This window comes from Aristolochia californica, unplaced genomic scaffold (assembly GCF_029961685.1).
Source record: "Aristolochia californica isolate CCGP_79_NKW_82.1479 unplaced genomic scaffold, dmAriCali1.0.hap1 SCAF_2, whole genome shotgun sequence".
Taxonomy (NCBI): Eukaryota; Viridiplantae; Streptophyta; class Magnoliopsida; order Piperales; family Aristolochiaceae; genus Aristolochia; species Aristolochia californica.
The window spans coordinates 46,118,267-46,244,831 of record NW_027181881.1 but is presented as its reverse complement, the minus strand read 5'-3'; the positions used below and the strand labels follow the sequence as shown (position 1 = coordinate 46,244,831).

Here is a 126,565-nt window from a genome sequence, read left to right as displayed (position 1 = left end):
CACGATCTCTCCCAGCGTTACCTTCCACCTCCCGATGCCGAACATTATCTCCGTTGCATTACTTAGTTCATCTCCTGATGTCGTTTTATTTTTAGAACTTACTAGAATACCTGAAGATCCTTGGAAATTTAGTTGCTTGGATTCAATTTTAAAGCCGTTTTCATTTTTGTGTTGCATTACTTAGTTCATCTCCTGATGTCGTTTTATTTTTAGAACTTACTAGAATACCTGAAGATCCTTGGAAATTTAGTTGCTTGGATTCAATTTTAAAGCCGTTTTCATTTTTGTGAGAATGTGCCCAATGGGCGCATCAAAAGTTACTTATGGCAGGTATAACCTGTTGTTGTTTGGACTGGGTGGGTCCCAAGGTGGTTCGTGCGTTGTGGTAATTTCTGAAGTTGAATGGTGTCGATTCAATATTTCCTAGTGGGAGTAGAGAGCGCATTAATCCAGAATGACCATCTTTGATCTGCTGTTAATGCTGCGTGCTGGCTGCATCCGGCGGTAATTTGGACTTGTTCCACTGTAATTTGACCACTAAATGATAGTTCCGTTAAAAAACTGACGGCCCAAACGCCAACAGTGGGAAAATACTGTTTTCAAATATGAAATTGGATATTTGGAAAATACTCTTCTCACTCCTTTTAGAATATTCGTCATCATTCACATCCTCGTTTCTAAATTCTATTAATTTAAATTTTTTTAATTTTTTTTAAATGAGCTAAATATCTTTTTTCATTTAACGGCGGTGAATTAAAAAATACGCACAAAATGTAACATCCAATCCTGGCATCAACCGTTCGGACGGTCCCACTCACGCGCCCATCGGACTCCCCACAGAATCCGCTTAGCAGCCCTGGTCCTACCTGGCGGTGATCCAACGAATGGATACTGTAGCCAGTTTCTCGCCGCTTTTCTTCTCAAACGTAGCAGTTGCAGAGGCTGGTCGAAAGAATTGTTTTTTTTTTTGCTTCTGTCTGTCCGATCGTAGCGAGGACGGATGGACATTTGCCTGGTTCTTGGAATGCCAGATTCCGTACCGTTGGGAGAAATACGTAACCACCGTGCTCGTTAACCGTCTCTCTGCGATTCCCGCCATGTTCACGCTCTCGAAGCAGCTTTTTCAATTTCTACTTTCGCTCTTTCATACTGTAACAAGCGTCTCCTCTCTCCGTGTGGGTGGCGGAGGCTTGGGTTCCTTTGGATTCCCTGTGCTCCGCCCCGCCTCCTCAGAGTTGAGTGCGCCGGGCACTTGTTGAAGCCAAGACCTGCGGCGAAGTAGATAGGTAGTAATTGTATACTGTTATTTCTGTGTTTTTAATTCATCGATCAAGATCGGCCGCCATGGATTCTAACGTCCCGAAGTCTCAGTCGCCACCGGATCAGAACACCGGTGAGATTCAGCCGCTGATAGACCTGGATGACGAAATGGAACATCGCCACTTATGGGAAGTTCAAAACCCGGACTTGAGCGTTATACACTCGATGCCATCAGTAGAGCCATTCTCTCATGAGGGTAACGATCTCTTCATGTTGCTCGAGCAATCTAAGAAGCAACTGGCTTCTTCATCAACTCTACCGCGATCGAGGAGCGACAATGCGGCGGGTGTTGTTCAAAACCCGGTCCTGAGCGTACACTCGATGCCATCAGTAGAGCCATTCTCTCACGAGGGTAACGCCCTCTTCGGATTGCTCCAGCAATCTAACGAGCAACCGGGTTCTACATCAACTCTACCGCGATCGAGGAGCGACAATGCAGCGGGTTTTCAATGGCAACTACCGCCGCAGCCGCTGCTACCAACTGGTTACATAACTAGCACTAGCAACACAATGGCTACTTCAAGACTGCCGGCGCCGCTTACAACCGCCGGAAGAATTACCAGTGGCACCGCACCGGCCGTTAGAGCCCCATTGACAGCGCTGCCTCCTCCGTGGCCCACTGGAACTTCCGCCTCCTCCGTTTCTCCGCTCTTTCCGAATTACAGTGGTACAAGAAGATACACAGATTTCAGTGCAGGAAGTAGTTCTTCTTTCCCAAGAGACGATAAGGGGAAGACCGTAATGATAGAACGGTCCTCTCCTCATCCATCCAGGGTTCCATCTGTTCGTCAACTTGACTGGCATTTATTTGATCATAACGCACCGATAACTGGCGATGCAACACGCAGAAATCCCACTTCCGGTGATCATGGCAGACTGGTCCATTGGAGTGAAAGAGATGGTAGTAATCAGAACATAAGACAAAAAACAACCCATGGAGCAGCAGTTAACAACTCATGGTTATCCCCGAATCAAAGTAGCACTGGAATGGAGAGCAATTACGAATTCAGCAACGTGGGACATCAGGGATTTACAGATAACCAAGAAAGATTACAAAATCCACTACTGTACGATGGCGGAAATCAGAATTGGTCGACGGGGCTCCAGCGTTCTGACATTGGAAATGATCTTCTTCGAGATGGCAATACGGGCGAATTTCCAAGTGCTGGCCATGGAAATGTCGACCCTTTGCAACTGGGGCAGCCTCATCCTACAGATGCAACAACAAGAGACTCTTTCAATCTCCACTATGAGTTGCAACAAGGAGGTGCAGGAGGTTCAAACCCTGAGCAAGTCCCTGGCAACGACCCTTACTGTTTCTCTGGACATCCTGATGAATCCGTTAATCGAACAGAAGTAAACAATCACCAGACTATTGAAGAGCTAGGGCTTGGTTTTAACGATCCCTTGTTATACTCTATTCCCAGGCATCCAGGTTGTGATTCTTGCAATGTGCTGCGACAAGCTTCTCATTCTCATGGTACGTTTTCATGGATAGGCATTGAAAACTCACATAAGATGATTTGTTTTTCTTTTCTTTTTCCGCTTTCAGTTTCTACTAAATTACAAAAGAGATTGCTCTTCATTTTCTTGAATGATCTCTCCCTCTGATGGAGTATTAATACCCTCTTATGCTTATGCTTTTACTCTCTTCAACCCCTGGACATTAGTACTTTTAAAAGCATCAAAGCAAATTAGCAGAATTAATATTACTGATTTTCTTTACTTATTTGGGCTGCTTCTCTCTCAACCTTTGAATTATTTTTCACTTCATTAACCAAAGTTGATGAACTGAACTAGTAGTAGTAGATTACATTGATTGGCAAAGGTGGCTGGAGCTATATATATAGGGCCTTTTAGTGTATTGTGTAAGTGAAAGTGACCCCAAAAGCGTTAGTGCATTGTGTAAGTGGGGAGTGAAAGTAAATTACGCAAGTAATTCATTTTCACTTGTTCACGTGAAAAAACGAGTGAAAGTAAATTTACTCCATGAGATAAGTGAATTCATTTTCACTCGTCGTTTCATTGACACTCCATGCTTGGTTTCTCCATTCTTGTGGCTCTTGCTGTGCTCTTTTCTCTTACCTGCACTTGCTTCTGTTGTCCTCCACTTGCGCTCGTCGTCCATCAATTTGCTTGCCATCCATCTACCCTAAAGCGTTAGTGCATCGCAAGTAATTCATTTTCACTCGTTCAAGTGAAAAAACGAGTGAAAGAGAATTCACTTTCACTTGTCGTTTCATTGACACTCGATGCTCAATTTCTCTTTTTTTGTGGCTCTTGCTGTTCTCTTTTCTCTTATTTGCACTTGCTCTTTGTTGTCTTCCAATTGCGCTCTTTGTCCATCAATCTGCTTGCCATCCATCTACCCAAAAGCGTTAGTGCATTGTGTAAGTGGGGAGTGAAAGTAAATTATTCAAGTAATTCATTTTTACGCGTTCAAGTGAAAAAAACCAGTGAAAGTGAATTCACTCCATGAGATGAGTGTCACTCGTCATTTCATTGACACTCGATGCTCGGTTTCTCTTTTCTTGTGGCACTTGATGTTCTCTTTTCTCTTACTTGCACTTGCTCTCTATTGTCCTCCACTTGCGCTCGTTGTCTATCAATCTGCTCGCCAACCATCTACCCATTGTCGGTTGCCTCTCATTTTCTTGCTAACCCTCTCTCTAGTTCTCCTTTGTGTCCTCGTCCCTCCTCGACTTCTCTTTCTCTTTGCAATTGTCACTCTTCCTCTCTTCTTCAACTGACTTGTTTTCCCACCGTCCCTCTTTTTTCTGATTTCCCCAATCACCGTCCTTCTCGGTTTCTCTTGCCATCTCTTTCTCTCACCGCTCCTCTCTCATAACCTAACCATAATTTTATTATCTCAACCTTGCCGACTCTATTTCTAACCCTAATTTTATTATCTCAACCTTGCCGACTCTATTTCTAACCCTAATTTTATTATCTCAACCTTGCCGACTCTCTTTCTAACCCTAATTTTATTATCTCAACCTTGCCGACTCTCTTTCTAACCCTAATTTCTCTTATCTCATCCTTGTTTCCCCTAATCTTAAACCTCAACCCTAAATTTCTCTGGTAAACCTAAATTTCTCTCAATTTCTCTGGTAAACCTAAATTTCTCATAGCATGAAATTTTTGTGAGCATTTTTTTATATTTTATTCTTATATATAATTTATTTTATTTTATTTTTATTTTTATTAATTTATTTCAAGTTAAAATCTATCTTTTAGTTTACTAATAAAAAAGTTAAAGTAAAAATTATAAAAGTTAAATCTATCAAAATATTTTTCGCATTTTCTATTGTGCACACTGACACAAAAAAATATTTTACACTGTATTTTTCATTAGACATGTAACACAAAAAAGTAATTCACTTTTACTTTACATATACACACACTGATGTTATGAGTGTTGTACTTAACTATTCATTGTGTGTTCATGTTTAGGGGAAGAGACGAGAATCATTGAGGTTCACAGGACTCAGTCTGGTATCTTTCATATCGTTGGCTCTGTCAAGTACACTCCCTATGGAAATCCATCTGTCCTGGAATTTGTATTTGAGTAAGCATTCTCGGTTCCAAGAAGAAATTTTAGTTTTTCCTGCTGCTTTATGTTCATGTTTATTTGTAAAAAGTATTTCTACTGTTCAAGTTAGGGAGAGTTGCTTGCATGAGAATTCTGAACGTGGGTTTGTTTGTTTGCACTGTCTTCTTCCCCGGCGGACCAGTCACCACTTTCACTCTTTCCTAGTAGTGGAGAGCTTCCTGGATAGCTACTTAAGATCTCAGGAGGAAGCGAACGGGAATCTAGTGCAGGACGAAATTTCAAACTATTATACTGCTTTACGCATACAATGGTTGTTTGATGAACAGCAAACTGCTCCCCAGCCTGTTGAGCCGCCACTAGAACGTAAGTTTCACTGATTTTATTTACCAGTGTGGAGGGTTTTGTCCTAAAATTTTGTGAAGTTCTCACTCTCTGAATTTTGATTACAGAGGAGGCTCCTCCTGAAACTTCGCCGACATCAAGCGACAGCACCACTCCAACGGATACAGTAAGCGAGGGCACCATTCCCACAGTGCCGTTGCCAAGACTCAATATCTCAGAACAGGTCGGCTTTGTTTGGGTTTCCCTTTAGTTTGAAGTTGATGTTTCTTTGCTCTTGTTCACTCGTTCTTCTGGTTTTTGTGTGATCTGGGCGGCATTTGGTGGTGCAGAGAAGGAGAACTGGGCGTATGAAGTTGCAGGATATACAGCAGTTTATGCATTTTCCATTGGCAGAAGCTGCCACCAAGTTAGAAGTTTGCTCCACTGTGTTGAAGAAGATAAGTCGGAAGTTTGGAATCCGACGATGGCCTTACAGAAAGGTCGGTCTCTGTCTCTGTCTCTTTCCTCTCTCTCCCCACAGAAAGGTCTCTATCTCATTGTTATTTACTGTGGATGGAAGAAACAGATTAAAGCCATCGATCGGACTCTAAGTGGCCTGGAACGATCGCGAGATCCAAACGCCACCGAACCTGACGAGAGCATTGAAGCTGAGATTCGTAGGCTGAAGGAAATAAAAGAAAAGCTGCGTAACGGGAAGAATCCTAGATCACCTCCCCCGCCTAAAGAGTAATGCAGTTCATGAATGATTTGCAACTTTACGTATAATTTTCTGGGACGGATTTTTTATTGTTTCGTAATTTTTCGTGTGTTTCATATTTCTTTCCCATTTACGACTTATAGACCGAATGGAAGGAATAATGGATTTGTTGTGGTCCGATAATAACTTTTACTTAGAACTAAGTATACTTTCTGTCCAGGATAGTTTATTGCACCATGCTCAGCAGGAAATCCACTTCCACTAGTGACGACAGGAGGACCTGTTTCATGGGAAACTCATCCTTCCCAGTTTTCTCTAAATACGAGGATGAGCTTGCTTACTTCACCATGTAAGGCAGATAAATTTACTTCGTTTTTGTGATTTTTTTTTTCAAAACTACTGTTAAGGTAAATACAACTAAGATTAAAAATCAACCCATTGTGGGATAGGTCTATAGTAGAGAGAATTGCAAGGTAGATAAAGTTCTACTAAATACAACTAAGATTAAAATCAACCCCTTCGTGGGACAGGTCAATAGTAGATAGAATTGGAGGGTAAGAGTTGAAAAACCGACCGTGAAATGTAGTATAGGCGAAATTGTAAGCTAGGTATGAAAGGTGAAGATAGGTTGAAGAACCAATCCTGTCGTGGGGTGGGACAAGTACAGGGTTGGAGAAATGGCGAAATTGTAAGCTAGATATGAAAGGTGAAGATAGGTTGAAAAACCAAACCTGTCGTGGGGTGGGACAAGAACAGGGTTGGAGTATAGGCGAAATTGTAAGCTAGGTACGAAAGGTAGAGAGATATAGGTCGAAAAACCAAATACTGTCGTGGGGTGGGACAAGAACAGGGTTACATACTAGGAGGTGTTTCTTAAAAGAACCGAGCCAACAAAAGAACCTTATACGATATATTTTGTCGATATTGCAAGAATATAAGGAAACTTAACTATTATTACAAGAAATATACATACGTATAAGTTAGCGCTCTTTACAATCAGACTTGGCCGGTCCCTTCAACACGAAAAGCTTCCAGGCAGAAGGAAAAACAGCCGCCCACGAACAACCATCAACGAGTCAAATAGCAACCAGCAACTAAACCTTGGCATCACTGTGATTTTAGTCTTTTTGTGAGGGCTAGACGGTGGGGTGTCACATGTTATGGTCGGCTATGCATGCCGCGCGTTCCTGAAACTTTGGAAAAATCTTTTTCATCAAAATGTAAACAAGCAATGCAATTATACCGGGCTAACAACTTTTTGTACTGTGCGTTACCTCCCGGAAAGTGCATGGGAACCATTTACTGGGCCCTTGGAAGAAACAAAACGCCGTGGCCGCATCTCATGCTCTTTGCTAATACGCATAGCAGCCACTTCCTTTTCCATGGAAGCAACTTCTCTTCGCATCTTTTTACCCTCAACCTCCATAGCTTTATTCAGTGTCTCAACCTTCTTTGCTAACATCTGCTTCACGATCAAATGTTTACAAATCATAACAAATTTACTGACTTATTTGAAAGACAACAAAAACACAGATATCACAAGGAAAATTACCTCAACTGCATCATCCTTGTCCTTAAGGCTTTGATCCTTCTCATGGCAAGCTTTCCTCAGAGAGATTACCTCTTTCTGCAATAAATCATACAACAATCCGGAAATACAATCCCCATGGTTGCATCTCGGATTTTCACTAGGTTTACCATCTGAATCCATGGTGGTATTTGTCTCATTATTTTTTAACCCATCACTAGGAGTGTTTAGGGGACTGGGGGATCCTACTCCATTTGATCTACTTCTGTGAATCGATTTACTACCACCATCAAATGAATCTGACAAACTCTTAGCATGTCTTAGCACTGCATTATCACTGTTGGACACAGATCTAAATGGGGAGCTCAATCTTCTCTTTGACGAAACACCATTGGATGTTATTTTGGAAACATTCTCCACTCCACCAACAGACTGACGGCGCAAACGCCCGCTGCTTATACTTCTTCCTTCTGAACTAAAGCGACCATTAACAGATGGAGTTGCTCTTAAGCTTTCTTCAAGAACCTTGAGTCTTAACTGGTATTTTTCCTAAATACCAGATCATCCAAATGGGGAAAAATATTAGAGAAACTAGAACTTTAATCAACAACATGCATAAAACATGAAAGAGCCACACGAAGAATATCTCACTTTCAATTGGGCTTCTGATTTTGCAGTACGCTCAACCACTGCAAGTTTATCTCGTAAATGCTGCATTTCTCCCTACACAGTAAAAAACTACAGTAACAGCTTTGAAATAAGAGCAGCAGAGGAAGCAACAAACAAGTAAAACAGCATTAAGAGAACTATTGTTTGCCTGCAGAAATCTCCTGTCTTCAAGCCATTGCTTGACAGGCATAACTTTATCATTGGCATCTTTCCATTCATTAGCAACTACAACAGCAACCCGATTTGCACTAACTTTTGCACGAGCTAGTTCTCGATCAACAGTCCTCTTCTCTAACTAAGAAAAAAGATTAAGAGTTAGAAAAAGAAAGCTAAAGACAATCACAGGTTACAAAAAGTTAGTTTTTGTTTCATGTTAAAAATTTGCTAGAAAACTGTGGACAACGATTGAATAATACATTCATCTCCTGCACTTTCCGCTGGTAATCGCGCACTGCATTTGCAGCAGCACCCCCCGCCAGAACCGCTTCCTCAAGCTCACGCACAGTTTGCATCAACTTCTCAACCTCTGCCACTTTCTGTCGATTCATTTTGTCCAAGAATTTGTTCTCCTCCTGAGAATTTGCCATCAAACAGTTTATATACTGCCCAATGAGCATAGCCATCAAGATATTAAGAGTCACAAGTTTCTGAAAAAGTAGACACATGGTGTACCTGGCAGATATCTATCTGCTTCATTAGCTCCTGATTCTTGTTTTGCAGGTCATCAACCAAAGAAGCTTTTGCCAGAGCTATCTGAACTTGTCGCTCTGCTTCTAATAGGGCAGCTTCTTTTGATTTAGTTAAGCGGTCTAGAGCTCTGTTATCATCCTGTAACTTGGCTGCCTGAAAAAGTAGCCCATCAATTTGACAGCCATATCCGTCCAGAATAAATCCAAACATTACATTTTAAAGCTTCAAAAAGCACTAAACATGCAAATATACCTCCAACCGGGCCAGCTTGAGCTCTGCCTCTAAAGGTGCAATGATGGCCTCAATAGGAGGCATGTCATCATCCCTTTGTGCTGCATGAACTCTCCTAAGGGTTGCCTCTGCTGCAAATTGAGCAGCCAAAGCTGCTTTTTTCTCATCATTTATCTTCTTTATCTCAAGGTTCTAGAATAGAAAGAGCACAAAAGATTAATAATCTTGTGCAAGAGAAATAGCTTCATGAAGGAATGAAGGGGCACAGGTTCTTACTCTGTTCTCTAAAAGAACTTCAGTGGCCTTCAGCTTTTCATCAACTTTTTTCAGCTCAGCACTTAACTAGCAAGACATCAGAAATATGAAGACTTTGTAAGTTCCACGATAATTTACACAATGCCAGAGGGTTTGCCTTACTGAGAAAGCAGTAATATTCTGGTACAAAAGGGCTCAAATTTAAATACCTAAACCAAACAAATAATTAAAAAAATGAGATTCTTCCTTAACCTGAATATATTATTACAGATTTATATAACTTACCTCTTCAACAGCTTTTTCTTTGAGGCGTTCTGAAAACCTCAATGCCTTTATTTCTGCTTGTGCTTCTCCCAACTCTCTGTCCTTATCTACAAAGTAACATATAAACAATAATTTATATCAGAAATAACATCAAGAACCAGCAGTCACAGAGATTCACGTTAACCAAACTACAGGAATTGCATAAAGTAACCAGAGATCTTGACCATTTTAGAAACATAGAACGACAGGGACAGTTGACTTTCAGTATTTTTTTTAATGAAACCTCCTAAACGAGTAAGGCCCTTCTCTTTAGTTTCAAACTTTTAATAGGAAGAAAATTTAAGAACAAATCTTTGACGTCCATTATCCACCAATTTAAGTAGACTTTTGGATATTGAAATATTCTTTTTTCATACGATCATCGAAGCATTATAGGACTAAAATGAAGCAGTAATATCAGATCTCTACACCTGAAAGATAAGAAGAATTAATTTTACAATGCATAGAAAATAAAACAAAACATTGAGAGAGTAGAGAGGTCAATTATCTAATACTCTTCCATAAATTTATACTAAACATTCCCTTCAATCGTTCAATGTATAATATATTTTTTATTTAAAAAAAAAGAAGAGAAACGCAAAGACTCTTATGACGAAACACATACGCTATCGCTACAAATATTCGAGAGACTACACACAATTGTCCCATTTCCCAATAAAACGAAATATACAGAGCAAAGAGGGAAAAATAAAAATAGAAATCGGACAAGAGAAACGAGGTCGATAGACACGGACAAACTTAAAAAGATACTACCATAGCAATAATGCGAAGGCGATGAAAGCGACTTTTAGGCCGAAATACGACTAAGTTACAAAAGAAAAAGAGAAAAACAGGCCAAAAGAATCCAAATTCCTGGACACACCCGCATCCTCTCATTAGACAAGGAAACAGTAGAACCGGAAGCATTAGTAGAATCAAAACTGGAAAATAATTGAAAATAAGAAGGAATTAAACGAGCAGCGATACGACAATGTCTGACCTCGAACCTCATTTTCGAGTCGATTAAGCTCGACCTTGACAGGATCAGAGCCGTGCAAGAGATTAATAAGATCGTCGACTTCAGAACCGGCACGAGCGATCAATGAACCTTTCTTTCGTGATTTAAAGGACGACGACGGGGTTAGAACGGTCAGTCTGGCAGCCTCAGAAGACGCGGGGGTAGGAGCTTCGGCCATGTGATCCGACCAGTCGAGCTCTTCTTTCTAATCAACGCAGAAACATGAAAAAATTCAAAACCCTAAAAAGAATCACGAGAGGAGGAGAGAAATCAGAAATGGGAATGGAATTGCGAACTTTTCTGTTGCAGCGACGGAGAGTGCTGAAATTGAAGGAGGAAGCGAACCCAAGGACTTTATGGAAGCACACTAAAGGAGGTTTTAGGCGGGTTTAATTAGAAAGAGGATGCAGTTTTGAGAGGGAACGTCAGATATTAGTGAGGTTTATGATTAAAATTAAAAAACTATAGAAAGTGACGGCCACGTGATATCCTCTCACGTGGTCCGCACGCGTCATTTACCCCCGTGCGAAACATCCAGTGCCAGCCTACTCCAAATCTTAGTCTCCGACGGCCTCGGCTCAAGTGGGACCCACTTCGTGACACGTAACGCAACGACCGCGAGTTGTCCTAGTGGGAATCTTGACCGTTACCGGCGACTTCTACCGTTGTCCACTGGTTAAAGAAGCGATGGCAGTGTAGCTCACCTTTCGGAAAAGGTTTTCCAGAAGCTCGAAAACAACAAAGAGAACGGAAGGATTGGATCAAATGCTGGAAGGATTGAAATAACGAAGAGGATTCGGAATAAATTTCTTGCTGGAGTCACGGAGAACAACAGAACAGAAAGGACGCGGCAAGAGGAAGTCACTCAGAGCAGACTTCATGTTCACAGTGCCCTTGTCCTCCGATGAGTCTGCCTTTCCGACGTTAACCCAAGGCTTGTTTTCTGACAACCGATAAAGAGTAATAATCTCTGCGGTCTCTAACGGGGTTAGTTGTGATTGTGATTATCTAACTGTGGAACAGTGTTGCTGCTAATTGAACAGTTATTTTGATTATCCGACTTCAGAAAATGAGTTTTAACTGGTCGGTGGGTAGGAGGTGATGATCTCAAGAATGAGTTTGTGGGTCCGGTGGGACCATCCATTTGTTGCGGTGGGGCCATTCTGGGGCTAGTGCTGTACATTAGTGGTTGTGATGTCCAAAAATCTGCAGCATTGCTGGCACCAAACCTGCAAAGCCAAAGTGAGCCAATCCAATGATGAGAGTGCAAGGCAAGCATTAGTGCTCTTTTGGAGGCAGCACATGAGAGGGGACATTGAAGGAACAAAGGGGTTTTTTGATTCTTACCTCCTGACCATATTCTGTCATCCATGGTCACAAAGATATTCTTTGGTGGGAATGGCTATTATTATATGCTATGCTTTTCTTTGAAGAATCACAGCTTTTGTCCCCTTCAACTACGAGGTGGGATAAAACTCAGCATTGGACTACCACTACCACGCTCCAATGAAGATCAGTCAAGTCTAGTTCCATCGAGATTGCCGTATGCTCCAGCTGCTCAGATAGGAACGATACTTGATTGTAAAATTGACAACCGGTTATGTTCGGAGTACTCGGATGCAGACAAGCTTAATGAAGGCTGAAGGGTTGCTAGTTCATATTTAGGTCCATAGAAACTAGGACACCATTTACACATTCCAAATTGGGTGGTTATATTTCTCCGCATTCGGCAATTACACAAACAAGTTTTGGCCGATTGTTAGGTCCAGCAGCTACGTTTTCAATCTTTCGGACCACCAACAGGCCTTCACCAAGCACTCTCTGCAACGCAATTACATTATAAGAAAAAATGAACAAATTAAATACAAAAATAAAATAAAATGACAGACCACTTGAAATACCATAAATGTGTTAAGCCATCCATTTTTTTAATTTTCTGAATGGCGAGTGAAATCATTTTGACCTCAAATGGATGTCGGTGCCACAGTTCATCTGTCTGTTCCGAGCAAGTAGAACTGTTGAACACATCTTATCAACAGGATCAGTAAAATGATTTGATAACAATCTCAAAATCTTACCCCGAAGACAACATGCTTATTGTCAAGCCAGTCGCATTTAGAGCATGTGATGAAAAACTGCAATGTAATATGAACAAACTCTCAGATTTAGCTATGAAATAAGGAAGTTTTTCTTAAAAACATAGAGAAGGAGCTCAGAATTGTTCTTTTTTTTTAAAAAAAAAAGGATGTATATATTAACAAAATAACAAAGAATTGTTCTTTGAAAAACCCAAATGTTCAAAGTTGGTATAAGAACGCTTGAAACAGACATGGTTCAAGACATTCTCTGATGACATATACCTGACACCCGTTAGTGTTTGCTCCACTATTTGCCTACAAAGAAATCAACAAAGAAAAGATTAGATGACTTTCACTGGTCTTCAGTGGGACCAAATAACAATGATAGGTTTGATAAGCCAGTACCAAGATTTCTACTATTCATGTTTCACTTAGTCCTTCTCTTTGGATATATCAACAGACTAAGACGAGGTTGAATCTTCAATTGGTTTTTAACTCTTAAAACTAAATGCTCAGTTTAACACTCATCTTAAGTAGATATTATTAACCACTAACAATTAGCAGAACAAGCTATCATACTCTTCAGTACAGCTTTAAAAAGTACAAACTGCCTAACAGAACAGAACTCAATCTGCATAAGCTGAACAGGAAAGCAAGGAAACATTCAGTGCTTGGTCTTGGTGCTAAAATACCCACTCTGTCAAGCATGTTATCGTATATACCATTGACAACAAACCAGGACCAGTATGCTTTGCTACAAAGTTTTCATCCTCGAACTTGCTTCCATAGATGGAGACACATCCACTGCCATCACCCTGAAAATGAGGAATAATTACAAGAATAAACAATGTCAAACTTTATAACTGATTACCTCCTGTAGTGCTGGACAATTTTAGCTTGTTGTCACTTTAGAATGAAATATCATAAGTTGGAACAACAGAGTCTGAGACAGCACATCAACACTAAGAGAAAAAATTGAGACTCTCCTTCATTTGGCAAAAGTTAAGATAGTACACGTCAAATTCTACATATACTAAAAAAAAATCAAGGGGCACATTTTCAAAAAGAAGAAAAATAAAATAAAAATAAAAATAAAATATCATGGGGAGACAGCTACCTTAACAAAATCACCGGCTTGAACCATAAAATCCTTAATCACCCTATGAAACTGGCAACCTTTGTACCCAATTGGTATTCCAGCCTTCCTGTATCACAAATACAAAATCATCATTAAACTACACACAGATTGTGACATTCAAATTTGTTCTACTTGAACGACTCACCTGTATTCCCCAGTGCAGAATTGTCTGCAACACAATAGACAGACAATTAAGCGAAGATAATAAATGAATATTCTGCTTAAGAGAATACCATTTGAAAAGTATTATTCATAGCTAAACTGAACCTAAAGAACAAGCAATCCTTTAAAATAGAATGACATATAAAATAGTCCTTGAAGCAAAGAAAATGGGAAAACAGTTTCCATGACCATACTTCAGGAGGTTCTTGTAGTGAAAGTCAGTAGTTTAAATATAATATAGAGCTTGAAGATTGTCCAGTTGACAGCGAATCCCAACTGAACTTTCCCCTTGCACAACCATTTTCTTTAAGAGTTTAATCGGAACTTTGGAGTTTCCAACCAGTGTGATCCGGATGGAAAGGTTGGATTGAACTAAATTAGGGTATGAGACTAACTGGATTGGATCCATAAGAGCTGTATAAGACACTCTTTGCCATCCATCTTCAGCACAAGGTAGCTGATTACTCGGTCGAGACTACCTTGCTCACTAAATTGCATACGATGCACACAATAGTGCAATTACTGTTATGAACTTCTGAAGCCAATATTGGGCTCTTTCCACATAAGACTGTTAATACGTATAATTAAAAAATAAATCAAATCTAATACATCTTCATTCAAAAAAAAAAAAAAAAAATCAATTCAAGCAAAAACTTAGTTCCTTTACTTCAAAACCTCGCGACGTAAAAGCAAAATCAGTACTCGAGAATCTAACTGTACTCAAGAAACAAATTAGTATAAAATGTCATAGCTTTATCGGTGACCGATAAAACATTCGAAGTTCTGAAAGAAAACAAGAAACAAACACTTAAGATATTACTTCAAAATTTTCCTTTTTTCACAGCACCTATATTGTCTCTCCATTTTAAATATTTTTGGACTAGGTTTGCTGAACAAAACGAAAACGAAAATACCTAAAATTTTCAGCAGTTTTGGGCGCGATGTCAGCGAAGAGCTCCATTTTGATTCTTCCCGCGGGTATAGTTCCAATCGTCAAGTCGAAGAATACGACCGGATTTTTTGGATTCGGAGGTCTCTGATGCCATTCGACAAGTGTGTTACCTCCAGCAGAAGCCATCGACGGAGAAGTCACAGCGCCGAGAAGCCAGCGAATAGGACCTTCCCGGAAATCTGTAGTCTCCAGTAGCCTCCCACTAGGCCGCTCGGTGCCTGTGCGTCAAAGAGTGGAAACTTAATTTATGCCAAACGGAACTTTACAGATAATCCAGCAGGCCTGTGCTGGTCCAACAATCATGGGCTCATTCACTATAGTAGGCCTTCTTTTCTTTGCTTTCCACATTGTAAAATTCCTATTATTTTAATCTTGCATTATTGTTTGAATATTCCCAGAATATCACACAAAACTATACCTTTGCGATTGTATCAAAATAATTTGTAAAGTTACAGGGTTTCAGGCCAATCTATTCTTTATACACCAGCACATAGTATAAGATCTCGTTTAATAGCCTACATTGAAATGAATATTAGTTCCTATTAATTATTTATCAGACGACTAAAATAGTCGTTGATAGTTAAAATAACATTTCACAGGTTTGGCACCAAATGATTTTTTGCATTAGATCACGTCCCTCCGTATAACGGAGGACCAAACCCAACAGCAAGAATATTTTTATTGTCGTATTTCAAGTAATTAAGCCTTCTAAACAGTTGCAAAGTAAAAAAAAAGAAAGAAACTCATGAAGAGTCAATGATCCAACAACGAATCCATTGGTGTTTGTGTACGTGTTGTTCGCCAATATTAGACTCAGAATGCAATAAACATCATCTACTTGTATGTCAGTCCTTCCAGTAACAAGAGTGAATGAGAATATTTGAAATCCCATGAAATTTACCTAGACATTTTTCGTACTGCCGTGTTACCCAGTTAAGAATTTTTCCAGCAAACATGAAAAAAAAACGAAAAAATTGATGAAACATGAATGCATTCAATTTTATAAATTAGGAAAAGCATAAAAAGCTTATTACTACATACACATAATTTTACATTCGCAAAAATCAAGGGCTATCAACTAGCACTATAATTTTTTCTTCGTTCCACTCTATGCAGCTGATCTGGGTAGTTTATATTGTTTCTTAAGGAACTGACCGGCCTCAGAGTCACTTCTATGGCATAAAATTCTTAGAAGGATTTCGGTATCACCTAGACTGCTTCTATTTCCCGACACACTAGAAGATCTCAGGTCGTCAATCAGCTCACGGGTCTGCAAAAATGGTAAGAATTTCCATTTATCAAATAGATAAAGCAACAGAAACTTAAACATGATATTAGGTATCTCTAAACTTTAACGAGTATAACTTCATGGATACTGTTTTTTAAAAATTCAACGAGACAATGACAAAACCAGGAACAACTCTTTTACTATATAGCCCCTATACTGAAAAATCATAGAGTGCAAGGATTATAAACCAAATAATAACAAACTGAGGGGAAAGTTTCACCGGTTTTATTCATCCTTTCTTAAGACAGAAAAGAAAGAACTTTCCCATTGATGTTCATGTTCTAATTAATTCTGTGATTGATGACAACCCCAACCGCTAAATCAAAAGCATCAAGATTACACCGGACAGCAATTAGTGACTACCCCACCTCAAATGCCAGGAAAAATTTAGTTCCACTGGGAATAGAGCATTCTTTTTGTGGGGAAGTATAAAGAACAAAGAATTCAGTTTGCATCTTGCATGTAAGGACAAAAGAACCAACCTCGTAACCATGTAGAGTAACAACAGGCCTAATACGAGCTACTAAGTTCTCAACCGTTCCTCGAGGAAGCCCCTGTCCCCCTGATATAAAAAATTCCTGCCACGCATACATTAAGAAGGCAGACTGTCAGACCACTCATCTTAATGGCACATGGAGGGGAATGACAAACTATGCAAAAATGCAATTTTCCTATAGAACTCAGAATATGAAGGGAAGGCCAAAAGGCTTTCTTTCCAAAAGAGTATAGAAAAAAAATTCAAAACAAAAGTCACTTATCAGCAAAATTTCACCAATTGCAAACCATAGCCTAGTGCCAATATCAGAATTTTAGATCAAAGGTCTAAGAATCATGATTGATTCATAGCCTCTTGAAATTGAAATAAACTGTTTGGTAGCCTTGACCCTCCTTAGCACCTTTAGTTCAACCACCGGATTTTTTTAGTTGAACCAAGAAACCTAGACTCGGCCACCTTTCCAAAAAGAGAGAAAATAAAATACCTGAAATAAACAATTAACTAAAACAATAACATTGAAGAATTAAAGGGGCTGGAAGTTCACCCTAACGGCAAGCAAATTAGCTACTGTCAAGCCAATAACAGAAATACCTGAAGAATAAACCCCAAATATTCAAGGTGCCACTAATTAAGTCCATGCTGTTAAGTGATTTGCTGAGGATGCATAGCATTCCAATTATAAAACAGATCCAAAGTCCAAATACAAGAAACTCATTATCAATATTCTCTCTCTAAAGAAGTTCAGCAACTGGATTCCAGACATACTAGCAAGCAAAAAGGGTACGCTAAGGAACATACCTTTAATATTTCTAGATCTTCTTCAAATAATTTAGCATCGCTAGAGAAGAATACCCTTGAGGGTCCCCCATCTAAGAGTACACGCTGTAATCCATCCTATGTAGCAACAACAACCATAAGCAAATCCTTTTTAGAGAGAAGAGACAAAAGTAAAAGGTGCTCTATGAGTTATTGGAGGAAGCACAGACCAATGATGCCTGGAGGAGACCTGTCACCACTCGATCCCTTAGTGACATCACAATGACATCACAGAGCTGATTCAGCTCCTGCAGAGAGGAACGCAATTATGAATGAGATAAAGTTCCACTTAAATATGAAATGACAAGGCAAAAAAAAAATAGAAGCTTGGCTAATCATATTTCAGCACAGATTAAATGAAATTGAGGCAGCGCTCCTTAATAACATGATTAATTTTATAATATAAACAAACATGAGACAAGTATGATTTTTCCAGTTGTATATGCTCACAAACTGTTAATCCTTAATAACATGATTAATTTTATAATATAAACAAACATGAGACAAGTATGATTTTTCCAGTTGTATATGCTCACAAACTGTTAAGGGGTGTCTTGGCAGATAGATGAAGAAATTTTACACAAAATCAGCAGCTGGAGCACTTAGACTCACTCTAAAGAAGTCCAACTTCTACCAAATAATCAGCAACCACATGAGGAATCATCTTTGTCAGCTTGGTCAAATGTAGCAGCTATCATCCATAACAGATAGAAGCTCGCAAGATGGAAGAGCAATTTATACTGATTTTCTTGTTCCACTAGCCCATTCAATGTGGAGAAAAGATGGCGGAGAGAACTTTTTTTTTTCAAGAATGTGCAAATTTTATTAAAATAAAACACAACTACTACAAGAGGCCACCAAAGATCCAGAACAGACCAAGGCCAAAGAAATTAAGACCCAGAGAAATATTACAGTTAGGAAAAGAAAAGTGTGACTAGTTAACCATTCTAGACTTATATTCTAGTGATCTAAACTGTGTATGCAAAGGACAGTGCATCGCATGTATTATTTTATGCACTATAAATGAAAGGGATGAATCTAGATGGTCCCAATCAGATCTTTTTTTCTTGTTTCTTTTCATCTCTCATCTTTTCCTTCTCCTTTCTTTGTCCTTACCAGTCTCTCACCCTAAATTATCCACAACAACATTATTTGGTAGTTATAGCATCTTTTATTTTTCTTTTTTTAGAAAGGGCACATTGCATTAAAAGCCTGAAGGCAAAGTTACAAAACAGACGGGGAGCGTCCCTTACAATGTGAGACTGGAGAGGAACCCCCTCTTTGACAAGGGAGTCAACAAGACAAGTTGTTGACCTCAAAACATGAGACCAAACAATCACATTATTAACAAGATAAAAAATTTCACGGAAAAAATTCTGCAATCTCCACAGGCTGTGGGGGGGAAGGGTGGGCTTCTTCTCCTTCCACAATAGCTGAGCTTGGAGCCTGTCCTTGAAAATACTCTACCCGTTCAATAGAGATAGTTCCCCCACCAGTCCACCATATAAGGTCATCAATAGCATCTTTTATTGTATCATCATGTTCCTTTTTTTTTTAAAGATAGATTAGCAAATGCCCATTTCTTCCATTGCATATTCCAAGCAAACTACTTCTAATGGAAAAATATCCCAAGGAAATGGAGACTTATTGTTGGCTGATCCCTATGTCATCTTTTTTTGTTGACTTTATATCTAATGTGGGACGCTGGTGGTGTGCTGCTGTCGTTAGGGAGAAGAGAGAAAATAGAAGGAGAAGAGGAAGAAGGGAGGAAGAAAGAAAGAATAATGGAAGTAGGGAGCCGAGAGCAAGGAGGGAAGAAAGAAGAGAAGAGTTTGGGGAAGAAAATTTTCAACTTCATTCAATGATGATAATTTCCAAACATTATGAGTTTAAATAGAGACCCAAAACCCTAGGGATATTTCAAAATGACCAAGAATGACCAAAATACTCCAATTGCCCTTTATTGCAGAGTGTGGTGCTCTTCTCTGCTTTGTTTCTGTTCTCTTATCCCTAATTTATTAAAAAAAGTATCAAGAATAATTTAAAGAAGAAAGTTTCAAAATTTATTGCTCCTTATAGTGATGCACACTGGCCTAATGTATTAGAACAAGGAAAGGAGGGGTACAATCAAAATATTATCTCTTTTCCGTAACCCCTCCTCCCTGGCAGCATTGGGATATGTTTTTTTATATATGTAAATTAATTTCTTTTCTGAACTGTAATTGGAAGCACATCCCTAGGTCTGCCAATCATTTGGCAGACACTCAGGCTAAGTTGGGCGTTTCACTCCAACACCTTGTTGTGGAGGAAGACCCTTTTTGTTAGGTTTGTATACTTTCTCCCTCTTTTAATAGTTTATACATCTTCATTCAAAAAAAATAAAAAAAAATCTCTTTTCTAAGTGCAGCAATTGAAGTACTGCATACAAATAAAATAAAACGTACCATGTCAAGTACATCAACAAGCATCTCAAGTCTTGATTGAGAAACACTAGGCTTGTACAGGTTATCTATGAATGGCTCCCTTAGATCCCAAAAGATTATTTTGGTTCCTGCAAATTTCAAAAGATATAAATAAAAAGTAATAAGACCCTCTTCTTCCAGTAGGCACTAGATGCATGAACATATTCAATTCCAGATAGTTTACCAATGAAATCACAAATTTGATCAATAGCTGCATTGATGTCTTTTCTACTAATCTCAAATCCTTCTTTCTGCTGATGAGATCCAAAGCTTCTAGATTTATTGTCCAACACTTTTTCTAGAGATACAAATAAGAAAATATAGCTTTAGGGAAAAGTAGATATACCATTTCCTGATTGTTATAGCTGAATTAAGCACAAAGCAGTATAGCTGTGAGAACGAAGACAGACTACATTAAGACTTGTAAGAAAATGAATTACAGGTTTAGAGAAGTACTCATATTAGGATTTTCAAGAGCCTTTTTCTTTGTCCATCTATCCCAGATGCTATCTTCCAGGACATTCAGTTGACTAACTGCATACTGTAAGTAGAAGACTAATTTAACAAGAGGAATTATCAAAAAGGTATTGTTATGAAACCAATTCCTCAAGAAATGTAACACCAAAATTTTTTTTTAAAAAAAATAACAAGATGCAGAGCAGAAAGGGGGAAGTGATCAGTCCATACAACCAAAATGCAGCCAAGAGGACGATAGATAAATGTACATTTGCATATAAGAAAGTGAATACCATGAGAAAAGGGGAAAAGGGTGGAAAGGAGCCAAAGGAAGAGGTAGTAACAGAAAGAGAAGAAAATCCTATAGTGCCTTCTTATGAATCATTTCAACACAACTAGGGTATATTCTAATGGAGCAGTTGCTTTGCACATTCATAATTTCATCACGTAAAGCTGAGCCATATATCCTCCCAATTAGATGTCAAGGATAGAAAGCACGAAAATAATGCATATATATACTCCATCAAAAAAGAAAGTAATGAACCAATAGAAAAAATCTTACTGGAGATGGAATAAGGAGATAATTATGAAAGAAAACTCATAAAAACACGTGAATAAGTACTTATGTTTATTTTTTATTTTTTTTGAAAGAGTGATGATTTTATTTTAACCAAACAAAACCAGAATACAATCAAAGGAGCACACCCTTAACAACAAGGGATTGCTGGAATGCTTAGCTAGTGAATCAGCAAGAGAGTTTGATGATCTAGGAGTTTAAATCTGGAGTTAAGTATCGTCAAGTTGGAGCAACAATCTGGAGTTAAAATCTAAAATATTAATGGAGTTATTCATATTGGTAATGGAACTTTCATCAAAAGGACCAAACAAGATAAAGTGAATAAACTCACATAGAGAGTGTTAAGTCTGACACAGAGATTGGGTGTTGACAGCCCACTAAGTTGGGTAGACCTTCTCTCATCAGGCAACCTTTGTTCAGTAATTTCTTTCTTTACAAAAGCTTTAATTCCATGTTCCTTCTTGTATCTCGTAAGAATAGGCACAGGTGGTATCAAATCTTCTTTGCTTACTGCAGGGAAAGAGTGCAAAGTGAGTAACAATATCTCGCTACAAAATCAAGATCAAGTAAACACCACACTATTTAATACATGGAAGACCACATTGGGCACAAAATTAAATGCCTGATCACCAACTGAACTTTTGCATCAAGACAGGAAATAGATGCTCAAGGAAATTGTGTAGGGAAGGAGAAACTCACCTAATTTCTCAACAACATGATGTGTGTAGACCTGAAATGCATTGTCAAGACCACGCAAAAGGGAACTTAACTCTCCTGGCCTCATAGGCACTTTTAGACCAAAAAATTGATCAACAGTCTGCAAGAAGGAAAATAACTGAATTCAGTGCATCATTTCTAAACACAATACTCCAAGGACACTAAGCATAAACATAAACTTCAACAATAATTTATATCTTCAAAATAGTACCTAAGGATAAACAATCAATAGAAAATAGGAACTTTTTCTTGACAAATAATATGAGCTTATCATTTCAAAAAAAATATGAGCCTACACATGTAGCAGTTTTTTTTTTCTTTTTTGCTGATGCTGGTTAGACACAACCCAAGGTACATCACCAATAGGATTCAAACCCTAGACCTCACATAAGGAGAGTCTCCAATAAGACCATTGAGCTGACGACTCAATCCACCAGTTGAGAAGAACCTACTCTTAAAACATTTGGAGGCTCTCTCCAGCCTATCGATTTTTTTCTCTTTTCTCTTTTTTTAGAAGAAATGGATCACTCATCATAAGAAGGTTGCACTCAAGAGAATGATTAGGTTACTGTAGGGTGAAATAATGAAGCACAAGGCTGGAGAGAGAGACTTCAAACATTTTATAAAAGAGAAAAGCGAATTCTCCACCTATTCTTTCTAGAAAAAACTCCAAAACTTCCCAATTTTCTTCTCTAATTTCTTGGAGTAATAAGCCTTTAACCCGTTTGTAAATCAGAACAGTCCTTTGGAAGGTTGCTTTAACCACGGTCCATGGGTGCTATTGGAATGTGTTACTGAATTGAAGCGAGAATATCTCTACCAGGCCTTGTTACAAGTAATTTCATGAATTTAGCCAACTCCACAACTCAAAAGATAAGGAAGACTAGAGAACTGTGGGTTTCTCCATTTGATGCAAGATGGAAGTTTCACCCAATTATCTCTCCTGCCATCAGGTTTGTTCAAGCTCAGCTTCACTGAGTCCTTGATCATCAAATGTGATTCCCTAGTCATCATTGTCTGGAATTCTGAGAAGAACAGTTCTCCAGGGTGCTTCCTACCTGTGATGAGGTTGTGAAGTATCAAAAAGTTTGACCATCTATTGGACTCAAACTCCTTGTGATGCCAAACACTTTGTTGATTCCTAAGCTATGATTCCACTACAAAACATTTTTGTAGAAAATTGCATCTATTTATCTTAAATATTTTGTTGATTTTTTGGCTCTTTTTTTTTTTCACATTAGACTTTACTCTTTTTTTTTTTAGAGCTATGCCTACACTTCTTAATGAAATATTTTTCTCACATGGAGACAGACAGCAAGACAGCGTCCATGAGAGACAGACAGACAGGCAGACAGAAAGAGAGAGATACCACTGCAGCGATTCAACAAAGATTCAAGGCCTTAACATGAGAAAATTAGTTTCTCAACATCGGCTACAACAAAGACAAGGCCTCAGAGTGGGCAAAGTAGGTTCCCAGAAGCTGTTGACAGCCTAGCAACTAATGGCACAATCGATAAAATTACACCAATGACCATGACTATAAAATTGAATCACAGGCCAATGAGAAATGGAGAAAGACAAAAAATGACATGGACAAAGAGTTGATGAAATTCTTGACTAACAGTGATATAACAATGGATCTAGCAAATAATAGCCAAATAGAAGGGTATCATTTTACTGACTGCAACCTAGTTAGAATAGGGCTTTGATGATGATGACAACTTATGCAAACTACAAAGACACCAAAACAAACCTATTTATTATCCATTTATCTTACTTTTTGTTGTTGAAGCACCTATCTAGAGAAGCATTTTGTTTTCCAAAAATATGATGAAATGGTTAAGGAGAAAAGAACAGTTGTATGGTTATTGTCTGCCCTTCAGTTTTTATGCTCTTTTAGTTGGCCCTTCTAAACAAGCATTATTACAGGAAATGACAACTGCACTGGCCTATTGTCAAACACAACAATTATGAGTGAGAGTTTTAGTATTTGTAGCTGAATCTTTAAGTCATACTATTCGTACTTGCATGAAAATAACCAAAATATAATGATAAAAATGACATAAATGAAATTAGTGAAGGAAAACATGAGATATGACAAACTAGCAGCATAATTAATGGTTGAGCTGAATGGAGAAAGATTCATTTATCCAACCCCAATAGAGTTGGGTCAAGGCATTTCCACGATAAAGTTGAAACAACAACAACAGCGATGAAGATGATGACTAATAGAAATGCTCTTCTTTTTTTTTTTTTTTTGAGAAAGGGTGCATTTCATTAAGCCTGAAGACAAAGGAAACAGACTCAAGGAGGGGGACCCCAAACGATGAATGACTAATAGAAATGCTAGGACAAAAAATGTTACACATTTAGGAGGTCATAGTGTTTTAGAATTTTCTACTAATACAAATTTTCTAGAATTCTATAATAGCATAAATTTTCTAGAATTTTATTGCTAGAATGTAATTTAGAACATATAATTCTGAATACAAAAAAATCAATGATTCATTTCAACAGTTCATGGATCCACAGGTTAGGCAAGCCTAAATAAAGTCTTTGGAATCCAGGGTTCTGGCTCAATGCAAAGATATTTTTTCCTATTAATGCTTTTCTTTCTAAGGTCCAATTCTCTCCTTAAATTTAACCCTTTTTTGAATTATTATGAAAAATGGTTTACACGAGAGAAAAGGGGAGGGAAAAGAAGAAAAGAGCTGCAACCAGGGGCTATAAGCTGGCCAGAGGCTGTTTCAGATCTTAACAATCCTTCTACTGACAACAAGCAAAAACAAGAAGAAGAGGGACAGCCATCTCTTCAGGTCGCCACCACAGGTTCTTGGGCAGCAGGACTCAACAATGCCACCATCAAATTTGGTGGTGTCCAGAAGGAAGGGAACGAGAACGAGAATGAGAACGACAAGAGGTGGGGGTGAAGAAGTAGTAATAGGAAGGGCAATAAACCAAGCCTAGCAGAGCTGTAGCTGAACCTGACAGCAGAAGAGAAGGGAGGGAAGTGAGAAAAAGTCGAAACCAGAAATGTGGAAGTTGATTTTACTTCCTTGTACTACAATATTTCCAGTTCCTTTTCGCATAAGCTAATATTAGAATTACTATTTGGCGAGATTTAAATTGTAAGATGCCTGGTTTCCAGATGCAAGCATTCTAAACTTCCATCTGTGTAGAAAGACAATCTAATAAATCAGTTTCCAGTAAGACAAGACAAGCAATTGAACCAAGTGATTTAATTTCATATGAAACACTTTTTTCATAGTGACTCAAAAATAAATTCACCAAATTTTATGATCCACTAACTCGTAAAAACACAGTCTAGATTATGTACATACCTCTTCGATAATCCTGTACACTTCAACTACTGAATTGCCATGACGTTGTTGAGGTGATATGGGATCCCAACGCTGTAAACAGAATAACACAAACATTCACCAAGATATCAGATGAAGCAACATAGAAAATAAAAAAAATTGCAAATAGTTTCTGTAAGGCCAGGGTCCACTGAAGTTACAGACTTCATTTCTAGTAAGAACTCGGCAAAAAACAACATTTTGTTCAATGTGTCCACACGGATGTGTGCTTCACTAAACCTTTACATAAATGTGACAGACAGACATTTGTTTTGTCTCAAAAACAAATTTCGCTTATTAAATCTAAAGATTCACAGTCAAGCTTTAAAGAAACTCCTTTTTTTTTTCATTCAATGACAAAAAAAAATAAAAAAAATCATACTATTAGGCTCCCTTATTCAAGAATTTTTTGTAGTTCAGGTGTAAGGGGTTGTTAAAACATTTCAAAGAAGATGAGCAGAATTTAGGTTTTTGGTGTAAAAGGGAAGAGAGAAGGAAGGAGAGAGTGAGAAACACCAACTTAGAGAGGAAAACAAGGATGAAAATCAGTTTCGTCAGGGTTTCAATCTTCTTTTACATGTCCACTTCAACTTCTTAAATAGAGATTATAGCTCTTAACCCTAACTTCTGCATATTACTCATCCTGAACTAAACTACCCTTAAACTATCTATCTAATATCCCTTAACCTACTTAAACCTAAATTCTCCATTCTAACTTTACATATTAAATAACTAAATTACCCTTGGGCCAACTACTACTAACAATGGGTTGCTAATATTCCTCTCCTAGGAGAACCTCAACCTCTAGGTTCGGCTGGAATGGTCGTATGCGTCAACCTTTATCATTTTTTGTTTGAAAGAGCACATTTCATTAAACCCAAAAGGCAAATAAAAACATCAAGGAAGGGGCCTCTTACATGAGGGATTGGAGAGTAACCCCCTCTCTGGCAAGAGCATTAGCAGCACTATTTGCTGATCTAGGAACATAAGTCCAATTACAAACTCTCCTCCTGAGGACTCCCTTCAATGCCCAGGATGGCTGGACGAGAGGTCGGTCAAGGAGTAATTTCCTCCCACCAACCATCTGGGGAACGAAGTAACTCCCATTCAACGACCACTCTCTCTGATCCAGCACCTCTAGTAGGACAGCATCCAGGAAGAGGCGAAGATCGAACCAGTCTGAGGAAGCAGCACCGGCAGCAGCAGCAACGAAGAGGTAAACAACCGGAAGAAGAAGAAAAGAGGGAAAAGGAAGTTATTGAATCTGAAGATAGTTCAGGCGAGAGATGGCAAACTGTAATCTCGAAATCCTCACGCCGAAGGATCCTTGTGGAGGATCCGACCATATACGAATTCCGGAATGGAAAAGCAAAGCTGACTTTTCAAAAGAGAAAGGAGAAGAGTGGGGAGGCCATCCAGATTCATGCGCAAGAGGGGAAAAAGAAATCATCATCTCCCTCCCGATCTCCGCAGTCAGATTTTTCCTAGACATTTTTAGGAAAGTCCAAGTAGGAAACATGGGAAGAAAATACAGCAGATCACTCCTCACTGGCGATCTGGAATTCCAAGTTCACAGCCAGTATCATGGAGGCCTTCTTCATTGCGTCATCCACCAAAGACGTGGACAAATGATAATGGGTATGATTTTCCTCCCACAGCCCTCCACTTCTGGAATGGGTTGGAAACGATTTGATCAAATTCTTCAGCAGCTAGCCACCCCACCAAAAATCCACTCACAACCTAGCGCTTCACACCAGACAACTCTGTCGCTCCCACCGGATCCTCCACTAGAGAAGACTCAGACCTGCAAAACCAATTATCCAATACCACCATCAACACCACTCCCCCAATTTTCACCCCAGAAAAAACAATTCTTTATATCCCTGCCAGCCCACATTGAAACTGAGGGCAAGCGCAAAATGTCCCTGGCAGTCCTCTTGGAAGACCCGGAAAATTTTTTCACCAGAAGACAACTCCAAGAATGGCTGCAAAAACGAAATATCACGTTCACAGCCATCATCAAAGCTCATAAGAGGAGCTGGATCATCAACTGCCATTCGGAGGAGGACCGCAAGAGACTTCATTCACTAAAGGCAGAGACTATTTCAACGATCCTCCACATGACCAATTGGAGCCCAGAACTCACAACCCCCATCTCGGGGCAATGGGTGATCGTCAAAGGTCTTCCGGTGGAAATCCGATGCCGGCATACTCTGGAATGCCTCACAAAAGAATTCGGAGAGGTTATTTGGGCCGAAAGCCAGCCAACGCAGCTTCACAGAGAAAAAATTTTCATCCGGCCAAAATCACCGGTAAGTGGTTTACAATTTTTTCATATCTCCTGCGGAAAAACCATGATCTGGGTCTCCATGGAATTCGGAGATCTGGAAACCCTTCCGGCAGCCAACTCGGAAGAAACCTCACAAAACACAACCCAGACTCAGCAGATCCGTCAGTTACCGACTCGGAAGCCGCACTCGAAGTTCAATCGGACATGGGTTCCGAAAAAACAAAAACAAAAAAAAAATCCAACCACACAACATCAATCCCCATATCCCGAAACAATCCAATCAACACCAGTTCACAGTAACCCTTTCACTGCCCCCGCCGAAAAAGATCCTATCCACATAAGTGCATCCGCAGACAAAATCTCATCTCTGAAATCGCCCTTGGCAACAGTGCCAATCCCCAATTCCAAAACACCTGCAATACACCGTTCCCCAAATCCAAAAGCTGATAGGATCTTTCAAACCGATGTGCAGACACATCCGGACAAGGGGATTATTACTTCCCTTTGTTCACATCCATCACTGTCAAACTCTAACCCGCCTCGAAACAAAAAACACTTTCCCCCACATACCTACCTCTCCATTTACCAAAATCCATCATCACCTTCTCAACCTCGAGCCCCGCACCATACTCTTACACAACAAAAAAAAAAACAAACCACCTTTTCAACCATCAAATCCACAGCCGTCGACCTCTACAACTTCCAAAGCGCCTTAGCCCACATCACGCCGTCGCCCCGTCATGTCCTTTCTACATCAACCCTTTCCCCAACGCCGCACCTCGAGTCCCGAACTCGCCTGCCATACATCAACCTCCAACACCCTTCAGTCGACATCACGCCCCGTCCTTCCCTTTCTACATCAACCTTTTCACCTCTGCCGCTTTTCATTTCCCGAAGCAGTACCCATCTTTCCATCTTTAAATCCCTCCCATCCCCTCCGCCACCCAAATCTTCCTCTTCCCGAAGCCTACCGTACGCCAATCCCTCAGTCCAAATCACGCCACCATCAACCCTTTCCCCAACGCCACACCTCGAGTCCCGAACTCGCCTGCCATACATCAACCTCCAACACCCTTCAGTCGACATCACGCCCCGCCCTTCCCTTTCTACATCAACTTTTTCACCTCCGCCGCTTTTCATTTCCCGAAGCAATACCCATCTTTCCATCTTTAAATCCCTCCCATCCCCTCCGCCACCCAAATCTTCCTCTTCCCGAAGCCTACCGTACGCCAATTCCTCAGTCCAAATCACGCCACCCTCCCGTCCTTTCACTTTTAAATCCCTCTCCTTCCCTCCGCCGCCTAAATCTTCCTTTTCCCGAAGCCGCACCCCTCACTTGTCATCCCCGTCCCGCAGCTTCTCTAACTCGATAAATCCCCTTTCCCCCCCACTTCCACCCACATTCTCGGCTCGTTATCGAGGATCTCCCTCTGCGACCCCCCCGACCTCAAACCTTCCTCATCACCCATCCCATCCATCCCAGCAACCAACTCCTCTCGCCGTCCCATCAAACCCTCCCTCTCTGACTCAAATCTCCCCTTATACGGCCACCCCTCGAGCCCCGTTAAGGCCATCCCTCTTCTCTAATGAATCCACTTGGGATTTCGAACCCCCCTCTCACTCCCCTTCCCCCTTATATATTCACTCTCCCACTATCCTCTGCCCCACCCCCCTTCGTATTATTTACCCCCACTCCGACACCATGGAAAACTCAAACCCCAAACCCTTCACCCCTCCCTTCCACACCAATACTGAAAAACAAATTGCCACCACCCCTTTCCGATATACCTACTCCAGGAAAAAAGAAGCAGGGAAAACTAAAGCCAAACTCGGTAACCCCACACCTTCCGAGACAAACAAGGACAAAGATAAAATCAAAGACACTACCCCCCCACCTTCCCCCCCTCCAAATTCCCCTCCTGTCCTTCCAATGGAATTTCCCCATGATTGGTACGATCTCCCCCCTGCTTTCCCCTATGGAATCCCTCCAATTTGGTCCGACCTCCCCCCAACTATAACCTCTGAATCTACCCTAGCCAAGGCCTTCACTCCCAATCCGCGCGATGAGCTCCTCCTATTCCTGCTGGAACAGGAACAATCCTTTCCTCGAGAAGAATTTTCAGAAATGACGGAGCTTGCCAACATATTTTGTGCGGGATACACTGAAGCTGGAGCCGTGGAGCGAAACATCAACTCCCACCGTTCCCCATGATCGTTCTATCATGGAATGTAAGAGGTCTCGGCTCTCTGGCCAAGCGTGCTCTCGTCAGAGCAGCGCTTTTTGATGTTAAACCAAAAATAGCTATACTTCTTGAAACGAAGATACAGTCCTTTGATTATTCAATTGTGTGTAATATATGGTATGACTCCAACCCAGCGTAGGCGCATGTAGCTGCAATTGGCCATTCTGGGGGCATTATTGTCATCTGGGATCCAATTGCTTTTGATGCTATTTCCGTCCTTCCGGGGCGATACTCAATAGGTATCCAGCTCCGGGATCACAACCTCGGTACTTGTTGGGCTCTTGCTGGCATATATGGGCCTACTCGGTACCGTGACCGAGCATCTTTCTGGGAGGAAATCTTTCAGCTTGTCCAATTGTGGGCCCTCCCTTGGCTCATTGGAGGAGACTTCAATGCGACATTATCTTGCTCTGACAAATGTCCTCCTGCTTCCCGAACCTCATCAACCATGAGAGCCTTTTCTGACTTTATCAATAGTGTTGCTCTCTCCGAGATTCCTCTTTCGGGGAAAAAATTCACCTGGACAAATTGTCAGAACCCCCCCATTTTGTCTAAATTGGACAGATTTTTTTCAAATATAGAATGGAACCTTCTTTTTCCCAACACCTCTGGCCAAGTCCTAAACAAAATTGGATCTGACCATTGGCCTATCCAACTCAATTCCCGGCCTCTTGCGTGGGAAAAATCTCCCTTTCGGTTTGAGAATGCCTGGTTATTAACCACGGCTTTCATCCCTTCTTTGAAATCTTGGTGGCTCGAATTGGAAAATCATCCGAACCCGGGCTGGGCCCTCCCTCGGAAACTGAAAGCCCTCAAAGCAAAGATCAGAATGTGGGATAAAAATCATCGTGTTTCTGCTGCTTCCCAGAAAGATTCGATTCGCCGCCGCATTTCTGAGCTGGATCTACTGGAGGAACAAAGGTTAATCTCTCCTACTGAATTTTTGCTTAGAAATAAATTAAATGCTGAATACCATACATTTCTTCATTCTGATTCTGTCCGTTGGAAACAACGTTCAAGATTTCGTTGGATGGCTGAGGGTGATGGAAACACAAAGTTTTTTCATTCCATCGCCTCGGCCAGGAGGAGGACTAACCGTATCACTGCTCTATGTAACGGAGACCAAGTGGTAACGGATAGTGCCTCCATTTCTAACCTTTTGGTGAAGTATTTCTCAGAGCTATATTCAGAAGTCTGTTTCAGAAGACCAAAAATCCATCAGCTCAATTTCGAGCGCATCTCAACTGAAGACGCAATGGATCTTGAAAAACCATTCTCCTCAGAAGAAATTGAACGGGCTGTGCTGGGCCTTCCTAAAGATAAAGCCCCCGGACCAGATGGCTTTAATGGTGAGTTTTATCACTGTTTTTGGGATCTATTAAAAAATGATGTATGTGCCTTCGTTCACAATTTTCACCAAGTGGGAATTACTCACTCTGGAATTGGTGCATCTTTTATTGCGCTTATTCCTAAAAAAACAAATTCAGAGGAGCCTAAAGATTTCCGGCCCATCAGTCTCATTTCCAGTTCATATAAAATTATTGGTCGTCTGTTGGCTAATCGGTTAAAAGCTGTCCTTTACAAGGTAATTAATCCTTGTCAAAGTGCTTTTATCCGAGACAGAAACATTCTGGACTCTTCTCTTACTGCTCATGAACTTCTTCATTCGTTCAAAAAATCTTCCCTTCCTAGGTTTGTTCTGAAAATTGATTTTGAGAAAGCCTTTGACCGGGTTGACTGGAAACTGGTGGATTATCTTTTTGACCGTATGGGTTTTGGTACCAGATGGAAATTCTGGATGCGGGGTTGTATTTCCTCCCCTTCTTATTCTGTTTTGGTAAATGGGAAACCCCGAGGATACTTCAAATCCTCTAGAGGGATCAGACAAGGAGACCCCCTTTCTCCATTTATTTTTACTCTCATTGGAGAATACCTTACCTCTATGATCCGGTTTGCTAAACGTTCGGGTTGGCTCAGTCCTATTTTTTCTGATCCAATCCAAGACGTCCCCATTCTTCAGTTTGCAGATGATTCTATTCTTTTTGGAGAAGGGTCCATGAGACAAATAAAACGCATGAAAGCTATCTTGAATATCTTTGAATTGACGTCTGGTCAAAAGATAAGCTGGGAGAAAACCACAATCTTTGGTTTTAATATTGATGCATCTATTCTCAACTCTATGGCGAACTATCTGGGTTGTAAGGTAGCATCAATTCCGAGTACATATCTGGGCTTACCTTTGACTCCTTTCCTGCCTTCGAAAAATTCCTGGTTTCCGGTTGTTGAGAGGCTTGAGAAGCGTCTGGCTTCTTGGAAAGGAAAATTTTTATCCAAAGCTGGTAAACTGGTTCTAATTAAATCATGCCTTCATGGAATACCTTCCTATTTCTTATCTTTGTACAATTGTCCAGCTTCTATTCGGGATAGAATTGAATTTTTGAAAAGAAGATTTTTATGGGATGGGCCAAATGGGGAAAAAAAGGTTAATCTTGTAAAATGGGTTGATGTTTGTAAACCAATTGTAATGGGGGGCCTCGGGATTCGTGACGTTGCTACCACCAACAAGTCTCTGCTACTAAAGTGGGTTTGGAAGTACAACATGCAACCCAATCTACTGTGGCGCCGAATGGTTGCAAGTAAATCAGGAAAGGAGAGAGGTTGGTGGACGGAGGGGGGAAGATTTTACAAGTTATCCCCTGTTTGGAAGAAAATTGCCAAACTCTTACCTTGCTTCAAAGCCGCCGTCAAATGCTATATTGGAAGTGGTGAAAATACTCTTTTCTGGTCCGATTGGTGGATCGGGACTAGTTCCTTAGAGGAAAGTTATCCTCTTTTATTCCAGCTGTCAAGATCTCGAAGTTCAATGATTTCTGACCATTGGCAGTCCTCGGGTAGGTGGAATCTTCATCTCAGACGGGCATTAAATGACTCTGAAACTGTTGAAGCAACTGGCCTGATCAATTTACTTTCTGGTGTGGCCTTAAAAAATTCTTCCGATATCCTCATCTGGACACCCAACAAACAAGGTATGTTCTCTTCAGCCTCAACGTACCATCATTTGATTTCCTACCATCCTCTTCACGCAGAACATCCTGTTACTTTTGCTTGGTCGCTCCCGATTCCTCCTCGCATCAAATTTTTCATCTGGACGGTATGTCTTAAAAAAATTTTAACTTCTGACGCTTTGCAAAGACGAGGCATTAATATTCCCAATCCAGAATGCCCATTTTGCAACACATCTCCTGAAACAGCAGATCATACGCTTTTGCATTGCGAATATGCTCATAAGATTTGGACCGAATTAATGGACAAGATCGGTTTATTATATTGCCCTTCGCAAGATTTGCTAAACACTATTTATACTTTGGTTAGCTCCCATCTTCCGAAGTTAGGGAAAATCTTAATATCTTGTTGTGTTGGACACATTGTGTGGAATTTATGGAAAGAAAGAAATAATCGCAAATTCAATCAGAAATCTATTCCTCGGAATATTCTCTGTGATCAGATAGTCGGTCAAGTTAGCTCTTGGGTTCTCCTTCGCAAAGAATTCTGTGATCTAAGAGCAACAAATATGAGGGAAAATTGGAGAAATGTTGCGAAAATGTCTCTTATTTCGAAGGCTCCTATTATGATAGAATGGACTAGACCTCCTCCTGGACACTTTAAATTAAATTTTGATGGAAGTGCTTTCGGTTGTCCGGGCCCAGCCGGATTTGGTGGAGTAATTCACGATGATCAAGCAAATCTTCTCTACACTTATGCGGGTCCAATTGGAGTATCAGACTCTACTTGTGCGGAATTACATGGCTTGCTCAACGGGCTGAAACTCTTCAAACAAAAAAAGGACGGTGCTCTCTTGATTGAAGGGGATTCTCAAGTTATTATAAATTGGTGCTCCAAGCCTTTAAAACCTCCTTGGCGTCATTGGAAGATTTATGATGAAATCTGTAATTTAACTTCTGATTTATTATGTACTTGGAAACATGTACCAAGATCTGCTAATCATTTAGCCGATGTTCAAGCTAAAAAAGGCGTTACCCTCCAACATCTTGTTGTGGAGGAAATGTCTTTTTAGTTTTTTAGTTTGTATTTTATCTCTTTTGAATACATTTACAACTCTTCTCAAAAAAAAAAAGTCCAATTACAAACAGTATCTCTAGCTAAATCCTAGATTTCAAAAAAATACTGCACACCAACTAATGACTGTTTTTTAATCTTCCTCCACATGAAGACGGCCATGGAACTGAACTTTGAATATCTGAAGGCCATGACAAAGAGCCTGCAGCTCAGCTGATGAGGAGTTAGAAACGCCAAGAGAACCAACAAAGGAGCCAAACACACATTTATCAGCAGATTTGAAAATTCCACCAAACCGCAAAGCACCATGGTTCCAAAGATGAACCATCAAAGTTGAGTTAGCTTATATTAGTTGTTGGAGAAACCCATTCAACCATTGGAGGAGAGCACTTATGCTTGATGAAATTGCGATCTGAAGCTAATTATTTATAAAATTTCCATCCACTACTTCCTGAAAAAGGTCAATGAAGACAACCAGGGAATGAGATTAGCCATAATCTTTTCCACAACTAATATCCAAGAAAGAAATGCTGCCTAAAACACTTCTGATTTTGCTCCCTCCAAATACCCCAAGCAACAAAAGCTAATGTTGATTTCAACACGGTTGATCCCAGAAGAGGGTAAGGATTATTGCAACAGATATTGATAAAGCTACTGAAGAACCTTGGAGCGCGTAGTGAAAGGTCAAAAAGATTGATGTAGAGGCTCCAGATGTGCCAAGAATAAGTGCAATGCAGGAGCAAATGATCAATGGTTTCATCAGCATAACCACTCATTAGGCAAGAAGTACATGGAAGACTGGATCCACGTTTGATCAGATTTGTCTCTATATTTTATAATGAAGTGCACCCCAAATGAAGAATTTAAACTTAGGAGGACTAGGTAGGGATGAAGCAATGGCGGCTATATGAGCTTGAGATTGAGACTAGGAGTCGCAACAAGCCAAACCGGCTCGCAAACCGTTTGAGATCGGCTCGAAAAAAACTGGGCTCAGTTCAGTTTTTACTTGAGCTCGGCTCGAGCTCAAACTTGAAATAAGACTCATTAAGTATAACATGCCAAGCGGTACGAGTCAACTCGTTATTTAAATGAAAATTACTTACCTAAGTTTCAATTTTAGCTAAAAAATTCTTCAAAATAAAAAAGTATAACATGCCAAGCTCGAGATTTTCCAAGCTCAGCTTGTTAGCTCGTGAGCCGACTTGTTAGGATAGATTTTTTTTATGAAAATATCCTTAACTCTAATTACTCTCATCAATTCCCTCAAACCTCAAAGACAATAAATCGTTCAGCCATTTTGGGTCCTTCAACATCTAATATTGTTGTTTGCCAATAGAATAAGTACTATTGATGGAGGTGTTTGCTCTTTCTTTTAGGTTTATTAAGCTGATTATTATACATTAGTATGCTCCATTACAAAGTCTTGGAGTCCTCTCTGATAGCTTGAAGTTCAATGGTACGAAGTTCATCACAATATTCTCTTTATTTTTTTTTGTATTTTTTTTTTGTAGTTTTAAATGTAGGTTGAAACTCGAGCTCGATTCCAATTTTAGGCTCGAGGATGAGCTCGAGTTTGAAGTATTCAGATCAAGCCAAGCTCGACATATGCAGGTTTAAGCTTGGCTTGGCTAGATGCCACCCCTAATTGAGACAATACCATGGTAGGTACCAAGCAAAGAATTTCAGCATAGGAGGACAAGAGAGCTGCCAAGCTACATGAGCCCAGCCTCAGTAGCAGGAGAAGTCCTTTTGCAGCAACTTCCCCTCACAGGAGATAACAGAAAATTTTCCATCAGATGAAGGACAGCAAATAATCTGGTTAGGCTGAGAGGGCCAAAGATAAACTTGCTCTAAATCCTTCATAAGACAGCAAATATCCAAAGCTTCCATGTCATTGAAATCCCTCCGGAAAACAGTAGACCAGTCGATGCTGAAAAAATGCCAATTTGGATGATATCCAATAGAAGGGCGTGCTGCTGCCTGGCCAAATTGAAAACATAGGGGCAAAGACATTGTAAAGAAGCCCTGAGAACCCTATGGTCGGACCAGAAATGAATCTTGTCTCCATGCCCAGCAGAAAGGTGGATATTAGAATTAAAGAGACTGAACAAGCAATGGATGTGCCTATTCAAGGTATTTTTGCAATTCCGATGGAAGGAACAAAAGGGAAGTTATTTTATTTGTTCGGAGATAAATTAGACATAAATCACATTAGGGTTCACTTCTATATTTCCTAAGATTACTTATTTACTAATGAATGGAGACGTGCAAACGGGTAGCCACATCCCCAACTTTATTTATTCTCACGTGTAACTTCCTTCTGCTGCTGAGACCTAAGTCAAAAATTCTCTTTCTCTCATTCAAGCTCCCATATCACCATTTGCAAAGATTTTTCTCGGTCCCTGCCTTCAAGAAAGAGTCCTAACATATACAAAGAACTCTAAAGAGAGCAAGAGTACAACCAAACTAATACATCAAGTGGATCATGTTGTAGAGAAACTTAAGCAGAATACTGGGAAATCTTCCCAATTAGATGATTGTTTCAAGACCATCAACATTTCTAAATTATCATCTCTCCAGTCAAAAACGGATCAAGACAAAACTATAATTTATGGGACAGTAGGAGACATCAATTGCAATTCAAGAAGATACAAACCAAGCTAGAGGGGCCTTCCCATTACAACAAGGGATATAAACCAATAGTATTAACAACTAAAAGAAGGAGAATGGAGTAAAACATAAGAAGCATCACAGGATGCATAGCATATTCACTTTCCAAAAGAAGAGAAAAAAGGGAGCCATGGTAGATTACATTAAAAAAATGATATATGCACAACAAATGTCTATAAAATAAACCGCAACCAACACAAAACCTGTGTGGTCTTTGAACAACTTCATAAAATGCATTTGACTTATTTTTTGATAAATCACCTCCTGTTGAATGGTTCGTTCAACCCATTCCATAATTCTTCCAAGTTGAGAATTCACCCAACGCAGAACCAACGTACCAGAGACATTTTCAACCTGAAGAGGAAGAAATAGAATATAAGATATAACAAGATGGAAGTGCATAAAAAAACCACAGATTAAATAAGGTAACATAGAACATCTTAGGATTATTAACCCTATAGCATTCCAAAAGAGAGGGCATACTTCTATTAGGCTCGTCAGACTCAATTTCTAGTTTGATGGTATCTAGCCACTCCTAAGTGCCAACATGGTCAAGGGATAGAGACAGGGCGAGGTTGGGATAAGGCAGGGTGGAGATGGGGTTGTCGGGTGGGCTTGTATGATAAATATGGGGACAGGGACGGAATAGAAAATTCAACCCTGTCAGGGGGGAGGGCGGGGTGGTTGGGATGGGTTTGTCAAGCAGAATAGGGTTTTCTAAAACCTGCCACGAACCCACCCTGCTGTCACCCCTACAAGAGATCTATTAAGTTTGTTAAGTTGGGTCCAAGGCCCATCCTAAAATGACTAGCCACCTTAGGAAGCCTTTTCTAAACTAATAAACTCAAGATATTTGTACTCACTAATCTATGTGGGACTATTCCTTAACACTCCCCCTCATATGTAGACCCTCTTTTTGTGGTTCTACAAGTGGATAATTTAGGAGTAGGCAGTTTAGGTGTAGGCCTTCTTTTGTGGCTCTACAATAGTTTAGGTGTAGGCCCTCTTTCGTAGCTCTACAAGTAAATAGTTTAAGCGTAGGCCTACATATGAGTACCTACTCTGATACCATATTGAAACCATTTGCTCTAAAAGATCGACCTTTAAGAGAAGGCGCAACGTGAATATTAAAGACAGGCAGCCAATTCCAACACTCCCCCGCACGTGCGACACCCACAACACGGGGCAACCCCCACAAACTGGGGGACCAAATTGTCAACACAGATATTGGGGGCAGCGGGATTTGAATACACGACCGACCTGCTCTGATACCATATTAAGTTGGGTCCAAGGCCCATCCCAAAATGACTAGCCACCTTAGGAAGCCTCTTTCTCAACTAATAAACTCAAGATATTTGTACTCACTAATCTATGTGGGACTATTCCTTAACAAAGTTCAGCTTCTCTGGCCCCATTGGGTGGAAGGACTCAGCTGAGGCGAAAAATCAGTGCACTAAAGCAACATTGCAAACTATTCTTTGAAAATTTTCTACACTGGTAGTAGAAGGTGATTCGCCCATAGTGATCAGATGGATGAACGGAAGTTCTAAGCTTCCCTAGAGATTCAGATAGATATATCAAAAGAAAATTATGGACATTTGTAGGCCTTATATTGTTTTGAGGCAGCACACCTTAAGGGCTTCAAACTCCTAATGTATTAGCTAAAGAAGGGGTACATTACCCCTCTCTTGTTTCAGGAGCATCCTTCCCTTTGTAGGCAAACTAGCCTCTCATAATTTTATTATTTTTCTCAAGTCAATAAAAGCTTCACAATTTCAAGAAAACATATTTATATGTAGAGCAGTTTTTTTTTTAAATGATGTTGAACGAGCAGATTACAAGAGGGGAAGCCATCCTAAACAATGAGAGATTGCTGGGAGGTTCCGAATTTTGCCAATTTATCAGCCAAAGAATTGGTTGATCTAGGAATGAGGTTCCAATTACAATGAATGGATGACACAATGTCAGCAATACAATCAGTGATTGGCCAGTGGTGACAAGGGGGGAGTTATCTTTTGAACACCAGTTGATGACAGTCTTTGAGTCTCCTTCGATCAGCAACTTGCCATAAAGCCGCTCTTTAAAGATTTGGAGGCCGAATTGAAGAGCACTCACTTCAGCAGTATTTGAATCAGATCTAGAGCAGTTTTTTGGGAAGATCCAAGAGAAGAATTTTTTGAATTAAAGAATTATTGAGTGCTAGGGCATGCATCAGAAATTTTGGATTTTTAACGAAAATTCAGGCAATGATAATCGCCTATAAAGGCATCAAGGAGTGACAAATTCTGACCAGTAAAGACTTCAGAATAGTTTTAGATGCAAGAGCCAAACTAGTTTAACATAAACAGATGGCTAAAACATCAAGTAATCCTCATAGAGATTCATCTAAAAATAAAAACAAAATCACAGGCCTTAATGCAAAAGGATGCTAAAATTCTACCTGGTATGGTAATAATTTTTCTCGATAATGGTCATCCACAGTCTCTTCATCACACACAGAAGCTATGACTGCCATTACATATTGTTCTAGACTATCAGCTGCTGGAAGCACTTGTACCACATCCTCAGTAAGATGGTGAGCCCGCTCAAGGAAAGGTTTCTGGCAAGATATTTAAGGTAAGTTTACACTCATGATGAAAATTTTACATCACCATCACCAAAAGTAAACTTACCAACTTAATCCCATAAAGTTTATGAAGAAACGAAGCAGACATAACTTTTGCATGTGCATTCCATTGACACAAGATTGGCATGAACGTGGTTGAATCTTTCTTCAGAAGTTTCTTGCACTCTTCTGCAAGAGTCGCTAATATGTGCTCTGGCTCTATATCCGCCTCATCTTCAACTTCCTGCAAAATCTGTAGATAGAGAAAAATTCAGATCTGCAAAACAGAAATCTGGTAAAGACTAAAACAAATGGGAAAACTTATTTACTAAATTACAAGCCCTACTTATCTTAAATATATTGATTCATGTTCTACATAGAATAAAGTATTGATCAAAACAGAAATCTGGTAAAGACTAAAACAAATGGAAAAACTTATTGACTAAATTACAAGCACTGGTTATCTTAAATATATTGATTTATGCTCTACATAGAATAAAGTATTGATCCATCGTTTCATTATGTTTATATTATCCATTTTACTTTATTAAGTCAAAGCTGATATTGGAGCTAACAAGCACAACCTCAGTATTTTAAGAAGTAAATTATACTTAGCTGATCTCCTGGAGTTAGTTTTTGTGCCCACAAGAATCAACCAACAATTACACTCACAAATCAATTTACTGGTTACCCAGGGGCTGCTATCTGAAATGAATCAGAAAACCGTTGCAGAAGGAACTTCTCCATTCAGCACCTTTTTAGTAGGTATCCTCCTTATTGGGTGCTCCATCATTAACATTTTTGTGTTTTTTTGAAAGGTTCTTCAAGCTAAAATTGATTGTAGTTCTTGTAGAAATCAATGACCATCCAGTTTAGGTGGGACATTAGAAACTCTGAGTGGTCTGTTTTGAAATCATAGACCAATCCTTTGGTAGCACATTCTCCCAAAGGTGACTCCATTATGGTGACCAGTTGATTCAAAAACTGCAAGCCTCCTGGGTACTCCCTTCACTACAAAGACAGTATTCAGGACAAGGTAAGAAACCTATGCACAACCCGGATTAAACTCCCAGCTCTACAAACTCATATGCAGATGTACTTGCTAGAGGAGTAGATAGGCAGCTTCTTGTTCATGAGGACACCTGGTCCTATGAGACGCTTGGACATTCTTCTCTACTTATTTGAATTTGTGTTTTCTTCTCATATATTGCAGCTCTCTTTTTTTGAAACAGCAGAAGTTTATTAAGAAAGAAGAGGTTGGAGCCCAAAAAAATAAGCCCACAGGGCCAAACAGCTAGAAAGAAACAGAGAAGAACAGCAAGCAAAAGTCAAGGAACATTATCGAGTTGAACCACAAAATGAGGCTGGACTTGAGGCTTTATGTAGAAGAACAGAAAGCAAAAATCAAGGAACATTATCGAGCTGAACCACAAAATGAGCTGGAAGTGAAACTTTATGTTTTTTTGTCATATATTGCAGCTTTTTCTCTAATACAATCTTGTTCACCTTCTTTAAAAATTAAAAAATACAAAAAATAAAAAATCTTCGTATGTTTCATAATGATTGAACTTTTTTTTGTTGAGATTTTCTTCACGGCATAAAGCCAAAGAACAAAACAACAAAAGGCAAGGCAAGGGGATTCCTGCTAATATGAAAGATTGGAAGGAGACCCCCTACTTTCCCAAAGAGTCAGTCAATGAATTAGTTGATCTAGGTACAAGAGTCCAAGAACAATCAAAGAGACGGGAAATATCCACAATCTCATGAAAAGACTGACAATGCCTCCAAAGAGGATCAAAACCCGAAGAGCACCAACCCATCACCTTCAATCAACAGCATTCCACTCAAGTGATCATTAAAAATGATCAACCCATGCCAAAGTGCTTAGAGCTTAGCTGTGGTAGAACCAAATATGTTGAGCGGTCCCAAGTAGGAAATCAGTGTAGACCCTTCATGGTTTCTGAACACTCCTCCAAATCCTCCCCTTCCAGAATTTCCTAAGGCGCAGCCATCCAAATTCAATCTGATGGTGCCTAACCATCTTAATCACATGGGGAAACGGATAAAACGAGTGGACCCACTGATTCAATATTATGCCTTGTCACAAAATGACCATCACATTTCAGCAAACTTTTTTAAGACTTAAAACAGATCATGAATGCAAACCTACACCTTTCTACAATAGGTTGATGACCATAAATAAGGATAGCTAAATAATAAATGAGACATTAAGGATTTCTTCAATGAGGACTTTTAAGTTTTAAAGAATTCCAAAAGAGGACATAGTGGGCTATTCCAGAAACAGAATTAAGATCCCAAGTTTCCTATGTCAAGCTAGCCTAAAAACAGTATTTTAGGATCCTGATTTTTTTTAATGGATTCTTTTTTCTTTTTCTTTTTTTAGGAAGGCAAGACTTCATTAACAGGCAAAGCCAAAGCAAATTACAAAGAGCTAAGCGAGAGGGACCCAATACAACAAGGGATTGTAAAGAAACCCCTTGCTTAGCAAGGATTCAGCCAATGAATTGGCTGATTTTGGGACATGAATCCAAGATACATCAACAAAAGAGGAGAGATAAACAATCTCATGAAACATCTGTTGATGCCGCCAAGGGGCGTCAAAAGCAGTACAGCACCACCCAATCACAACTTTAGAATCCCTTTCCACCCATAGATGCCCAATCGACCGCTCAATGAAGATGCAGAACCCATGCTTGAGAACCTGCAGCTCAGCGGTAGTCAAATCAGCACCACCAAGGGGACCTGAGTAAGAAGCAAGAGTGACTCCATCATGGTTCCTAAACATGTCACCGAACCAGGACTCCCCAAGGCACACCGATTAAAATTCAGCTTTATAATTCCAAAGGGAAGAGGGGACCATTCTGCTGTAATCGCTGATCTGGAAACCAACATGTACACAATCAGGCGCCTTTTATTACAGAGAGAGGTACCGTGAAAACTCTCAAATTCACTTCTAGTACTCAATGCCGCAATAGATCCTATAATTCTGCAAATTATGTCACCCACCAAAGAGCACTTATTTCTGAAAAGGCAAATGTTCCTTTCAAACCAAATCCCCCACGGAATATGGGAGATACATGCATATAGGATTTTGCTAAAAGCAGAAATCTCAGTCCCTTTGTCAAGGTGCTACAGATGGAAAAGGCCACTGGGGACGCATAGCTTTAGGTTGATTTTGCTCAAAAAGGCATCCACACCTTCCAAGCAAATGGCAGTGGATAAGGATGTGATCCACGGTCTCCTCCGTGTTCCCATAGAAGCTGCAAGAGCCATTCCGGATGACACACACCCTTCTCCTGCGACTATCAGTCATGAGAATTTTATACAACGCTGCACTCCAGAGGAAGAATTGGATTTGAGGAGGTCCCGAGAGTGTCCAGTTGATGGCTGCATCATGTGTAGAGGTAGTCTGCCACACTTGAGCTTCGTATAAGCTAAGGAAACCAAAAATTTGCCACTACCATCATAGGTTCAAATGAGCTTGTTTCAGAATGTTCCTATACCTTGGAAGTCAGGGATAAGATTCCCAGCCTGATCATCCTCGTCATCCTTCAAACCTCTTCTGAAGTGGAGGTTCCAATTGGTGTCATTGCCCCCAAATCTCCACGAATTAGCAATTGTGATTATCTGGTCACTAACCAGATTGTAGAGTAGGGGGTAAGTAATCCCAAGGGGTGCACTTCCAATCCATCAATCCTCCCAAAATTTGGTGGAACTCTCATTCCCCACATAAAATTTGATGACCTTGGTGAATGCTGCTTGGAGGGGGAAGAGGGACATCCATAAGGGTGATAGTTTCAAGCGGTCATCATCCTTCAGCCACTGCCTTGCCTTCCTATTCAGCTTCTTTGCAACAGCCTGTTGCCACATAAACCTTAAGGAGGTGTTAAACCTCCAAAACCACTCGAATAGGAGAGCTTGGTTTCCTTGATGTGGCAAACTCCCAGACCCCCATAATCTTTGGCTTGCAGACATCATTCCAATTGACCTGGTGGTACTTTAAACCATCCTCCACTCCTCAGCATTGTTTTTTGAGGCTCTCGATCCTATTACTTATGGATATCAAACATGGAATGAATGACATGCAGTATTGTGGAAGTCATGCGATGCAGAAGTTTAATAGAGTGAGTCTATCAGCTTTAGATAGTAGTTTCCCTTTCCACATTCAGAGTCGTTTTTTTTTTTTTTTTTTTGAGTGAAGTGTGAATTTTATTCAAGGGGCAGAGAAGAATACAAACCTAGTCAAGGAGCACTCCCTTTACAACAAGGATTGGAAGGAGGCTCCATCTTTTGCAAGTGAGTGAGCCAACAAATTGGCCGATCATCGAACATGTTTCCAAAAGAGATAAGATGTGAAAAAATCTTATTGATTACATTCCAGTGTCTCCACGGAGGTGAGGATGTGGGGGAACACCAAGAGATGATGACTTGAGCATCACCTTCAATAATGAGAGGGCCGGAGAGATGATTCTTGAAAATGACGAGGCCCTGAAGCAAGGCAAAGAGCTCGGCCTCCGTGGAATCAGCAATCCCCAACGGACCAGAATAAGTGATGAGAATGTGGCTGTCAGCGTTCCAAAAAGCCCCACCATAGCCCACAAGTCCTGGGCATCCACGAGCACTCCCATCAAAATTCAGTTTGAGAGTGCCCCGCGGGGGGGGGGGGGGAGAGAGAGAGACTTCTCTCCAGTTGATGTTGAGGGGGGAGTCGAGAGTGGCAAATTCTTTTCTAGTGGACAGCCAGGAAGCAACAAGGCTGATGACGCTGCTGGATTTTAGATTGAAGCGTCTATGATTTTGTTCCTTCCAAAGGGCCCAAGGAATGTGGTTGGCATAGGAAGAGAGTATGATTCTGCCAATGCCAAGTAATGAAGAATGAGAGATGTAGTTGCAGGCGCTGAGGAAGGTGTTGGGCAGGCAGAATTGAAGTCCAATACGCTGAAGGATGGTGTTGGGCAGGCAGAATGGAAGTCCAATGCGCTGAAGGATGGTGTTGGGCAGGCCAAAAGAAAGGATAATGGTGCTCCAGCAACCAAAAGAGTACAAATTGAAACATTCAACCAGAGAATGGAGAACTATTGGGGCAAATAACACTATATCAATCAATTCTCATTTAATTGTATTACGAATTTTCAGCAAACAACTGAATGAAGGAGGCTAGCCACAATGCGCTATTAAGACAAAATACTATTAAATGTTCAAGTTTTGCAAATTCCCTGTTTCAGGAAGCAATTACAAGACAACCACTTACCCTTGCAAACGCATGTTTGATGCAGGAAGAAACATATGAGTCAATCTGCTCACGATCTGAGACAACTGTAATCTGTGTAGCCTGGAAATAAGACAGATGTTGGACATTTCAGAAATCTTTCATTGCACTCGTAGTTGGAAACATGCTAGACAGCAAATGGGCAGAGGGGAAACACAAAAAGGACTATCCATCAGAAAAGAATGATTAGCACAAATAGAAGTATCGAGAACTTCTTCAACACTACCACAGTTAACCCCCAGACATTCAAGAATTGAATTTTTTTTTTTTTTTCGACAATGAGAATAAGAATTCATTGAAGAGGCTCAAAAATAAGCATAGAGTCCTCAAGCATTTGAATATAAGATAAGGAATAACACATGATGCACCACATACTAGTCCAGGTTCTTCCTGTATAATCCTTCGACTATGCAATCCAATCGTCAGAATTCCTTCCATTGTAGTTAATCTCTGCAAAGTACAAAAAATAAGAAAATTATATAACGGAGATATATAGCATACCAAAATCACTGTTTCTGTTAGATGGTGGGCAGCAAATGAAACTAAAACCTGCTCATAGACCATGTAACCTTTTAAAAAAAAAAAAAAAAACACATAATCGTCAATAGGAAAACATAGATAATAGTTATTCAAAGATTGTCAGATGAATCAAGTTGTGATGATTGTGGGTCGATACAAAATTCACACTAACCCTTTTTATAACAAAATTATACCTCTTCCACCAATAACTAACTCATAATCATGATACAATGCAAAAAGCCTCATGATCACCAAACCCAAAACTGTTATGGTTGGATTTTCTATTATAAAGGAATCTTTTTTTTAAATGATTATAAAGCAATCTTCATTAATGTCAAGTTTCTCCAAAACAAAAAGACTCCTAAAATCATCATAATTATCAGTACATGGGTGCATCTACGTTGGATTCAACAATATGGATCCTGGCAACAAATTCAGGCATTCCATGACTACAAAGCACGAGCAAAATTAAAGACAAGAACATCTCTTAGCAACTTGATTTGCCTGTTGCCCATTCAAACTTATGCAAGTCCTGCTATATTCAAATTATTGGGTATCCACATTTGGAATAATACCATCTATAAGATATAGAAGCGTATTTCACATGACGCTCATGAAATTGTAATAAGATTATATAAATTGTGTGTTTGTGGAATTTCACAACAACAATAAACAACAGGATCGGTTAATACCTCAAGAAGCACCCAGAAACAACATGTAATTCCTCTTCTACTTACTGTTTTTACATGACTCAACCAATTATACTACAACTCACCCAAAATTGTTGCAACACTATGAAGCTTAAGAAAATCAGTTATGCACGATAACCAAATAAACCAGACCTCAGCAAAGTGTAGATGATAGTCTCCCAACTGTCTATCAGCCCATTTCAGGATTGGTAACAAGAAAGACTCCATAAATGTAAAATCCTGAGAGCCCTCTTCACCTTCAACTAAACAGCGAAGACTCTTCAAGTGTGATCTTTCTTGTGCACCAAGCTGCTCCTTCAATGGTATTTTCCTCAACTGCTCAGTGGCATATCGGAGAAGCCGCTGTTCACCTGTGATGACAAACTGCACAATAGCCCAAACTCTAATTAGAAGGTCATGTAGCAACATTTTTCTTGAAATTTCTAAGAACAACAGAGATGTATCCAAGAAATCATATGAAGAAGGCATGTAAAAAAATTTTAAGGAAATAATATATATGTATATATAACTGCTAAAAGAATTCAAAGAGACCTGCAAGATAAAATTATGTTACCTGACGAAATAGAACCCATGCATAGCATGTAAAATGGATAGCCTCTGTGATTCCCAAAATGCGCCATGTAAACTTGAGAAGCTCTAGAATTTCTTCCACTTCCTAGTGAAGGAAAGACAGCAAAAGCATAAAGTGTCCATTTATTAAGCATATACTGTTATAAAAAAATTATTATGAGAATTCATGAAAGGTGTAAACATCTCAAAAAAAAAAAGTCTTAACATCTTGCAAAAAACAAAGAACCAACCTCAGTCAACCTTCCCTCGTCCAAAACATCAAATACACTAGACAACAATTTCTCATACAATCTCACATTAAGGTGATATCCATCAGCCCAATGGCACACTTCTCCAGTAAGGTCACCTCGAGCTGGCCTCTCAGCTAGTGCAGTCGCAATCTCTCGGAGGGATCGGAGGCATTCAGTCCGTTGGATTTCACCAGTAGAAGGTGGAAGAACCTGTAGAAAAAAGATGAGTTGACACTGGTTGTAAGGGACATGCCCCTCAAATTTTGTATTTCTCTTTCGTTTTATTAATACATCTTCTTCTTAAAAAAAAAGAATTGTATAATCAAAAGAATTCAAAAAAGTCAAATATGCATAGTAGTGTAAAATGGACATTACATGAGTGAAGGAAGATATATTATCTACAAAATGGAGTAAGCAATTAAAGAACCATTAATAGTATTGTGGAAGTTGGCACCAAAAAAAAGTGATTCAATCGTTACAAGTAAGTCCACATGCATGAATGCTTTTTTTTTTTTGAAGAAAACATGCATGAATGCTAAAAACACCAAAGCTCTCCTTGGTGGGTCAAAGAAATTCCAGAGCATGAAGCAAGCACTCCCTTCCAGATGATCAGAAGCTATATGCTATCAGAATTCTCTTCGAAGGATCCAACTAAAAACACTAGGTTGGCATCTTGTGTTCAAAAAAGGACCTTTTTGCCAAATAAGGTACAAACCCCCAAAAAAATGAGTTTATTCTAGCACTACCAAAGTTGCATGTATAAACACTATGCCAATGGAAAGTGCGACCCCCGAATACCCGGTTACTTCTCTTAGTAGATATATGCCAAATAACTGTAGAAGCTGTAGAACATCAGAGGACTTTCCCACAGCTAGTGAAGGGACAAGAATTCAAGCAATCTGAAATCACAGAAAAGGCAGAAACTATCCCTGAGATCAAAAGGCAACCACCAAGAAACAGTAAACATGACCATGAAATGATCACATATAACAAATTCAAATTTGCTAAGAAGGCAAAGGTGAGTTTGCTGTATCACTAAAAAGAACATCGGGATTGCACTGAATTGTGAAATCTCTCCTGTATCACAGAAAGAACAGCAGGATGACATTGAACTGTGGCATCTCTACTCAATAGATCATAATGAAAAAAGATTCAGCTGTAAGAGGAACAAAAAAAAGCTGAATTCCAGGAGCGATGAATTTCTAAACCTTGTGGACCACATCTGTTTCAGATTATGGAATGAGATGGAAATGCATACAGATTTAACAATCAAATTGCTAGAGAGAGCCCACACCATGCCACCAACAAGTGAAGTCATAAGAAGTTACTTGGGAGAACCATTTCTTCATATTCTGCCACCTTTAAAGGGTACAGATTACATAGAATTCAAGATGTGTGCTCTCCGGCATGTTGTCCTCCTTGTTCAAGATTTCTTCTATGGCTCAACCACAGTCAAGTGCAACTTGGCAACAGAAATTAGTTAGTTTTCTAGGCACTTCCCCCTGCATCGCAGCTTCTCGACTATTTCAACGAGATCATTGATATTGCATAAGTTTGATGTTAGTTGCACGCATACACTTAGGGAAGTTTGTTAAAATATCAATTCGGGGGTATTTTGGTCATTTCGTATATTATGTTTGTATCTTATATGAGGTCTGTTAGATAGGCAATGTCTTCATATACCTATGGTTCAACTTTCATTCATTTTAGAGGTGTATTTTAGGAGATATATAAGTTTATGTTTTGAAGGGTATTTTTTGTTTTTATGTAAAAATCACTTAAATCCCTGATTGAAAGAAAAAGGGGACGTCCTTTTTGGGCACACATTCCAAGGCAGCTGCTGCTCCTTCTCGCCAAGTACTTTTTCTCTTATTTCTCTTCTTTTTCACCCAAATATCAGATTTTTCAAAGTCAATCAATTGGCTGTCCCAAGAATCTTTTAACAAGACCCAATTTGCTGGTGTTTTTTGCTCTTTGTTTCCCTTCTGTCTGTACTTCCCCCCTTTGTTAGGGGCCCTTCATTCTTTTCTCCTTCCTCTGGATGTAAAGCATATTATAGCAGCAAAAAAGAAAGATTGAGAAAAAAAAAGTCACTTTCAATCGACGCCTTCTCACTTTCTGAAATGTATACTTTGCACTCTAATTAAAGAAAGAACATATTTAATCCTCTAGAATCTCATTCTAAAAGTCATTTCTTCAAAGATTAAGGTTTCATCCTCTCCTTATTCCTTAAGCAACAAGAATATTAATCACAAGCAGTAACACATAATGATCGAACAATAGAAAATAAGCTTAGGCCACATACCAATCTTACCAGAACATAACCTAATCCCAGATCCAACAAGAACCTAGCATTATAGGAAATAAAATCAATTGACTCCCAAATGTCCCTCCATACCCTTGGGTAGCAAAAAATAACATGTTGGTTTCATTCTACCCTTTTTTTTTGCAACCATAAATTGCCACTATCACATTTTTATGATGCAAAAGAGTCTGATGAAATCTCTAAAACAGAAAAAAAAAAATTCAAAAAGTTATTTTGTTGATACCAGCGTGTAAGAAAATTCAGTGCTAATTGAAGTGATACACCATCATAAACCCAATTTTTACAGGCAGAATAAAAACGAAGTGAAAAAACAAGAATAATCTGGCACATATATTACCCAAAACTTGAATATATTTAACTGTTACAAAATATCAGGACATGCAATCCCTCTACATATAATGTATTTTCTTTTCGAAATGAATACAATCTTTTTTTACATGGTGATGGTTCATTAATAGCAGGACTTTTTTTTTTGGAAAAAGATAGCAGGATCTTTTTTTAAGAAAAAGATAGCAGGAGTTTTATTTTTTTAAATGATGCTGATTTTTATTAAGACAAAAGCTCAAAAGAGCAATTTACAAAGGAGGGAAGTCTTTCCAAACAATGAGAGATTGCTGGGAAGTTCCGAATTTTGCCAATTTATCAGCCAAAGAGTTGGCTGATCTAGGAATGAGATTCCAACTACCATGAGTAGAAGATACAATGTCAGCAATACTATCAATGATGGGCTAGTGGCGCCAGGGGGGAAGCTGTCTTTGGAACACCAACTAATAACCGTCTTCGAGTCGCCTTCAATGATTAACTTGCCATGGAGACGATCCCTGAAGATTTGGAGGCCGAACAGCAATATTAGAATCGGCAATGCCCACTGGACCAGCAGAAGAAAGAATAGGGTTTCCATTGTGACCTCTGAACACACCACCTGCTCCAGCCGGCCCAAGACATCCAATAGCACTACCATCAAAATTCAGCTTAATGCAATCACAAGGGGGAGGATCCCAGATGGCCATACTCGGAGTTCTGCTGGAGCCAGACATATGAGCGATCAAATTCCAATTTTCCCGAAGGGGAACCCCCGATAGAGTGGCAAAATCCTTCCTTGCATGAAGCCAGCTCAAGCTGAGGCCATGGCATGAGAAGTCGTGTTATCTGAGGTGCTAGCTTTGGAGTTGAATCTCCGGTTATTTCGCTCGAGCCAAATGCACCATGGAACATGCGCAAGACAGGCCGAAAGTATTAACTTGCCTAGGCGAGGAAGGAGAATCCCTCGAAACATCTCAAAGGTGCCAATGAGGTCCTGATGTAGCCCCACTTGGAGCCCAATTTTCTGAAAAATCTTCATCCAAACTTGCCACGAAAATCCACAGTGTAAGAGGACATGCTGGACTGTCTCTTCGCACTCACCACAAAGGGGACTGTTGGAAGATAGGGCCCAGACCCACACGACCAAGGAAGGCCCACATATCCAAGTGTATTAGAAGATGGGCCCAAGCCCATAAGACCAAGGAAGACCCATGCATCCAAGAGATAAAGAAGACGGGCTCAAGGCCCACAAATCAAAAAGAAGCTCATAGGCCCACATATAGTGATGGCAGGATGGTAAATAAAGGGTCATCTCATAGATATGGTATTGATGTAATTAAGTTAAAGTTCTAGGGTTAAAACCCTAAACCCTAAGTTCAGGGGTATTATTATAATACAGTAGTTTTCTAAATCTATAAATAGAGCTTTAGGGGGAGGGTTAGGATCATCAAGTCCATAACCCTTCTTCTTTTGGTTTTCTCCCAATGGGTCTCTCTCCCTTTTTTCTCCATGAGCTAAATTCATGGAGTCCTGAAAACCAAAATGGTATCAGAGCACCAACGTGAGGGGGAGTGTTGGAAGATGAAGGCATATTGGAAGATGTGCCATTTTATACAAAAAAGATTTTATACATCATTTGCAGCAAGTTGGGAGTTCATGTTGTTCTCTCACCCCCAGCTTGAGGGGGAGTGTTGGAAGATAGGGCCCAAGTCCAACGACCAAGGAAGGCCCACATATCCAAGTGTATTAGAAGATGGACCCAAGCCCATAAGACCAAGGAAGACCCATGCATCCAAGAAGTATAGATGACGGGCTCAAGGCCCACATATCAAAGAGAAGGCCCACATATCAAAGAGAAGGCCCATAGGTCCACATATAATGATGGCAGGATGGTAAATAAAGGGTCATCTCATAGAGATGGCATTGATGTAATTAAGTTAAAGTTCCAGGGTTAAAACCCTAAACCCTAAATTTAGGGGTATTATTATAATACAGTAGTTTCATAAATCTATAAATAGAGCTTCAAAGGGAGGGTTAGGATCATCAAGTCCATAACCCTTCTTCCTCTGGTTTTCTCCCAATGGGTCTTTTTCCCTTTTTCTCCATGAGCTAAATTCATGCAGTCCTGAAAATCAACAGGGACAAGAAAGATCGGGGGCGGTGAAGCCTCTTCTATGAAAGTTGTCCGAAGTAAGAATTTGTTCTCTAATGGCCAACCACACAAAAAATTTGATTTTACTTGGCGTTGAGAGTTTCCAAGCTAGATTCGCCTTGTGCTCATGAATATTGTAGTCTTGCTTTCTGATATGAGAGTAAGTCGAAGTAACAGTGAATCGGCCATTATTACTGGGCTTCTAAATCAGCTTATCAATCGAGTGCTCCCGGATAATAGTACTGCTGAGTCTGGTAAAGAGAGAGCAAAAAGCCAATGATTCCTCATCATTTAATCCTCGACGGAACGGGAGACTCCACGACTGATTACTCCATGGATCAGCCACATAGCAAGAGAGGTCGCTAGCCACCCTATGCAACCCCGGGAAGTCCTTTGAGAGGGATCGGGGGCCACACCATTCATCCGACCAGAAGAGCAGGGTCCTTCCATTGCCTGTGTGAAACGAGGTAACATCTCTGAATACTGGAAGGAGCTTGAAAATTGATTTCCATATCAGGGATAAGAGGCGAGCAGCACCACCCTCTCTCCACCAGGCACCTGAAAACTGAAGGAAAAACTTCACCATATTCCTCCATAAACTGTTATGCTTGTTGTTGAAATTCCAAATCCATTTGAGCATAAGAGCTTTGTTAATTTCTCTTGTAGGCCAGATGCCCAATCCTCCCCGATTATGAGACATACAAATATCCTTCCAACTAACCAAATGGTATCTGAAGGTGTCTTCTGAACCTCTCCATAGAAATCGCGGACGGATGGTATCAATTTTGGAGCAAACGGAGGCCGGACAATGCCTGAATGATAACATATAATTTGGCAGCCTAGCCAAACAAGACTTGAGGAGAGTGAGACGCCTCGTTGTTGATAAGAGTTTACCCCTCCAAGTGGCTAGCCTCTTTTCAAATTTCTCAAAGAGGGGGGGACCATAGTGACGTCGAAGGCCGAGAATCAAAAAGTGGAAGCCCAAGATATGTAACTGGCATATTTCCCACAGAGCATCCCAAGTAGTCTGCCATATCCCGAAGCCCAACTGGATCAATGTGATAGCCAAGAAGAGTGGTTTTTCCCTAGTTTATGTTTTGACCAGAAGCCAATTCAAATAATCTCAGCACGGCACGCAATTTTCTGATCTGATCCATAGTACCAACCCCAAAGCAAATAGTATCATCCGCAAACTGAAGAATCAGAATATCAAAGGCTATACAATTTGTCGTGGGGAGGAGCTATCCCATGTTCTTGGCCGAGTAGATCAAGGAGGATAGATATTCTGCCACCACATTGAAGAGCAAGGGGGAGAGGGCGTCTCCCTGTCTGATTCCCCTGGTTCCCTTAAAATACCCACAAACTGTGTCGTTGATAAGGACGGAGTAGCTTGCAGAGGAGATGCAGCTTTGGATCCAAAAGCGTCATTTTTCCTCGAATCCCATCTTTCCTAGGAGGGTGTCTAGAAACTTCCAGTTAACTCTATCAAATGCTTTTTCGAAGTTAAGTTTGAGGATGAAACTAGGGAGCTTGCAGACCTTGAAATGATGACTAAGTTCATAAAGTTCATGACATACCATGGCTGAATCAAGAATGTTTCTTCCCTTAATAAAAGCACTTTGGCCATGGTGAATGGCAATAGGGAGGACTACCCTAAGTCGACTAGCAAGGAGGCGCGCAATCACCTTATATGCACTGGTGGTGAGACAGATTGGTCGAAAGACGGATGGGAGCATTGCTCCATCTTTTTTATGGATGAGGGCGATGAAAGAGGCTCCAATACTCCTATATCTGATGTCATGCTAATAAAAGGAGCGAGCCATGCCAGAAATGTCGTCTCTAATTAAGGGCCAACAACGACTATAAAATTCCCTGTTGAATCCATCCGGGCCCGGAGCTCAATCTAGAGGAAGACCAACGGCTGCAATTTCAATTTCCCGACTAGAAAAGGGGAGCTCGATGAGACTAGCTGCAGCTGATGGAATAACCTAGAGGTTAACCCTTTGGCAGAAGGGGCAGATTGGCTGGTGATCAGAGTATAAATCTGCAAAAAAATTCATCAATGAGTCAGAAATAAGGGCTTGGTCCGAGGTGGTCTCACCGTTGATGCTGAGCATGGCAATGCGGTTGGCCCTTCTTCGTGTAGAGGCGACTGCATAGAAGAATTTAGTATTAGCATCCCCATCGGAGAGCCATTTGAATCTTGCAAGTTGCTTCCAGTGCACTAACTCGTTGTGGGCGAAGGACTGCAATTGCCCTTGAAGGGCATACCTCTGAGAAACTTCCGGAGAAGAGAGACCTTTGGCTTCCTCCTCAGAGTCGAGAGCAGCTATCTGAGTAAGGGCATTGGCTCTCACAGCTGAAGAAGATACCTTCTTTTCGGAAGCCCAAGACCACAACAGCGGTTTCAACATCTTGAACTTGATTGGGAAGGTCCACCCACTCGGGCCATCAACGGTCATATTCTCCCAGCAGGATTGGAGAGATAAATCAAAAGAAGGGTCCACCATCCAATTATTGTTGAATCTGAAAGAAAGGGGAAGGGGGGGCTACTGCCAAAATGGGTATCAACCATAATCGGCCAATGATCAGAGACGACTCGATTGAGCACCTTGCAGGAGACATTGCTGTAGAGCTGAAGCCAATCATTGTTGGCTAAGAATCGGTCCAGCTATGACAGGACAGGGGGTTGCCTGCCATTTGACCAAGTGAAGGTCTTCCCAAATAGGGTAATCTCATCCATGTCCTAGCTGCCAATAAAGTAAGCAAATAGCCTCATGGAGGTTGTGATTCTTCGGGACAGCGGGGATTTCTCATGGCAGAAGCAAGTGACATTGAAGTCGCCTACAAGGATCAAAGGAATAGGCCACATCTGACAAGTCCTCAATAAATCTTCCCAAAATAGGTGGCGCTCATGGTGTCTGGTAGGGCCGTAGACACCAAGTAGGCACCAAATGTTCCCCGAACCTTTGTCTTGAAGCTTGATGCCAAGGGAGTAAGAGCCACAACAACGATCAAGCACCTCAGTAGTACTGGTGTCCCACATCAGTAGGATACTACCAGCCGATCCCACTAAAGCCCAACCGGGCTCCTTTAGGTGCCACAACTCGTGGATGTATCCAAGGGGAATAGATGTCGCCTTGGTTTCTTGGAGAACAACAACATTTGCCTTGGTAGAGGCAAGGAGGTCCCGAATGGAAGCGCAGTGACACAAGGACCCAATTCCACGGACATTCCAGGAGAAAATAATTATTGATCATTATTCATCTTCTTTGACTTCTCATATGGGTGATTACCTCCCGGGAGAGGCTCCGTGAAGACAGTGCCCATCACCTTGGCAAGTTCCACTATCTGGGCCCAGATTTCTGGGTCGTATTTGTGTTGTTCTAACTGGAGAGCTACCACAAACACTTGAGTTTTTTCACCCGACTCTGGAATGATGAAATCTCCCGTCTCTGGGTTGCAGGGGTATCGAGTGGTGGCACTAGGTCCTCCCTATAGAAGTTATCTCTGTTGACCTCTAGCTCGGCGCTGGTAGGTGACAACAGGAGGGGGAGAATTGTTTTGCTTGTGAGCATGGGGAGCGCACTCACTACTTCCGGACTCTGCGTCGGAGAGGTAATTTTCAAGGTGGGGATTTATCGGGGGGATTCCAATATCCGAGGGGAAGTTTGTTGAGTGTGGGGGGACAATTTATAGGAGGGCATGTGGGGGTTTCAATGGGGGGGGGGGGGGGGGGGGGGGGGGGGGGGTGGGGGGAGTGAGGGTAAGGTTATTTCCAGAGTTAAGACGGAGGGATGGACGACATCTGGATCTGGGCCAAGGGTATTTTTTGTGGGAGACTAGGGTGAGTGGGTGGGTGAGTGGGTGGGTGAGTGATGTGTCGGATAAGTGGGAGGGAAAGTCGGGGGGTCAACAAGAATAGGTCATGTGCCAGCTATAAAGCTGCCTGGGGAGGTTTCTTACAGACTTTGATGAGATTGAGGACATTTCCAGATTGATTACTCGCAAGGGAAGGAACCTACCGTTAGCAACTCACTATCGGTAACTCCTTCACCTTGTGAATTGCATTTTGTACCTCTGTCTTCTTCTCTGTTTTGCCATTAGCACTTATTACATATTACATGTGTTTGAGCCCTCTTAACGAATTCTACTTCTTATTGCTTTCAAAAAACACAGCAACTAATGTTTGACAGGGATTGAGCTGTCAGAAAGAGTAAATGACATAATAAAGCAGTTTAGAAAGAGGAAGTGACATACCTCAGATTCCTCAATCTTTCTCAAAAGAACTCTTAACTCATTTGCTTTTCGCCTCAATTCACCAAATCCCACAACAGGAAAATTTAATAGCCCTTCCTCCATCACATTTAACTGAACCAAAGAAAATTGAACATAAATTACAGAAGCCCAAGACACTAAGAAGCATAAATACAGTAAAATGAGGACTTGCCTGCCTCTTTTGCCATCGTACATATGCTTTCTTATCAGAAAACTCAGTTCGTGACACACAGGATAACATTTCTAGCGGAACCAAAAGGGTGTCCATTCTCTTCCCCTCTTTACCTACAAGAGCATGGAGCAATGCCTGCCTTGTTCGCACATCCATTGCCTCCGAAATCTGCAAAACATTATTTCAGAACTAAGACTTGCAAAAAAAATATTTTTTGTTTGATATACATGAAAAATAATAAAATAAGAGTAAACATGTATTTCCTTAGAAAGATGGAGGCAATTATCATTTTTCAAGGATTAACTAATGAAGGTCTAAATCTTTGGAGACAAGCATGTTATTGCTCCTAAAAGCAAATGCTTTAAAAATAGTCACTTTTTAACCCACTTATTCCCTTTCTCTCAGTATGTAAGAGCTTGGGAGACTTTGAAAAGCTCAACAGTGCATAACTGAACAGAAGGAATTTAAGCCAGAGATCCCCAGATCAGGATTTCCACACTACCAAATACTCACATATGTATTGTAAATAACCAGCTAAAGGTGCATCAATAAAGACTGTACGGCCCAATATTCGGCTGGAAGAAATTATTTTCAAGGTAGAGATAATCCAATAATGTAAGTACCAGAAATATCATCCAGAAAAGCAAAAAAAAAGTCCTTGAAATGTACTTCACTAAATGTCATCTTTCCCATATTAATAAATAACACCTTGAGTCTTGATGAAGTACCTTTTTTTTGAAACATTGACCAAGTTTTGAAAGTGATGAGAGTTTCATTCAAGAGAAAAAAATGCACACGAATAAATTAGGAAAAACCACTTTCATGAAAAATATACATAAAATAAAACAAAAGGCTAAAGCAAATGAATATCAAAAGAAAAGAGTCGACAACTAAAAGATCAGGAAGCTCCACTCCATGATGAAGTACCTATATAGCCAGTATTAGTTATCAAACAGGGAGAAACTGCTAATCTAAATGTCAAAATGAATTTATTTGACATTCTCAACATAAATTAGCCTTAACTGACGAGAAATTTTAAAAAGAAAAAATCTCAGTGATATGTGAACGTCCCAAGGAAAAAAAAAATTCTACGATAAATTTCCAATTATGTCAAGTGATGTTGTTTGTGGCCTTATTACATGTTCACTAAGGTCACCTAGGATGGGCACAAAATTCAGTTTATTAAATGTGCTTCCACTCCATAAGGGTTCATGAGCAATGTAAACCATGTAAGATCAGATCTAATTTGTCTTTAAATGACAAGGTTAAGAAGTTATGATAAAAAAAATTCAGTGTTTGAACCAAGCACCAACAAGATACAAACAAGGAAAGGAGGAGAAAAGGTTAAAAGAAAAACTGAAAACTTTGGACTACAATCAAACAATGAATGATGTTTTTTTAATAGCATTAAGAATGATAAATTTGTGATTTCAAAAAAAAAAAAAAAAGAATGATACATTTGTCCTTACATTTAATAAAAAAATGCAAATTTTATATTGAGCAAATAAATGACTGCACTTTAAAACATATAAAATTTCTTATAAAAAAAATTACCGTAAAGAAACTTCCAAACATTCCAAAGAATAAACTTACTCTTCCTGGTGTTACTTCACAAACATTTTTTTTTTTTTTGAAAAAGATGTATTTATATTAACAAGAGAAAATTTTTAATGGAAGGGGGAGCAAATCCCTAACAACAAGAGATCGCAAGGTCGCTCCCTGCTTGGCAAACACATTTACTTCGCAAACGTATGCCTCATGATTTGTGAAATGGAGCAGAAAATTTTGGAAAATGATTGCCAATCTCAGTTGGCAAAGGTTAAATCAACCTCATCCACTCATTGCAGTTGAATAGCATTACATTAATTTTCCTTTGGTAATAGCAAGAACCATGTGAAAAGACACGTCCGCCTCTCAATATCTCGAGAAATGCTTCAGAATATACGGTTTCTGACACAAATAAAGACAAAATGGTGAATCTAAAAGTTCAAGAGCAATATCAACATACTTCCAGTTGGACACGCATCGTCTCTAGCAAAGCAGTCAGGCCTGTCGCACGTTGAGAGGGTGGCACAATATTGTCACTCTTACTTCGAGCAAGCTTCTTCATCAACCTGGACTTCTTATCTTTTTTCTTTTCTTTAAGTGGTACTATGAGGCCCCTGAATGCAAAGAAAATAACTATTAAAATGTGAAAGCATCCTATAGCACAACAAAAAAGATGATCATATAGGCCCCGTTAATGCACAAAGAGAGTTGGAAAGTACCTAAAATTTATTAGTGTAGATGGAAAGTTTAGTGAAATTCATATAGCCTAGAAATTTTTGAATCATCTTGTCTATGAATCAACGGTGAAAAAAAAATCAACTAATGGTAAAATTTATCTTTTCCTTAAAGAATGTTTAATAGATGACGTAGAATTATGCCATCATTCATATCAATCGTAGATTTAAAATATTTAACCATCTCTCCATTTCTTGCTTTAGTAACATTTGTATGTAGCCTTTTTTTTTTTTGTTGAACCCCGTATACCCAAAAAAGAATTGAAAATGAGGACTCACACAAGAAGACCCCAAAAATTGAGCCAAAGGCCAAATCCACAAAGGAAGAAAATTATGATAGCTACTTCATTTTCTTTTTTCTTTTTTCTTTTTAGTTTTAACTTTTTATTATTGTACATCACTCTTTAGACCCCTCTTGTACCCGTCCTTTCTAGTCAAAATCTTTTTTACTTTCATTTAAGAAAAAAAAACCCACAAATTTCAAAGAAAAACCTAAGTTGCCCCACCTTTTCTTTTAAACTTTCCAGTTACACACACTAACACAAGAAAGTACGTTCGCGGTGAAAAGTGAATAACCATGAAATAAAATTTCACTTTCTCTTTCCCTGGGTGATCAACTTTTCCTAGTGCAATAACTCCCACACTTACCCTGCAGCCCCCGCAGTAGCTAAGAGGATTTCATATGCTGTCTCACGAAGATCATCATCTGAAAGACCTACAATCAGCCCAATATTTAAACATTAGCAATTGCACTAAACGCACTTTACTGAACTAGTTCCAATAAAATGAAGGGTTAGAACACATGTTTCTTCCCTGGCACTATGGGCTTAGACCAAGGATCAGTTTTAAAACCTCATTTTTTTGCACTTAGCATGGATGGATATACGACCATATTCAAGGGATAGGACTGTGACTTATGTTACCTTCTGATGATAAAGAATTGGTTGATGAATCAAAACATCATGAAAAAAGAAGAATACAAATAATGGAACAAGACCTTAGAACCCAAAGTTTTCAAAGTTATCCACCCTAAAATAATGACAAATTCAATAGAAGATGTCTACACTGTTATTGAGGACCAAAACCTACTCAATAGGGACCCATTCTATTTGTTAGGCTCAATATATTCATGAGGAAGAAGGTATTAACAAGGACATGTAGAAATAGATGAGCTGAAAAAGAGATTAATGACTGGGTTCCTGTGCAATAAATTAATGGGGAAAGTATGAATGCAAGTTCTATTCGACCGCTATTAGAGGAGTTGTGCTTTATGAAGCACAGTGTTGGATAATAAAGAGACTTAACATTTTTGTAGAAGATGACTGTGGCAAATATGAGGATGGCAAGACCGTATATGGTAAAACAAAAGATAAAATTAGAAATAAATGCAATTGAGAAACTAGAAATAGCAATAATGAACAATGATAAGGGAGGGACAATGAGGTCGGTAAGGCACATTCAACAGAGACCTGGTCTGGCACCTATTAGAAGGATTTTGCCAATCCAATTGGAGGAATGGACAGAAATAGACGAAGCTCAAAGAAGGCTGTACTAAAGGTTGAGAGCAAAGACGGGAAAAGGTGAACCTGTCAATAAACTAGCAAAGTGGTAGACATCAAGGAGAAAGAGGATTCATGTCCCTAACCCTGACATAGTTGAGACAATGCTTGAGGTGATGATGACTAGTCCACAACACTATACGGCCTCCATAGCAAAATAAAAAATCTCAATGAGACAAGTTATAATTAGTCAGATAATGCAATCATTACCAGTAGCAAAAGGAGGGAATCCTAATACAAGATCAACAGCATCATTTGGAATGGGCCTTGCAGTTCTCAGGCTTTCTACTTCTTCTTCATCTTCTTCATCATCAAAGTCATCAATGTCATGAACACTAAGTTCCTGAAACTGTGCAGAATGAAGAGATTGTGACTTTGATAGACTTGTAACAATTGGTGTGGAAACAGGAATAGGTGGAGGTGTGCGTGTTGGTGGAGACCCGGATGCCTCCGGATTTGTCACCAGAAAGAATTCTTCAATAAATCCGGCGTTGGTCTGAAAAAGACAAGCATACAGGAACTAAGACTGGTCAGAAAGCAGCGATATCAAGCAAATAAATGCTTAAAAACAAAGTTAACAAAAGAAAAGGTCGGTGATTATCTTTTTTTTCTATAATCATAGAAAAGAGCCGGAGAATCCAGAAAACATTAGACCAGTTAACAGAAATGAGGTTGTAGTTTACCGTCGGTGGAAGAGCTAGGCTGTCATGATAATCTCTAATAGCTTCAGAGAGTTCAAGAATTTCGCCTACATCAAGGAACATTCTTCCAATCACCAATAAACGAAAATAGTAATATTTAATCCAAAAAATGAATTACAACTTCGACAAATCTATCTGAGACCAATGTGTTTTTACCTTTCTTTGCACAGTTGAGTACATAATCAATACTGACTTGATCTAGGTCGACATCATCTAATGAAACTGCACCAGGAGGCATTACAACTTTCTTTATCAGACTGCCTGACAATATGAAACTAAGTAGCACACGTCTATCACGCCGGAAACGTTGGATAAGTTCGAGTGCACTTTCCCTGCACCAATACGAAAGACATTACAAACTAAGATTCGTCCAAATAGACACTAGACACAAGTATATGAAAGAAAGATGCTTACTCTTCCATGATTACAGAGGAAAATTTACAGCTCGTCGATCATGACATACAAAAATTCCCTATTTTGAAGTATTAAATAGCTGCATTAGATCACCAACACGAAAGCCATTATTTAGAATCCCAACCTGCCATACACATCCAGAGCTGCAGAGCAAAACAGCAAACAAGGATACAAATACTGAAATGTTCACAAATATGACACTGACAGTTAATAATCCAGATTGCAAATATCTCTGCAGAAAGATCTCGACAAAACGTAAAAGGACGCCATCACGCAGACAAAAATTAAACAAATCGCTGAATCAAAATTTTCAAATCAATTGAAATACGTGTAAAGTTCAACACTTATGCTGCGCGGCCAGATCTAAAAGTGTACGTTCATAATCCCACCAAACCACTTCAAACAGCCCAAATAAACAATGAATTACCAAAGTAACTCTAAACTTGCACAGTACTTAAAATCACTCCAATCAAATTATACTAGATCCCCGGAATACACATTGTTCAACCAGCAAAGACACCCTTGCAGAACCAAAAATACTAGTAGCGAATTCCGAAATTCGCAGATAAAAAACGATTTCTCAATTAAACCCCTAAAAAGTTCAAGAAGATGAAAGGAAGGGTACAAAACGAAGAGAATGCGAATTTGACGTACTACCGTGAAGTCTCAAACGATATAAAATTTTATACAAGGCGCAGAGTACTGAGCTTTGCACACAACGGCTTTTCCCGTCTCGAGGAAGGCAGAAAACTGGAAGAAAAAAATACAGGATGAAAATGTGGAGACTAGAGATCGAGCAGGGGAGAGATTTGAGACATTCAGAAAACAAAACAGGCTAGGCGGGACAGGGGACCTTTCGGATCCGCCTACCACAAGTGGATTGCTCTGCAGTTTACGAGCAAGCGCGGAGAAAAAATTCGCTCTCTCGGAGAAGTGTCTGAACTGTGCACGCACGTGTCCAGAGCTAGAGCTCGGACTGGATTTCTTCAACTTTTCATACGAGGACCTGGCAGGTCGGATACTCAGAACTGATAGTGGTGGGCTCCGTTTTGCTGACGATGCAATGAAGAGAGGCGTATGAGAACATCGCGGGAAGGAACTTCATAATTACACTAGTCAATTGAACCTTGTTTAATCGAACTCAGTCTATTTATTTGGATTCTAGAACCTGAAATTAGTTGATAAATTGAGTTTTTCGATTCCGCTAGCCTTACTCAACTTTATGAGTACGAGTCATTATCGTGTAACGAGATTCTCTCACAACGCAATAGAAAAACATACGAGCTGGCAATCGTTCTCTCTCCCTCTTACGCCATTCATAAGAGAGGATCCCAACTTTCCGTTGGTTTCAATTAAAAGGGAGTGTCGCCCTAATCACCTATCATATTCCTATCATATTGTTAAAACCCTCCGTTACATTAGAATAATTTTTGTTTTTGTACTAAAAAATTGTTTCCAAGAAACGGAAGAACTAATGGTCTTTGAAAACATATTTTTACTAAACATTTCCTAAAAAATGCACTAACACAGCCTTAGTGTAATTTTTATTTTTTTTATACCCTACAATTGTAATCTTGCTCTCTTTCTACTATATTTTGTAGGGAGACAAATTTACATGTTTACCCAATGTTTTATTTATCGTTTATAAAATAAATTAATATAAAAATATTTATCTCATCATACGATTAGATAAATTTACTTGATTATATGATTATCATTTATTAAACGGTGCAACCATACCCGATTAAACAATTAATTGATTATATAAGAGTATTTGGGGAAAAAATTGACTTAAGATATGTTTTAATTGAAATATGTATCATCCATATATTTTCTAAAAATCATTTACGGGTAGAAAAGGCTGCAATCGAGTTGGACACGGGTCGATTCCGGTTCAGGGAAACCTAACGAGGTTTTTTCCCCATCTCCTATCTCGACATGTGGCATGTGGTAGGGGTGGCTTCGAACCGAGCCGGTTCACGAGCCGCTCGAGTTCGGCTCGGTTCCGACTCGGTTCGATTAGTTTTATATCGAGCTCGAGCTCAGAAATAGGTTCGTTTAGATTAACGAGCCGAACCCGAACAGAGCCAGGTTTGGCTCGTCGGCTCGCGAACCAGCTCGTTTTAACGAGCGGCGATTCGGGAATCGGGGAGTTCTAAAAAAAAATTCGGGATAGAGAGTCCCGTCTCTTCCCTTCCGTTCTACCCGTTTGGAACCCATACTTCTCTACCATTTCCTGCTGTTTCAGCATGATTTTCTCGCAAAAATCACTGTCCGTCGGTGGGTATTCATGGGAAACGGGGGATTTTGGTCTTCAAATCCCTCGTTCTCCCTCTCCCTCTCCGATTCCTCGATCTCTGTCAAAGACTTCGATTTTTTCGTCTTCCTTTGCGATTTCTTCCTCTTCTATCTTCTTCCTCTTCGATTTCTTCATCCGAAGTTCTTCCTCGTCGACGAACTAAAGCCACGGTCCGACGGGAGGTAAGATTTTTATTTAATGTTTTTTTTTTTTTGCATCGTCGACCTAACCCTACAAAATCTCTAAATCTCGCTTCGTTTAAGCAGTGATTCTTCATTCTTTGAAAGATTTTGGAGATATCCCCAAACGGCGAACACTCTCTATTTCTGTATGTGTTGATTTTTTTTTTCATTTTTATCTTTTGTATGTTTTCTTCCTCAGCGATTTCGGAGTTGATTTTTGTTTTTCATTTTTATCTTCTGTACGTTTTCTTCCTCAGCAATTCCGGTGTTGATTTTTATTTTTCATTTTTATCTTTTGTACGTTTTTTTCCTCTGTGATTTCAGTGTTGATTTTTTTTTTCATTTTTATCTTCTGTAAGTCTAGTTAGCCTTTGGTTGACAGGACTCTGGGGTTCGTTGTATATGTTCCAAATAAAGTTAAATACATCATTTTAATCATTTTTTTACCTTTTTTCCTCAATCAATAAGTTTATCTCGTATCGTTTTCTATCATGTGGTTTTTTTTAAGCATGAAAAGAATTTAGCAGACCATGTAGTTGATTATTATCTTATTACTCATATGCCTAAATTTTGACCTTCCAATTTCCATTTGTATTGCTATCAGCGGTATTGGTTTTAAATGCATAAAACTTTTGTTCTCTCTTAAGAATCTGTTTAAGCTGAAAATGATCATTCATCCTTTGCTCGGCATTGCATTCTGTACAGTCGTCATTCATATGTTGTCCTACATTTGGTATCCTATACGATTTTTCTCTGGACAAAGTCTCAAAACCCTTCTTCTAGTCACAATATGTGGATTATCAACATTTTCAATGTACAATGCACATCTACTTTTACTAGTTCGCTACTTATATTGATCTTTGTTCATATAGATTGTGTCTATATTAATTATATTTTATCTGGTAGTGGACTTTTTTTTATCCAAAATGCAATGATTAGTCTTTACCTTTTTTTCTGCAGCTTCTATTGTGACTTGGTTTTGTTTTTTTTTTTTCAATAACTTGAGAGAATTAAATTACGATAACATGCTCTTTGAATCAATTGCGTAGAAAAAAATCGTGTCCTAACTGCAAAATTGTAAAAAAAAAAACCTATCTGGTGTGATCAAAGTTTGTTCTTTCTTCATGTGTCTTTTTCTTATTCCTATGGAACTCTTTCTCTTCCTAAATATAATATTGCGGTCCATAAAACAACCATAATAATTAAATTGTTGTTCACCAAAACAAAACTTTTTTTTATGCATATGGAACTCAACCCAATTATGTTATGTTAGACTAGTAACAAGTCTAGTAAGTATGTATTCATCATACATATTAGATAAGAACATTTAAGAATACAGTGCATAATTTTTATTTTTAGACCCAATATTTCGTTGAATTGATACGTTAGATACAGACCGATGTAAATTATCTCTCTTTTTTGCAATCAATTTTTAACCTTCCTCTTCAATTTCTTCATCCAAAGTTCTTCCTCGCTGACGAGACGAAAGCGACGGTCCGACGGGAGGTAAGATTTTTATTTAATGTTCTATTTTTTTTTTCGTCGCCGACCTTACCCTACAAAATTTCTAACTATCGTTTCGTTTCAGCAGTGCTCCTTCATTCTTGGAAAGGCTTTTGGAGATATCCCTGAACGGCGAACACACTTTCTGTTTCTGTAAGGTTTGATTTTTTTTTTTCATTTTTATCATTAATTTCTTGTTATTGAGGTTGTATTTCATCATAATATTAGAAGAGAATGTTGGTATGCTTATTTCCTTCTCTTAGAAGTTTTTAAATTTATATATAAAAAAGGATCGGTATATTGGACTGGAAACTATTGGGTGCAGGGCTACTAGCTCAAAGAGACCTCGCTGCATTGAAAGACAAGGGTCGTTCTCGATTATCACAACGTCACGTACCTTCCTCTAAGAATAGACAAGTATCTTAAATTTTGTGTAGGATTTTTGTTGTTTGGATAACTTTCTTTTCTCTATGTTTTTAATTTGTAATTTTGTTTTTTTTTGTAGAAGTAAGAATGTCAACACCTCCTCAATTGACATCAATAATTAACACTAGTTCTAGTGTGACTATAAATAGTGACTCAACTCCACCAGAGTCACTACCCTCTGTCATAGAAGTGGACCCAGATGAAATTACCATAAATGAGGATAAAGGTGACTTTACCCATACTTCAAAAAGACAAAAAAAGTCTCATGTATGGTTGGAATTCAAAGAAGTATCACTTAATGGTACAAAAAAGGCTCAGTGTGTTCATTGTAAAATCAATTTGAGTGTTATTAGTAATGGAGTGACCACACATATGAGTCGACGTTTGAAACGTTGCACTAGTAGAAAAGTGGCAATGAGAAAACAAAAAACCTTGAACTTTCAACCAGTGGGAGCGGGGTCTAATGTTGATCAAAGTCCATCTGGACTTCCTTTTATGGATTTTGGAGGAAAATATGATCGAGCTAAAATGAGAGCACTCATTGCTCATTGGATTCTTATGCATGAGCATCCATTCATGATAGTAGAAGATGAGGGATTTAATTTTGTAATGAAGATGGCAAATATGAATTATGAGAAAATATCCTGTAAGACCATTAAGAAGGAGTGTATGGAGGTGTATGAGGCAGAAAAAAAGAAATTAAAATTTTTGTTAAAAGAGATTAACAAGATTAGTCTTACCACGAATCTTTGGAAGTCCCAAAATCAAAAGATTGAATACATGATTATTACTAGGCATTTTATTGACAGTAATTGGAAGCTACAAAAACGAGTTTTGAGTTTTGTGCATGTTCCTCCTCCTCCTCGTGGCGTTGATATAACAGATGCTATTTACAAATGTTTGAAAGAGTGGGAGATCGAAAATAAAATTTTTAGTATTTCAGTTGATAATGCTGCATATAATGATGTTTGTATCAGAGTTTTGAAACAAGATTTTTCAAGGAAAAAAAATTTGGTGTGTGGTGGAAAGTTATTTCATGTGCATTATTGTGCTCATATTTTGAACTTATTAGTCCAAGATGGTCTTGTTCAGATTAAGGATATCATTAATAATGTGCGTGAAAGTGTCAAATTCATAAATCTGTCTGAGGCTAAACTTCGCACTTTTTCTGAAATTGTACAACAATTAGAACTTGGTGAAAAGAGGTTGGTTATTGATTGTCCAACTCGTTGGAACTCCACTTATGACATGTTGTCTTCTGCATTAAAATTCAAATATGCATTTTTTAGATTTAAAGTTAGAGAACCAACTTATGATTGTTTTCCAAGTTTTGATGAATGGGAAAAGGTTGACATGGTGTGTGAGATCCTAGAAGTTTTTAATGCAATTACTAATATAATTTTTGGGAGTGACTACCCTACTTCTAATTTGTACCTTAGTGAGGTATATAGGGTAAAAAAAGTTCTGGATTTTCATTCTACAAATGAAAATGTTTTCATTAGGACAATGGTTAGTAGAATGAAAGAGAAATTTGAGAAGTATTGGGGTGAATGCAATTTATTGATGGCTATTGCTTCAGTTTTGGATCCAAGGGTCAAATTAAAGTTGATCGAAATGTGTTTTCCAGCGATATATTCTAAGGAGGAAGCTACAATGAATATAAATTTAGTTCGACACACCTTATATGTGATCTACAATGAATATGTATCATTTTATAATGTGGATATTATAAATGAAGATATTGTTTCAAGTATTAGCTCTATGGGTGTTTCCACAAGTCGTAGGCCTTCATCAAGTTCAGGTTGGTCAAAGTTAATGAGTTATATGAAACAAAAGGATATAGTTAATTCACCAAGGTCAGAATTGGAAATTTATCTTGAAGAAGGTGTATATAGTTGTGAGGAAACTTCACAATATGATTTTGATGTTTTAGAATGGTGGAAAGTGAATCATATGAAATTTTGGGTATTATCTAAGATGGCAATAGACACCCTTATAATTCCCATATCCACAGTAGCTTCAGAGTCTACATTTAGTGCTGGTGGTCAAGTAATAGACTCATATCGTTCTTCCTTGGCACCAAATACAATTCAAGCTTTGATTTGTGGCAGTGACTGGGTTTGGGTTCTTCACGGTGTAAAGAAAAATCAAAAGGTGAATTTATTTGATTAATTATTTATTATAAAAAATTTAGTTTATTTTTTAGTTTTATTTATTAAAATTTTGTTTTATGATTACAACACGAGAATAAGAGTGTAGAGATAATGCTACCAGCTACATGATTTTTCATGTTCCTCTCATCATGGTAATTTTAATATTTTTAACGACATTAAGTAACTAGTAGTGGAAGAGTATTTTTTATCTGACAATAACTAATTTTATTTTTTTGTTTTTGTCATAGGTGGAGATTTTGCTCATGCAGGGACGCATATTATTTTCTAGCATTAAGAGAAACAACTATAGTTTGTAATTTTATAATGGATTTATAGTTTTTATTTGGGTGATTGTAAATTAATAGTGATATTTCATTTACTTTTGTTGTGTTTGATTATTGTATAGACTAGTTTATGGAGTGTATAAATAATTTTATGGAGTGTTTATGGAATGTATAGATAATTTGATGGAGTGTTTATGGAGTGTTTATGCAGGTTGTATGTATATTAATTATGCCCAATTTTAAGTAGAGGTCATACCGAATTTTATACTGGTATTATGTACATAGATTATGCTCAATTTCAAGAAAAAGTTATGCCCAATCTTATATATGTATTATATATATAGGTTATGCTTAATTTTATGTAGAGGTCATGCCCAATTTTATGTAAAATGTATGTATAAATTTATATATAATTTATTTGATATATATTTTTTAAAAATTTTTAAATGTATGTTGTGGCTCGAAACTCGGCTCGAGCTCGGTTAAAATTTTTTGGCTCGAGCTCGATAACAATTTTAGGTTCGAGACGAGGCTCGGCTCGAAGCTCGACTCGAAATATTTAAATCAAGCTTGGCTCAAACATAGGCGGGTTCGGGCTCGGCTCGGCTCGATGCCACCCCTACTTGTGGGTACAATAAGAAGTCCTATCTGGTTTTTGGTCGGGTCCGAGCCGGTTCCCAGCAAAACCTGACCCTATAACATGGCTTGTTCACCCTAGGTCCCCTAGAGAAGTTAAAAACCCAGGGTTTTTCAGTTATGACATCGTTAGTTCATCCTAGGTCCCCTAGAGACGCCTTAAAAACCTAAATCATTCCGTCCTTAGGGTTTTTCAGTGGTTTTGGCGCCGCGTCTTCTATGGAAAAGAATTACACGGGCAACGAAGAAATCGACGATGGAGAAGAAGACGAGCAAATGCAAGACTGGGACGACTGGGAAGCGGACGAACATGACTTGGACCTGGTCGTTCAATGCTTATTCTGCGACTCGAAATTGATTTCGGTTGAAACTCTTTTAGATCATTGCGTCTCAATCCACTCGTTTGATTTTCAACAAATTAGAAGATCTCTGCAGCTGGATTTCTACAGTTCGTTCAAGCTTATCAACTATGTGAGACATCAGGTCTGGTTTGACGTTTTCAATTCCCACTCCCCTTTCTTCACTTCCTTTCCGATGGCAATGCCTTTTTTTGTTTACCAATTTTCTCGTTGAAGACTATAGTTACGTAACCTGTCAAATTAGACTGCTGACTGTCAGCCAGTGAGGCGTTGAAAATTTATTTCAGTTTAACTTACTTCTTCTGCAATTTATGCACTTCGTTGTTAATCATTAGAAGTCTTCTATTCTTCCAAATTATTGTGCTAGGTTAGATATTGAGATTACCACTTTCCAGCCTAGTCGACTCTCCGAGAAATAAAATTCACATTTCACAATGCTGCACATTACTGTAATTTTAGCACATAATACACAAGTATGAGCTCGTAGTCACGTAGTCACGTAGTCACTTTATTGACATTTACTTCAACGAACATTTTTTTTCCAGTGTTTGATTGTATCCTTTAATGAGTAGGACCATGCAGTTGAAGCAATACATTTCTAACCATGAAATACTGTAGTCATTATTACCTTTTATTGTTTTCAGGTGGCGGCAATTAGATGTTGGATTTGTGGGCTCACGTTCCAGGATAATATGGATCTGCTCAATCATCTCCATCCAGAGCATACATTTGATAAGAATGGAGAATTTCCTTGGGAGGATGATAAATATCTGAAACCATTCATGTCGGAGGATGCATTTTTGCATAGTTTCGGTATGGACGAAGATGACCAAGATGAATGTACCCCAACAGTTGACAGAGAGGAACTCCTGAGGGAGGTGGACAGCGTCAATGATTTTGCTGGGATTTGCTTGGAGGATGAGAATGTTCTTGATGCTGTTTTCTCTGAACTTGATTATGTTAATGGAACTTTTAAGAAGGTACACGAAGATGTTCATGAATTTCCAATTGCTGGTAACAAGGCCAAAAATGTTGTTGCTGGAAATGGCATGTCTGGAGGTGAGCTTGGAAGATTTCCTGCACGGGAAAGGAAGGATAAAAGTTTGAAGGTTTCTTTTGCAAATGTTGCTGCCAGAGAAATCAAGAATGTAAACGAGAATTATTTTGGTGCATACAGTTCTTTTGGGATTCACAGAGAGATGATCAGCGACAAGGTAGTGTTTAGTTATCAACCATGTGAATGTGTGTGTGTGTGTGTGTGTGTGTGGTTCTTCATGCATGTTATTTGTGTGGGTGACTGGAGTTTGTGCCTATGTCATGTCTTTGGGCATGTCAAAGTGGTTGAGAAGTTCTTACACAACATATATTGCACCAGCATTGGGATGGCTTATGTGGCTAAGATGGCTCTTAAATGTATATGTGGCCTATGTGGATGCAGTGGAGTCAAACTCTGGACATTTACTTCATATATAAGACACAGTCTAGAGCTGTCTGGTAATTGCAGGATTATGAGTACTTTCAACTTGCAATTTGAACGTTGACCTGAACTGGTTAACATAACAAGATTTGAGACAATCTACTCATTATATACTTTATTGGCTGGTCCTGGGTGAAGTCTTTGGCTGCTTGAATGGAACTTCCTCAGAATTTTAGTTTTATTATTCTTGAAAAATTCAGGGAACTGATGTTGTGTCGCTTAAGCAGGTGAGGACAGATTCTTATAGGGCAGCTATTCTGAATAATCCTTCTCTCATGAGCCATGCAACAGTTCTGGATGTTGGTTGTGGTACTGGAATACTGAGGTAAGGTGGTTTGTTTTAGCATAATATTCTTTTAGGTCATGTGGCAATACAAACTTTTGTTGAAGCCCCTTAAATTTGCACTTCGTCAACTCAATTGTTTCTAAAACTTTCAGCAAAGGCATGCAAATACTCATTCATATATCTCTTGGTTAAAGAGCTGATTGAACTACATCCACTCCTTCATTAAATATAATAGTTATATATCATGCATGGATACTCTTGTTAGCAAAGTATCATAATTTCTGTAATGTCTATTACTTCTCTTATTATGAGTTAAAAAATAATCTTTATTACAATTGTTATCTTAAGTGTTTCTTCTAGAATATCTTCAGTTTCTTGACTTCTCTCTTCTATAGTTTATTTGCAGCTCAAGCAGGGGCTTCAAGGGTATTTGCAGTTGAAGCAAGTGAAAAAATGGCCTCTGTTGCATCCAAGGTAAAATCTTTATGGGGGCATAAATTTATTTTAATGCTTCTATGATTTTAGCGACACGGTGAACTTATCATAATATTTTAGGGTAAATGCAGATAGCAAAAGCTAATGGCCTATTGTGGGAGCAGACCCAGGAAGAGGATAACAAGAATGGGGTTGTTGTAGTGTTGCAAGGCATGGTTGAAGAGCTTGGCAAGAGCAATCAAATTGCTCCTCATAGTATTGATGTGTTAGTCAGTGAGTGGATGGGATACTGCTTGTTATTTGAGTCAATGCTCAGCTCAGTGCTCTATGCTCGTGATTGTTGGTTAAAACCTGGTGGGGCCATTCTCCCTGATATTGCAACTATGGTACGTTATCCAAGTTTTCCCATCCCACCTGGATTCTGTTAAGACTCTTATACCATGGGCTGATTTGCTTGGAAATCCCTTGAGAGATACTATATGCAGATTCAGCACACTTTGCCAGCTTTATGCCTTTTTTTTTGCCTTGATTACCTCTACCAATTAAACTTGACATTTTCTTTAACTACTTGTTTAGTTTGCTGCTGGATTTGGGAGAGGTGGAACTAGCGTTCCATTCTGGGAAAATGTCTATGGATTTGACATGTCTATCATTGGGAAGGAAGTTCTGGAAGATGCTACCCAGCTTCCTATTGTCGATGTAGTGGACAGTAGTGATATTGTAACAGGAACATCAGTTCTCAAGGTAAGCTTTAAATACATTTTCAATGACGTATTTATGTTTTTGGATGTTCTTGTAGTGGCAAAAAACTAACCAATCTTGCTATTTTCAAGCATCAGTTTCTCTGGGCGAGATCTTTTTACTATCTGTAATCTTTTTTATATTTAAATTTAGTTACAGGCTCTAATTCTTTGTTAAAATTTTAATTTTGCTTTGTAATTCAGACCTTTGATCTGGTGACAATGGAGTCTAGTAATGTAGACTTCACCTCTAGCTTTGAGTTGGAGCCGAAGATTGATGGTTCAGGGGAGTGTTACGGAATTGTGTTATGGTTTGAGACTGCTTTCACCAGCAGGTTCTGTAAAGAAATGCCAGTTGTCCTATCCACTTCCCCATACAAACCAAAGACACATTGGTCCCAGACGATATTGACTTTCAGGGAGCCAATTGCCATCTCTTCTGCTGGGTTCGTTGCAGATACCGTTGCAGATAGTTCAGTTGGGACGGAATCCTTCCCTGCTGTGAAGATTGAGTGTCGCATAAGCATTGTCCGGGCAGCACAACACCGAAGTATAGACATATCTTTAGAGGTGACAGGAGTGAGCAAAGAGGGATGGAAACGCAGTTGGCCTGTGCAAATTTTTAATCTACGATAGGTTTTGAATTATAACATGGCCTGTGCAAATTTTTAATCTAAGATAGGTTCTGAATTATGACTTGGCCTGCCGAGCAGTTTTCCTTGTTTTGCTCGATTTTTTTGGTCATATTGTATGTTAGAAAGTTCGTAAATTTTGATTTGAGCTGGTAACTTGATAAGATTTAGATCCATTTATTTTACCCAATTTAATTCAAGTGTTATAAATAGGTCGAGTATGAGTTTTACATAAGGACACGACAGGTCTTTATTTACTTGATTAAAAGAGCGGAAATATATTCGAACTTGATCAGATATTTTATTCTTTAATTTTTTAAAATATATATTCATTAATACTTTTTTAACATTCATATATTTTAGTTTAAATATTTCTATATATTTAATCATATATTTAAATCTAAATGGGTTAACCTGAACCCAGATCCTGAATAGGTGTGGTACAGGTTTATATTTTACACTCCCTTACTAAATGGGTAAGGTTCAAGTAAACCCATTTTAACTATTAAGTTTGACTCAATCAAGATTCAACCTAATTATGACCCATTGCTACCTTACATGTAAGTAAGTGAGTCTTATTCTATAATTTATTTCAGCATTTTAAGCTTTATAGCTTTTATTGAGCAATTAAATTTTTTCACCATCTGGGAGACTTCCCTTTGACAAAGGGATTTGTTCAGGCTTATGAGAAGTTTGGACGGCCTTGGGCTGACCGGCAAATCTGTCAATTCCACAGCTGTATGAACTCGCTTTCACCAAGCAAGTCCAGTAAAATTATGGCACGGAAAGTTTTGTTAACATTTGCTTATTGTCAGACCCGTGCAGAAACGCTACTGGGGGCCCTTCAATCCGTAACATCCAGTAGAAGACAAAAATATGGGCGGCTTGTAGGCTTCTCACAGAATGTAACTGTAGCACGTTGGCCGCGAAGAAACTTTCACGCGTGTCATGACAGTTCGCTGAAGAACGCCAGAAGTGGAAGCGCCTTCTGATACGAGACCACTCAGTGGAGATAAACAACAGGCGGTGTGGGCCCGCAGTTTCTGTGTTTCCTTTTATCCGTTCTCTCTCTTCGCAACTGTGTGTCGTTACGTAGCGACGAGGCGAGAGAAAAAACTGCTACTAATATGACCCACCCCACTCTCGGCTTTCTCGGTCCCCTGCAAGCAATATGTAAGATCCGAAAACTGAAAAGACTCGAGATTTTTTCTTTTTTCGTTTATTTACTTTTTTTTTCGTAACATTGAAATGCTTTTGATTGGAACGTAATTGTCTCTCTTTTTCTGTATATTGCATCTTTGGAGGAATTTGTTTCTCATGTTGTCAATTTTTTTTCTTTGGGTTTTCGTGCATGGATTCAGGTGGGAAAATAGGGAAGCCAGTCTGGTGTACTTGGTAGTGGATCATACCGACATTCAAGATCATGATTGATCAACAGCGCAAAGGTAGGATTCCTGGAGCTACATTGGTTTGGGTTTGGGATCTTCGTGCTTTATGACTTTTCTCTTTGTTTGTGCATGTCCTTTTCTGTTGGAGTCCGTGGTTTCGCACACAATTGAGAATTTTCTTTCTGGTTAATGCTGTCTCGGTTGTTTTGTTAAGAGTTGTTATCTTCTATTGCGCGTAACGTGTTGGGTTTCCATGGGTTTATAATCTGTTTCATTGCTTTGGTGGTTTTGAACTTCTTGAAAATATCCACCCAAGAGTACTAGTCAGAAAAAATTGAAATTTAGTTCCTCTCGGCTGTTTTTGACATAGCCTTTGCTCTAAGATGGTGTGGAGGAATCAAAATTATTTTTTTATTTTTCTTATTTTTCTTATTTTGAAGTAAGGGTTTGGTTCTTTTTGTTACTCGGAAGCATAAATCAGAAACTCCATTGGTACATGGATGAAAATTGCTTCTGTGTATTCAGGAGCATGTGGTACATTGAATTTTATGAGTTGTATCGAAACCTCCATTAAGTTGTAATTAACTTCTTGTAACAATTATAGGAGTAATCTTTTCCAATCTATTCTCTGTCATCCCTAAAAAGTTGAAGGTTATTAACTGAAAAAGTATTGGCTCTAAAAATCAAGCGAATGTGTCATTGGAACATTCTAGTTACTCGAGTCTTGATCCGGCACTACTCTTCTAACTGATTATTTGTAGTTTATTTTTTCATCTTTTGTGTCATGATAGCCAAGACAATTGCTTTTACTAATTGGCAGCTGAAGTTTTCTTGAAAATTTGAAGAGGAGAGAATTGAGGTTTGGGGCTAAAATGTGGGGTACACTAAGATTGAGGTTAGACCATTGGACATAATTTAGCCAGATCTCCTGCCAGCATACTTGATTTTGCAAGCCTAGCGATTCAAAAGGGTGAATGAGACAGTTCAGCTCACTTATAATTCAATTTCATTTGACAGACTCTCAAAATAATTAAAATACGTCTTCACCAATTTTCTCCCTGTTGAACATGAAAGTCAGAGGAAGAGGTATCGTTAAACAAGTGGATGGTGAAAATAATTCAACCGGGAGGCATGTGGATGTGTATTATGACTTTGGAACATCATTTGCTCAAGTGTCTTTCACAAAGGGAAGAAAAATCTACAAATTTTAGTGGGTGTGGAGACTTTGTAATATGAACCTAGGGAAGAACTTTCTTAGTGGGTATTGACAGAATATATGCCTAATGGGGTTAACAATGTATGCTCCTGTTCTCTGCAGTGATGTGTTGCTACTAGACTCCACAGTAGCTAGCTTCATCTTGAAAAAAAGCCCAATCTATTCACTTTATTTTTTTCTTTTTTTTTGGAAATATATATGCATATTTATTTATTTTGGAATATTGGGGGCCTACTCTACCAAGAAATCCTGTTCTTTTGTGGCCCAGACCTAACACTAAGGAACCTTCAATGTGGCTTTTGAGCTAAAGCTTGACGAAGAGAAAACATTCTTTCAATTTCAACTTGCACTAAAGAGGAATATATTTTCGGAAATTTGATTGCTTTAATTAGTTTACTTTATTCTTGTCAATGTTTATGCAGACTCAAAATACAGATGTTATAGCTGTTCAGCATTCATACATGAATTTGTTAAGCTAGTGTTTGCAGTCCATGATGAGCCAGGTTTCTACTAAAATAATTGTTTTATTAAAAATGGTAAATGCATATTAGTTTTAGTGATTCCTTGCGATTCAGTTTCTTACATTGATTTCATTGCTTGTAGAAAAAATGCAAAGGGGCCAAGAGGCATCTCTTAGATGCCTCCAGCATAATATGGGATTTAATTATGATCATCAGCATAATGGAAATGCTGTTGAAGGATTTCCAGAGGTAAAAGAAGAACAGAATATCAACTCAGGTGGTGATGGAGAAGCTGACAACTTGTTAGGAAATGAAACGTTTGCACCTACCAATGAAGGCTTTTATAGACCTTATTATCAAAAAGATTTCTATATGTGGTCACCATATCTTCATCATGATCTCCATAAAATGCAGCAAGCACAGTGGAATGGCTTTGAGAATCATTTCTACCCAATGAGTACAGAATACACTTTTCCTGTCGGTAACCGAATTCAATATGCACCAATGAAGATGTGGTCTCAGGCTTGTCCATATGAGTTCCAATTTCAAGAATTTCAGTATTTTGTGGTCATTGACTTTGAGGCAACATGTGATAGGGAAAAAAATCCTCACCCACAAGAGATCATTGAGTTTCCATCAGTGTTAGTAAAAGGTGAAACAGGAGAAGTGGTTAATGATTTCAGAAAGTATGTTCGACCAACATATCACCACATGCTGACGGATTTCTGTAAGGAACTCACTGGCATTCAGCAATCTCAGGTTCAAAGTTGTAACCCTGGTCATTTTTTCACATTTGTTATATTGAGGAGGTGATGCCATATTGTTGTTGTTCTATGTGTTTGATGAGTGTTACAGTGCATTTGATCAAACTCGTGTATCTTGTCTCCTGAGTTGTTATCACAATTTCCTCTCAATGATAAAACATGTCTTTTCTATTGTTAATAATTATTTGTGTATATTCGAAAAAAAATATCTTAGTGTAAAATCAAAGAGTATTGATAGAATTACATGTTTGGTCCAAAATGAGAAAACAGTCTGATCTGATCAATGACCTTCAAATGAACAGTTTAGTTAATTGAACTTTTTCACTGTCAGCATGGTTGCAATGCTTTCAGTCATCTAAGGAAATTTTTAAGAGAGTAAAAGTTGATTGGATTTTGTGGTCATGTCCTTTTTTCATTGATACTCATCTGGAAGATTGCTAAGGATGAATGTTGATTGGCTTTATGTTTACTTGTTTGTGTTCTTAGCTTGATACTGTTAATAATAAATTATTTGCCTTTCAACATATAGTGCATTCCACCTGTCCCTGTCTTCTGTAGTCGTTAGTTGTTTTGCTTTGAAAACTAAACACACCTGGAAAAAAAACAACATTTTCTTGTTCATATGTGAAAAACTTGGGGATCTTTGTCCTCCAAACATAATTTATTTTTCACTATGCATGCAGGGGGGGACTGAGTTTTGTGTGAACTACAATGATGAAACATTTCAATGTCATCTTTTTGATATATGAGCTACATATATCTTCTTACATTGAGCTACAGTAAATGGAAATCTGGTTCGCTGTGAAAGTCTGTTGGAATTTGGTAAATTATTGAATTTTCAAAGCATAGCTTTAATATCAGATATTACTTGATTTTATCTCATATAAAAATAATTTTGATAGTAAAATAAAAATTACCTAAAAGGTTTCCTCCTGATTTTTTGTCTAAAAAAATATATATCTTTTAGATTTGTAAACCTTTATTACCTGGGTATGTAGTTTGATCTTTCACTGGACAATGGACACTTTTCTTTCAGCTTTTCATGAGAAGGTTGTCATATTGGCAAGTTTTGCTTTTCTGTTTTTCCTCTTAGCTGTCCACATTGATGTTATAAATTGGTATGGCCAGGTCAAACCTTGACTCTCCACTGCGTTTTCTGCACTAAAGAGGTATATGTTGCTGATATATAAACATGATATCATATGAAATTTGAGCAGGCAAATATTTACCCTGTCAAAAGAAAACCCACAGGTGCTACAGATTGTGGACATATTCACCCTTGTAAGGTGGAACTTGTGACATTCAGTTTCATGAGTGCTTGTACTGTTGATCATGAAATACAAGTTAATTGCATGTAGAGAATTTGATATAAGAGGACTTAATGTAGCAATTTATTATTTCGTGTCCAATAGTCTGCTAGTTTTGCTGTTTAAATGGTGAATAATGGCAGCTCCTTGGGGAAACTCAAAATCATGTTACTTGTTCACACATAGAGCTTCTGTTTGGATATTGCCCTTAATAATTTTTAGCTTAAATTTTGACGGGTATGTTTTATCTATTTGTGAGCATTGCAGTATGTTTAAACCAATATGGCTATTTTTGTGTTTTTAGTTCATAGTCTCTGCGTGCATCAAATTGGCAAGAGATGTATTTACATGCAACGAAAGTAAAACTCATAAATAATTTTTTTAGCTTTCTGTTCCAGGTTGATGAAGGTATTTCTCTTATTGAAGCACTTCTTCTGCACGATAAATGGTTGGAAGATAATGGGGTCAAGCAGAGAAATTTTGCTATAGTGACATGGTCCAATTGGGACTGCCGGGTGATGTTAGAATCAGAATGTAGATTCAAGAAGATCCAGAAACCACCTTACTTTAACCGGTAAACTGATTTGATTTATAAAAATCAAGTCAATTTTTTTTCTTTTATGCTTGCCTGAACTGCATAATAATTAACAGTTGTCCATGTGAATGGGCAAATAAATGCAATAAATGAAAAGGAGAACTGCCTTTTTTTCTTTTTCTTTTTCCTAGTTGAACACTACTTTCATATCAATCTGAAAAGAACTTGTTCTGAAATATAGTGGCATGGCATTTCTCTTTTTATTATTCATCAAATTGAACTTAACATAAGAACTAGTATTTGAGTTTGTTCTCCTTCATCTTCTTACTGTTGTTTTTATAAACTGGTCACAGTTGGATCAACTTGAAGATTCCATTTCAGGAGGTTTTTGGTGGGGTGTGGTGTAATCTAAAAGAAGCAGTCCGCCTGGCCGGTCTTACATGGGAGGGCCGTGCTCATTGTGGGCTTGATGATGCATACAACACTGCCCACCTTCTGACTCATCTCATGCGTCGTGGTTTCAGGTTCTCCATTACAAATACTCTACTGTGGCAACAACCGGAAAACGTTCTTCCTCCAACCTTGCCCTTCCACCAGAGACCAAAACAGCCAATGCCCGTGATCCAGTTCCATTCTCAAGTAGAACCCACAAGCAAAGAGAGACACACCTACTGCTTCTGTGGTGTAAAGAGCAGCAAACGGGTGGTCCGGAAGCCTGGTCCGAAACAGGGGAGTGTCTTCTTTGGGTGTGGAAACTGGACAGCGACCAGGGGAGCCCTCTGTAATTACTTCGAATGGGCATCTCCTGAGAGGCGAGGATCCTAAAATCTAATCCTTTGGCTATCTTCTCCAAGAGTTGCTTTATTTACAGGGGCACCTTTCTAGTGTTGCTGCGAGTACACATTTGCGGCCCTTCATGATGTGGAGAAATTTGTGGTGGAGCTCAAACATGTAAAACGGTCTCTTTTCATGTGAGAAGAGGCGAAGGCACAAGATGTTTAGGACGATCATTTTACATGCTCGGACATGTTCAACTATATTTAAATAATGTGCAAGATCTAGGGACTTCATATTGCTGTCTACATAATGAAAGATCACCGTCTAGAGTGATTGGGCCATGGAGCTTCCTTTTTACTCTATTGTGCAGAAAGAAGAGAGGTGGAGACCCCTCTCTTCCCTGTTCTTTGGCACAAAGATGGATAATACTACCCCTTTTTTATGAGAAAAATGAAGACGAGGCCTTACCTTTTTTGTTTTTTTTGTTTTTAATTTCCCCTTAATCTAAAAAAGAGTGTGTCATGTCTCCCCTATTTGGGTCGAGAGAATGGGAGTAACTCCGATTTAGTTTCTAATAATTACATTTAAAGGAAATTTCAAATAGTGATTTTCCCCCTGTTTTTAAGGTTTTATATTGGCCATCTTTGAATTTGATGACATTTGAAAATAAATCGGAAAACTGGGGATGCTGTATTTAAAAATTCATTGAAATCCAATAAACTTTATCTAAAATTGCGTCATTTCCGTGGACTGCATTTAAATATATTATTCTTCATCATTTGCCGAGGACCCACTCCAGATTCCACCCGAATGCCCCGGATACCAAATGCCGAGAGATTCAGTTAAAACCGCCCGCGAGCCACCGAACATGTTCACTTCCGTTCAAAATCGTAGTCCGAACACAACATATCGCGCTTGCTAGTTGCATCGTTGACGGAAATGCTTCGTACATATCTACTACCCTTAATGACTTCTATTATGTCAGTAGAACTTCTCTTCTCTCTTCTTCAATCCCGGAAGTTATCTGCACAGGTATCGATGTTGCGGAGGTTCGTGTTCAAACATTGGAGTCTCCTCGTAGTCGTCTTTCTTGTGCTGTCCACTTTTCAGATCTCCGAGTCTCACCAAATTTCCGGGGTAATTGGTTCTATGTAGCTCTCTATCTACTACTCCCATTCCTCGTCGATTTGTTAGACTTTTAGCTTGACCAATTACTGCATTTTCAGTTTGGATATTTTGGATACGCGGATTCGACAGACATCGGATTATCCTCTTCTAAGCTATTGATAAAGGGCGGGACGGTCGTTAATGCACATCATAAGGAAGTCGCTGATGTTTATATCGAGGATGGAATAGTTGCCTCCGTAAGGCCAAATATCAAGGTAAACTTTGACTTACTATGAACTTTTAGTTGTCTGAGTTTAAACCTGCTTTTACTTTTTTTTTTTTTTAATGTAAATATCATGAACATTTAGTTTTCTGCCTGAATGAAGAATCATGCGGAAATTTGCTGCATGTTTTGATGATTGAAATCACCATCTGATCATCGATGCTTGTTTTGGAAATACTAAAAGGGAAGTGGTTGGCCCTGCTATTGTGATCGCTGATTCATGATTAGCCAATTCCAGCTTCAGTTTTTTGTTCTTTTTTTTGAAAATCATTTGCTTCGCCCTAAGTCAATGGTGATGTCACTCATATTGTCAACAAATCTAAATAGTATAAGACATTAGTCATTAGGCTCTACGTTTTATTTTTATTTTTGAAGAGCCAAAAAAAACATTATTTTATATATTGGCCGCTTCAAAATTCGGTGTGTTACATTCAACGATCAAACTGGCTAAGCTTGGAGATAAGGTTCTTTCGCGAAGCTTAGTAGTGAAGACTGGTATACTAATACCGTACTGGTACTGCTTTTAATTGGCAGATGTTTCACTTAATTTCTTTTGCTGCTTTTGCTAAATTTGCAAGTAAATGAAATTCCTGTAAGGTTTTTGTTCGAATGGTTATAATTCATTTTAACTTAATTTTTCTTGCAATTGTTGGCTTTAGATGTATTGCTCTGCAACTGCCATTAGAAGCTTTCATTTCAATCGATCCTTTTTTACACCTTCAAACATGATCTGCTGCAATTCACAAGATAAAAAAATTCCTGATATTCCTTTTTGTAAATTGCTTCTTATAGTCTGTATTTGCTGGGGTCTATCTGCCCCCCTTTTCCCTTTTACTAAAATTTCCATCCTTTTCAAAAATAATTCAAAACCAATTTAAATTTTGTTGTTACAGGTTGGTGATGATGTTAATGTCATTGATGCCACTGGAAAGTATGTCATGCCAGGTAAATTTCTTGTATTAGTATTGGTAGTGAAAAAGGTGTAACAACAACCACGTCTTCCCAAGCTTGAATCCATTGGGATAAGAAAAAATAATAACCTGTGAAATGTGGTGCAATTTTACTGGAAACAGGTGGAATTGACCCCCACACTCACCTTGCAATGGAGTTTATGGGTAGTGAGACAATAGATGACTTTTTCAGCGGTCAGGCTGCAGCATTATCAGGGGGGACTACGATGCATATCGACTTTGTGCTCCCAGTGAATGGAAATTTAACTGCAGGCTTTGAAAACTATTCAAGAAAAGCCAAGAACTCGTGCATGGATTATGGTTTTCATATCGCCATCACAAGATGGGATGAAAATGTGTCAGAAGAAATGGAAATCATGGTTAGGGAGAAAGGTTTGCATATTTGTATTAGGTTTCTAAATTAATTTCTAGTCCTTGCTTAGTTTTTTGCACTCTTCCCCTCTCTTTTGTGATTGATTAGCATTAATTCAGAATTTGAATTCCTGTCTAACAGGTATAAACTCTTTCAAGTTTTTCATGGCATACAAGGGATCTTTCATGGTAAATGATGAGCTTCTGCTGCAAGGCTTAGAGAGATGCAAAGCTCTTGGTGCGCTTCCCATGGTTCATGCAGAAAATGGAGAGGGTGTTGCTGCTGGACAAAAAAGGATGATTGATCTTGGAATAACCGGACCTGAAGGACATGCACTTTCCCGGCCTCCTGTGGTATCACATTCTTTTTTTGAAACTGGTATTTTTTTTTAAATTGTGATGTGAAATAAAAAGAAGGAAAAAACTATTCCTCTATTTTTGAGACTTTAGAAAGAACAAAAGTTTGAAGGGCATAAAATATTCCAAAGTGGATTTCCAACTTTGAGTTATACATCAGTGTATGTGTCTTGATTCTACTTCTTAATGTCACGGATATTTGACTGGACTCTTCATGAATTTACATATCTGTCTTTTATAATCCAATATTCTACTTGCAGCTGGAAGGAGAAGCCACCGCTAGAGCCATACGTTTAGCTCGTTTTGTGAACACCCCTCTTTATGTAGTTCATGTCATGAGTATTGATGCCATGGAGGAAATTGCCAAGGCCCAAAAAGAAGGTATTGGCTTTGTATTGTGTTTAGAACAAGCTTTTTGTTTCATGCTTGGAGGCTTCTTGCTGTTCTTAGAAGTGATACTGAGTTGCTGTAACACTTGAAGTTTCCTCAGTACCAAGAGCCCAATTGATTTGCATCTTCCTCACAAATGTGTTCTCAAACCAGATACTTTTGCTATTGAATATCTGAAAGTAGTTTCTCGTCTTTTAATTTTGCCCCCTTGAGTATTGCACTTCCTTTCTTCTTTTGTATGATTTGTGAAATACAAAAATTGGAAATTAGTGAAATGAATTATTCTACACACTACTTTGGTATGCCACGGATGTCTTTCATTTTCTTAACTTGTTATTCTTTTTAATATTTTTTTTGCCTTCTCTAATAATTTTTAGGCTCTTTTTCTATTTCTTTCTTAAGTAAATAAACAAGTACTATTAAAAGGAGGTAGAACAAGCAAGAGAAGTAGCACCAATTAAGATGGCATTTTGAACTGTCCAACTAAATATGGTATTAAACGTATTCTGCAACCTTTATTTTTAATAGAGAAACTAGCTAGGATGGGGGCCCTAACTACAAGAGATGTCACTTTGAAACTGTTAAAGCACCTAGCCAATACTACCCAAAAGACTGGCCTGGTAGGTAGCAGAAAGCCAAGTACGTTAACCTAGGACCATAACATCACCCACCTTCACGAGCCGACGACCACAGCGGCCCACTCTAGCGACATCGCTGGGTCGTCCCCTCCGCGCAAGACTCTCGCCGCTCAAGACTCACGCCGGGATTCGAACTCATGACGTAGCAACTGCTCTGATACCAAATGTTAAGCACCTAGCCAATACTATCCAAAAGACCGGCCTGGTAGGTAGCAGAAAGCCAAATACTTTAACCCAGGACCATAACAAAAACCATTGAAACTAGACAAATTAAAGAACAATTCAAAGGCAACTTTTCTGGAAGTGGTATTCCTGTAAATATTTTTTTTGGAGTTTTCAAGTTTTCTTGCTTTCTTTTCAAGATTCACCAGAATTCCCGCATGACAGGCACATGGGATTAATTAATAATGGCTATTTTTAGAAAATACATCCAAGGGTATTTTGGTTATTTTACCCTCCAGGAGTATTCTACTGTAGATTTATGTCATTTTTGAAGAGGATGACCTGCTAGAAGGAGAAAAACTACAGGGATTTGATGTTGGTTCATCAAAGTTAAGTTTTTTTCATCTTTTCTCTAGCATAACCTTAGGGTTACTGGTTTTTATGAATCATTGAAGGATTCTCTACACTTTGATTGCCCTAATTGGGTTTTTTGAGATTTGCATCACCCAAACATGTGTTGGATGCCTGCATCATCACCCAATTGATGATATTAGCTTTAATTGCTACCACTTTTGCATGATATTGGTTAAAATAATTGTGAATTTTTGGTTATTAGATTGTTGAAGTGCCCTTATCCTGTTTCTGTGCCCTAACCCTAATTTTGTGAGTAGGGCCTACCTTGGTGATAAATTAAGAAATTGTCTGGAAGCTTAAATTGGTTATTTTGTGATCAAATATCAGTATTATGGCTGAGACAGGAGAAATTTATACCCTGGTTAGAGTAAATTCTGGGTTTGATGGAAAGGTTACCATCACGATTACTTTAGAAAAATTGACATGGCCTAATTATCTTAATTGGGTTAAGTCTGTCAAAATGTATTTTAAGGGTAGAAAGAAGTTGAAGTTTATCTGAGATGATCCTCCAATGCCTCTAGATGATAATTTGGAGGCAGAGGACAGTTAGTTATGACCTGGATTGTCAATAGTACTGATTCTACTCTTAGAAATCAGGTGATGAACTGTGAAACAACAAAGGCTATGTGGTTGTGTCTAGAATCTTTATATGCATAGGAGAATAATCTCTCTCGAGTTTATGAGCTGTATACAAACTTTTTTGGGTTGAAAAGAGAAAATCGAATTGTTACAAAATATTATAGTGTGTTCCTTGGTATGTGGCAGGAGATCAATGTATATCATCCGTTTATTATAGATGAAAAAGAGTTGAGAAAATAACAAAGTTAGTTGTTTGTTGCAAATTTTTTGGATGGTTTAGGTGCTGAATTTGATGTTATTAAAGCCTAAGTGTTAGCTTCAGATGAAATCCCTACTCTCTCTACCACTTTTAATCGGATTATGAGGGCTAAGAAGACTATTGTTCCTGGAACATGTAAAGGAAGTAAGATAATGGAAGCCACTACTCTTAATGCTTCCAACACTACATCAACCACTATAGATTCCTTTAGAGGTAGAGGTAGAGGATGTGGTGATGGTAAGTCAGAAAGGAAGTGTGTTCATTGTAGCAGAAACAATCATTATTATGACAGATGTTGGGTTAAGTTTGGGAAGCCTGCATGGGCTAATTCTACAACTCCTGATAGTGGAAGTGAGAGTTTAGATTCTCTATGTTGGTTACACCGGGTGCTCCAGATGAGATGCAACAGTTGATACAACAACAACAGTAGATTGCTCAACGCATAGCCCAGATCTCTGTTGCTTCAACCTCAACATCTGTAACTCATGCTTCCATCCTAGTTCCTAGTTCTACCAATGTTGACTCAAGTATGACAACTTATCATGTTCACTCATCACCATCCTGGGTTCTTGACTCAGGAGCCTCTAGACATATGTCAGGTATGTTGTGATTATTTTCTGATTTAAAAGAGTCTCTGTGTATTAAACATAATCTTGCAAATGATTCTACCTATCCTGTTCAAGGAGTATGCAATGTTACTCCTGCTTCCTTTTTATCTCCTCAATCAATGCTTTTTGTTCCCAAGTTTCCTCTAAATTTGTTGTCGGTTGGTTAGCTACCCAAGTCAATGAGTTGTTCCCTCACATTGTGTCTTACTCATTGTGTTTTTCTTGATCTCGCAACGAGGAAGACAATTGGTTCCACTCGTTAGAGAGATGGGCTATACTACTTGGAGAACCATCGGCAAAATAGTATTCAAGCTTTACATACCACAAATTCTCCTCTACAATTGCACTTGCGTCTGTAACAAAACTGACTCAAGTCTTTTTAGACTTTCCGTCTTGTTCTTCTTTTCAGTACGAGTCATGTCAACTGGGCAAGCATCACAATAATTCGTTTCCAATCTCGTCTCATAAAACCAACCATTTATTTGAGATTGTACACTCAAACATTTGGGGTCCTTGTCCTGTGACTAGTCAGTTTGGTCATAGGTATTTTATTTCCTCTATCAATGATTTTAGTAAGTGTATTTGGATTTACCTTCTTAAGGAAAAATCTGAGGCTTTTGATGTATTTAAACTTTTCTTCAATGAAATAAAAAATATTTTTGCCCATACACTAGAAAAATATTTGTATTTGCTGATATTACTTTCTTTGAGGATGTACCGTTCCTTTCATCTGTGTCTTTACTTTTTGATTATGTTGTCTCATCTGAACTGGCACCAATTATCCTTGTACTCGTTGATGAGCCCGTTGGATCGTTACAATTTGTCATTGTTGAGAAACCATTACAGCTATATAAACGTCGGAAATAAGTATCACCACCGACTCTCTCACTGGACCATGACTCTACTTCGTCTCTAGATCCTAGAGTACAGTTTCCTATTGCACTCAGGAAAGGTAAAGGTACGCGATATCCATTATCTTAGTATGTATCTTTTTGTTCCTTATCTGACTTGTATAAAAGTTTTGCTTTGTCCATTTCTACTTGCATATCCCTTCTTCAGTACAGGAGGCCTTCTTGTCTCCTCGTTGGAAACAAGTTATGGATGTTGAAATAGATGTTTTGATAGACTGGGACACTTGGCAACTGTGTGATCTACCATCTGGGGTAAGAGTTGTTTGTTGTTGCTGGGTTTATACTATCTAGTATAATGCAGGCGGTTCTATTGATCGCTATAAAGCTCAGTTAGTTGCGAAGGGGTATATCTAAACCTTTAGTATTGATGTGTTTGAAACCTTTTTGCCTGTTGGTCATTTGTCATTTGTCCTTATTTTGCTCTCATTTGCAGTGAATCAAGGGTGGTCTCTACATCAACTGGACATTAAAACCCTTTCTTATATGGTGATCTAGAAGAAGAGGTATATATGGAGCAACTTCCAAGATATGTTACTCTAGGAGAGACACATAAAGTATGCAGACTTAAGAAGGCGATTTGTGGGCTAAAGTAGAGTCCATGTGCTTGGTTTGAAAAATTCAGTCAGGTTGTGGTATCTATGGGGTTCTCGAGGAGTCATTGTGATCACTCCTTGTTTGTGATGGATGGGTCCTCTGGAATTGTGGTGTTTTTGGTTTATGATGATATTATATTATCTGGTAGCGATATTTCTGGTATAGAGGAAAGTCTCATTTGTCTACACATTTTCAAACTAAAGACTTGGGGCCGTTGAAATACTTTTTGGGCATTGAAGTGGCGAGAAGTAAAGAAGGCGTTGTGATGACACAACGTAAGTATGTCACAGATGTGCTTCAAGAGTATGGTTTGTTGGGAGCCAAGCTAGCTGATACCCCAATGGAAGTGGGATATGATCTTCATGATGAACAGAGTGATGAATTAAATGACATAACACAATATCAGAGGTTAGTGGGAAAGTTAATTTATGCAACAATTATTAGACCTGACATTTCTTTGGCAATAAGTGTAGTGAGCCAATTTATGGAATGTCCTCGGAAAGTACACTTAGAAGTTGCACAAAGAATTTTGAGGCATTTGAAAGGAGCACCAGGAAAAGTTCTTTTTGTTAGACATAACAATCATATGTAAATAGAGGTTTTCTCTGGTGCAGACTATGCGGGTCCAAACTGGACAAAAAAAACAACCTCTGGATATTGTGTCTTCTTAGGAGGAAATTTGGTTTGTTGGTGATGTAAAAAGCAGAATGTTGTAGCCTGGTCTAGTGCAAAATCTGAATACAGGGTTATAGTTCACATAGTGAGTGAGTTGATGTGGGTTAGGCCAGTCTCACGACAGTTGGGTTTCTACCAGGATGAGCCGATGAACATGTTTTGTGATAAGCAAGTTGCGATCTTTCTTGCGAGTAACCCAGTTTTCCATGAGAGGACTAAACATATAGAAGTGGATTGGGGTGATGAAAAATGAGGCAGTGGCTCCATTTGTTCGGTTTGGAGATAATTTTGGAAATGTCTTCGCTAAGGCCATTGGCAAACGAAAATTTATATCATTTTGCAATAAGTTGGGACTCCTGGATATATAACCTCCAACTTAAGTGGGAGTGTTAGAAAATACATGCAAGGGTATTTTGGTCATTTTACCACTTCAGTGGTTAATTTTCTTTATGTAATCTTGTTCTAAATGTTAAATTATTTAGCTGTTAAATTTTCATGTACATAGGATGTGTAATTAGGGAGATCTAAGGAGATTAGGTTTATTAAGTGTATAGGGGTATTTTTATAATTTGTAAGTAAAAACACCTATTTAAGAGATCTGGAAATTCGTGCACAGTTCCCAATGAAGCCTTTCAGGATCTTCATAAATTTCTTCCTCCTTTCTCATTTTTTTCTCAATTTTTTCCTCTTCCTTCACCAATATCTACAGGCTGTAACATATACAGTCCATAATGAGCACATTTTCTTCATTGTATTCACCTAGTTGACAAATTCATTTTTGATAAAATCTAGATGACTAAAAGTTGTTTGATGGAATTACTTTTTTGAAAAATTTGTTGTTTGGCCTATCCTCGTTAACATGGATAGCTGATCTACTGCTTCCATGTTTTGGTTCTATGCATTTCTTACACAGTTTTTGTACTGGTCTCCACTTATCCTCTTTCTGGTGCATCAATTCATAGTCACAGATTTCTAGCTAGGGCTCCAATATTTCCATATACTGCATCTCATATTTGCATGTTCCATAAGTTCCTCAGTGTTTTCCCTTACCCATAGTCCAATTCCACTGTGCCTTCTTTTTGCTTCACAATGAAAACCTCCACCTTCAACAGTAACACTTCACAAATTGTGAAAGCATTTTGAGATGTAGATGTTGGTAGTAGACTAACTATTCTCAGTGGTTGGACCTAAAGCATAAAATTTGTTATTAACTGTTGGCACATCATTCCTTCTACAACTGTTATGAAACTATTTACTGTAAATCAGTTGTCAAACATTCTTGTGTTTTTTTTTTTTTTTTTATGAAATCAAGCATTCTTGTGTTACAGGAAGCTTTTTTTTCCATAAGAACAGCAGCTCCATTCATGCAATTTGTCACATAATCTACTGGGTCACATAATCTGCTGGCCATTCCTACCTAATGTTTGTTGTGATTTTCTGGTTCTCTAGTTCTAATGGAGATTTACAGATATCTTTAGTTTTATTGGAACAAACGCATATGCATTGTGCTATTAAACCATCACACCAGTAATTTCATGTCTAAAATGAAATGTTAACACTTTGCCTGTTTTCAACTGCAGGACAGAGGGTTATTGGAGAACCTGTGGTTTCTGGATTGATCCTTAATGATTCATGGCTTTGGCATCCTGACTTCACAACTGCAGCCATGTGAGATCCTTGTCCATTTTCCTATTGTCATTTAATTTGTCATTAAATCCCTAAAATAAAACAAAGTCCATATGGTCATCTCATGTTCTAGGTATGTGATGAGTCCTCCTATAAGAAAATCTGGACATGCTAAAGCTCTTCAAGCTGCCCTTTCAACAGGGGTTCTGCAGGTTGTATTCTCTCCTCTTGTGTAATCAAATTCCTGAAAAAGAGGTCTGGGTTTTAGGTCCATCTATAAGTTTATTGTATTTTCTGCTTATGAACTGTATCACTTATTTTACTATTGAAATTTAAGTTTTAGCCACTAAATCTGATGTTGCAAAATTCCTTGTCATTATAATTCTCAACAAAATGCAGCTTGTAGGAACAGATCACTGTACTTTTAACTCTGCACAGAAATCTCTTGGCTTTGAAGATTTCCGTAAAATTCCAAATGGAGTAAATGGTATGTAAAATACTTTCAGTTCAGCTCCTGACTAATGCTACAACAAGTGTGCTTCTCTGCCAATCTTTGCATTCTGAAAGGACCTTAATTTTCTTGATCAGGTATTGAGGAGAGGATGCATCTGGTCTGGGATACTATGGTGGTAAATTTCCACTGATAAAAAAGTTGATTCACTCAATTTCCTAAAAATCTGGATAAACCTGGTTTTCATATCATTCTCTACTGGTCTCTCAGCTCATCTGTATAAATCCTTTACTAATGCAGGAATCTGGACAGATATCAGTCACTGACTATGTGCGAGTAACGAGCACTGAATGGTAGAATTTTTGTATGATGATTGGTGATATATCCTACCTGTTATATGTTATTTATGCTCCCCTTACATTTTCACATTTAGCTTTCTTAACTTGCAGTGCTCGGATATTCAACATATACCCAAGGAAAGGAGCAATATTAGTTGGATCTGATGCTGACATAATCATATTGAATCCTAATGCTAGCTTTGAAATGACCAAAGACTCACATCATTCTAGGACTGACACAAACGTCTATGAAGGGAGGAAAGGCAAGGTATGTCACTATTTCATCATATTGCTATAGGAATATATACATCAAGTTTTAGACATATGAATAGAGCTGCACTAGTCTACATAATCAATGACATAATTAATGTCTTTATTGTTTAGAGAAAATGATACAGATTTCCATAACCTTTCCTTCGAGTAAACTTATAGGACAATGACTGGGCAATGAGTCGTTGTTAAGCACTCCAGCTCTGAAGCTAGTTAACCCACATAAGTTTTTAACAATGTCTGTTACTTGTTAAAGGGAAAAGTTGAGGTCACAATTTCAAGGGGTAGAGTTGTTTGGGAAAATGGAGAGCTCAAAGTTGAGCCTGGTTCAGGAAGATACATCGAAATGCCTCCTTTCAGTTATGTTTTTGATGGAATTGAAAAGGCAGATTCTGCTTACCTTTCTTCACTCCATGCTCCTGTTCAACGCCGCAAAGCATCTACTTGAGGAGCATCAACTTGGTCTTTTCAATTTTTACTTAATACTGTCATATTTGTTGTGGTACAAAAACAATAAATAAAGAAGAAAGTACTGATTTACACTACCATTGTGGTATATTAGTTTCATATATTCAGCAATTAAATTCAACGGCAATCAAAAGTTCTTATATTTTTGTACCTTTCATTCCAAAGTGTCTTGCAACTCTTTGAGTGTCCCAGCTTTGATGCTTGTGAAGGTCTGAAATCAACTTTACAGGAAAATCTAAGCTCCGATAAAGAGCCGGAATTGATACGGAAACTTGTCTTTATGACGACATTCAATAACTTAAAAAGCACTTTTCTATACTGCAGCAGCAAGTCTATATAATCAGGTAGAAAAGATAAGAAGATCGATTTACATAAGCATCAATTAGTTTCCTGAAGTTGATATACAGAAATAAATCGTATATAGTCAAATCTCCAATTAGGCAGCATCGGTCCAAAATGTGCATGGACATCATTAGTACTCATCGCAGATATTATTAAGCCTTTCCACAGCAACTAAAACAGCTTAGAAGCCTCTTCCTCTTCTGCACAAATACCCAACGGATCAGACATTCAAAAGAAAATATTTCTCAAATAAACAGATGAGGAGAATTGATTCAAATCAATATCTCTTGGAACGATTGTTTGATCTCTAAATTATGAATATGTAATTTGATTGTCATTTCTAATCGTTTTGGTAGGCAAGCCGGGATTGAACTAAAAACCTTGTTACTGCAAGCCATTCAACTTAGATTACACGGAGACAAATACACAAGCACCAAATATATATAAACATTTCCAAATAAAATAATAAAAGGGGTGATTCTTACTGTTGGGGAATGTACGTGAGCACGAGCGTGAGCGTGGGCTCGCGCGTGGGCCCTCGGGTGGGCCCTCGCGTGCGCCATTAGTTCCTCTTCAATTCCGGGGCTGCTTTTAGTGACTTCAGTTTTCTGCTGCTTCTTGTTAGCCCGAGCTCGAGAGAAAACCATGGAGTAATCGGTCGCCCCTCCGGCTTTCTGATCCCACCCTCCAAACTGCGGCACGGACATCCAAGCATTTTTCTGGGTAATCACATCATTGACAAGTTAGTTTGATGCCAACAAGAAGAAAAGTAGTTAAATGCAGAAAATCAACCAAAATCTTCACAGTTCTCTCTGCATCAATGGCATTTTTTCCGAGTAGACTGCAAATGAAATCATTCTCTTCTCTATCCATTCAAAAATATAGAGCAGCCCCAAACAATAAGAATAGACATCATTTCTCAAATCACGGGGTGTTTTATAGAGACAGGTTCAATCCTAGCTTGCCCACCTAGAAGGATAGTTTGATTTAAGCTAATGAGTTATTATTATAGATTGCTCGTCAAGCCATTAAAAACCTGAAACCACCAACCAAAACGCAACAGAAACAACTCTGAACAATCTATCTAAACACCCAACAGAATTGGTCAGTAAGGAGAGGAAATTTTAAATAAAAATGAAAATTTGTTGCGAAATGGATACTTGTGAAGGACCATCATCTTCTCTTCATCGTACCTGGTCGTGTTTGTCTATGACCGGCATGGCGACGACCGAGGAACGTGAAGGGCAGGAGAAGGCCGAGGGTGGCGATGGAGCACTCCGGTCTTAACGAACAGTTTTTATAAGAGAACCCGATTTAAGCGGGAAGATTTGACTCGATGCCTGTTAGGAGTGGTAAACATGGCCACCTTGTGTTTCCCCTGTTAAGGCGCCACCTCTTCGGAAGCTCCTTGCGGAGGAGATCGCGCTTTGCTGTTTTAAGGGTTTTTTAGGACTTCTGGACCTTCCTGCGCCACCGCCCTCCATCATCTGCCATTTGCAGCATACACCACCGTGGAAGCTCTTACCTGATCTACGTAACGTGGAGCTAAGATTTGCTTAGACTGTAACAAAATTAATTTATTTTATTGTATCAATATTCATCTTTTATCTTAATTTTATTATTAAAATTAATAAAAATAAAAAATATCTACAAATAATATTAACATGAATGCATTCAATAATACAGAAGTTTAAATAGGATAAATCGATTTTTAAGTCATTCAATCCAATTTTTAAGCCTGTTATCTGCACTCTTTTATTGATTAATAGATGAACAATGATTCAAGAGATTTCAATAGATATAACTATTCAAGTATTGAAGGAAGGCATAATCAAGAACAATTTCATCAAATTATCTGGTGCAAGTTACTAATGTCAAAATAAAAACAAATGAGCTTTATAAAAAATGGAGCAATTGTCATCTAAGCCGAGTTTATGCTAGATTTGGAACAAAATCGATAGTCAATTTAACTGCAAGAAAAGAAGGAGCACCATCACAAGAAGGGCAGTTGGAAAAACCCATGCGATATCGAAATGCCTTAGGCTTAACAAACAAAACACAGTTGATGATGGTAACGATAGAAATGAGGAGCACTGAGTAACACGAACGAAATTCTATAGATAATGGCGTTTTGAAGAAGAAAATGTTAATTGCTGTTACAGTAAGGAAGCAGTGGTTGATCCAACTTTTTAGTTGCGGAAGCAATGGTCCAACTTCTCTCATGGAGAACGTGGAGCCATTTCGGAAATTAAGACCCATGTCCCACACATTCGAAGTTGCAGGAAGTCGATTAATCGGCAGTTACAAGAAGCCGAGAAGCTTGATGGAAGTTTGGCTTATAAATACAGTGTTTGGTCTCCAATCTCATTCACTCATTCAAAACCTTTAGCTTACATCATCACTGAGAGTGATTTGAGAGCGGAAGAGCCAAACAAAAACAGAGACCTATGGTATTTCTACGGAATTTGATCATGTGGAGGGAGTTAAGATTTCGGGTTTGAGTTTAAATTTTATTCAGTGGTAATTAGAAATTCATGATTAACTTACAGAAAATCGAAAGCCATAGAGAGCATGTAGTAGTAGAAGAAGGTGAGAGATATTCGAATTCAGAGATAGTAGCATCTTTGAGCAACAAAATTGAAAGCCATGGAGAGCATGTGGCAATAGAAGAAGGTGATAAACATTCGAATTTAGAGAAGCCTGAAGACTCTGAAAGTTGTGTGAGTTTTGAGGCAGACTAGCGAAAATGGAGTTACAGAAGCTGCAGAGAACGACTGAACTTCGTAAGATTGAATTATACAAAGTCAGCGAAGGTGAAGAGCTCTTATAATGATGGAGGATCATTAGTGAAGGTTGATAGCAGTAAGGAACATGAATTTCTAAGACTACACGATTGCAGAAGCAGGGAAAGTATCAACACGATGAAGAAGTGTGAATCTCCAACAGAGATCATTCAAATAGTCTCAACATGGTGTCGAATAAATCAAAGAGTAAAAGGCGACGTGTAATCTCCCTGCGGAATGAGGTGAAACAGTCAGTGAACACTCATTCAAACATGGGGAATGAAAATAGAGGTCAAAGTGATTTTGAGAAAGCGAAAGAAAGCAGCAACTGGAAATTCTAAGCTTAGAGAATCCATCTCTGACGAGTTCAATTGGAAATGGTAAAAGAAATGCAATAGAGAGTACGCAACCAAAAACAATTTTTATCAGTGGGATGGAATTGGAAATGTTAAAAGAAATGCAATAGAGAGTATTAGTTTTTTGGGTTGTATTAGTTAGGCGTTTGACATGGTATCAGAGTTGGACACCACATTCCACATTTGAATCCCGAGTGAAGCAGTAGGGAACGGTGGGTGTCAGAGCGAAGTGGTTCTGTCCACAACTGATGGATTAAGTACTTGGCTTTCTGTACTTAATAAACCGGTCTTTTGGGTTGTATTGGCTAAGCCTTTGACATTTCCAGAGTAGAAGGTAACAATGAGATATGAAAACAGAAACTCCCTCACTCTCTATTCCCTTATGCAGTCAATTGGATTTGAAAGGCAAAAAAATTTAACTATTACGATGTGCGTGGTAAATGCCTGCTGCTAAGGCAGTAACATAAAAGGATTATTTTGCTGGCTACTACTCTCTTTATTTGTATAGTTTGTTCCGTCACGAACCTTTAGAAACAAAGAAGACGAAATGAGTTATTCAATTCATGAATTTGTGTTTTATTGATAACAACTTCAAAACCCCGTGATGAAACTGAACCAGGTGTATGAGTGTAGTTATTTTGTGCAACGATGACAGATAGAGCTCACTACAATCCACTAACCGTCCATAAAATTGCAACTCAAAACTTAATGTTACTTAAGAAAGACAACATCGCGAGTCACAGAAAACGCTTTTATTTGCTGCAAGTCCCGGAGAATCAGCCGCGACCTTTAACACAGGTTTAATGAGACGCCTCAGCAACTTTCTGAAAGTGCAAAACAAAGTCATCAATATCTTAGATAATTAACTAATTTGGAGTTTGAATTTTGAAACCATCAGATATTCTTGGTGAGTCTTCCAAGACACATGCAACAAGGATACTGAACTGGCTAAGACGAACATTATGAGATGAACCTGTTGCCTTGTCAAACCATGAGACTCCTTGCTAGTTATGATGGAGTTAAAAATAAAAGCAAGTACAGTTATTTCATGATATAAATGAGATAAAACTATGAGTGGAAAATTCAAATTTTGTGCACAATCACCTCTTCCAGTGTTTCCTTTTTGCCTCCAGAAGAGAACTTCTTGTAACCACCATAGATAATCACACCCCATGTGGACAAGCAGACAATCACAAACTGCAAGAAGTATTATTGTCAAATCTCAGAGTACCATATCATGAAAATGCTGAATCATGAATAAATTTATCATTCTCCGAAAAAAAAAAGCATTAAATTAAAGACCCATGAAAGATTGTTCCTATTTATATTTTCTCTTTTTGGCTCTGGATGTTGAAGACAAATAGAAGTTATAACAGATATATTAAAAGTTCTGCAATGCCAGGAAGCAATGATGGGGACAGGGAGAGGGGTGTCCAGGTGCCATGTGTTCTTCCACATATAATAACAGAATTCAATATTAATAAACGTGAATGAAAATCATATTTTAAAAGCCTTTATCCAGGATTAACAGAAGCTAAAAGGTCAATTCCGACAACAACGACAACAACTGGTATCGATTAGTTGTCACCTACTTCTTCCTCAGCGTCTATGGCTCAGACTTCCATTCCTAAAGCTAGTCTGGTTACTTCATGTACGTCTGCTCTTCATGTATGTCCCTTATCTACCTGGGTTCTTGACTCAAGAGCTACTACTGCCTACATGTTAGTTATGTCATCTTTATTTTTAGATTTAAAAGAATCATCACATATTAAGCATGTTACCTTAGTAGATGGTTTTGTTTCATCAGTTCAAGGGATCGGTACAGTAGTCCCAACCTTATTCATGTCTCCTAACTCTGTATTATTCATTCCCAAGTTTCCTTTTAGTCTATTGTTAGTTAGTCAGTTGACTAAGTCTATGAAATGTTCATTAACTTTTTATCCTACCCATTGTGTTTTTCAGGATCTCATGACGAGAAGATGATTGGTTTCGCACATAAAAGAAGTGGATTATATTATTTGGAGACCACTCAAGTACCATAGTTGTAGGATGTACATGGGTATATATGATGAAATATAAGGTCGACAGATCTATTGAGAGATATAATGCTAGATTGGTAGCCAAAGACTACACATAGACCTATGAAGTTGATTTTTTGAGACATTCTCTCTAGTTGCCAGAATGTCATCTATCCAAATTTTGGTTTCTATAGTTGTTAAGCAAGGATGACCACTGTTTCAATTTGACATTAAAAATGTTTTCTTGTATGGTGATCTAGAAGCGGAAGTCTACATGGAGCAACCTCCAGGGTTTGTTGGTCAGGAGGAGATTAATAAAGTTTGCAGGCTCAAGAAAGCTATATATGGTCTCAAACAAAGACCCATGTGCATGATTTGAGAAATTCAGCCAAATTGTCGTGTCCATTGGATTCTCCAAAGTCATTGTAATCATTCACTTTTTGTCATAAAGGGGTCATCCAATATTGTGGTGTTGTTAGTATATGTGGATGATATCAAATTGTCTGGTAGTGATGTGACAAGTATTGAAGAAATAAAGGCACATCTGTCCAAACATTTTCAAACTAAAGACCTTTGTTCGTTAAAATATTTTCTAGGGATTGAAGTAACTAGAAGCAAAGCATGTCTTGTGCTGACACAGAGGAAGTATGTCTCAAATATGTTACAAGAGTATGGGTTATTGGGTACCAAGCTAGTTGAAACTCCAAAGAAAGTTTAGCATGATCTTCACGATGATCAAAGTGTTGAACTCAATGATAAGACGATGTATCATCAACTAATTGGCAAACTCATATATGCTACTGTTGCTCGTCTTTACATATCCTTTGTCGTTAATGCGGTTAGTCAATTCATGGAATCCCCATGCAAGATTCATTTGGATGCTACACAAAAAATCTTGAGATATTTGAAAGGGTCACTTGGAAATGACCTCTTCTTTAAGCCTCATGATCACCTGAAAATAAAAACTTTTAAGATGCAGACTACGCGGGTTGGAAATTAGATAGGAAGTCTACCACAGGTTATTGTGTGTTTCTAGGAGGTAATTTAATAAGTAAAAAAATCAAAAAATGGAATGTTGTAGTTTGATCTAGTACTGAGGCGGAGTATAAAGCAATGACTCATACTATTAGTAAACTAATGTAGATAAGATCTGTAGCAAGAGAATTGGATGTACAAAAGGATGAACCTATAACTATGTATTGTGACAATTAGGTAGCCATATTCATTGCAAGGAATCATGTTTTTATGAGAGAACTAAACATATTCAGGTGGATTGGCACTTTATTCGAGATGTAGTAATGAGGAAAGAAGTCATCACTCCCTATGTTCAATCTGGTGATCAAATTGGAGACGTGTTTACTAACGCTTTGGGAAGACATGAGCTTGTCATATTCTATAACAAGCTGCGCCTTATGGACATATATGCTCCAACTAGAATGGGAGTGTTAGAAAATCTACTGAGGGATAGTTTCATCTTTTCACATCTGCTGTTGTTTCTAAAGTTTACCTTATCTTGTTCTACATATTTAGTTATATCCATAGACTTATTTTCATGTAATTTGATTATATATATATTGGGAGATACAAGGTTTTAAGTGATTTTAAGTGTATAGGGGTAATTTTGTATTATTGTCTTTTTTACTTAATAAAAGGGAGGAAGGGGTTGAGCATGACCCCTAACGAGAGTTAATTGAAAACTCTCTTCTCAACTTCTTCCTCTCTCTTTCCTCCTTCAATTCCTCTCTCTACTCTCTTATTTTCCTTTTGACAAATAATTCCATTTTCTAATACTTTTTCCAGTAAAGTATTCCAATACACATTATGACATGCACACGTTAATGTAGTTTGAGAGTGTTGGGTTCAGTCAGAGGAATTAGGTGATATGTGTATCTCAACCATATGCTTAGAACTTTATGTCCATAACCTGCTTCCAAAAGGAAATGGCACACACAAATGTTAGATACCGGGTCGGCCACCTTACAACATTACTTGTTCACCATTGGCTCTTCCACTGATGGTTAAGCTTTTACTAGAAGAAATAGTTTTAGAGCAATAGACAATTCTCAAGCAGCCAAAAGAATAGCACTTCACTAAGAACGCTCATATACCAACCAGACGAAAAAGATGCAACCACCATATATGAATTCTTCTCTTCTTTAGTCACAATAAGTATGAACTTTTTATCCATTTCCAAATTCAGTCACAGGATGTGCTCTGTGTGGATGATGTATCTGCTGACTTTTTGTACAGATCTTCCTCAATCTGAATAGCTCTCATTGGCATAACATGAAATGTTTTCCTAGCAGAAGGATCTTAGAATTTTCTAACATGACCAAACACTCTATGCTGACCATTAGTAAATCAGCTGAGGGGCGAAGGAGAGGATAAGCTACCTCAAAAGACACCAGTATTAATTTTTTTAAGATGTGTACATTGAAAGACACCAATAGACAATGAATATGGCACATGGCATGTGATGCAAAACTCAGAATTTTGATTAACAGACACTTTATGTGGAAATTGAACTAGAGGCTTAGCCATAGGATCTGCTGATGTGTATAAGCATAAATACCAACTATGATTTTTGTGGTATCCTGAAATGATGCATTTTCCAATACTGACTACCACGTATGTCCAATATGATTTTAGCAGCAATTTTTTTCTAAAACGGAGAAGATGATAGGCACTTTTCAACCACCAATACTGTTAATATCAATAGTAACAGACTGCTCCAAGACAGTAGATAGTAAACAGGAATATATCCACATGGAAAGGCATTAAACAATCAAAAAAAAGTAACAGATATCTATAGTATTTTTCCAACCATAGCTACAAAAAAACTTACGTGCTCATCTTTCCACTTGGATGGGCTAAGTGGGTCTTCCCAGCAGTTAACTTTCGGAGGTCCATGATCTGCAAAGAGTTAAACAGAATTAGGAAACCATCAGATGTCTACCTAACAATGGTCATTGAAACGTATGCATAAATTCGTATAGGTTCTTAAATACATAAGTTAGAGCTAAGACGTCGTAAATCATTCACATTACAGATGCAGTCAATCATAGATTTAAAACTGATAGCCACCACAAAATTAAAAACAAAAACAGACAGAAAAACCTATACACTGCCTAAAATGTTACTTACCGGAAGCTTTCTGGGTTTCAAGACCTCAAAAATAAAAATACAAAATGCTTTTTCAATGCCATAAGACAAAAAATCCAACTGTCATTTTAAATATCTAGGGAGGAAAAAAAACTTTAAATCGATGAGGAGGAGATACAAGGGGATCCACATCGCTCGCCAGAGGACATTATAGAACGGAATAATACACCACAAGGGAAACAAATCAATGAAGAAAAACCAGAGTCATGCCACAACTGATCTCGAGAGAGCACTACACAAATGACGCACGAATGGGAACATTAGGTAAGCCGGAGCTTCACGCATGAATGTCGTAAATCATTCACATTAGAGATGCAGTCAGTCTATGAAACAACATCCGCAATTCAGATCGAAAAGAAAATACGAAGAAACGGAAAGAGGGCAAACGGGGGAATTTACCTGCACCACCGGCAAGTCCTCGACGCTGGATGAGCTTAGCAGCTTGACCCGTTGATGTGGGAGACGAAAGACGGGAAAGATAATTAGCTTGACGAGCCGCTGCTAACCAAGCCGCCATCCTCTCAAAGAGAGCCTTCGAGTTCCTGGACGAGTAGAAAATCAGAACAGAAGAAAGGCACCTGCTGTTCGCTCGGGCGAGAAACAGAAAAATGCACAATTGTTAAATGACAAAAATACGCTTGAGTTGTTCAAAGACCCATATACCCCTCTTCTTGTCGACGGCGAAAGTTTCGGGCCGGAAAGGCCGAATAGCGAAAACGCTACAATCGGCCGATACACGAAATGTTAGGATACTCGATATGTATACGAAACATCAGGCCAAATTTCGCCACGTATCGGCAGTTATGGACCCTCAAGTTAACAGTTACATTCCTTATACTGGGCGCTACAAATTACTTGGAATGACGTACTGGCCGTTATTTGGACAATGTAGCGTCATTGAAACGGGTTTCCGTAACGTAACGGTAATATTTCCAACCGAGTCATAACCGGGTTGACTTGACGCATCGGCCAAAGATGAGGGAGTTAACTCCGCTCGATTATTTATGTCAAAATGAGCTAATTGAGTTGCCCGTGACACGACCAATTCGCGAGATTGACAGAACCCCTCTTCCCCCTCGGCCTTTTCAAGTTTCATCATCGTCAGCTCCGTAATTGCTCTGTCTCTGCTATTTTCACACGAAAATCGAATCCATTTCAAGTTTCCTTCGATCGTCTTTCTTCGAATTTGCCCTTGATATTATTTTTCCTTGATTTAATCTTCCCTGTTATAGTCGGAAAGGGGATAGAAAAGAGCCCAAAGATTCATTTTTTTGCCATGGAAGTGAAGCTCTGGAACGATAAGCGAGAGCGGGAGATGTACGAAAATTTCGCAGATCTCTTCGCCATTGTTAAAACAACGGAGAAGCTGGAGAAGGCTTACGTCCGGGATATCGTGTCTTCCCAAGTGTACGAGACCGAATGCCTCAAGCTCATTGCGCAATTCAAAACCCTGACCTCCTCTCTCAAAGATTCGATTCCTTCGATCGAACGATTTGTAGAGACCTACAAAATGGATTGCCCCTCAGCCCTCAACCGCCTTCTTGTATCAGGGGTCCCGGCCACCGTCGAGCACCGGACTTCGGCATCGGCTTCCACCGCCACGTCGGCCGCTACCGTGGCAGAATGCGTGCAGCACTTCATCACGGCTATGGATTCACTGAAGCTCAATATGGTTGCTGTTGATCAGGTCCATCCTCTGTTGTCGGATTTGTCGGCTTCATTGAACAAGCTTAATATTCTGCCACCGGATTATGAGGGAAAGGTAAAGATGAAGGAGTGGATTGGGAAGCTTTCTAAGATGGGAGCTGCTGACGAGCTGACCGAGCAGCAGGCGAGACAGCTTCATTTTGATCTAGAGTCTTCATATAATTCGTTCATGGCTGCACTGCCCAGTGCGGGTAATTGATTGTGGTATGTTTTCTAAATAAGCCTATACCTGTGAGACTTTTGTCAGAATTGATACGTCCAACTGGTTTGTTGCTAGTTTTGTGATTAAAGTGCCATATTTGACAGATGAAATTAATAAATAAACTCTTTCTGGCATCCTTATTTCAGTCTGGTAAATGAAAGCCTACACGCAGTATTTTACTGTGACTCCGTTACTGCCTTGCCTTGAGTTCATTTAGCACAGCAGTGGCTGAGAATCTCTCTGTGAATGCAAACTTGTCCTGGCCATTGACGACTGATCAATATTTCTATCTTTCGCTGAGCACGTCGTGGCAGTTGTATTAGGAAGGACATCAAACAGAAACATGAGGTGGATTAGTCTATTGGTCTTTCATTACAACTCTTTTAAGTTATTCACATTTGATTTGCTATTAGCACTGAAAGCTTCTCCTGTGTATTTCCTCCTTCTAGTGTCCATTTGGCTGCTTTCAACAATCTTATGGATAACGTTTGAAAAGCCTTTATATCAATTCTTTGTTTGCATTTTGCCTTAATTAAATGCTCAATTTTTTATCGCACGGGCTGATGGAATGGAAAGCTTCTTCTGTCCTTGCTATTCATTTCGTTGCTGCTCGAGTTCAAAGGCATGTTAGAAGCTTCTCTTGATGTTGGAAGACTTGACCTGGTTTCAGTTTGCTTATGCCAGTGGTCTTCAACTTACTGTGATCATAGTCATCATATTTATCGTTTTTAATGTAATTATGAATAGGATCAAAATTCATGAAAATTTAACAAGCATTACAAGAATCATACTGAATCAACAATCAATCCAGTTTTGCATATGTTCACTGGATAAGATATTATATCATGGAAAGTGGATAAGAATGATAGAAGGTGACATATAAAGGAGAATCACTATCCTCTGTCTACCTCCAAGGATGTGAAAGTCGAAGTTCTGTGGTATGAACTTGTCGGATTTGGGACCTTTGTTACTACTCGTGTTGTTTCGTGGCTATTTATTGTTTGAGATATTTAAGAAAGTGTCATGGAGATTCATCAGTCTTTGAAATGACACTTAATCTGTCTATTAATGTGAGTGATCTATTTTAACAATAGGCTAGTCATTGGAATACTTTGGTATGCACTGAGGTATTTGCAAGCAATCTTCCTATCCTGTGCATTTATGTTGTATTTGTATGTCTTTATATTATACTAGTAATTAGCTAGCTATTGTAGAAAGAGTTCTCATCAATAACTGGACGTGGCATGGTGTATAGATTAGAACGGAGCAAGAGGTTCATCTGTGAATGTGACTCAAACTGAAGAATGCAATATTTTCAACTGTTAAATTTCGTCTTATTAAAAAAAAAAAAAGGAATTACATTATGCTGTTACCATGAATGACCTCAGTGTGTGTGTCTGTCATTTGTTTTCAATAACTAAAGCTTGTTATCGTCGATTCATCTTAGTGCCTATGCCTGGCTTTAAATTTTGCTTTATGAAATGCTTCTGTAGCTTGAAACATATTGAAACCAAATTGAAACGATATACTGGATTATGCTTTGCCTTCTCTCCGTCACTCTCAGCTCTTTTCATTAACAAGAGCATTACATGCATCAGAAAACCTTGTGAGCAACAGTTCCAAACCTCTACTAATCCATCCTTCCGGACAAGTTTTGAGCAATTTGTGATGGTTAGCCAGAACAGAATGAGCTCACTATTTTCTGGGTTTTTTTTTGTAATATTAATGGTTAAAGCTTCTAAAACTTCAACTGTATGATTTGACCCCCTTTAGCTCCTCTCTTGCAACTGAAAAAAAAAGGTATTCCTTTATTTCAAAGAACAGTTGGCGAGGGTTGGAAGTGCAAAGGATTGGTAAAAGAAGAATCGATGCAATTACAATCATAGTTTTACTAGTTGCAGGTCAAATTGGATTTGGAGAGATGGGTCTGGTTAGGGAATCATACTGTCTCGCTTTAAATCTAACTTTTAGACTTAGAAAACCGATTCAACTCAGACAATTAAACCTGGATTTCATGTGAGGCATTATAGGGTTGAAGTCCAAGTCATAAATTCCGGATTAAGACTATCTCATACAAGACAAACTTACTGAAGGAACTGTTACTCAATGACAAACTCAGGTCAAATACAACTCTCAACAACTCCAACAATGTTACGTCTGCTGCTTTCTAAACATAAAGCATCCATGGACGCTGCACTTTACGGGGAAAATAACTATGGTGGAGTTCCATAGTCCAGTTAAACGCCCATAGTTTCATAATTTATAATCTCTCAGAGGGCGGAAGAATGACTTGTTAAACAACCTTGACTGGAATAATTTCACTAGAAATGATTCAGAAGCTACTGAGGACTACACAGAACAATTCCGCATGGGCCCAGATACCCTATTCTATAATATAACAGATGCGGAGTATTTCAAGACCAGATGTGATACAACGTGCATCCACAAGTCCTGTAACAAATAAATAAACCCAATACTACAAAAGCCAGGGCTCTCAGTACTCTGCTGGTGCTGCTTTTGACAACTGGAGCCCAGACGAAATGTGGTAAATCAATAAGACCATCCATCGGATAATTTACTCTCGAGGGCGAGCCATCCAGGGAGAGCTTAGAGAACGCAGACGAGAGAAGTAGTCGTTTATGGCAAGAAGCGCACGTGCTGCTTGGCGGGTGGTTAGTATCCGGTGCATTTGTTGTAAAGTCTGCTGCCGAAGATTGTCCACCTGACAAATGCAAAGGTAGATTAGCAACATAGAAAATGCTAACCTTTATCTGTTAGTAAGCTTGGAAAGAGACCACATAAATATGGAAAGGATGAACAGGATATATATAACAGATGTCATGATGCACTTCCCATGAATCAGTTCAAACTCAACTGGACATGATAGCAATCGAGGGGAAAAAAATATTGATCTCCAGAGTCAACAACAATAGAGACGATTTGAAGAGGAATGCAAAATGATTTGGTGATTATTGCTGCTAAATCAGGCTGACAAGCCCATAATTTTCATCATTTGTACTACATAATGCAAATCAGTAAAGCAGGAAAGATTAATTGGGCATGAAAGACCACCTTCTTCCTCAATCTGCTTTTTCTTGCGGCTTCACGATTTTGTGCAAGTCTACAAAGTGTCTAGATAAATAAGAAAAAGGAAAAATATGTCACTATTAAAGACGAAACAAATACATTACCAGAGAGACAAAATCCACCAAAAAGTCAAGAATTTGAAAAATTCAGTCTATGCAGAACCTTTTGATCCCCAGCTTTATCCTTTGCTCTATCACTAGAATCAGAAGCTACAACTACAGCAGACTGGCCAGCATCCAACTACATAGGATGGGATAAAATATCAATACATGGAGGAAACACATTTCTCTCTCTCTCTCTCTCATCCTCTTTGACACAGACAAACGAAAAATTAAACAAAATAAAGTATTCAATACGGGATCCCACTCAGCAATCTTATCTAACAGAGCTTTAATTGACAACCAACTGCCTTTTAATTGCAAACTAAAAAGAGAAGAAATGTCAAATACAACTTGTTACATGAAAAATAGTACACATGAAGAAGAACAATTCAAACATCTCACATAAAAGTCTGTAGAAGAACAAGTTGCTTTTGAGGAAGCTCAGGTAAACAATCTGACAAGTTTATTTTGACTTGTACATTCCACAGACTGCATAGCATGAATCTACACAGAAGACCACGTATTTTATTCATGAAATTTTCATCTCTTTGCAGGATATGAGTAACATAGTGAACAAGAGTTTCACTCTCACAGGAACTCGAGACTGCACCTGATCAGAGAAACCTGAGTCCCTCGACATAACCACACCCCAACAGCACCCAGTAATAGTCATGGATGTAACACAAAAATCTTCTTTCCGTTTTGTTTATCCACTTGAAAGGAAAAAATTCACTCACTGGAGAATTGTTGGGTGAAAGGAGTCCCGGCAAATATTTTACCACACAACCACCAACAAGACAAGGACATGGAACAAGCTCATGAACCACATGCTCAAAACAGAAAAACAGACATCCAAGGCATATATAAACACAAGACAGAATAAATGAAAAAAGAAACATGAAAAAATAGTAGTTTGCATGTAAGGATTCCCCACCAACCTTTGCACATGACAATTAACTGCCATTGGAGGAACCAGCCATGTCACTAATATATATTAGTTCTTCTCCATTGCTCCATAATCCAGTTCTAATAAGATCCAAGATAAAACGAGCTTCGTTTTTGCATCAGAAGTATAGTTTAAATAAACTACATTAAAGAATGTGTTGACTTTGAGTAAGAAAACTGCCGAGAATCCTGAGAACAGAACCTGTTTCCGCATCCATGATGAGAACTGTCATATTCATGAAGAAGAAATGCACCTTATGTAAAAGACATCTTCATTGCCCCTTTCCACATGCAGAGTATAGCCTTGTAACTGTTACATTGCAGTAGTACCTAATAAGATACAAGATAATTTGGTTTATGCCAACAGAATAAGATATAATCACAATGAAAGTCACACGAAGAGGAAGATGTGAGCCCCATGAGACATTGTCCAAGGACAAAACCATTCAAAAAGAAGAAAAGAGAGAGAGAGAGTAACAGCAACACCCGCAAAAAAATATAATTAAAAAACAAACATATAGCCGGTTTTGATGATATATTAGCCTTTGTCAAGTATCTCCCACGCTTTCTATCCATGGCATTGCTAGCCTACATTTATCCCCTCAATTACCACTACCTTCACTTGGTAACCTATCAACTCTACTCTTAGTTGTCCACTTGAGGGAGAAGGGTATGCAACATTCTCACATATAACATGCTGAGAGACATCCGGATGTCGAAACCATATTCCTTAATTATTAGACAAGTAACCTAAAGTTGTTAAGTATGACTGTCAAGCTGGCAATGCCTCTTTTAAATAATTCCTTTTTAAGTATGACAACCACAGAACAGTTCCATACATTCTCCTTGCTTGGAATGGAATTACCCTGATTGCACAGCTGCATATTGAGATATAAACTTTCAATACTGAAAATATTGCACAATTCATCTCATCAAGACAAAGAACGACATCTATTAAAGCCGAAAATATATATGCTCACATGCACTCGTAATTTTTAGCAAACCAACAGAACCACTGTGAACACTCTGACTTGTGTGTTTTAAATATTTCATTCTATACGTCAACAGCTTGGGCCATTAAAGAAAAAACTTCAAGCTATGAAACATCTACAATAACAAGCAGACATTGCTCTTAAATTGACCAAGGAATTTCATCCTTTATAAAAAACAAGTAAGCCGCTTGAGTCACTTCTCATCATCATGGTGGCCCCAGATCCAGGATTGAAATCCAGATATCTCGATAAACATTCTGATGTAAAGCATTTTCATACTGCCTTCCAAATAAGAGACAAAACAATAAAAGATGAAGATAGTTTTCTGCTACAAGGGAAGAACAACCATTCTGTAATCACCCAAAAAGAGAGGCTAATGAACAAAACTGAAACTCTAGTATGGCCACCATTTTTATCCCATGCTGCTCTTTCTTAGGGACTGCCCTAACATTATTGCTCAGCAAAAAGGCTGCCTACATTGTTGCTACTTTTGCAAGAAATCAAGGGAACACAACATGGTCAAGAGTCAATTACCATTGCATCATTGACTGACACACATTATAAACCGAAATTCATTGTGTTGCAGGACTTGCCATCTGAACATCTTTTTCGGCTGCTCTTCTTCATCCAGATTAGCAAGTAATCTTTCACATTTATGCCCGACCTAATTGAATCAGAAAGATAAACAAATTATTATAATTTTGACAATTAATATTATATCCAGAAACATGTTAAGGTCTTTCAGGACCACTGTCAGATGTGGAAAATGCAGTATTTCTTTCAATAGCACCGATGATAAATTGCTGTCTTTTTTTTTAAAAGTAAGAGACAGCCTCCTTTCTTAACGGAAAATCAAACTGGTGGCTGTCTAGGCCAAAGAGTCTATACAAAGAACCAGACAAGAAAGAAAAATAGGGGGAGAAATAAAAGAAAGAAGAAATGAAACAAGTAAATATACGCAAGCGCACGCTGCCACGCTGGTAAAGAAATATGCCGTGTTTAACAGTCGCCTAACATGAGAATTTAATAAAAGTGGTAAAAGACTAAAAACCTGACATGAGAAGAGGAAAAAGCAGAAGACGAATAACAAAATTAAAGGAGCAGATCGACGAAAACAGAGCGGTAAGGAAGTTCATGCTCTACCGACTGTCAAGCCCTGGGGTTTGTTCAGGCTGATTATTTATTTTTAAAAAGAAAGAAAGGGCGAACCTGGTCCTCAGTTCTTTGAATTCTTGGACTGCGCACGAAGACGGTCTCAATGGTAGGTCACCGGGGCACTTCTTCCGCAGAAATTTGTTTCGGTCTTTCTATCCGTACACGGGGAGGCAGGTGAAGCATATGGGACAAAGTAGCCATCAAGGCTCTGTTCCATATCCTTCACCACCTCTTCGTGCATGGAAGATGGGAACGCGAAATCAAGAAAACACAGAACAGCAGCACTTCTTCCGCAGAAATTCGTTTCGGTCTTTCTCTTCATACACGGGGAGGAAGGTGAAGCATATGGAACAAAGTAACCATCAGGGCTTGTCTGTTCCATATACTTGACCCGCCTTCGTGCATGGGAGACGGGAACGGGAAAACAAGAAAAACAGAATAGGAGCGCTGTGAACGAAATCTAATCTGAGAGCCACAATAACGCGCGCGAGTCGATTATAAGAAGAGGGCGGGGGCATATAAGACAAAATCCGATCGAGAACGACGATTGGAAAGATTAGAAAGAAGAGCAAAGTTCTGTCAACGTCATTTAAAAACGTTAAAAATAGTGGAGATGCGGGGAATCGAACCCCGTGCCTCTCACATGCGAAGCGAGCGCTCTACCATGTGAGCTACACCCCCAAGTAACGTATATGAAAGTATCGCTTTAACAATGTTTATATTTTATTTATTAGAGATATTAATTTAATTATTAATAACTTTAAGTCAAATTATTATAGTGAGCTTTAAATCACCTTGCCCTGTTGGATTAAGACTGGAGAGAGTCTCTTAGGGGGAGCAAAATTGGTCACTAACCACCATATTTTTCAAGAGGAAAACTTCCATAAAATATTGTTTTATAGGAAAGAAAGGTATGATTTAGGACCCTAAAATTTTACTCTGAGCTCTAAATCAATTTTTTTCTATTTTCTTGTGAATGCAATAAATTTAAATAAATATGGAAAAGATCTAATATAAAATGATGCCAAGCATTTCATTTTTTCAAATCAATCCTCTGTAAGCAAGTTATTATTACTCTTTAATGTAAATGACCAACATAAAACAGCCATAACATGGACACAGAACTCTACTCTAGTTTGACATCAAATTGTCAAGGTCTATCTGATCTCTTCTTCAGATCAGTTGTTGCAGTAGTTCTCCTAAACTTGTTCTTGATTGAGAAATAATAGAATGAATTTTAATCAGCCTTCAAAAGATAGAACAGGCCAATATAAAGAATTCTCACCACCTGGTTCTGATTGATAACTCAGAAGGACCATTGTCACCTGCTACACCAGGTGGATTTGGCTCACTGTAACCTTGACAGTCCAAATTGGAGTCATTCCCGTATGATCTTGAATTCGAGAGTTCAGGACGGTCAAATCCGGATGGACCAACACCACTTGGCCACTCTGCTACAGATCTTCCATTGCTCCCTCGGGAAAAGTTATTGGAAAGTTGAAGATCACTCTCCCCATGAGCAAAATGACATCTATCATCAAACCTGCAACCTTCAGGAGTGTTGAATCGATTGCATAACTTTGTCTTGCACGGCTAACTGTTATACTCGGGTTCCCAATTGGTTGGACTGGTTTCCTTTGAGAAATTGCAGAAGAAGCAGCAGAAAGAGAAACAACAGGAGTTAGGCCCAATGAACTGAGCACTCCAGGCACATAATGCAGGAAGTGGCAAGACTCCCCTAATGGACAACCTGATGTGCTGGTCAAATAGGAAAAAAGTAAAAAACAGAGTATACACAACAATATTCATATAGATAGGCTATGAGATTCTGATGTTCTAAGCAAATCTCACTAAATGTGTGCATAAATACTTGGTTACCTAGGGCACCTTAAAGACCAAGGTGCAATGATAGAAATTTCAATCTTCATTTCATCCCTCTAATAGATAATTCTAATTAACCAACAACCCCATTAAATATCTAAAAATAGGACTCCTTTTTCTTTTCTTTTAAGTTCCTTTTCCACCTTAAAGTGTACCTGATGACTGACAGTTGCAGCATTTTTTCACTTCCAGTCATCGAATGCTGATGTGTGAGAGTGAAACTGCTGCTTTGGTACCGATGTGATACCTGAAAGACAAAATATTGGTCTCGCTCGAGATCTTTCAAGCTCGGTTTTCTATCTTCATTTAGCCAATTTCAGTTATTAGGAAGGTGTACAAAATAGTGGCCAGGTGTTTATTTTTCCTAGAAGCAGCACTTGATGAAGGCAAGAAAGGAAATAAAAAAAACCTGGAGAATTTCATGCATGGTTTTGGATTGCCTCCAGAAGCCATACTCGGTTGACCTACATCTCTGCTGCCTGTAAGACATGAAGCATTAATTTAGAACAAATAAAATATAAAAATTAAATCATTTAAAAACACCATATAACAATTATCAACAACATAAAGTTTTCTGAAGTGTCAACAAAGACAGATACTAACTAGTCAGACGAACAAGGACCTCATATTGAAAGGAGTAGGCTTGGTTTACACAGATAGATGTCCTAATTTTGATAGTACTCAGGTTGAGGGAGATGGTTCGGGGTAGTTCAAACTTGTCACAAGATCTCCCTGATCAGAAGATTGGATTCATGCAGTTTGTGAATACAAATAAGTGCTTGAGAAGCAAATGATGCAGGGTTGTAATTCAGTAGGATCATAGATTTTTGGATTTGTCCAAGGGAAGATATTAACTTGACAACATACAGCTTGCATATCACACTCGTCAATGCCTCTAGCAACACATTGTAGAGATCCTTACTACATTGGCACTCCCTGACAAAACTCCTCATCAATCAATATATTATTCATCATTTTGGAAATTTCACCTAAGCAAATGAGAGCAAAGCTCCAAATTTTTTTATGAAAAAAGCTAAAAAAATATTTTAAGGACAACTCACATGCCTTTTCCCAATATGTTCAACAACATATTAAAAGAAAAGAAAGAAAAAGCAACAGCTGTTTCTTTTACAGTCTTTCTTTCTTGAAGAAGAAGAGTCTATCCTCCTAGAAATAGAATTGGTAAATGATAAAGCATAGCAGCGAAGGAAGATTGATGTAGCTAACAACAACATACTTGTGATAGGACTTTGATGATGATGGTGATGATGCTGAATGAATACAAGGCCATGGGCTAGGAATCAACGACACATGCTCTATTACCAAGTTTCAAACCCAACCAATACAAACTTCTTATTGTAACCTGAGGCATTTGCAGAAAGTTAACAGTTTGACAACGAAAAATATCTAATAAATTTAGGCAACATTATACACAAAAACAACTTTAACATATAGAAATTCAGGGGACAGGCAACAAAAACCCATTAACCCAAGCAGACAAATGCTTTAAAGGAACAACAAATACAATTTTTTGAGGACAATCACATCCTCTGAAGCCATAGGACTTTGACCCCAGCCACAGGAGAAGCACTAGTGCTTGACCAGTCGCCTATGCAATCACCTGATGCAGAGAGACATTGCATATGAAAGCCTACAAATGAAGAAAATGCCGAGGGAATTTTATAGGTAAGAAAGATTTGAAACAACATTTTAGTAACATCTAAGAAACGAGAGAAAAGCATCACTAAGGAAAACGAGAAGTGATACTCTCGACCATGAGACTGCCTGAACAATTTCTATAGAAATATAGTCAGAGATTGAAGCCAACAGGCATAGATAAGGTCTTTACATGGACAAACCAGGTACATGTTGAAAAAGGTGGATTGTTGAGAGCAAGACGCAAGTTAAGGCTCATACAATAACTGTACATTCCATTCACATGATATATGCATTCATGGCATTTTGTAACTGGGAACTGCGAGTATGTTTCCACTAATTCTGAAAATTGTGACTTTCCATTCGCTTAGCCTAACAAAACTAGAAAACATCAACATGTAGTATAGGAGCTAGGATGATAAACATCACTTCCTCTCCTAAACAAGTCTTTATGAAAAGAAATCTTTGATAAAGGACTCTATAGAAGAAGGGCCCCTGCCAAACGCAGCCATCATCGCCTTGTTCAGTCAAATAAGTTTCTTCGAAAAAAAGTCACTTTATTAGAAAACAAATAAAAAGAGTTGGGACAAGCGATACCCTATAAGAATTGGGACAAATACAAACGCAATGAAGCACACAAACATAAAATGCAATTAAATTCAAAAACAGATTAAATCAACATTAAATAGAGAGAGGATATTATTACATAAAAATGGAAATTGTAATTCAATTAGAGAACATAGCAATATTTGAAAAGCGAGAAACATGAGAGAGAACTAAGTTAAATTCCATAAAAACAGAGATCTACCGGCTGAAACATGCCGGAACCTACAGCTCTTGCCATATGGGCATCCTTCCGGAGTATTAAATCGTCTGCACTCCAGATCCCCACCTCCATTAGTCCGCTGAAAATAATTCAAATCCTGTTGGTCGGTGTTCCTATAGTTTGATCCATGCCCACCATTATCTAACCGAGGTCGTTTGGACAGTGACTCCATGGGCTAGTCCCGATTAAACAGAAAAGGGGTCTCCCTGGTTTTGTCGATTCCAAAGAGGTCCTCGGTTCAGGTTGTGGAGGTTTTTTTGGGTTTCAAAGAAGACTGAAACGGAAAGGAACAATGTTTACGAGATAAGCTGTGAATAGGAAGGGTCGAGGAAGACGACGACCGGCAAGAAGACCGTCAGGTCCCACCATTAAAGGTCAAGCGTGTGGGCATTCCTATTCGGTCATCTATGGCGACTTGGAATGAAAAACCAGGTATCCCTGCCATTCGATTGGTAGACTTCTATCAATGGACAAGTTAAGAGACACCGCTCCCATTGGTTTAAAAAAAAAAAAGACTCTGGTTTGGAAGAAGGACAGAGAATCGATCATCAAGACAAGAAAGTCCAAACCGGATCGGTTGATTAGATAGACCTGAAGATGATGAATTAAGACCTTAGATTATTTTATATAAAACTATCCAAAACATTCATTCAACATCTACAGTTGAAAAGATTAAAAACATGGCTTGATACAAATCATTTGTTGGGAGCCAATTAAGTCAAATACGAGAAGGAAAGAAGTAACCACAAACCACCACCATCATCACTTCGACAAGATTTAACCAATGAACTCGGTCTATAAGTTAGATCTGAAGTTGCCAATTTGTTGAGCAATCGCTATCAGCCATGGTAACTTTGGTCCAATCCCGTTGCTTCAAACCTGGTTATTTTTCAAAATCCATGAACTCCGTCTAAAAGATAGATTTGTGGAGACAAACTTTTTAGGATTAATTATATAAAATCTACGATAATAGAGAGCAGAACTCATTGTATATGAATTAAATTGAGGTTTAATAGAAAATTATAAAAAAATCCTTAACATTATATATAAGATTTCCAAAAGAGGAACGAGAAAACCGGTTCGTCCCGCCATCCTTGACTCCTGCGCGAGGCCGAAGCGTTAACCCTTTTTAATTGTCTGCGCTGCCATGAAGACGCTATCCAAGTGTATAAACCAAGACAGCGCCTGTCGGCTTTTGGCAAGCTGTAAGACACTGTCTCACTCACTGATTCACCCATTAGTCCCCACTCATTGGCTGACTACGATCCTCTCTCCTTGGACGAGAGGACGAATCTCATCCGTCCTTTCCGTTAGGGCATAAGCGTCATTTCATTTGATAATAAGGATAATAATTCCCGAGAGATCTTCTGAGGGCCGCGACCATAATCTTTCTCCTCTCATTGGCCGCTCCGAATTAAATAATCGCTTCTTAATGCACGTAAATAGATAATCACTTTCTTTCTTCAATTAAATAAAAGACCGGATAAATCGTCTCGGATAAAAAGATGACAGATCTCACGCACTTGCCGCCTGCTCGCTCCAAAATGCTCTAGTACCTACTTTCCTGCAGGTCGATATGGACCCCGGATCTGCACTAAACTACCAAAATACCCTTCTTTTATTTTAACACGTCTTTAGATCAATCAAATACGGTGAGAGATAAAAATGATTAATGAATTTGTTTTCCCAGCTTCTAAAAGTATTATTCAAACTTCAAAACCCACTTAATAAGTAAAACAATTCTTAGAATCCCAAATCCTCCTAGGACTTGAAAAGAAACGAGATGAATGACTATGAAAAACAAAAGAGAGGCAATTGGTGATCCCTAATACGAACTGAAAATTCCGATCCCTTAAACCCTAAACCCTAAAATCCTCTTAACAAACTGAAAAGACCAAAAGGAAGGGTCACCCAATCCAAATGACTTACTTTTAGCTTTTGCTCTGAAAAAAAGTGAACTTTGGTAGGTGAAGTGGGTTAGAGGAATCATATTATATATTACACCGAAGCTAAACAATGGCAATAGCCAGGTAAATACACCATCATTAACACAAAGAAAAAAGTGATTATATTAAACTAATCAATATTTTATGGGACCAAGCCAAAAGTAGATTCCACTAATGTTTGTGAGAGGTATTGCCCCCAGATATCCAAACATACACTAGGGCTAGGGCTGAATGTTTTGCTACACTAGAAAGAACATGTTTCTTTCATATGTCTCATGTACGAGAAACAAAGACTCCAAATTGAGGAGTAATTATAATGACGGCGATAATGTAATTTGATAAGGATATGGGGGTATATTGGTGCAGACTCTTTTACTGATTTTCTTTTTACTCCCGTGAAGGAGTTGAATCTCTTTCGGACAGTTTCAGTGTCTGACATACTGTACTATTACTGTAGCAAAAATGGAGTTCATTTTCTCTGGGTTTAAGTAAAAGAGAACCGAGCATATATAATAAAATAAAAACCAGAGCTTCCCGAAGGCAGAGATTTCAACAGAAAATGACATGGGAGATAGGAACGAGCCAAACGTCACCCATTTACGCGATTAAATAATCGGGATTCGAGGTGAGTGGGGTTGAATTTTCTGAAAAAATTGCTGGAAAAAGAGTCAAAACACTAGTAGTTTACTTCGTTAGCTCGGGGATCTTCGAATGCTACTGGGACGAAATCTTCGAACAAGCTCCGCGAAGTTAGGGCTTTTGGGGAGTGTCAATTTCGGGTTACTGGGTTTCAGTCGGATAAAGTTTGCGCGTACATAAGAGTGCTTTCTATCCTGTGCAGAACTTTTGAAGGAAAGTTTTGAGAGAGAAGTGCTTCTGGGTTTGTTGGCGTCTGAAGTTTTTGTCTGCGGTTGCTTGGTGGATTTGCGAAGAAAAAAAAAATCGAAGGCCAAACGTGTCCAAGGAAGCGATAGCAGAATCTTTTGAACCTGTAGTGGAGTGTTTTGGACAAGGGTTTGTTTACGTTCACTTTACTATTATTGATTTTTTTATATAGTTGGACAGTTTGGCGGATATTGAAGGAAAACAACTTCGACCAAAAGATTTTGCATTTCTTCAAGATCAGGATTTCCCATTTTGGTCGTTGTTGTTTTATTTTTCAGCTTTTCCGAATCTGGTAGGTTGAAATTTGTGAATAAGTTTCGTGAGAAGATCCAAAAAGAGTCGATTTTTCAGTATCTTAAGGGGATCGTCGCTGCCCAACTGAAGAAGCCATTGATAAGGAACTTCTGCCAGGAAGTAGGTTTTGTTGAAGGTCTTTAGTTGAACTTCTGTTATCCCTGCAGTTTGGAGTTTGTGCGTGTGTACCAACTGTTGTCAGTAGGTGATTTTGGTGAGTTAGCAGAGGTATATTTCCTTAGCGTTTCCTTGGCAGTTTGTGCGTCTCAGTATATCGGGTATATTTACTTTCGCGTCTCAGTTCTATTTTGGGTTTTTAACTTCATCCTTGACCGCATGTCTGTATTAGTTTTCCAATTTTATGTTGGAAATTGGTCTCCCAAGTTTGGGTCATTTCATACTGGTATGTCTAAAGAATTTTGCGGTTTTGCTTTACTTGTCACGACAGAAATTTAGTAATCTGGATTACATAGAAGATCATTGATCTTTTTTGGGTGTTTAGGGTTTTGGGTTTTACAGTCAAACAGCTCTATGAGTTGGGGGTCGTTCCTTTTATTGCTGATTAATGAATAGAAATGTTGACATGTTAGTGCTGACAAATCCCAACCCTGATCTTTGCCTTTTCAAGTTTATGAAACCATTCCATTTCAAAATAACAAAAGGGTATATACTGCCATTTGTTGTTCGAGCGTTCTGAGATTAATTGATACGTAATATAAGTGAATAAAGAAATAAATTGATGAAGATAACTTTGGACGGTTGCTGTTTATGTCCAGCTCGTTGATGTTTTACACTTTGAAGGATGGTTTAGGTTTGCTGTTTATTTCTACCCATGGGATGTGTTGGTCTTGACCTTTTGACTTTGGTTCCCATTTTGGTGGATGAAGGGCTTGGGTTGATGATAGTGGCTGCAATGGATGGGGAGTAAAAGAGAGGCTTGGGGCAGAAGATGATAAAGAAACAGTTGGCGGGATGCCGAGCTTTGTTCCTCCATCGTCTACACCACAGTCACTGTAATATTCATCTCTCGGTGCATCTTCTTCCTTTAGAGCTTTGGACAATTTGCCATTGAATTATTTCCCCCGTGTTCTTTAGCAAGTAATGTGTATGTTAGGTTCACTTTGTTTAATTTTCTTTCTGGGTCTATGCATGTTTAAACATGTATGATAGAAATGATTATTGTTTGCTGTTGCAGCCATCTATCTGTGGTTTCTTTCCCTTGATAAACAGAAATTTGTACAAGTTTTTTAGCACACAAGTGAACCGAATTGAACAAGTAACATTCCAATATATTGTTAATACAAACTTCTTTCAGTTATAAGAATAAAAAATTCCACTGCCTGAAGAAACTGGAATACATATTTTTTTCTTTGATGAACCTTATTAGAAGGCTATCTATACGTGATTGTTGCACCTCAGGTGTCTGGCTGAAGTGGTTTTCATTTGTATTATTTACTTTGGCTGCAATGATCATCATCATTCAGATAAGAAAATAATGGAACTGTATTGCCTCAAACTGTAACCAGTAACCAGTAACCAGTAACCAGGGATTGGGCTCCCTACAGTCTCTTACATGTATTTGTTTTGGTCAATGAGGCATCAATTCTTCCTCCCTTGCAGATGTTGTATCTGACTCTCTGAAAACTTTACAACTATAGTTAAGAGTAGCGGCCAATATATTTTGGAAAGACATTGTTGATATGATTTTACTAAAACTTCATACATGTGAACTTGCATGGACGTGTCATCACATGTATATAAGTGTTCCATTTGTTTTCATAGGTCAGGAGCTGAATTAAATTGTTAGAACTCTTTTATGTGTTTTTGTAATTATAGCATATGACATGACATTCTCAATTTTCAGTGGCACAGAAAGCAACCAGATTCCATCTTCTCGTGTATCTGACTTTGGAGCACTTGAGCAGTCACTTGGCATTTCCATAGAGGATGCAGTTGACCTTTCTAGAAGTATGTGTATGGTCCATTCTGATCACTCCAGAGGACAACTTTAAAAAGTTTAGAATATCATGTAACCTTGTGTTTTCCTCTGCAGATTTTAATTTTGCTGGTTATGTTCAACTAAATTTAAATTTGTTTGTTATCTTTTACTAAAATAACTACACTAGCTTATCACTGTTTTCTTTTTATTTGCTACTTCCTATATTTACATATATTTTTATACATTTAAGCTTTAGCATGTAGGAGCTGGATACAATTGCTCACCTCTGTGGCTTCAATTGGCTGCTACCAGAGAATTGGTAGGCAAGCAGCCAACAACTCACCTGCTCAATCCTTTCAATGTGGACTGCCAATAGCTTGGCAGTTACACTAATTGGATGATCATGGTTACATCAGAACAATAGACACCTGATAGTTCATAGTTCTTTGTCAACATTTATGAACATACTGTATTCCTTGTGTCATATCCTTCAAAGATAAGACTAGCCAAGTTTTTAGTCTGGATTGCCTTGTGCATGAGGAACATGGATGGAGCGGAAGCAAGCTTAAGTACATTAATATATTCTTGTTTATTATGAACGATTTTTTATTAAATTTTAGTTTTTTAGACAGTTAAAAAACTATTGTGGTTCATTGACTCGTTCCAGCCTGATTTTAGTTTATGTTATGCCTTTCTTGGTTGATCAACTGTGAAATAGGCTTCATTGGAGTAGATGCTGATTAATTCTGTTTCTCCGTCTGTTTCATGCGTTGAAGACTCATTATTCAATTCAAAGACCAGTGCTCAGACTATTACTTCTGATCCTCTTCAGTTTGGAAACCTTAATAAGGTAGCACATCTCTCTGTATGCTCTTCCTTTACAGCTGCTAAAGAGTTGCTATCGAGAATGTTGCCTACCTTTGTTGTTCTAATTAGTCTTTTCTTTCAAAATACAGTCACTTGTTTCACCTGATATAACTCCTTCAGCATCTAGAATTCCATCTCAGAGATTGTCTTTGCATAAGGGACATCAACCTAATCTTGTTTCTCCATCAACTGGTATTTTTGAGAACTGGGGCGAATCTACAATGGCAGATACAAGTCCAAGGACAGATACCTCTACAGACGTGGACACAGATGATAAAAACCAGAGGGTGGGATCCCGTATTGAGTACTTTATTTTCTTTGTCTATGTCAAAGAGGATGAGAGAGAGAGAGAGAGAGAGAGATGCTTCCTCCGTGTGTTGATATTTTATCCTATCCTGTGCAGTTGGATGCTGGCCAGTCGGCTGTTGTTGTAGCTTCTGATTCTAGTGATAGATCAAAGGATAAAGCTGGGGATCAAAAGGTTCTGCATAGACTGCATTTTTCAAATTCTTGACCTTTAGGTGGATTTTGTCTCTCTGGTAATGTATTTGTTTCATCTTTAATATTGACATATTTTTCCTTTTTCTTATTTCTCTAGACACTTCGTAGACTTGCACAAAATCGTGAAGCGGCAAGAAAAAGCAGATTGAGGAAGAAGGTGGTCTTTCATACACGATTGATCTTTCCTGCTTTACTGATTTGCACCTCTGTCGTATATGTTATGTAGTACAAAAGATGACAATTATGGGCTTGTCAGCCTGATTTAGCAGCAATAATCTCCAAATCATTTTGCATTCCTCTTCAAATCATCTCTATTGTTGTTGACTCTGGAGATCAATATTTTTTTCCCCTCGATTGCTATCATGTCCAGTTGAGGTTGAACTGATTCATGGGATGTGCATCATGACAAATGTGTTGTTGTGCTGGACTATAATTTCTTCTTGAGGAAGTAAATTAGGTTAGTAAAAGCAAATTACATTGTGTAAAAAAATTGATTTCACATCAAGAGCATGATGAAAGAGACACTTTGAACTCCCTTGAACTCAATCATAAGTTTTTTCTGTATAATTTCTTTAAAATTTTGAAGGAATTATTATTTTGGAGCACTAAGAATTGAAATTTGTAATTCTTAAGTTGTCTGAGAACATTAGTTTTTGACCTGACCTATATGGGCATGTTATACTGTAGTGTAAATATTGCTGGAAATTTTCTAAGATATTCTTGTCAGTATTCGAATGTTCACTTCTTTGAAATGATACTGTACTACTTTGTGTAAAAAAAATGATTAAAGTGGGTTTGAATAAATCGTAAGTGCTTTTGTGAACTCTCACTCAATGTATGCCACTCTATGCAGAATTTTACTATAGCAATGTTTATGTCTGTAAAAAAAAAAAACTTTATGTTATTATTTTAATTTTAATTTATTATTTACTATTTTCCCATATAATGGAAAATCTAGCTTAAACAAACACTTGAAGCTTTGGGAAAGTCCCTTCTTTGTAGCTGTTTACTTGTGTTTGTAGTTCTGGTCTAGATATCTAGCAATCCTACTTTTTTTTTGCACTGTTATCTAAATGATGAAGTAATGAACAAATGTTGGTCTTTGAAAATGAAATTAGGAAATTTGAGCTTGCAACAGGAAAACCACAAAAAAAAAAAAATTGCAAGCATCATGACAGATTTCATATGATCAAGATTTATTAGGCTTCGTATTCAGTAATTTTGTTGTTCTAAGTAACTAGAGGTATGCGGTTAGGGTTTTGGTGCTTGTAAAATATGATGAAGTGAAGAAAGAGTGCCGAAGCTCAGCTGTTAGGGGAAGTGGTGAGAAGAAAATGAAAGAATTTGGAAGGGGTGGTGTTAGTAAAGTGATGATTTTGTTGCATATCCTATTGTCGTTGTGACTAAAACTTGATGAAGAATTACTTTAAAACCACTGTTATTATATTTCAGGACTTCAAATAAGGGTTGGCCCATTTCAAGAAAAGGAGGGGAAGGGTTGTGCCTTTGTGCACAGATTGGTGCCTCCAACCAATTGCATTCTGGCAGCAAAGATTTGTTGAGTAAGGGGTGGGGGGAGTGGGGTTGAGTAGGGGAAGAATGGACGTTGAGAGTAAGAGGATTACCTAGCAATCCAATTCTTGACATGCAGCTTGTTGAGAAGTATTATGTGTCCAGATAGTTTGGTCACTCTAGGTTTTAAGGGTATATTGCTAAATGTCCTCCACTGCCACTGAAGTATCAGATTTTTGTAGTGGTGATGAGTTCATATCTCATATTCTTTTTTTCCACCAAGTTTTGCGACAACTTTCTTTTTCTCCTATCCTCTTCCTCTTTCTCACTCTGTCACATGGTTTCTATGTTTAAAATATCCAAAATACCCTTAACACTCAAAACAGTTCTTACTCTACATAGAAGTCTGTATATGAAGTACACTTTTTTTTTTTTTTTTGGTTTATTACATAGTTAAGAAATCAAGATGATGAATTGTTTCACATCGCCATAGATAGAATTGGTGTTCACCCCCTGGTTGCCTCCCTTGCAAGGTACCAGGTGTTCTTAAGCAGGGATTGCCTCTTCACTCTTTTGAGATTTTCCCATCTCTAAAAGGTGTGAAAAGTGCCTACATCTTTATTACTTGTTTGCCATCAAGTTATAACTCTAACATCAAAAGTTTTATGTGTTTGCTATCAAACTATAGTTCTATCATTAAAGAATGAGGCCACAATGTTCACCATGGTTTCATTGTGCTATTGGAGTTTTGGTTGAACTTATCGTAAGGTGTCTATTTGCTTCTTGGGCTCCTCCATGAAATTTTGGCTTTATAGGCTTTACCCTTGAAGATTTTTTCATTCTGCAGTCCATTGATTGCAGCATACTTAATCTGATATTGCAGCCTTGAGCACGTTGAGGAAGTTGTGGCCTGCACTAGCCAACCGATATTGTCATTAGAGACTCCATCATCTCTCTGATCTCCTTGAACGCTTAATTGGCTTGATTTTTTCTTCTCCAAATTTAGATGCCTTATCACCTGTCCATTCTCAAAAGGAAGTGGCTTCTTCTCCTCTCTGTCATGGTTGTGTCCCACTTTGCAAAGTTGAGTCTCAGGGGCTACAACTATACCTTACTGGTAGCTTGTCAAATGCCTTTGTATTTCTTGTGCTTGGACCTCTGCCTCTCAGTGTTGACTTTCTCCCACTGCCCTACATGCAGTAGCCTCTCTTGAATATGTCATCCGCTGGTGGTTGCTGTCAACAATGCAAGGCCATTTGAAATTTCAGCCTTGTCTACAAAGTTGTAACTTCACTGTTACCAGCTATTAGTTTATTTGACTACCAGGCTTAAAACTCCAAATTTGATGGAATGAAAAATGTAGGCTCTTTAGAGTATTTGTTCTAAGTCATGATATCCCTGGTTGGGCCCACCTAGCAAATAATAAACCATCATGTTTTTTGCATTGTTGTCCATGAAAACTAACTCTTAAGAGTTTATGATTCTGGATCATATAGTCTGCTTCACCTGTGTGACAATTCTCACTCCCTATAAGTATCCCTCTTAGTAAGCCTCTCCTATGTTGGTGACACGGAACATTTGAGGCTATGAATTGGCTTTGTTGCAATTGATTCTTCCTTTTATATTATCTAGGGAGAGAGGGAGGGAAAAATGTTATAAATCCATTAGGTATGGGGATCCCCTCTATCACTGAAACTTTTACAATCGATAAGCTTCCTCAAATTCTGTAGTCACATACACAATTATACAAAAGGAACATACACCAAGTTCAATGTTTGAGGTAGAACATCTTTGTTATTTTCTGTGACTATGTTTAAAATCATGTCCAGAGTCTGTGTTTTCATCTGATAACTCATGGTAAAAAAGAGCGTAAGTTAATGACTAGAAAAGACAACTATTCTTTTGGTGTTGGTGGATAATAGCCCCACCATTTTGTGGCTCATAAATGTGCTCCATGCCTTAGGCTAATTTGCTTTGGGGTGCTGTCAGTGAGTGAATAGTCTCACATCTGTTTTAGACTTGAAAGATTCTAAGCATATAATTGCTTAGACTTGAAAGATTTTAAGCATATAATTTAGAAAAAGGTCTCCTAACTTCAACAAGTCTGGAAAGATGTGACCCAATTTTGACATGGTATCAGATCAGAAAATAAGGCCCAGGATTGTTTTTGTTTTGTGGCCTCAAGATGTGAGAGGGATTGTTGGTTACTCTCATCGTTCAGTACAAGCTAGCTGTCTAGAGGCGAGGGGGTTGTTAGTGTGAGAATAGTCCCAAATTAGTTGTAAGCTTGGAAAGAATTTGAGCTTATTAGTTTGAAGAAAGAACCCCTAACTATTGACACAACTCACAAGTTAACTTCAACATATTGTTCTACGAGTGTTGAGAAGTTTTTTATTCTTCTGATGGTTGTGTCTGTAATTTGATTCTTCCTGTAGCGGTTCGTTGGTATTTTCTAAACTTTCCTCTTGAATGCCTGGTGACAAATTTATGTTTTATTTCTGAAGGCTTATGTCCAACAATTAGAAAGTAGCCGCTTGAAGCTGACTCAACTTGAGCAAGAGCTCCAGAGAGCTCGGCAGCAGGTACTTTTTTTTTTTTAGGGTGAAGATAAATTGGTAGTTATTATGTTATTTCTTTCTTTTATTTTCCTTTGTTTACCAGTGTATTCTATTTTGATTTGTATTTCTTCTCCAAATTTAGTGATTTCCTTCCCCCCCCCCCCCCCCCCTCCCCCTTTCCTTTCTTTCTCCCAATATGCCCACTTACTATATTAGTTTTTCTTGAGCCCTGATACCGTTGTGACTAATCTGTGTCTGTGTCTACTTTTGTGTTGTAGGGGATCTTTATCTCAAGCTCAGGGGATCAAGCCCACTCAATGAGTGGAAATGGTATATTCAGGGCCTTACCTTTACATGTTGTTGTAATGGATAAATGACTCAAAGACGTTGCACTGCCCATAGTTGAGTACTTGATGAAACTCAATCTTTCGCTTGTAAACCATGAGGACATGTATTTGAATTGTTTTATTCTAGAGTGCTAGTCATTGCCTACATTATGTGTTGCATCAAATGAGGAGCCTGACTGGTTGCAGTGACACACAAGCCAAAGCTTCTTGCAATATACTAGGCATCTAAATAGGTTAGTCCACTGTAGTAGCAGCATTAGAGAAAGGAATGCTAAATGAGAGTACGAAGTTGGTAGATACTTCAAAAAACAAGAAGATCAAAATTTAGTAATTTTCAGGACAAGAATGAATGTAGTGTGTGTACATTAAACAACATGGGATGGACAGGAAACTGTCTGATAGTTGATGGTGGAAAATTTTACTTATTAGAATGTAGTAAGTAGATAAGATCATAGATCAGTTAGTGTAGGAATGCTGAATAGAGCTGCTTGTGTTGCAGCTGTCATCGAAAGACAAATTCTCCTTGTGTTAGGGAGATTGCCACCAACCTTATTTCGCTCTAGAAGAATAAATCTTTATTTCTTGTTTCTTGCTTCTTATCTTTAAGAATTGCAAATTCCACCGAAGAAGTTGTTTCCTATAGAAGATTTCTTTCTACAGGAGCCTTGGCATTTGATATAGAATATGCAAGATGGCTGGAGGAGCATAACAGACAGATAAATGAGCTGAGGGCAGCAGTGAACTCTCATGCAAGTGACAATGAACTTCGTGTCATAGTGGATGGGATTATGGCTCACTATGATGACATTTTCAGGCTGAAGGGTATCGCTGCAAAAGCTGATGTCTTCCACATGCTATCAGGCATGTGGAAAACCCCTGCAGAAAGATGTTTTCTATGGCTTGGAGGATTCCGTTCATCAGAACTCCTCAAGGTGACACTATGATGCTTAAGACTTAGCCCCCATGTCATTGAAGTTAGTTATTGTTTTATATTTATCTGAAGAGTTTTTTTTTTTTTTTTTCTTTTAGATTTTCTTTGAAATAGTGAATGACTTTATTGAGAGGTCCAAAAGTAAATCTTCCTACACATGTAAATTAGAGTAACTCAATCCATAGAACAGATCATCTTTGAGATTCAACTCGAGCAAAATGCATCTGTTTGTTTTTGTTTGAAATGGATTTTACATACTAATATCTTTTCTTGAGAGAATTGTTTTGAAAATTTTCCATATTTGTCCTGTTCATCCTTTCCATATTTATGTGGCGTCTTTCCAAGCTTACTAGCAGATAAAGTTAGCATTTTAGTTGAATATGTGCATCCCAGATGCTAGTTTTGTTAACAGAAAGGACTTGTCTAATCTTATCTGCAGGGTATGCGGGCGAAAGGTGACTTCCATGTTCAGTGTTTTCCATTTGTTCAAATCTTAAGAAACAAAACATTCAATGACATTTTTACATTATTGTATTCAATGTGCTGCTAGGTTTATTTTTTTGAATCAGGACTGCTGGATTATTTAATGATAGAAAGGTCTCAGTGATAAATCAGAACTTATGTGGATAACGTGAATGAATGAAATGTTGGGTGTTCTGAAGTTCTTGTTTTTGACATGCCATTAATACAGCTTCTAGTAAATCATCTGGAGCCGTTGACTGAGCAACAATTGGTGGGCATTTGCAACCTGCAACAGTCGTCCCAACAGGCAGAGGACGCTCTCTCGCAAGGAATGGAAGCTCTCCAACAGTCTTTGGCTGAAACTCTAGCTTCAGGGTCTCTTGGTCCCTCTGGGTCATCAGGGAATGTGGCCAATTACATGGGTCAGATGGCTATGGCCATGGGAAAGCTTGGAACTCTAGAAGGCTTCCTACGCCAGGTCAGTAATTATTACATTGGTATCCTCCTCTAAGCCCTCTGCAAATATGTTCACTCCCAAAAGCTCGCATTTGCATTATTGAATGTCTCAAGTTTGATGGCCTTGTGACATGTCTTTTTGTGAATGGCCAGTAAACCAAGCAAATGAGCTCAAAAGCACTAACCATTACCCAACCTACCAAACTCTTACCTGATTTTCAATTTTACATAAGTGTGTAAACTCTTCTATTTAATTGAGTGCAAACTCATGCCATTGCTTCTTGACTGCCTATAGGCTCCCAGACCTTGTCTTGTCATTGTCAATTATGTTTGCAAGCCTTTGTGCAAAAGGCGTTAAGGGCTTCATTTTTCATCTAATCAATTGCACTGTGCATGATCTGGTTGTGGACATTCTACTACTCTGCTACCTCGATCTGATAGGAGTAAGGGTCTCTAGGCAATGTTAGGGCTTTAAAGGAACCACTCCTATAATTTTCTATGTTGCTAATCTACCTTTGCATTTGTCAGGCGGACAATCTTCGGCAGCAGACTTTACAACAAATGCACCGGATACTAACCACCCGCCAAGCCGCACGTGCGCTTCTTGCCATAAACGACTACTTTTCTCGTCTGCGTGCTCTGAGCTCTCTCTGGATGGCTCGCCCTCGAGAGTAAATTATCCGATGGATGGTCTTGTTGATTTACCACATTGCATCTGGGCTCCAGTTGTCAAAAGCAGCACCAGCAGAGTACTGAGAGACCTGGCTTTTGTAGTATTGGGTTTATTTATTTGTTACAGGTCTTGTGGCATGCATGTTGTATCACATCTGGTCTTGAAAGACTCAGTAGCTTCTGAAGCATTTCTAGTGAAATTATTCCAGTCAAGGTTGTTTAACAGGTCATTCTTCCGCCCTCTGAAAGATTGTAAATTATGAAACTATGGGCGTTTAACTGGACTATGGCTTCGTTCTGGAACTCCACCATAGTTATTTTCCCCGTAAAGTGCAGCATCCATGGAGGCTTTATGTTTAGACAGCAGCAGAACCTTGTTGGAGTTGTTGAGAGTTTTATTTAACCTGAGTTTGTCATTGAGCAGCAGAGCTTTCGACGCTACTCAAATGGATTTCCTTAAAACTTGATTACAAGGGTTGGGGAGGGTTCAACTATGATGAGAAGTCATCTGTGAGGAGAATTCCTCGTGGTCGGGACTCGCAAAATGAAGCGGCTTAAATCTGTGACAAACTCGGATTTTGCCAAGATTGTATTCGAACATTGCTCATAATCCTTGGGTCACATTCGGTCGACAGAAAATACAGTTCTGGTTCCTTTTTGTGTGGCAAAAAATAATTTTAAAAAATGAATTGGAGGAACTTGAAAGGACAGAAATTCGAGTCTAACTCAACCTTTAATGTTTCAAAGTTTTTTAGAAATTTTATGTTATTTACAATATTATTCTTTATTTATTATATGCCACAATATAATAATAATAATATTTTTTTCAATATAAATATACAAAATAAAATAAAAAAAATCTCAAATGGGTATCATCATGATCACTTAGTATCAAAGAATAAGAATTAAATAAAAATGAAAATTTAACTTTTAACTTAATTTGTTAATAAACTGAAATTTTAATTGCATCTCAGGTATTAAGATCCATGTTACATTTTTTTTTAATTTGCGAAGAGAATAGCAAAATAAATAAATATTACAATTTGAGGTTTTTAGGTTGATATTAGAAATTTCTCCTCTAATTGGAATTTTACTTGTGAATTTGATTAGTGCTTTAGACCATTTGATGTGTGAGTTCGAATTTTTCCTCAGTCGACAACGTAATGATTAGACCACCCCAGTTACTTGATTTTTCATCTATTTTTCATCTTAGTAACTTTAATATTTTTCATTACATTAAGTAATTAGTAGTGGAATAATATTTTTTATCAAATAATAGTGTCTTATTCTTTTATTTTTTTTATATGTGGAGATTTTACTCATGCGAACGGGGATTTTGCATATTGTTTTCTACCACGAAGAGAAAGAACTGGAGTTTATAAATTTATATTAGATTTATAATTTTGTTTGGGTGATTGTAAAATTGATATTGATATTTCATTAAAAAAAAATTGTTTGATTATTAAATAAAATTTATACCTAATATTATGCAGTATTTATAAAATTTTATATAAAATTTATACAAATTTTATATATAATTTATTTAATATATATTTTATGTAAAATTTTAAATGTATGTTAGAGTTCAAACTCGAACTCAGTTAAAATTATTGGGGTCTGGATTCGTCTCGAGTTCGATGCCACCCCTAAAGTTTTACCCATGTTATCCTTTTTAATCCTCCAATTTATCTTTTAATACATATTTATTCCCATTAATTTTTCTCATTTGCATACGACGTCAAAGCCAGCGTATTAGAAAAACAACCAACAACTCATTTGGGAGATCTCACCATTGGAGAAGAAGAACATACTTCAAACATGTTGCAATTTTGTTACCACCAACCTAACACTTTCAACTTATCAATGTCATGGGCTTCAGCCAAGTTTCTATAACTAAATAGAAGATCCATGAGGGAGTGACAGTGAGTCCTCTCAGTAAGTTGGTATGGAAGGATCAGCCTTCAGAGAATATGCATGGATTCCACCTGAAACATTGAACACCTTCCTGAAGCCCTGTAATGGAGAAATCGTGTGAGAGCTCAGAAAATTCTTCCTATTAATGAACTATTACACCCAAAACATGTTCTCAAATTACATGCTCCTTCGAAACGAAACTACTGAAGAGCTTAACTGATTTATAACAAGAGAAAGGTTTATACAACTATCCTATTG

The 126,565-nt window shown here is 38.5% G+C and overlaps 11 protein-coding genes and 1 non-coding gene across 18 annotated transcripts in view; 5 read left to right on the top strand and 7 right to left on the bottom strand.

Annotated features, from left to right (window-relative positions):
* Positions 1-6,834: 6,834 nt before the first annotated feature.
* Positions 6,835-10,954, bottom strand: LOC137955291 (microtubule-associated protein 70-2-like). The gene is made up of 11 exons (XM_068802163.1): positions 10,589-10,954; positions 9,571-9,656; positions 9,307-9,372; positions 9,052-9,222; positions 8,782-8,952; positions 8,526-8,681; positions 8,258-8,404; positions 8,092-8,163; positions 7,465-7,989; positions 7,187-7,374; positions 6,835-7,105 (listed from the first exon to the last, which is right to left on the bottom strand). Exons 1-11 carry the CDS (start codon positions 10,782-10,784, stop codon positions 7,081-7,083), a joined length of 1,803 nt encoding a protein of 600 aa, XP_068658264.1. The 5' UTR covers positions 10,785-10,954; the 3' UTR covers positions 6,835-7,080.
* Positions 10,955-11,509: 555 nt separating this feature from the next.
* LOC137955292 (peptidyl-prolyl cis-trans isomerase CYP22-like) lies at positions 11,510-15,141 on the bottom strand. Its single transcript, XM_068802164.1, has 8 exons — positions 14,899-15,141; positions 13,968-13,991; positions 13,802-13,889; positions 13,407-13,499; positions 12,967-12,999; positions 12,685-12,741; positions 11,954-12,427; positions 11,510-11,835 (listed from the first exon to the last, which is right to left on the bottom strand). The coding sequence occupies exons 1-7, from the start codon at positions 15,060-15,062 to the stop codon at positions 12,317-12,319; spliced, it is 570 nt and encodes a 189-aa protein (XP_068658265.1). The 5' UTR covers positions 15,063-15,141; the 3' UTR covers positions 11,510-11,835; positions 11,954-12,316.
* Positions 15,142-15,914: 773 nt separating this feature from the next.
* On the bottom strand, positions 15,915-61,441 carry LOC137955938 (protein unc-13 homolog). Of its 4 annotated transcripts, XM_068803168.1 has the most exons (28): positions 61,352-61,426; positions 61,153-61,248; positions 60,499-60,577; positions 60,241-60,416; positions 60,067-60,131; positions 59,594-59,879; positions 58,473-58,539; positions 57,551-57,704; positions 55,543-55,710; positions 55,353-55,463; positions 46,312-46,521; positions 46,065-46,166; positions 45,644-45,874; positions 44,658-44,732; positions 44,265-44,345; positions 39,060-39,245; positions 38,828-38,986; positions 36,649-36,741; positions 25,090-25,161; positions 21,731-21,848; positions 21,363-21,541; positions 20,455-20,539; positions 20,183-20,296; positions 19,981-20,087; positions 17,707-17,784; positions 17,519-17,614; positions 16,707-16,802; positions 15,915-16,206 (listed from the first exon to the last, which is right to left on the bottom strand). In XM_068803168.1, exons 3-28 carry the CDS (start codon positions 60,504-60,506, stop codon positions 16,045-16,047), a joined length of 3,279 nt encoding a protein of 1,092 aa, XP_068659269.1. In that variant the 5' UTR covers positions 60,507-60,577; positions 61,153-61,248; positions 61,352-61,426; the 3' UTR covers positions 15,915-16,044. The 4 variants fall into 4 exon arrangements, with proteins under 4 accessions (XP_068659269.1, XP_068659271.1, XP_068659270.1 ...); XM_068803170.1 differs by lacking the exon at positions 61,153-61,248 and having other exon boundaries at positions 61,369-61,441; XM_068803169.1 differs by having other exon boundaries at positions 60,499-60,556; positions 61,153-61,439.
* A 6,665-nt stretch (positions 61,442-68,106) lies between these two features.
* LOC137955947 (probable protein arginine N-methyltransferase 3) lies at positions 68,107-72,080 on the top strand. Its single transcript, XM_068803183.1, has 7 exons — positions 68,107-68,464; positions 68,985-69,554; positions 70,045-70,142; positions 70,499-70,577; positions 70,670-70,924; positions 71,115-71,282; positions 71,483-72,080. Exons 1-7 carry the CDS (start codon positions 68,201-68,203, stop codon positions 71,912-71,914), a joined length of 1,866 nt encoding a protein of 621 aa, XP_068659284.1. The 5' UTR covers positions 68,107-68,200; the 3' UTR covers positions 71,915-72,080.
* A 925-nt stretch (positions 72,081-73,005) lies between these two features.
* On the top strand, positions 73,006-78,651 carry LOC137955944 (uncharacterized). Of its 2 annotated transcripts, none has more exons than XM_068803177.1 (5): positions 73,006-73,083; positions 73,272-73,355; positions 75,118-75,734; positions 77,445-77,620; positions 78,106-78,651. In XM_068803177.1, exons 2-5 carry the CDS (start codon positions 73,334-73,336, stop codon positions 78,404-78,406), a joined length of 1,116 nt encoding a protein of 371 aa, XP_068659278.1. In that variant the 5' UTR covers positions 73,006-73,083; positions 73,272-73,333; the 3' UTR covers positions 78,407-78,651. The 2 variants fall into 2 exon arrangements, with proteins under 2 accessions (XP_068659278.1, XP_068659277.1); XM_068803176.1 differs by having other exon boundaries at positions 77,935-78,651.
* A 570-nt stretch (positions 78,652-79,221) lies between these two features.
* LOC137956064 (dihydropyrimidinase) lies at positions 79,222-89,951 on the top strand. 2 transcript variants are annotated; one of them, XM_068803372.1, is made up of 14 exons: positions 79,222-79,304; positions 79,391-79,495; positions 79,585-79,740; positions 80,642-80,693; positions 80,822-81,091; positions 81,213-81,424; positions 81,688-81,808; positions 88,238-88,325; positions 88,417-88,495; positions 88,683-88,770; positions 88,872-88,912; positions 89,035-89,087; positions 89,184-89,340; positions 89,599-89,951. In XM_068803372.1, the coding sequence occupies exons 2-14, from the start codon at positions 79,397-79,399 to the stop codon at positions 89,788-89,790; spliced, it is 1,608 nt and encodes a 535-aa protein (XP_068659473.1). In that variant the 5' UTR covers positions 79,222-79,304; positions 79,391-79,396; the 3' UTR covers positions 89,791-89,951. The 2 variants fall into 2 exon arrangements, with proteins under 2 accessions (XP_068659473.1, XP_068659472.1); XM_068803371.1 differs by having other exon boundaries at positions 79,230-79,495.
* A 3,900-nt stretch (positions 89,952-93,851) lies between these two features.
* LOC137957180 (uncharacterized) lies at positions 93,852-99,062 on the bottom strand. Its single transcript, XM_068804917.1, has 4 exons — positions 98,871-99,062; positions 98,155-98,222; positions 94,396-94,488; positions 93,852-94,115 (listed from the first exon to the last, which is right to left on the bottom strand). The coding sequence occupies exons 1-4, from the start codon at positions 98,986-98,988 to the stop codon at positions 94,092-94,094; spliced, it is 303 nt and encodes a 100-aa protein (XP_068661018.1). The 5' UTR covers positions 98,989-99,062; the 3' UTR covers positions 93,852-94,091.
* Positions 99,063-99,515: 453 nt separating this feature from the next.
* On the top strand, positions 99,516-100,878 carry LOC137956472 (vacuolar protein sorting-associated protein 28 homolog 1-like). 2 transcript variants are annotated; one of them, XM_068803991.1, is made up of 2 exons: positions 99,516-100,382; positions 100,527-100,878. In XM_068803991.1, exon 1 carries the CDS (start codon positions 99,748-99,750, stop codon positions 100,375-100,377), a length of 630 nt encoding a protein of 209 aa, XP_068660092.1. In that variant the 5' UTR covers positions 99,516-99,747; the 3' UTR covers positions 100,378-100,382; positions 100,527-100,878. The 2 variants fall into 2 exon arrangements, with proteins under 2 accessions (XP_068660092.1, XP_068660093.1); XM_068803992.1 differs by having other exon boundaries at positions 100,485-100,878.
* Positions 100,879-107,268: 6,390 nt separating this feature from the next.
* TRNAA-CGC (transfer RNA alanine (anticodon CGC)) lies at positions 107,269-107,341 on the bottom strand. The gene has a single exon. It is a non-coding gene; the product is annotated as a tRNA-Ala (tRNA).
* A 376-nt stretch (positions 107,342-107,717) lies between these two features.
* On the bottom strand, positions 107,718-111,417 carry LOC137957194 (uncharacterized). The gene is made up of 3 exons (XM_068804930.1): positions 111,006-111,417; positions 108,951-109,020; positions 107,718-108,418 (listed from the first exon to the last, which is right to left on the bottom strand). Exons 1-3 carry the CDS (start codon positions 111,193-111,195, stop codon positions 108,115-108,117), a joined length of 564 nt encoding a protein of 187 aa, XP_068661031.1. The 5' UTR covers positions 111,196-111,417; the 3' UTR covers positions 107,718-108,114.
* A 2,091-nt stretch (positions 111,418-113,508) lies between these two features.
* On the top strand, positions 113,509-124,759 carry LOC137955405 (transcription factor TGA2.2-like). Its single transcript, XM_068802330.1, has 12 exons — positions 113,509-113,594; positions 115,036-115,161; positions 116,013-116,116; positions 116,864-116,937; positions 117,044-117,241; positions 117,358-117,435; positions 117,553-117,612; positions 121,472-121,549; positions 121,804-121,855; positions 122,533-122,804; positions 123,495-123,743; positions 124,250-124,759. The coding sequence occupies exons 2-12, from the start codon at positions 115,121-115,123 to the stop codon at positions 124,394-124,396; spliced, it is 1,353 nt and encodes a 450-aa protein (XP_068658431.1). The 5' UTR covers positions 113,509-113,594; positions 115,036-115,120; the 3' UTR covers positions 124,397-124,759.
* A 1,384-nt stretch (positions 124,760-126,143) lies between these two features.
* The window catches only part of LOC137956612 (rhodanese-like/PpiC domain-containing protein 12, chloroplastic), a 4,872-nt gene continuing 4,450 nt past the window's right edge, over positions 126,144-126,565 (bottom strand). The window contains exon 8 of the mRNA XM_068804169.1: positions 126,144-126,406. Coding sequence (XP_068660270.1) covers positions 126,326-126,406 — 81 coding nt within the window. The 3' untranslated portion in view covers positions 126,144-126,325. The remainder of the gene's footprint in view (positions 126,407-126,565) is intronic.

Excerpts from the sequence above, each read along its gene's own strand:
- LOC137955291 (XM_068802163.1), bottom strand. The coding sequence starts at position 10,784 with ATGGCCGAAGCTCCTACCCCCGCGTCTTCTGAGGCTGCCAGACTGACC. Across the intron at positions 9,657-10,588 it reads ACTCGAAAATGAGGTTCGAG|ATAAGGACAGAGAGTTGGGA; the intron begins GTCAGACATTGT and ends GTTACTTTGTAG. Across the intron at positions 9,373-9,570 it reads AAGAAAAAGCTGTTGAAGAG|TTAAGTGCTGAGCTGAAAAA; the intron begins GTAAGTTATATA and ends ATGTCTTGCTAG.
- LOC137955292 (XM_068802164.1), bottom strand. The coding sequence starts at position 15,062 with ATGGCTTCTGCTGGAGGTAACACACTTGTCGAATGGCATCAGAGACCT. Across the intron at positions 13,992-14,898 it reads AAAACTGCTGAAAATTTTAG|ACAATTCTGCACTGGGGAAT; the intron begins GTATTTTCGTTT and ends ATTGTGTTGCAG. Across the intron at positions 13,500-13,801 it reads AAGCCGGTGATTTTGTTAAG|GGTGATGGCAGTGGATGTGT; the intron begins GTAGCTGTCTCC and ends CCTCATTTTCAG.
- LOC137955938 (XM_068803170.1), bottom strand. Across the intron at positions 59,880-60,066 it reads GCCTAGCTCTTCCACCGACG|ACCAACGCCGGATTTATTGA; the intron begins GTAAACTACAAC and ends TGTCTTTTTCAG. Across the intron at positions 57,705-58,472 it reads GCTACTGCGGGGGCTGCAGG|GGGCCTCATAGTACCACTTA; the intron begins GTAAGTGTGGGA and ends CTTTGCATTCAG.
- LOC137955947 (XM_068803183.1), top strand. The coding sequence starts at position 68,201 with ATGGAAAAGAATTACACGGGCAACGAAGAAATCGACGATGGAGAAGAA. Across the intron at positions 70,578-70,669 it reads TGGCCTCTGTTGCATCCAAG|ATAGCAAAAGCTAATGGCCT; the intron begins GTAAAATCTTTA and ends GGGTAAATGCAG. Across the intron at positions 70,925-71,114 it reads TCCCTGATATTGCAACTATG|TTTGCTGCTGGATTTGGGAG; the intron begins GTACGTTATCCA and ends CTACTTGTTTAG.
- LOC137955944 (XM_068803176.1), top strand. The coding sequence starts at position 73,334 with ATGATTGATCAACAGCGCAAAG. Across the intron at positions 73,356-75,117 it reads GATTGATCAACAGCGCAAAG|AAAAAATGCAAAGGGGCCAA; the intron begins GTAGGATTCCTG and ends CATTGCTTGTAG. Across the intron at positions 77,621-77,934 it reads AAACCACCTTACTTTAACCG|TTGGATCAACTTGAAGATTC; the intron begins GTAAACTGATTT and ends AACTGGTCACAG.
- LOC137956064 (XM_068803371.1), top strand. The coding sequence starts at position 79,298 with ATGCTTCGTACATATCTACTACCCTTAATGACTTCTATTATGTCAGTA. Across the intron at positions 81,809-88,237 it reads TGCCAAGGCCCAAAAAGAAG|GACAGAGGGTTATTGGAGAA; the intron begins GTATTGGCTTTG and ends TTTCAACTGCAG. Across the intron at positions 89,088-89,183 it reads CGAGTAACGAGCACTGAATG|TGCTCGGATATTCAACATAT; the intron begins GTAGAATTTTTG and ends CTTAACTTGCAG.
- LOC137957180 (XM_068804917.1), bottom strand. The coding sequence starts at position 98,988 with ATGGCGGCTTGGTTAGCAGCGGCTCGTCAAGCTAATTATCTTTCCCGT. Across the intron at positions 98,223-98,870 it reads AGGACTTGCCGGTGGTGCAG|ATCATGGACCTCCGAAAGTT; the intron begins GTAAATTCCCCC and ends AACTCTTTGCAG. Across the intron at positions 94,489-98,154 it reads CCAAGTGGAAAGATGAGCAC|TTTGTGATTGTCTGCTTGTC; the intron begins GTAAGTTTTTTT and ends TACTTCTTGCAG.
- LOC137956472 (XM_068803991.1), top strand. The coding sequence starts at position 99,748 with ATGGAAGTGAAGCTCTGGAACGATAAGCGAGAGCGGGAGATGTACGAA.
- LOC137957194 (XM_068804930.1), bottom strand. The coding sequence starts at position 111,195 with ATGGAGTCACTGTCCAAACGACCTCGGTTAGATAATGGTGGGCATGGA. Across the intron at positions 109,021-111,005 it reads GTTCCGGCATGTTTCAGCCG|GCAGCAGAGATGTAGGTCAA; the intron begins GTAGATCTCTGT and ends CATGTCTTACAG. Across the intron at positions 108,419-108,950 it reads CCATGCATGAAATTCTCCAG|CACATCAGGTTGTCCATTAG; the intron begins GTTTTTTTTATT and ends CTATTTGACCAG.
- LOC137955405 (XM_068802330.1), top strand. The coding sequence starts at position 115,121 with ATGCCGAGCTTTGTTCCTCCATCGTCTACACCACAGTCACT. Across the intron at positions 117,613-121,471 it reads AAAGCAGATTGAGGAAGAAG|GCTTATGTCCAACAATTAGA; the intron begins GTGGTCTTTCAT and ends TTATTTCTGAAG. Across the intron at positions 121,856-122,532 it reads CCACTCAATGAGTGGAAATG|GAGCCTTGGCATTTGATATA; the intron begins GTATATTCAGGG and ends TTCTTTCTACAG.